General features: G+C 47.9%; 11 protein-coding genes across 15 annotated transcripts in view; 6 read left to right on the forward strand and 5 right to left on the reverse strand.

Moving 5' to 3' along the window:
* Positions 1–4,780: 4,780 nt before the first annotated feature.
* SNU13 (small nuclear ribonucleoprotein 13) lies at positions 4,781–8,251 on the forward strand. Its single transcript, XM_054280132.1, has 3 exons — positions 4,781–4,856; positions 5,665–5,785; positions 6,356–8,251. Exons 1-3 carry the CDS (start codon positions 4,854–4,856, stop codon positions 6,616–6,618), a joined length of 387 nt encoding a protein of 128 aa, XP_054136107.1. The 5' UTR covers positions 4,781–4,853; the 3' UTR covers positions 6,619–8,251.
* Positions 8,252–8,523: 272 nt separating this feature from the next.
* On the reverse strand, positions 8,524–23,592 carry XRCC6 (X-ray repair cross complementing 6). Of its 2 annotated transcripts, XM_054279945.1 has the most exons (12): positions 23,461–23,592; positions 23,257–23,366; positions 23,027–23,165; positions 19,524–19,778; positions 18,525–18,708; positions 16,989–17,175; positions 15,627–15,795; positions 14,336–14,497; positions 13,317–13,446; positions 12,517–12,617; positions 10,830–10,943; positions 8,525–10,063 (listed from the first exon to the last, which is right to left on the reverse strand). In XM_054279945.1, the coding sequence occupies exons 1-12, from the start codon at positions 23,546–23,548 to the stop codon at positions 9,867–9,869; spliced, it is 1,836 nt and encodes a 611-aa protein (XP_054135920.1). In that variant the 5' UTR covers positions 23,549–23,592; the 3' UTR covers positions 8,525–9,866. The 2 variants fall into 2 exon arrangements, with proteins under 2 accessions (XP_054135927.1, XP_054135920.1); XM_054279952.1 differs by lacking the exon at positions 19,524–19,778 and having other exon boundaries at positions 8,524–10,063.
* A 243-nt stretch (positions 23,593–23,835) lies between these two features.
* Positions 23,836–39,977, forward strand: DESI1 (desumoylating isopeptidase 1). Its single transcript, XM_054273553.1, has 6 exons — positions 23,836–24,133; positions 33,123–33,144; positions 34,054–34,123; positions 34,812–34,921; positions 35,667–35,789; positions 36,941–39,977. The coding sequence occupies exons 1-6, from the start codon at positions 23,854–23,856 to the stop codon at positions 37,032–37,034; spliced, it is 699 nt and encodes a 232-aa protein (XP_054129528.1). The 5' UTR covers positions 23,836–23,853; the 3' UTR covers positions 37,035–39,977.
* A 3,179-nt stretch (positions 39,978–43,156) lies between these two features.
* Positions 43,157–54,591, forward strand: PMM1 (phosphomannomutase 1). The gene is made up of 8 exons (XM_054277557.1): positions 43,157–43,264; positions 43,360–43,477; positions 44,399–44,475; positions 44,643–44,734; positions 46,882–46,981; positions 47,780–47,855; positions 50,776–50,891; positions 51,650–54,591. The coding sequence occupies exons 1-8, from the start codon at positions 43,196–43,198 to the stop codon at positions 51,770–51,772; spliced, it is 771 nt and encodes a 256-aa protein (XP_054133532.1). The 5' UTR covers positions 43,157–43,195; the 3' UTR covers positions 51,773–54,591.
* Positions 54,592–54,895: 304 nt separating this feature from the next.
* CSDC2 (cold shock domain containing C2) lies at positions 54,896–64,079 on the reverse strand. The gene is made up of 4 exons (XM_054273566.1): positions 63,860–64,079; positions 57,404–57,669; positions 57,036–57,158; positions 54,896–56,767 (listed from the first exon to the last, which is right to left on the reverse strand). The coding sequence occupies exons 1-4, from the start codon at positions 64,064–64,066 to the stop codon at positions 56,605–56,607; spliced, it is 759 nt and encodes a 252-aa protein (XP_054129541.1). The 5' UTR covers positions 64,067–64,079; the 3' UTR covers positions 54,896–56,604.
* A 5,523-nt stretch (positions 64,080–69,602) lies between these two features.
* On the forward strand, positions 69,603–76,023 carry POLR3H (RNA polymerase III subunit H). Its single transcript, XM_054273868.1, has 6 exons — positions 69,603–69,879; positions 71,067–71,163; positions 72,754–72,840; positions 73,812–73,875; positions 74,481–74,688; positions 75,174–76,023. Exons 1-6 carry the CDS (start codon positions 69,769–69,771, stop codon positions 75,225–75,227), a joined length of 621 nt encoding a protein of 206 aa, XP_054129843.1. The 5' UTR covers positions 69,603–69,768; the 3' UTR covers positions 75,228–76,023.
* A 1,142-nt stretch (positions 76,024–77,165) lies between these two features.
* On the reverse strand, positions 77,166–99,206 carry ACO2 (aconitase 2). 2 transcript variants are annotated; one of them, XM_054271806.1, is made up of 18 exons: positions 99,110–99,206; positions 93,394–93,536; positions 92,094–92,352; positions 89,863–89,955; positions 87,778–87,936; positions 87,484–87,634; positions 86,156–86,260; positions 85,802–85,893; positions 85,413–85,518; positions 84,170–84,327; positions 83,053–83,126; positions 82,261–82,372; positions 81,961–82,083; positions 81,603–81,758; positions 79,466–79,657; positions 78,501–78,633; positions 78,069–78,190; positions 77,166–77,664 (listed from the first exon to the last, which is right to left on the reverse strand). In XM_054271806.1, exons 1-18 carry the CDS (start codon positions 99,143–99,145, stop codon positions 77,527–77,529), a joined length of 2,352 nt encoding a protein of 783 aa, XP_054127781.1. In that variant the 5' UTR covers positions 99,146–99,206; the 3' UTR covers positions 77,166–77,526. The 2 variants fall into 2 exon arrangements, with proteins under 2 accessions (XP_054127781.1, XP_054127790.1); XM_054271815.1 differs by lacking the exon at positions 99,110–99,206 and adding an exon at positions 98,821–98,836.
* An 83-nt stretch (positions 99,207–99,289) lies between these two features.
* Positions 99,290–105,938, forward strand: PHF5A (PHD finger protein 5A). Its single transcript, XM_054271827.1, has 4 exons — positions 99,290–99,541; positions 100,651–100,674; positions 102,077–102,243; positions 105,244–105,938. Exons 1-4 carry the CDS (start codon positions 99,490–99,492, stop codon positions 105,331–105,333), a joined length of 333 nt encoding a protein of 110 aa, XP_054127802.1. The 5' UTR covers positions 99,290–99,489; the 3' UTR covers positions 105,334–105,938.
* Positions 105,939–110,151: 4,213 nt separating this feature from the next.
* On the reverse strand, positions 110,152–112,694 carry LOC128939025 (translation initiation factor IF-2-like). Its single transcript, XM_054279756.1, has 5 exons — positions 112,606–112,694; positions 112,236–112,543; positions 111,993–112,071; positions 111,417–111,483; positions 110,152–110,649 (listed from the first exon to the last, which is right to left on the reverse strand). The coding sequence occupies exons 1-5, from the start codon at positions 112,692–112,694 to the stop codon at positions 110,152–110,154; spliced, it is 1,041 nt and encodes a 346-aa protein (XP_054135731.1).
* TOB2 (transducer of ERBB2, 2) lies at positions 111,065–119,849 on the forward strand. The gene is made up of 2 exons (XM_054278614.1): positions 111,065–111,301; positions 115,399–119,849. The coding sequence occupies exon 2, from the start codon at positions 115,485–115,487 to the stop codon at positions 116,505–116,507; it is 1,023 nt and encodes a 340-aa protein (XP_054134589.1). The 5' UTR covers positions 111,065–111,301; positions 115,399–115,484; the 3' UTR covers positions 116,508–119,849.
* Positions 119,850–135,760: 15,911 nt separating this feature from the next.
* The window catches only part of TEF (TEF transcription factor, PAR bZIP family member), a 22,557-nt gene continuing 20,864 nt past the window's right edge, over positions 135,761–137,453 (reverse strand). For all 3 annotated transcript variants that reach the window (XM_054278204.1, XM_054278212.1, XM_054278195.1), the window contains one exon: positions 135,761–137,453. This exon is cut by the window's right edge. The gene's annotated coding sequence lies outside the window, so the exon portion shown is untranslated.

Below are 137,453 nucleotides of genomic sequence, written 5' to 3' on the forward strand. Positions count from 1 at the left end.
GTTCTGACTTCAGCTCCACAACAAGCCTCACCAGAACTAGGCAGAAAAAACAGGATCAGTAACACACACACAAGGGCACTCACAATCCATCTTCCATGGGGCTTTAGCAGACCAGTGAGCAAAGAGCTCAGGAATGAAATGAGCCCAGACGTGCTGAGAGAGCAGGGCTACAGCAGCAGTCCCAGCACTATTACCTCTGATAGCCCAGCTCAAGCTCTCTGAGGCATCATTCCAGCAGTCCTGCTTCAGCTGCACTACAAACCATGCATGGAAATGAGCTGCAAGTGACAAACTGAGCCTCAGGACAGCAAGTAAACATAAGGAATCAGGAAAGGAAGGGGGGAAAAAACCTAGCTTAAAAGCATAAAAAATTATGGTAATTTAATAGACCAGGCTTCCTACAGTATGAAAACTGGCCTTTAAAAATGCATCCTTCCAGAGAAGATATCAGAACTGAAACTGCTGAGGATCCTTAGATTCACACTCAGAGCTCCTCCTTCAGCTGCTACTGTCCCCAAGATAAGTGAAGTCTATCAGCCATTCCTCCCCACTGCAGATGTCCCACACACCCTAGCAGAAAGGACAGTGCCAGTCACCAGAGTGCTGCTGGTCACTTCCTCAGCCCCAAGCAAGTGCTGTTACTATTTTAAGAACTCTGACAGCTCTGTACTAATAAGAGGAATCAGCAAGAAATGATGTTTTCCAGGCAGTGACAACACATCACCTGGGGCTTCCCTAACCAAATCTCAAGGGAGTTGCCTGGTGCTGGCAGGCTGCCTGTGCCTCCACACATAGACCAGCAGGCCAGCTGCAGCAAGCAAAGTTCTTCTTCCAGTACTTTCAGAACTGGCACCTGAATGTTCAGCTGATAAAATTTTGGCAAGAGCCCCTTTACTGAGACACTGCACACATTTCTACACAGGGTTTGGTAAGGCTGTCCTACACTTTTGATTCATATCCTAGGAAAGCATTCTAAAAAGAAATGCTTTCTTTTGGAGACTTTTGGGCTCACCATTTCTTGGTATATCCAAGGCAATACTAGACCTGCTTCAGCTACAGAGCTACACATCTCAGCAGAAGCATGTCTGAGACAGGTGATTCATAGGTGGTTTAACAGCCCTTTCTTGCCCCAAACTCTCAGAAACTTAAAACACTTTCAAGACTTAGGCAACACTAATTTAAAATTGCTCTGTTAGAGAGCATCCATCTCTCAACAGACTGGTAACATGACAGAAAGGCTTCTCCACTTTTCAACCCCATTTCAAGCAAGTGTCTGGAAACTAAAATCCCTCTGGAAGAAGTTTGTAATAACTCCTTTTACCTTTCATGGCTGGTCATGGAATGCATCACTGCATTGCTGATATCTCTAGACTCAGCAGAACTGCCCAGAGTTAACTGGACTGCAGAGATTCCTTTGCCAGCCCTGCAGACATTTCCTTCAGTTTTCAAATGAGGAATCTACAAAGTGGAATCTACAGCCTGTACAGCTAAATCACAAATACCCTCTACTCCTGAGGAGAAAGCAGTAGATCCCATAGACTTCCATTTGCTTTGACAATTTGGTCAGGTCTAAAGATGCCAAAGTTGAGGCACTGTTACCCATCTGATAATAAATTAATGGCACACACAGACCTGTGAGAGAAATGTTAAATATTTTAAAATGCACACACCCCCCTGCCCCAATATTGGAGCAGACCATCATTTTTGATGCATGGATATTGATGGTCTTCCCTTCTGAAGCTGTGTCAAAGCTGAGCATCTCACTATAGGTATCAGACAAGACACATTGTCCCATTCACAAACTGCCAGGAATTGAGATGTGGATTTGTCACTCACCTTCAACTAATAGGTTCAGGGCACTGCTGTCTTCCACAGAATGCAACATCCCTGCAAGACAAACCACAACAGGTCATGGAACTCATTCCTCTTTCTGATCATCAGTGCTGTAATTCCTTCTTGTTAAAAGGAGCTGGGGTTTTTTTCAGAACTGTTTTCTTTTCCCTGCTTCACATAACACCAGCCTGACTTTGTCAGATAAGAGTGGATACTCTCCAGGAATATGGCAAAAGATGCCTCCATAAGCAGGACACAGGGACATGACACACTCAGTTCTCTTGCAAATTTTTTATGTGTTTGATAGTTGAAGTCAATGGCTCCACCTATGTCAGGGAATATGTAACTGCAGCCACCACCACATCTCACCGTGTGTATGCAGTATCACACATCTGAAACAACACCCTGGAATGGCAGAAGTGGGTTTTGTCCTTTGTGTACTTTGTGTCCTCCATTCTTACCAGTTACTATGATCAGTCTTCTCCCTCCACAGTACTGACAACCCTGAAACCAAACCTGAACACCAGGTTTAAATCATCCAGAAACAATTCCAACATTAAATTGAACCTGAAGGCATCACTTCACAAGTTAATTTTACAATGAAAGCGTAAGAGTGGATATATCAAAACAAACTCTACTACACCCCAGCAGACAAGAAACTCCACCTCCCAGCCCCTTCCAACCCATAGCATCAGGCATTTGGTTTGGATCCCCACTTCTGCCACACTAAATCACTTGTTTTAATATATCCAACCAAACCACCTCCCCTCTGAAGTCTCCATGATGTCTCAGAATTTTGACCAACTAAAGCAATGTTATGACAGGTGAAGAAATTACTTATTCCATGCCTCATCTGCTCAGTCCTTAATAACTCTTTAGGAAAGATTTGTATACATTATTGAACATTACAATATTAGCTGCATTAAATTCAGGCTTATCTGAAACACACCACCTTGTAAGTAACACTCCATATTTCACCTCTCTTAACCCTCTTTCTTCTGCCTGTGCTTATTTCAATATTCTCTCTCCAAATGTATTTTCCTGAATTCACTATTAATACTTCCTCCACAGCACTGCTCAAACTTCTGGGGAGGTTCCCCTTCCACTCTTGCACCAAATGCTCCTTGGTTCATCCAAGCTCTATTGAAAATGAACACACCATTGTTTGTAGCTCCAAGCTTAGCCTGGAATTCCAACTGCTCTAAGAGTTACACCAAGTACAGTACAACCCAAAGCTGTCCTCAAACCACCCAATCATAAAAAGAATTCTCTTCTCAGAGAATTATTAAAGCAGACAAGAGCATTGAAATGCAAGCACAGCATCCCTGTCTTCTGGGGTATTTTGTGTTAGGGCCATACAGTGTAGGGCTCAATCAGCCACAATCATCATCTTTTCCAGTACTCTAAAGGATTATGTGTGACACACTATTAAAAAAAAATTGTGCAATTAAAAGAATAAGAACTGCATAAAGTTCTGTTTCTAATAAACCTGCTTCCAAGACGTGCCCAACACAATCTATGGGTAATCAACTCTTTTTGAACAATTCAGTGCGTCAAGGCAGGGAGAGGGTCTTGTAGGTTACTTTTCCTCAAACAACAATAATTATCTATGATGTGCAAATGAGACGGTGGAATTGAAGGAATCTGGTATATTTGAGCTTTAAAGACACTCTGATTTCTACCCTCCACCTTTCCCTTCCTGCCTTACTGTTCCCTCGTTTAGACCATTATTTCTTCTCCACCAAGATTTTAGATGTTTCAAAGACATTTCCCTGTTATGCAAACAGAAACCAGTAAGAGAAGTTCAAGACCACACAGACTTACTGGAAAGACACTTTCTGATATCCTGCCGAACACTATTTTGCTGAGGCTGACTCACCAGAGAGCAGCAGGTTTTAGTTGTACAGCAACAAAGATTTCTACACATGTGAAGTGATGGTGTAAAAAAAGCCCACTACATAGATTTGTGGTTTGCACATTTGATATTAAATCCTGCAACACCTTTTTATGCTCACACTTTGATTTCTGTATGAATCTTCATATAACTCTAGAGGCATTGGACCAGAATGGAGAGCATTCAGGGAGAGTAAAATGCCAAGCACTCCCTATTCTCCAGAAGGACTTTACAGATACATCAAGATACTTTGAAAAACCGCAAAAGCTTTATGAACATGGCAATCCTGCACCCTGGGGAATGAGAAAATTAATTAACCTACTCTAAATCACTGACAGCCAGTTTTCTACAGAGAGTAATTACAGAACAGCACGGTGGAAGTATGGAGGTAGGCACCTCAATGTTCTGCTCTTTTTCTTGGCTTCAAATGTGGGGAAGCTTCACATGTATTCAACAAAAGGTAACTAACTACCTCCTCCCTGCGGCTGCACCAGGCCTCAGAGAGCTCTTACCAAAGAGAGTTCCTATCAAATGCATGCACACCCTCTCGTCTGGTGCCAGCAGCTGGACGACCGGCAGCGCCTGCCAGGCCAGGGCATCCTGGAGCCGGGACAGGACGTGCTTCTTGCGCACCAGCTAGGATCAAACACAGCAGCGCGTTAGGCCCCGGGCCCGAGCCCCGCGCTGCTCCCACCGCCCTGAGGGGAAAAGGGCCACCAGGGCCCGGCTGCCGAGGGGACAGGGCTGGCCAAGGGCCACAGCGGCCGGGCCCGGCCCCCAGCTGAGCGCCGGAGAGCGGCAGCCCCGCCGCTCAGGGGGCCCCGCGGCCCAGCCGCACACGGGAAGGGGCGGCGGGGCAGGCGCTGCCCACCGAGGCGCTGCCGTCGCCCAGGGTCTCCACGGCGCAGGCGAGGCAGAGCGGCGGGCGCAGCGGCAGCGCCCAGCGCGGCCCGTGACCGCCGCACGGCCCCGCCGCCATCGGCGCTGCCGGGGCTGCCGTGCGGCTCCGCCCCGCTGGGGACGGCGGCTCCGCCCCGGCACCGCCTCCCTTCCGGCGGCCGCGGCAGCGCTCCCGCCTCTTCCCTCACAGCGCGCTCGGGCCGACTGCAGCCACCGCGCCGCGGCCATGGTGAGTGGCGTCGGACCCCCGTCTCCTCTTCTTCCTCCTCCTCCTTCTTCTCCTCCTCCTCCTCCTCCTATTCTTCTTTCTCCTCTCCCTGCTCCTCTTCCTCCTGCCCACTCCCACCAGCCTGGGGTAAAGGGCGGCCGCTCTCCGGCTGCGCGGCGGGCAGCACGTGGAGGCCGTGCAGGCGGGGCTGCGGCCGCTTGCGGGGCAGGAGGCCCGGGGGGCTGGCGGTGCTGGGGACACCCGGTAACGGAGGACTCTGTGCCTGGGGTCACCCCCGCGCTGTGCTAGGAGCCGCAGAGGCCGCGGTTCTGCCAGCGCCAGTCTCTAACACCGCTTGTGACCTCGCTGCTGTGCCACCCCGCTGCCCATGTTAACGTTAGAAGCCACTTGTGGTTTGCAGAAATAACCCTGATGCGTGTTCTTCTGGTGATTGTTTCAAAAGTTTTGTTGGTCTCTTAATTTGCACTGTTAAGGTGCATTGAAGTGTTTCATTTTCTGTAGTCTTAGTGGTATAAAACGCCTGAGACTGCTTCATAAGTGCACTGCTTTGTAAGATGTAGATTGTGAGTAGATACACTCTTTACTTTGATGTAAAGCGTATCTTTCTTATTTTTCCCCTTTACTTTGATACAAGAAGAATCCTTACTCTTTTAGGAGTAAAATGCAATGGTGTTTCTTCTGTCTGGGCAGAGCAGATTAGACACAACTTCAGAAATCAGTATATGTGGTGGACATGATGCCTGCGCAGTGCTGATCGAACCAAAGCCTCCTTTGTGCCTATTGTGACATTCTTTACTTTTTCCTTTAGAGTGAGGCAGAAGTGAATCCCAAAGCTTACCCGCTGGCTGATGCACAGCTCACCAAAACGCTGCTGGACCTTGTGCAGCAATCCTGCAACTATAAGCAGCTACGCAAGGGAGCCAATGAAGGTGAGACTTGCACGTTGAAAAGTGTGCTACAAGTCACAACAAGGATTTTGTGAGATGCCATGGGTAGAGATTGTCTTTTCTCTGTAGCTGTGATCACTCATTTTATATAGATCTGGCTAGTGCAGGTGTGTCTCTCCCTTCTCCTCCTTCAAGCCTGCTTTAACAAGATTCAGGGACAAAACTAAGATGTAATCTTTCTGACATTTATATGTAGTTCTGGTAGATTCCCAAACTGTGTTCCTGGTGTATAGTTTGTAATCATGCATGCTTCAGTGGTGTGGCACTGGGGTTACCAGATGCCTAACCAGTTCAGAACCGTAAGATTTGGGTTTGAAGATACCTCTAGTGCAACCTGCTCACAACCTCCCTTCACAGTTGCTTGGGGCTTCACCTAGTCAACTTGTAAAAAAACCCAGAATTCCTAAGGATAGAAACTCAGCAATCTCTTAGAACCCATGTCTCATGCACTAGATCTCTTCCCACTGAAGCCACTTCCAGCACTTCCTGAAGTTGTTTAACATTAGATGTGCTTTCCAGAAAGACCTAGACTGACTCCAGTTTCTTTTACAGCCACCAAAACACTGAACAGAGGGATAGCAGAGTTCATTGTGATGGCAGCAGATGCAGAGCCCTTGGAGATCATCCTGCACCTCCCTCTTCTGTGCGAGGACAAGAACGTGCCGTACGTGTTCGTGCGCTCCAAGCAAGCCCTGGGCCGCGCGTGCGGCGTTTCCCGGCCCGTCATCGCCTGCTCCATCACCATCAAGGAGGGCTCACAGCTAAAGCCTCAGATCCAGTCTGTACAACAAGCCATAGAAAGACTCTTGGTCTAAGTGCCCATGCGAGTGTGTGTGTGAAATAGAAAGTGCAAATTAGGGGAAATTATTGTTTAGCTTCAGTTGAGACGATAGTTTTGATATCAATGTTTCATTTTAAAATGCCACATTTTTGTTTAATAATGGCTTAATTCTTAGTGTTTCCGCCTCCTATCCCCCCACTTTTTTATTATTCCACTCCAACATTTTCATTCTCATTGTATTACTTCTTGAAAAGTGACTGTACAACTGTGTTTCCTGTTTTATGTTTGAAAGAAGGACAGAAAAAACAAAGTCCTCCCCTTGTCTTCCTGTCTGCCTGCTCAGGGCTTTTTTAACCCACCCATCAGCTTTCTCTGTGGTGCACTATTTCTGCCAAGCTTGAGCCTCCAGCAGCTGTGAGTAACTCTGCATTTCTGAACGGTTGAGGCTACTGAGGAAAAGGTTCCCTGTGATCAGGCTGCTGGAGTCAGTAAGTAATGGAGCAGCATAGGCAGGTATAAAGCAGGCAGCAGCTACTGTGTAGCAGCAGATAGAGCCAAGAGCAGCACAGCCCTTGTTCTTGAAACCTGACAAGAGACTTCTCTTAGAGATGCATGGCAAGCAGAAATCTTATGGCAGTACGCAAGGGGAAGAACTCTCTTAATTTGATTATTTTTAAATAGTGACTTTTTAAGAAAAAATAAAATTGCTGCAAAGCTAAATAGAATTGTCATTCCCTTGGTGAAGTATTTGCAACTAACTGGAATGTTTCTGCTTGTAAAGCTGACCTGCTCACAGGTTGCCTAAAGGCTATTGCAGTGCAGTAATTTGTTCTCTTTCAGTTTCCTTTGCATGGACTGTTACCATTGAGGTTGGGCTTCCTAGAGAAGTTAAGCACAAAACACATGGCAGAGAGCAGCCTGTTGTGGCTGATGAGTACCCTACATCTGACTGTTAATTACAAAAAGTGCCATGCTTTTTAACTACTGCACTCTATAGTCCCCTGACTGAAGATGCCAAGGAAACAGAGAACAAATCATTTTTCAGATAAATTAATACATGTCTCAAGAACAGAATGCTGATCATCTCATGTCCTGGAAAAACAGCATGGAGCACCAACAGCAGTCTGGATCAGTGGTGGTTTTATGGATCTAGTTTTAGTTAAATACATATTGTATAATAAATGCACTTCTGCTCTAATCAGAAGTTTAAACCTTTGTGTTGGAATATCAAACCTGTTTTCTATTGCAGGATGCCAAAGCAAAATAGTGTGGAAACTCCATTGGGTGTAATAGCAGAATGGAAAATAAAATTTTCTGTAATGTTTCCACAGAGGCACTAACTTCATACCTTTCATAAGTACATCCCAAGCAGCTGAAGTGAGCTTATGAAAGACTGAAGACATCACGTTTGTATATTTTAGTAAATGGCTGATACCAGTAATCCTTGCTGAGATGAACTTGATCCAAATACTTCAGAATCCTTTTATTTGTATGAGGTTTAGAAGGGCTCCTGTTCCCTTCTACTGATGCTGACTGTTGAGCTAGTTGTGTTAAGAGCTACAGCTTTGCCAAGGATTTGCCCTGCTGTACCAAGGCAGATGATGTAAGAGAAAGCACACAAGGAGCAGAAATAAAGGATACTTGAGCAAGCAAAACTGTCTTTTTCTGCTCTGAAGCACTCCATCACCATCCCTTTTAAACTTCTGCTTAATGTGATAGCCTGCTATTAAAAAGAACAAAAAAAAAAAGAAAGCCAGGAGGCAGATCTAATAACCTAGAACAAACATGCCACAATCATCCAAAGCCTGGCACGTAGTGTGCCTGAGGGTTAGCAAGGCAAGAGAGATGTTAACAAGGCTACTTGCAGAATTCAATTCACAGGCTTACAGACAGGATAGTCTCACTATTCCACTCTTCAAGCCTTGCTAAGACAAGCATTTAGAGTAACTTCATTGCCCAAGGGCAAAATAAATTGAGTGCTTAGGCAAATCTTTATTAAAAATAACTAATCCAGGCTGATTGGAAGTGTAACAGGTAACGTAGTTTCAGTGCTGCAGAGCTCAGTGCAGGCTAGCTGCTCTCTGGGGGAATTGTGGAGGTAGAATGAGCAGCATGCTGGCACAGCTAGGACAGTCGCAGTGCCAGAAGGGTGGTCACAGCTGGCTCCACATGTGCCACACTACAGATGGTGACAGGACAGTTTGTGGGCCACACACAGGAATCTCTGGACACTAAAAACACTAAGCAGACCAAAATGGACACCTCAGGTATCCAATGTTTGTGTCCTGTAAAATGTTAAGAGTTTCACTAAACAATTAGTAATTTCCTAAGATAAAAGCAACAACTGTTTATTGGTTTTAGTCATCTTGCACTGCAAGACAGGTGGGGTATGCCAGGGATGGAAGTCTAAAACCCAAAACACCTAGCTGCAGCCTTCTTAAGTACAACTAAAAAAGTAAAAATACTGTATGAAACAAGGGCTGTCTCCATAACTTGCTATTCTTCTATTTTAAAAGCACATGTTTGAGTACAGAAGCCTGCACAATAGTCTGACTCATTCACTTAGAGAGGTAGAAAAGCTCTTTGCCATCTCAGTAATTTAATTGGGATAAATGCTTGCAGCCTTCCGGGGAACACAATTTGTTTTCCATTTTTAAACCAGCTTCTGCTATTACCATTTAAAAATGGGAGACCTGTGTGTGCAGATTTAAGTGCCAGCTTTTTGCCCAAGGGATTGGATACTGCTTCCCAGTAATGATTTTTTTCTTTTAAGATCTGCTGGTAATATTTGTAATGGTGATGGCAGAAAAGAACCCAATTGGATTACTAGTACTGATACTGGCTGTTTTGGAGAGTAACACATATTTATACCCTCTGTTAGGACACAGACTCAATCTGCTGCTTGGATTCATGTGGTGCCATTAACACAGATCATTGTGTTTTCTTACACTGAAATGATTTCTGCTGTCTTTATGATACTGAGATGGCACAGTCAGTGTTGCAAAGGAAAAGATCCAAACTTTTATTAAGAAACCAGCAAGGCACAACTCTGTCCATGTGCAGTGGGTGACCTGAGTTCACAGGGAATTTAGCTCTGCCTTTACCTACTGTCAACAGAATCCAACTTTGCAGAGATGTTTCACAAGAAAAAAGTTTCTCCACTGCTACAGAGCAACACTTAGTTGCCATCTCTTTCATAGCAAGATTAAGTAGACACAGCACCCACATAAGACAATCAAGATTCTAAGCAGACAGAAGTAAACCAGGGCCACCCTCTCCAGCTTAGTGCTCATTAAAGTATTCAGTTAAAGAATCCACAAGCTCCTGCTTCTTGCTTCCACTCCTCAACCCCAAAAACCTGCATGCATCCTTCAGGATAGGTACAGTGAGCTTGCCTAGAGTGCCCTTCTGCACATGACACCGCAGCTCATCTTCTGAGACTTCTACCTTGGGCCTCTTCTCAGTTTGACCATCAGAAGCTAGAAAGATACATTTTAGATCACAAAGATTTTAAAAATTAGAAAGACATCAATGCTTCTTACACATACCATAGTTAATGGCCATTAGCATATGGTACTTAAACAGCCACACACTCACAGACCTAGTTTTCATGTTTTCTTTTAAGAAACAGGTAACTTAGGCACTATGTAAGTCATGCAGTATTTCATTGACAGGAGTGATCTTAACTGAAGTATGAAACTGTGTGTTGTGATGAAAGCATCACCCTCCAAATGAAACTTTTAAGGGATTCTCGTTGAGACAGCAGAATGCAATGATTCCACAGGGAGCTCAGCTGACACTCACTTTATGCAGTCTTTCATAGACTCCCAAATTACCCATGGATTTCAGCATTGCTTACACATTTAGCCAATAAGATGCCCATCTTGGACTTGCTAAACAGCCCATGCATAAAAGTCTCACCAAGACAAACTGAAAGCATAAGTGATTTCACTATTCTGTTGTAAAACAGAAAGATGCTAAAATTATATGTACATATTCTGCAGTCATTTACCCACGTTACTGCCTATACTTCACCCTGCATTTTGTCACTCCAGCAACTCTCCAACTGGACACCACAATATTCTCTGCTCTCTAAGAAGCAATACTGGATATAATACTTCATTGTGGAGATTAGCAGAGTTGTTGCACAAGCAGCTACTTTAAACTATGAGACAAACTGAAAACACAGGACCTTCTTAACAGAATACAGACATTGTATTTTGTGTCTGCACCACCACTACTTACCTTGTTTTCTCTTTACAGCCTTTGCATCAGGATTGTAGTCAGGGGGATAAACCAGCTGCTTAAACTCATCCACCAGGTTGCCCAGCCTGTGGCTCATCTGTTCAGACTTTGGCACTGGCAAAAGATAAAGATTTGCCCTCTCAGAAACAGTGTGATCACAAGAAAGCCTGCAAGCAAGGCCATCCCTGTTGCCAGATGAACTATCAGCTCACCTGGTGGGAAAAATACAATGCTCATTCTACAAAACCATTAGTGTATGGAACCACACAATACTTTATTTTGTACGATCATGTTAAACATTCACCAAGAAGGGACTCACAAAACATGAACCAGCTTAGGTATGCCAACTTGCACTCTGTATTGGGATGTAACACCAGTTCATCAAGCACCCAGCTGTAACTTTAGGGTCTATGACCATGAGAGAGACCCCTGGGACTGAAGAACTTGTGCACAAAGGAGAATTAACACATGTTAAAGATTTTGGGGAAATGATTACCACTTGTATGTTCCTTCTGAGAAAACCTACATAAACAGCTTTTTCTGTACTAGAGATGCACGATTTTGGTGGAGATATCCTTCATGCATCCAGGACTGTAATAAAGAACACCTGCTTTTTAAAGCTGCATTGGTGCTAACAAGTCTGACTGTTTTTCAGTAACATCACCAGACACAATTGTGCTTCTGTAATAACGAGTCCACAAGTGTCCTGCAAGCATGCAAAAATGCAAATACTTGTGTTATGATACTCCCAAATGAGAAATTTACAGCTCTTGGTAATATCAAGAGTTTGGAAATCTGGAATGCTGCATCCATTTCTGAGCTCCCCGGTACAGGAGAGATATGGAGCTCCTGGAATGGCTCCAGCAGACGACAACAAAGATGATTAAAGGACTGGAACAGCTTCCTTATGAGGAAAGTCTGAAGGAACTGTTCAGCCTCCAGATGAGATGACTGAGAGGGGAACCTCATCTAAGTATCTGAAGGGAAGGTGCCAAGAGTATAGTGCCAGGCTCCTGGTGGTGCCAAGCAACAGGACAAGAGGCAACGTGCAGAAACTGAAGCACAGGAAGAGCCATCTGAACAGGGGGAAAACCTTTCCTGGGAAGGTGACTGAGCACTGAAACAGGCCACCCACAGAGGTTGTAGAGTATCCCTCACTGGAGAAATAATTGAACTCCCTGGAATGCACCCTCTGCAATGTGCTGTAGGATAACCCTGCTGGCAGGGGGGTTGGACCAGATGACCCACTGTGGTCCCTGCACTCCTGACCCGCTCTGCGGTGATACAATTCACTTACAGTTAAACTCTCCCCCTCACTAGGTGGCAGCACTGCCCCTAGCAGAATAATTCCCTTCATTCACTCCATTTATCACACTGAAATATTAATGAGAATCTTGAACAGAGGAATTTCAGAGAAAATATTTCTCACCATAGGAAAAAGGTGATTCAATTTTAATTTTGGATGGTAAAGTGAGCAATTTTTTTCTTTACCTTTTAAGTGACAGCAATAGAAAATAAGGTTTCAGTATTTCAGAATGGACCCAATCCAGAATCCTACAAAGTGAAACTGCACACAACTGAAATATTTCTTAAAATACATTTAGGTTTGTAGTAGCACATATTTGACTCATAACAAAGTCACAAGTCCCCTACCCTGCCTCCCTTCACACCCGCCAATAGCTCTCACTTGTAAGATCCTCAGCTTGTTCTGGTTCCATCATATCCAGCGCCAAAGCCTCCAAATTCCTGAAGTGCTGCTGCAAAACTGGGTTCTCAAAGCTGTCAGCCCTGTCAAGAATCCCCCAAAATGTCAATGCATGCTGCCAAGAAGACAGACAAAACACAAGATCTACCACCAACTTATGCGAGAATAAAACTTCCCTCTTTCCCACACAACAATCCACCACATCAGAACTGCTTTTCCTCTTTGCAATTTACCTGCTGAATCACTATCCTGTCATGTATCAACCGCATAAGAATGGTGTGTGAGAGTTAGAAAGTTGCATGAAGCAAAAGGAGATAGTGATATTATACTTTATGTACAGTTATGGTGGCTTCCACATATCTAGGGAAAAAATCTCCCATGAAAGTACTTGAGAGCATTTATCCCAGCTGTAATGAAAAAAAAGACCTAGTTCTTCTTTCTAAAGTGCTCTAATTTAAATGATCTGGGTCTGATCTGCTGTAGAGTGGCAGAGCCACAATAAAATGTGATACCTCTGCAACAAATGACAACAGCCCAGAGAACAAGAGCAATTCTACAAAGAACTCCAGAATGTGCTACACAAAGCATTGTGGTGCCTGGGTATCCAGAATGATTAAGAATAAAGTTTGGACAAAGCTACTGCAAAGAGAAGCAATTTCTATCAAAATACATCAAAATCTGATCTCAGGAACACCACAGCTGAACAACATGTGCAACAGAACAAGCAATGGTTGTGCTTTCTTCCCCATGCCACCCCCTGCACCCTATTTGTCTCCAGGTACCTGTATTTGAACCTCAGCTTCTGAATTATTTCCTTCATTTTGTCCACCTGCTCTTGGCTGGCTGGCACATTGTCTGTAACATCAACATTACGTTTGTCATCTGCATAGGGTAGAAAAATCATGTGGAAACCTACACAAAAGAGAGGGAGGAAGACAACAGTTACACAGAAGAATGGTCTCAAAATAATTTATAGAAAAAACAAGATGCTTATTATCTAGGTCTGATGACTCCAAACTACCTACCTGTTTTGCTGTTAACAACAGCAGTCCATAATACTTCCAAGTGCCCACAGCAGGACACTCAATCCCAATCTCAACGTTTGTAACCAACATCACTAATGGCTTTGTGAAAGACATTCAGACTAAATTCATAGCTACCAGTTGAATACCAGAGACTTGCTTTATGCACAGGAGATCAACCAGTCCACTCCTCCCACTGGGTCTGAGCTTGAGAAAGATTTGTTTGAAAATCAAGATATTGCCCACATTATTCTGAAATTATTTACTTTGTACACAAGCAGTGTTACTTCCCTACTTTACATTCTCCCAGAAGATGTTTTTGCACTTGAAGAGGTGAGAAAATGCAAAACAGCAGAGATCTGCTCCCTAGTCATTCCCCATTCGTCTGACGTGGTATGAGGCTCATTATACGTGAGATTATTTATTTAATACTTTACAATCTATTCAAGGATACAACATAATTCAAGAAAAGACATTGTCTATTCTTCAAACAGGCTTTTCATTTCTACAGCAGTTATTTGAATCTGCAAAAAAATAGGTAGAAGGCAGGGAAAACACTCTAGCCAGGTCATACCTGAGCAAGCACTGATGCAATTGGGGCTTTAAAAATAGATTCAACATCAGATGCTTACACTGACAAAACTGAAGAAAAGGAATGTTGGAAAGCATTTTCCCCAGTTTTAAGGGGGGTAGCACTAGGAATATTTTCCCTCAATAGAGGATGCCATTACACTGACTGCATCCAACCATGCAGGGAAAGGCAGCATCCCCCCCCATACCTGGAGGGGCTATCTGCACTTTCTGCTCATCCAGCTCTTCCTCCTGGGGAACCAGGGCCACAAAGCGAGGAGGGACATTGCGGCGAGGGGTGTACCTGCACAGCATCATCACCTCCCTCTCCAAGCACTTCATCAGGAGGGCATTAAACAGAGTTGTACTCCCTGCAAAGCAAAGAGGGGACTGGTTAGACTGACAGCTTTGCTCCTTTGCTCTGCTATATAACCCTAGATATAACCCTGTGACTTCTTGGAAATGCTTGCATTATTGTGGAGGTAAAAAGCAAATTCTGGAAGGGAGAAGACTCAAAATGGACAATGTTAGTGAGTCTCTCCTGACTAGCAGTGAGACTTCTGGTGGAAGAAGTGAAATCACTACCATCTGAGAGATTGAATACTGTGAAATTTTCTCTACAAAGTCTATTTTTGTTTGGTGGGACATCACAATAGAAGCAGACCACAGACCTTTTGTGGAAGTAACACACTAAGAATTCAGACTTCAGTACTCTTTCTGAGGCACATGTTTACCTCAGGTATACTTCACCACACATGGTGGTCAGGGAAAGACTGACATAAATAACATGGTTGAGCCAGGAAACTGCAGTTAGAGAAGCAAGCATAAAGGTTTTTCTTTAATCAGACACTGCAAAACCTTTGGTCATAACTCCGCGCTCTTTAGCCACTGCTAAAGGAGGAGCTAAAGGTTTTTTCTTACTACTGCAGATTGGGATATATTTCTAAATAAACAGATGTATGTATACATATAAAAAGGCAAAAATAAGCAGTTCTAAATGGCCTTGCCTTCTCTCTTTACAAGCCTGTAAAGTGCTGTTAACTCAACTGTACTTCCTGAGTATCATGTTTCCACTCCTACTGATATGGAATTAAAAGCAGCAATTATCTCCTCTGGTTTGGGGTTTAGGTTTTTCTTTTTTTGTTGCTGGTTGGTTTTGTTTGGGCTTTTTTAACCATCTTTACCTTCTTGTCAGGTACTAGGATCCTTCATTTTCATGAATGGCTAAAACAAGTACTTTGTGACTACATCTGCCTGGTTTAATTGGCTGCTTGTCATGATGGATAAACATGAAGCACAATTGGCTGCTCTGCTATAGAAGAAAACAAGACATATCTGCAGCTGAGAGGGGCAATAACAGTTAATTCAGTTCTTCTTAACATTGGCAAATTGTTAAATTAGACAAAGCTTTTACACTCAATGATCCCCACCCAACCTCACGATGGATCAGCAGTTACACTAATGCAAGGTGACAAATCTTCTCCTGCCATCTTTGCTTACCTCTCACCAGGGACTCCTCAGGATAGATAAACTGGGAGGGCCTGACATGGTGGTGCTGTTTTAGCATTGAAAGTGGTTTGAAGCCAATCAGAACCAAACCTGGAGAATCAAACTGTTTTAATTCTTCCGTCTCCTCTTTCTCCAGCACAATCTGTCGGTTTCCGTATGTCTAAACCAGGGAAGAGCAGATGATAGAGCTGCCAGCATAAAAAAAATGAGGACCAGGAGGCAGGACAGGGCAGGAAGTGCAGGAAGAGGATGCAATTGCTGTGTTCCACTATTTAAAAGAAGGGCATAGACAAGACAGTGTAAACCCTCATGAGTAGTGCACACTGAACTGGCAAGTGCAGTCTGTGACCATTATCCCAAGGGAAATTCTAGCTGAACATAAGCAAAATGCACTTTTCTAAGAAAATGGCTAAGCCCTGATACAGAGAGGCTGTCACATCTCATCTCTGGAGTTCTTCAGAGGTGTCCCAAGAAGCCCTGAGCAACCTGATCTGGTTTCACTCTGGGCCAGGTTATACCAGACTTTTTCAGAGGTCCTGTCCAATTGTAAACTTGCTTCAGTCAGCTACCTGCTCCTGACAGAAACAGTGACTGAGAAACAATATTTCTGTAGCACCACCCATGCCTCACAAAATCAAAATCATATTAAAGTCCAGTTGCTGAAGGTAAACATCAAGGCTTAATGCTCAGCTTTCTGTTTATCTCCTATACTTTATTTCAATAAACTAATATCCACTATAAATAGACTAAATACTTCATTTTAAGACAATAACTTTAAGAACTACCAACATGGAAGAAGACACAAAGCACACTTGTGACAGGATACCTAGCAACTGCATAACCTGTTCTGAAATAAAGCTGTGCTCGTTACAACGTGACACTCAATTTACATCAGCCAAACCATCAAGTGGGAAGGCAAAACAAAGAAAAATTTATACAAAAGCCTCCAAAGGAAACATGCCTTTTGTTTGGAAAACAGCTCCAACTCCCCTGTGATTCACACTTGTATGTTTAACAAAATGGACCCAATCTGTTCCTAACAAACCAAAAGTTGGCAGCAGTGGCAATGGCCCAGGGTCACACAAGGTCAGGCTCTGACAACCGCGTTCTGCCTTACAGAAAGAAATTACCTGTGTTCCTGACAGCTATGCCTTCCCATGACAGCCAGGCCAGGGAGACAACCCATCCTCACCCTGCAGAGCTCTCCACACCAGCCTGTCCCCAGGTGCATACACATGCAAATATTTCTGTATCTCATCTTGAAAGTGCAATACAAACAAAAGCAGCAAGGGAATTGGCATCTCCCTCACACATCAGAGACAAGAAAAAGCAGGTACATAATCAAAAAGTTACCTGAGCCCTTTTAGTGTCACTGGGCAGGAGCAGGCTGCCTGTTTTTCCACTAAACATCCTTGTTTTGGTTTTAACAGGTTCATTAGTTTCCCGATAAAGCTTCACTGGATGTGGTTTATAAGCTTTTTGAATAAGGTTGTAAACACCAACAGAAAGGGCCACATCTTTGCCCAGATGCAGGTTTAGCCTGTGTAAAAAAGCAGATACAGACTTGAGATTCCCAAAAAATCACGACTGCAGAAGAAAATCATTCCCTCATATAAGTTATTTCCTTTGACCTCCTGTTCTCCTCCCCCAAAATCGCATATATCTTGGGAAACATACTATCAGTTGAGTCATAATCTCACTTGAATAAAAATATTTTTGCAATATCATCATTTCTCATCATAAAAGTCATCTAAACACAAGTAATTTACTATGTTTCTTTGACCTTTTTTTTTTCACTGAAGGGTAACTATGCTCAAACAGTGCACAGGACAAGTCCCCATCTGGGTACCCCAATTATGCTTATTGTAATGTCCATGAATTCTCACAGCTGTTTGCACAGAAGGCAAAATTCTCCCCCCAAAAAAATCACTAAGACAAACAATACCAAGATTTAAGAAAAAATATAAATCAGATGTTAGAGAAAAAATTACATGTAAAAGTTTAAAAATAGAGGTAATCTTCAAGTTATGGGAGCAGAACAGTGAGTTACTACAAATGTAACTTCTTCTCTTGTAAAGGTATCACTGGGATACCTTTTTGGGAAAGGTTTGGGATTCTTCCTCCCCAGCTATTAGAAAACTTAAGGAACATTGCCAGAAAAGAAAATAAGGCTGCAAGCAGGAGCAAGAATGCCAGTGACTACAGCTCAGGTTGGGATACCTTATAAATATTTACTGGGAAAAAGAAAGTAGGTCTTACTGTGCTTCCACAGCATTCTGCTATGAACTCACTCCCTAAAAAAGCAACTGTTATAGAGCATGTGGTTCCAAAAATACTTTCTATCTGTTTTGTCAAGATCCCTGTAATCTTTCTTAAGTATCTCTAATCTTTTAGTAGGAGATTAGAAATATCAAGGCTGTGTGAATCCATGCCAAGTACCTAGACAGACTGGCAACACAGAATTACTTAATAACAGGAAAAAATACCTAGCATTCACATTCAGATGCATTTTTTAAAGATAGTGTTGGCAAGAAAAGCCTAATTTCAATCAGATTTCACTATACACTGTTTTTTATGTTGTAGCTTTTTAAGTAAGTGGACTTGGCAATTATGTAATTTTTTAACAAATTATAATTTCTGGCCAAGCTCAATACAGGAGATATCACACAGAGGAAACAAGAGGTCCACTCTGCTCTTCTCATCCACAAATATCCTTGGAAACTACAGAAGAAACACCAATCTTGGACTAAAGAATTAAGATTGAGGAATGTAAGCACTTTAAAGTGCCTTTAAAGACCAATCATTCCAGAAGAGGAAAGTGAGATGCAGTCTGAAAATAACATCAGGTGTCCCTGCTGAATGAAAGATGCATCATGAGTAGGCACAGACCTGACTAAAGCCCTTTTCTTTGTCTCCTTTGCTCGTACTTTCTTCATGAGATGTTCCAGTTTCTCTGACTCTCTAGGCTGGATCCCAAGGTCCTCATCCTCTGCTACATTTATAATATCCCTGTAGAACAAAGAGATATCGAACCCACCAGGCTTCTTCAAGTGCATCAGGTCCAAGATGATACCTAGAAACAATGGAAGAGATAAGAGCAGGATAAAAAACTGCTTTTTTCTTGCATCAGCATGTATCTCAGCACTCTCAAATTTCTCTATCTACACAGATAATTTAAGTAAGAATAAGCTCCAAACTGTCATCTGCACCAGATGTGAAATATTCTGAAGAAAGGGAATATTAATTTCAGTCAAAACAATGCAGAATAGAAAATGTTTCCTCTCCAATTAAGAATGCAGACAGCAATGAAAGCTCCTATAAAATATAATCTTACCTCAGGTATAGAGGGGAGTAACAAGTTCAGAAAATCCCCTTTCCTTTAATTATAGGGGCTAATGGATTAAGTAACCTTCACAGCTTCTAGATCCAGGACATCTCCTGAATTCCAACATTACCGGTTACCTCAGCTACACACTCAAACTAATGCTGTCTGCTCTCTGAGCCCAGGCTGATGTCCTTCAGCTAATTCAAAATGGAACCATTAAAGTAATTTTCCTGTTGTGTTAACTTGGTGTTATTATTCCCTTCCTAGAAAATGGTACAATAATAAAGAAAAGTTTATTTTCTTGGCCCTGTCATGTCCCTATTTATGCTATCAAACTAGAAAGAGATCCTAGAAAACAAGTGCTAGCTATTGAATACCAGATCAGAAAACATCTATTCTAATTAAGATTAGATACCAAATTTCTAGTTTAGGAACTTTCAGAAACATTCCCCAGTTCCAATGATTTTACATCTTTTTCCATCACAAACCAGCAACGCAGTTAACATCTGCTGCAAAGACTCACCACGTTTCCTGTGTCTAAAATGAAAAGGGGAAAGAATGACCTGTGTCTCTCAGATCACCAGCTCTGGTCCTGGCCAGCTTGGCTTTAGCACTGTCATTGGCGTGGGGGTGATCCTCGTTGGTGAAGAGCATGATCCTCTTGTGGCTCAGCCTGACACGGACATCACTGAAGAGGTTGGAGCAGGCCCAGAGCGCCTCACCCAGGGAATAGTCAGCGCTGTGGCCAAAGCTCTCCCGGAACAGCGCCCGGCCTTCCTCTCCCCTGTACTGGTCCAGCTCCAGAACACGCTTCGCACCTGGGGGCAACAGCATCCACAGGCATTGGGAATTCTGCCAGAAGCACCATGAGCTCTTCTGACTATGCACCAGGGGTCCCCTAGAGCTGACAGCCAAGGAAGGCTCCCAGGCACCTCTGTGGCAATGTGCAGGGGGGCAGGACGGTCGGGACGGACAGAGACGAGAGATCTCTGCAGCCACGTGATGGAACATGGGGTTTATTGCAAAGGGCCTGGGTGCAGGGCCCTGCTGGGGGCTGCCAGCCGCAGCTCAGAGCAGGCCTGAGAGAGGAGAGGGGTAGAGAGGATGAGAGAGAGATGTGGGGGCCTGAATATATGTATTGTTATGGAGAGAATCCCTGTTAAGATCTATGTATTGTAAGATCTATGTATAAGTGGGTCCTTATGGAGAGAGTCCCTGTAAGATCTGTGTGGGTCCTAGTTACTCCAAACGAGCTACAGCTGCGAAGTCCTTAGTTGGGCAGCAGCTGTAGCTCGTGAAGGTAACTGGAATAAATAGGGGTGGGCGAGAGCCTAGGAGGAGCCCCTGAGAAGACACTTGAAGGACTGTGGTGCAGAGAAGAACAGCTTGGTACAGTAGGGGACTTGAGAAATATGGAATACAAGAAGATAACAAGAGAGAGAGGATAAGAGGGTAAGAAAGCGAGTTTCCCATTACAACACAATAAATCTTCTTTTGTGTTGGAATATTCTAATTCTCACTAACCAATCTAGCACAATATACAAATCCTATAGCATTTACATACAGGCTATAAGAATCTTTACATTACCATACTGTGTTACATTTTAAACCCTAAAAATGACTCTTTGGACCCCTTCTGCCAAGCTAGTAGGGTCTGCTCTGACCTGTGGACCTGTCTGCAAGCAGAGGGTCTTGCTTCATCAAAAGGGGATTACCCTCAGTCTGGCCATACCATTGTTTTCCAGTTGTTCAGTAACTAAGGTATCTCAAAGCTTGCTTTCATTTCAATCTTGCTTATAGTTTCTATATTCTCAAAATCTTTTGCCAGGCAATCATTTATAAGGCTTTCCTTTTTATTTATAAGGCTTTCCTGTTTCATCTTCTCCAACAGCAATGTCCTTCCAACACCTGGCTGGGAAAACTGTCCAGCATGGCCTAACATCTGCAATATCATTAGCCACTTACCACTGAAAGCACCTGCTAGGGCAAGAGGACCCAAAATGCCCTGGCACCAATGTGGGCTCTTTCTGTGGGAAAAGACAGGAATCAAAGTATTGCAAACCCCCTGCACTTAATGCCAAGTGCTCAGCTGCAAAGGCAGCAAACTGCACCTGCTGCAGAGGCACAGCAGACTGCTGCACCACCACAGAAAAGAGAGGAGCCTGAAATGCATCCCGCATCTCCACAGCGTGCTGGGAAGGTGGAGAGCTCCTCCTCCTCCTCACCGCTCATATCAGAGAGGATGCACACAGAGGTGAGATGAAGCCCACACATCACCACACTGAGCACAGCAACATTCAGGTCAGTTGTCCACAGCCTTGCTGCAGCTCTGAGGATTATTTCAATCCAGCTAGGACTCCTTTAGCCACCTGTCTAACAGCAGGTTCTGTTCTCTCGTGTTACTCTACAATGGAAGACAAACTTTCATTTTTCAGCCACTGCATCCTGCAGAGCTTCTTCCTTTGTCCTTCACTTAAGCTCTGTAGCACTTAAAACACTTCATTTGAAAATGTTTTCCTCTGCCTTTACTATTTTATTTTCATCTCCTCATCTGTCCTTTAACGTAAATCTTCATAATGCTGTACTCCATAATGATCACCTACAGCATCTCTTCCTTCTCCAGAGAGGACTGCTCTCCAGGAGCAGCAAATACACAACTCTGCTCCTTTTGAACTGATGCCTTAAGTTTTAGCTTTCATATTTTCTAGATTCTGTACTGCCTTAGTGTGCAACTCTTAGCGTCATATAAAGTGTCAGCAAGTTCCCTTCACAGGGCAGTTAGGCAAAGCAATCCTTTTCCAGCCCCAGAACCAAGGACACTGTTGCAGCTTCAGGCCCAAAAAGTGTAAACAACAGCAAATTGAGGAGAGCAATCTGGGAGGATGGACTTCATAAGCTGTAATTGGACAATTAACCCCAATATGTAAACGGACCAAAACTTATAGAAGTGTGAAACCTCGTGACTGAGGATCCATCTTGGGTGGAGCCACAGCCAGGCTCTTGGACTGCCCAAGGTGTATCCTTTGAAGGCCATTTAATCCATACCTGCTTTATTCCTTTAACACTGTCTAGCCTCTGTTCCAGGTAGCCTCAGAAGGCATCAGACCAACACCCACCTTTCACCTGTGCTGTTTTTATCCTCATGGTGAGGCTACTGCCTCTAACATGGGAGAAAGGACAAGCAGGGAAGAGGAGGAAAGTGGAAATACAAGACCTATAAGCCACTGTCTGCCAGAAAAGGGAGAAGAACCTAAGGCTGTCCTATCAGGTCTCTATTGTAATAAATTCTGAAAATAGGGCAAGGCTCAATTCTTTCAGGAGAAGCCCCTGTGTCGTTAAACCTGCAACCCCTAGTAAAAAAATTAAATCAAACATCCTCAGAGATAAAGGCTGTATTAAAAGTTGTAGACAAAATTCCCCCAGAAGACTCTCAACTGCCAGACAATCTGTCACCACTAGCATGTATCCTTTGCACTTCTCCTGCTGCCTTTCCAATTCAGCAACCAGCACTTGCTATCAAGCAGATGGTATGTAATCTCAAAAAATGAAAGAGCGAGATTCAAGAACTGCAGAACTTATTATGGAAATAAGAGATGGAACACCCCAAAGAGGCTACCATATTGAGCCACCTGCTCTAGCTGACACTGCCTGAGCAGGAAGGCTGGACAGGATGGCCTCCAAAATCCCATCCAACCTCAGCTATTCTGTGACATTCTCCATAAGCTGGAATCCATGGTGCCTTAACATGGACACACACTTTTCTGGTGGACATTTTAGAGTTCTGTTGAGATACTCTAAGGTATCAGCAGACAGCAAGTGAAGCCACCACATTAAAATATAAGAAAAGGCATAGAAAAGGATCTGAACCAACTCTAAGAGAAAATGCTAGGCTCTTATGAAGTTTCTAAGCTTTCAATAAATATCTAAATCTATCCCCACCACCAAGAGTAGATTTCAGTAAGAACTTATCTGATAGCTCTCTGATTTTAGAGAGACCAGTTACTGACAATGCTACTACACCAATTTCCTTACTCCCTCTTTTTACAAAATCTTCATACCACTTTACCTGGATTGTCCAGCTCCTGGAGAACATAAATGTGCTTGAAATCTACCGAATTCTTGTTGTTTTCTGTACCATAGAACACAACGCTTAACAGGTCCCTGTCACTGCTGATAATTTTGCTGGTATACACATTCCGGATGCACTGAAAAAAACGCACCCAGGTCAAAATTACAAGAAAATAGTTTTCAGAAAGGAGTGTGAAAGTCTTGCCTTAGCAGTTTATCCATCCCTACCTGGATGGTCATGTCGAAAGGAGTCTCTGCCTCCCCGTGGGATTCGAACATGGCCTTGGAGGCATCCACCAAAAAGATGAGGCTGTCCCGGCCCGAAAACCTCTGCTCCGCTACCGAACGGGGGAAACAGTTTTAGCAGCGGCCCCTGCACCCGTGGAGCCTGGAAAGCAGGATGCCTTCCGTGAGGGGGTGGGGGGCCCTTACCGACAGTCTCAGGCCCTTCCTCCTCTTCCTGCTGCTCCTCCTCCTCCTCCAGCCCCTCGCCCCGGTAGAACGACCCCCAGCCCGCCATGGCCCGCGCCGCACAGCCCCGCTCACGCTCAGCCGACCGATCGCTCCGCCCCCGCAACAACTCTGACCAATGGCGAGAGAGGAAATGGCCCGGGTCCCGCCCATCCCGGGGCATTTGTCCCTCCTCTCCACGCGGATTGGCTGCAATGGGGTAGCGAAGGGCGGGAACTCCTCACGCGCTGCTCACGGTTCCGAGCCTCAGCCAATGACGGCGGGACTTGTCCGTTCCCGCCCCCCGGCTGTAGCTCCGCCCCCGGCGCTGTCGCGCAGTGACGGGGCGGCCCGGCAGGCGTGGGGCCGCCGCGCATGCGCCCGGGGAGGGTGGCCCCTTCCTCCCCGCCTGTCACCGCTCGGCTGGTGCCGCTGTGCCGGGGACCGGCACCGGGGCCGCCCTTTCCTCCCGTTCCCCTCTGTCTCCTGGAGGGAAGGGCCTTCCAACCTTGTCTGCAAGGGTTCCGGCTGCCGCCCGGCGGCCGCGCCCGCGTCACCGTCCCCATGGAGGAGCCGCTGGCGCTGCACCCCGTGAAGCTCTATGTGTACGACCTGTCCAAGGGCATGGCCCGGCGCCTCAGCCACCTCATGCTGGGTAAGAGCACGGCGAGGCACCCGGGGCCGCACCGGCCGCCGCCTCCCGGGGGCTCCCGTTCCGCCACCGACCACCGCGGCCCGGCTTTGCCGCGCCGGAAAACGGGGCCGAAGTCGCCGCCTCCCGCCCCGGGGATGGCGGTCCCCGCCCGGTATCGTTCCTGAGGGAGCGGCCCGCCGGGAAAAGCTCCCTGAGGGCGCTCCGGGCGGCGACGGCGGCGGTGTCCGGCGGGTGGAGCGCGGCTCGGGATGCGCGGGGCTTGCCCGGCGGCTCGGTGCTTGGGGACGCTGCGGGGTTTGGCTGCGGGATTCCTGACCCCGCTGTCTTCGGGACGAGCTCTGTCAGTGCGGCAGATGCAGCTGCTCTGGGTCCAGCCTGCTCTCCCGCAGCCGCCCGTTGCCGCTGCGCGGGTGTATTTCCTAACGGCACGGTAAAAGTGTTCCTTGCTCCTGCGCGGAGGCACGGCGCGGCTCCCGAGCCCGGCTGATGTGTTGCCGCGGCCGCAAGGCTGAGCTGAGGAAAGGCGCCTGCTGTTTACAAGGTTATGGAGCTCGAACGGCTCCATGTTGTGGTGAGGCCGGGCTGGGCTGGTGATGTGCAGCTATCCTCCCTCTCCCTCAGAGGGTTTGTAGGAGTCGAGATTGTGTGCGTTTCCAACCGAACCTGAAACTTGGGATCGAAAGGAAACAGGTTTTGCTTAAAGTTTTGGAAGCGTGAATTAGGAATGCAACAGGAGAGTGTTTTATACCTGTTATGAGCAGATTCTGACCTGTGTCAGACCAGCAGTCTGTGTGGGATGAGACTTCTCAACAGACTCAGTGTCTGAACAGATGGCTCTGTGTAATCTTGTTGTACAGTTTGTTGGCATTCACTTTGCTCATCTGCCCTATGAGGAGATTCTTGTGATTTCCTGCAAGCTTAAAATGAAAGTCCAAAGCATGAGGTTTCATGAAGGTCAACGATAGGTTTGCAAAGTTAGGAAGAAAATAGTACAGGGATCATGTGTTTTGTGCTCTGTTAGTCATTTAGCAGCAACCACTTTGGGAGACGTGTGTTTCCTGCACTGGATAACCTCAAAACTTTTTATGTGGTCAGAATTGCTTCTACTGTAGCCCGTAGGGAAATAGCTTTTTGCCTATCAGGTGAAATAGCCATGTTTTATCATGTGCTAAGAGTTAAAAATCTTGAGATTACATGGGTGCATGATTTACCTGTAATTGAGTTAAGTATAACTACTCTTATATCAAAGTGTTGGTCCAAGCAAAGACTGTAAACAGAGGTAGGTTGCCACTATAATTATCTCCATGCCAATCTCCACACAGATCAAGCAAAGGCTTTTTAGCTCCCTTTTTACCTACAGTCTTGGCATCTTGTAGCTTTCTGAATTTCCACCTAAATACACATAGCACATTACTTCATTTTGACGCTTTCTAATCTATTCAGACAACTTGGAAACTTTTGTGCTTGTGATATAGTTTGGTGGTAAATTTTGGGAATCTGAGCAGTGAAAAGGAAAGCTTAAAAACCTGAACACTTCTGGGTAGGAGGGGAAGTGCTGCTTGCTAGTACTGCCTGGTAACTGTGTTCAGATGTGTTCGTGGAATGTGGCCAGCTAGGCCCGCGTGGTCACAGTGACAATGCAGACTGCAGAACATTTGAGATGGTGCATCCTGTGACATGATTGTCCGTAAAACAAATCATTCTTTCTTTCTTCCTTCCTTCCTTCAAGTTGTGTCTTCTATGCATTCACACTCATCTCTGTTTCAGAGGATTTTGGAAACCTCCCCAAGAGCCAAGTGATTGAGAGAATACTCCTCTTACCTCATGCATATAGACCCTTTTTTCCCTGAAGAACAACAAAAAAAATCTTCTTATTTCTCTGTATATCAACCCTCAGGTGGTCAATATCAATTCTTTCTTTAGTGATGTTCAGAAACTGTAGGTCCTCGAGGAAAGTCATAAAAATTACAGAAGAAGGCATTTCTTAAAGTATTTACACTTGGCATCTCTACTTACAGTATTCTCTTCATCAATGCCAAGTTTGAAACAATGCTTTTGCTTTCAGTCATAATCCTGTAATGTTGCCTAAATTGAAATACATTGTTTTAGAAAGAAAAAAATAAATGCAGTAATTGATTGTGCTAAAATCAATTTCTGTCAGGCTTGAAAACAGCAGCTCAGGTCCCCTTGCCAGAGGGGGATGAACCCTGTCTTGTGAGGCTGACCACTGCAAGGGCATCACTGCACTGTGTCTGCTGTTGTGCTGGTAGGGTCCAGAGCTACTGGGGGCTATGTCAGCACAGCCTTCAGGGGTCAGCTCTCACTGCCAAATTTACACTGACTTGTTCAGTACCATTTCTCTCTGTTGTTGTTTAGTGAATCTGGAAGGCAGAGATGTTTAGCACAGTTCATAGCAGGCTTTAGAGTGACTTGGTCTTGTCCCTTGGACAGTCTTTGCTTTTCTTGGCCAGTTTACTCTTTCTCTACCCAGACTACTTTTATTCTTCTTACTTTTCTGTAAGCTTTCTGTAATTTAGTGACTATTCCTGTTCTGAAGGATACATGACCAAAAATTGTAGTTCACTTGCCTTTGGTATCAGAAGCAGCACATTTAATTTTTATGTTGCTTTACATTACATCTTCTCAATAGCTACTGTTGGTCCTCTCTCCCCCACTCTCAGTCTGTGACTACATTTGTCTGTTCAAATACTTGTTATAATAATGAGAAATATTGACCTGAATGCAGTAAGCTTTCTGTTGCCAAGACAGAAAACATAATCCACCTGATTCTGTGGAGGCTAAAGAGGAAAAGAGAATAGTTCAGCTTGCACTGCTGATTTTGAAATAGACCTCCAAAGGCAGAGAAGTCTTTAAGGAAGATTAAAATCCTATTGCATCATAGGCTTAAAGAAAAATATCTACCAGCTCAAAGTTCTCCTGTCCTGTAACTGAGGTTATTGCTTTTGTGACTCACAGAGTGAGCTGGGAGCTTGGTTAACCACAGCAGCCTTGGCTCAGTGTAGTGTAAATTAACGTTGAGTGGACTGGGAGTATGCTTTGGTTGAAATTTTTAAGTGGTGCATTCAGCTGTAGGGATTTAACAGCCCAGAGGGAATTGGAGCGAAAGGTAACTGCTGAAAGGAGGTGCCTTCTGCTTGGTTCCATTTTCCCAGGCCAGCACATTTCTCTGCTTCTCCTCCATCTGTTCTGAACAGTTTTGAATTGCTTCAGCATGATATTCTATCAGCTTTGCTCCCAGCATTTGCTGGGGATTTCATGAAAATGGCATGTGTTACCCTCCCCCAATATAGCCTACTTCTGCCTCTCTCTAGGCACCTCAAGGAGAAGGGAATTGAAGCAGGCTCCTCCCTCTCTGTTAGGTTTTTTTTTTTGCTGTGGTTGAGCGCACTGGGTAGCACATAGAAGAGAATGCTTGCCTAATTAGAGTAATTTTCAATTCATAAAAGGCAGGAATCTTAATGGATTGTCCTAGGGAAATGACAACAATATGCAAAGCAATGCACTGCTAGGAACACTTACCAACACTTACCTTGTTTGACCAAATTGTATAACTTCCGATTCCACAGGAGAACAGTTCACTACTTTTTTTTAGAGTCTTTTATGGTCTTGTGGAGTTTGCATATCCATTGCAGACCACAAATATACTGTTAAAGATACTGAGCTTCCTATTATTTCTTTACAGCTCAAAACAGGTGTAGATCTTGCACTGAGGGCTGGATGGCCTGAACTCCAAATGGTGTAAACTAAGGGCCCATCTGCACAGACAGCTCCTTCCCTCATGTCTCAGAACTCCTCTGCCCTTCAGTATAATAATTTGGATTAATATACAAATGCCACTTTTGTTTGATATTTAAAATGCACAGGAATAATCAACATTGTTTGGCCCTCAAGATTAATAAATTACTGTGACTATAAAAAAGATTGGTGAGCATCTAATCTCCCTTGTGCTTGGCCTTCCAGACAAATCTAAGCATGGAAGTAATCCAGTTTGATTGTATTCTAAAATTATATGGGCTTGCTTCTTCTTTCAAAATACCCCTGTATCTAAACAATTACAGTCTCCTGAATTGATTTTACAAGAAACTAATCTAACTACTTCATTCTCCCTGTTCCTGTGACTAAGCTGAGGGTCCTGGAATTGTTTATGTTTTATTTTTCTCATAGGTTTCTGGCTCATGTAAACACCATTAAAATATTTGAGTTATGAATGTTATAAAGAAAATAAAACAGTAAATATAAAAGCTTGTTTACTTGCTACTTACTCCGCCTTATTGAAAGAAATTGAATCTTTGAGATGATTAAGCACACGGATTTATGCTGAACTGGCATCACCCCCCCCAGGTTCTTGTGAGTATTTTCAGGAAAGAGCCACAGAAGCACATCAGCAAGGGAAAAATAAAAAAGTAAATAAACAAACAAAACCATCCCCAAACAAAAACCATGGTGATCATATTTCCAAAGACTGACAGGCTACCCCCTGAAACTCTCACAAATATAATGCTGTAGCTTTTCATGTCCATGTTCATGGTCTGTGATGAAAACCAGGTGCCTTGACTTGCATTAGCTTGGAATGGATGCAGATCAATTAAGCTGATTTGCTTCACATTTACTTCAGGCTGAGCTGGCACATGGGCACTTTCTGTGGGAGAGTTGATACCTGATAGCATGGCTGTGTGCAGTAAATGTTGTGTGATTAAATGTGTACATCTAAATTTGCAATGACCTTTCCTGTTCAACAGCCCCTGACCCTTGAAATATTTAAACTAGTTAGCATCTTGCTGTTTCCCTGCTTACCTGGATAACAAAATCACAGAAGAGGTAAGGTTTGAAGGGACTACAGTGGGTTATCTGGTCCATCCTCACTGCACAAGCAAGGTCATCTCAGGCACATTGCACAGGTTTGTGTCCACATGGCTCCTGAGTATCTTTGGTGACAGAAACTCCACAACCTCTCTGGGCTATTATTCCAGTGTGTTATCACCTGTACAGTAAAGAAGTTCTCCTCATGTTCAGATGGCCCTTCCTGTGCCTCAGTTTCTGCCCATTCCCTCTTGTCCTATTCCGTGTCACCACTGAGAAGAGCCTGTATCCATCCTCTGGATGACCCTTCCTTCAGATACAGTAAGTGTCCAAAAGAGCATCATCCCATCAGGACATTCCTGTTCTGCATTTTGAGCATGTGCATCCTTTGGATTAGCTTTACTGTAGGTATGAGCAAAGAGTAATGCCTGCAATTTAATGCTGCAAGAGCTTTTGGAAATGACTGAGAGAATCTCTATACAGCAATAGACAGCCTCAGGTTATGAGTAAATGGTTTGGTTTTGGTGGCAGCACCAGCACACAGCTCTACCCACACTGCAGTGACCAAAGGGGTTTGGAGTGTTGTGGCAAGGAGTGGAAGAAGAGGAAATGTGATGATATCTGCCAGTATCCTGGATCGTGTCTGCAATCCCTTCTTACAGTCCACTCTATTGACTATGGGATGTCAGCTCTATTGCACTGTAGGACTATTTGGGGAAGTTCATGGCAACCTTGAGCTTCTGGCTTTCAAGTGGACAGTGCTGCCAGAAGCAGCTTTATTGGATAGTGTTGCTGCAAGGCCCAGATACAGCTTGTGTCTTAGCACTCACAGCAATGCTGTAGCCTTGCTTGGTCATGCTGATGGGGCTGTTGTGTGTATCAAGCCTTCAGAGACTCTGGGCAAAATATTTTGTGTGTAGTGAGCAATGTCAAGCAGAAGGCAAAATACAGCTCCTTAGTGCATGCTGCCCTGCCTGCTCTGCCTTAGCTTATCAGGGGTGGCAGTGGTGGTGAGCTGTCACCTGTTCTGTGCAGTGACTGAGTCTGGGAGAAAGGGCAAGAAGAGTCATAGAGGAGGGTGCCCACCAGAGGCAGAACTTGAGGAGGAAGATGATTGTGTCCATGAATGTCTGTACATAACCTCTTACATGGCAGACAAGCAACACTGAGATTCTTGCTGAGCAGCAGGAAAGGGAGCTGCCTGAGCTCCTCAGAAACCGGTGGCCATTGATTTATTCCTCTGTGGCTCAGTCTGAGTTGAAATGACAACAGCCAGCTGTGAAGCCTGGGTACTGCAGCAGCTTAGCAAAAGTTCTCAGTCTTGGATGGCTCTGTTTGATGCATATGTGGCCAATAATGGCAGGTTTCTTAGGCATGGGATTCCCCCAGCAGGGCTGTCCCTGAAGACACTTGCACTGCCTCTCACCAGACACAGTCCATCAGTGGAAGAAAGGGATTGTATTTTGTCTGCAGCAGGCTGGAGAGCTACCACAGATGCCTTATTGTCAGCAGTGCTGCAGATCTGGTGTGTGTCTTCCACAATGCCAGCTTGGTTAATGACTTTTAGGAGCCAAGGAAAAATAGTGGGTCTGCAGCTTCATTAAGATTTTCAAATCAGTGTTGGCACAAACCAGCCAAGCTGAGCAGCATCAGACAGACCTGCCTTGTGAAGATAGGCAGCTTCACTTGCCAAAAGCTATTCTGCTACTGCCCTGGCAGTTTCTGCCTTTGGACTGCTACAAACTTCATGTGTAACAGTAGAGATTGGACTGCAGTCCAAACCAAAGTCCAGTTCCTGAATTCTGCTTGGGTTTTGTACATACAGACAATTACTTTGGTGAAAAGGGACCTCTAGAAGTCCTGCTTAAGGTAGAGCCAACAAGAGCAAATTCTTTAAGGCCCTGGACAGCAGAGTTCTAAGTATCTTCAAGGATTCAAAACCCATATGCTTTCTGGACTCCTGCTCCAGTGTTTTGATCACCTTCATGACAAATGTTTTCCTTGGTTCCTACTGAATTGTGAATTTCCCATTTTCCAGCTAGCACCTGTTGCCTTGCCTATCTGAACCTATCTGAGTAGAGCAAGGGTCCCCTTTCATCCATACCTGTTGGGTACTTGTAGACAGGAATACAGACTCTTGGCTTTCTCTTCTTGAGGATGAACACATCAGTTTTCTCAGCTCTTCTTCAGTACAGTAAGTGCTCCAGCCTGGTATGTCAGTGTCTTTTATATTGTGGTGATCCAAAAGTGGACACAGCACTCCAGATGTGGTCTCACAAGTGTCAAATTGGAGGACAGAGTCACTTCCCTTGAGCTGTGGGCTGCAACCTTGCTAGAGCAGCCCATTGTGTAGCTTTTGCTGCAATGGTATTTTCAGGTAGGTGTTGTAATTGCATGAGCAGGTCCTGGCAGCACCTGTGACATTGTCAATATCTACCATAGCTCTTTCACCTGCATTCAGTATCTAGGTACAAAGTGCCAACTCTCTGGAAAGTATTTTGTTATTGTCTGCTGCAGCTGTGTGTGAAAGTAAATATACTAAGATGTTCTCTTTCAATTTAGCATGCAAAGGACAGGCACGATTCTAATATGTGCTGCCTTTGAAATGGTTTGTTTCTCTGGTCTGAAGGATAAAGTTCACGTTTCTAGTGAAAAAGTGATTTATCATGAGCAAATGTGTAATAATTTGTTAATAGATACACAGAATGCTAACTGGGCAAAGCCAAAGGGTAGAGCCAACCAGAGGCAGTGCTGCCTGTGGTGCTGAGCCTGCAGGGCCAATGGGCTGCAGAGCTGGCAGCTCCAGAGTGTGAGGTGAAACCTCTCCTGGGGAGCATGTGGAGCAAAGGCCAGAGCATCACGAAGCACAGCAGTGGGACATGCTAAGGGGCCAGCAGATGCTTCTGAGATACTGCAACACAGTGTTCTGGTTCTGTCATGGTCTCTCTCTCTTGGCCTTCATCCTACTCCAAGCCCACATTTCTGTGCAATGGGTTGACAGGGAATTGGCTGCTGCCTGGCTGTGACCCATGGGAGTGACAGATCAGTCCTCCTGCTTCAAAGCTACACGTGCTCACTTCAGCTGATGTCTCTGTTGTCACAACAGCCTTTTCCCTGCCTCTGCTCTTCCATGAGCCTCACCTGAAGCAGGTACCTATTTTGCTTCACACCTGAGTGGAAAAAATGTGTTGGTGATTGCTTTTTCTTGTGGCCAGAGGAGTACTCAGTCTAGTGCTTGGGTTCAAGAGAATACCAAATGTTGGTATGCACAAAGTTTTTCTGTTCTAAATCTGCTTTTTGGGGCTTCTGCACCTTGTTCAGGAAATGCAGTTATAACACATCTCCCACAGCATGCACCAGCTCCCTCCAAGCTCCCAAAGGGAGGGTACAGGGACCAAGCCTTTTGTTATGATAGATAAAATAATTGAGCCTAGAGCAGTAAAAGCTGGTGACCTTTTGAGGTTTAATAGGTTTAAAATTGAGATCGTACCATGAACAACAAAGAGGTTTAGGTCTCCTACTTCTAGGGAACTGGAAACACATTTTAAAAGGGACCTTTTCTCTGAGACCCAATTATATTATCAGTGTGGTGGTGCCTTAAGCAAGTCTTTGTTGCTTTGTTCTGGAAAACACACAGCTTTATAACTTGTGTAAATTTCAATGCTGTACTTCTCTACCTCAGTTCTCACTTAAATTAATTTTTAATGGCAGGGGGTGGGAGGGAAAAGAGGAAATCATGGAATACATTATAGAGGCTACCACCACTGCTCATATGTTTAAGTCAGACCTCTCATCAGCTACTGAAAAAGAGAACTGAATACACTCTGCTGGCCAGCTGCCTGCAGTTGTGAAATCTGTTAAATTCAACTATTCTGCTCCTGATTGAAGACTCTAATTTTAGGAAAGTGTTTTCTTGGTCTGTAGAAAAACACCTAAAGAAGGTAAGCATCAGAAGGATGGCATTACTACCTCTGCCTGTCAGGAGGGATTAAGTACAGAGGGTGTGGGGATTAAGTAGTTAATTTGAAATTTTAAAAGCACCTCTGGATTAAATCTTTTGTGTTGCTCTCATAGTGAAATAATAAGCATGGTTCCTAAGTGATTGATGGAAAGTAGGCTGAAATCTGGAAAATACATTGCTAATAACTCTTCTTTTTTCTGCATACAGGGAAACAGCTGGATGGCATCTGGTAAGTGACTAGATTTAAACTGCATAATGTGGGTAAAACACTGGGGTAGGAAATATTTTCAATATGCAGTTATGTATGCTTCAGAACATTTTGTGGTGGAAGAGAGAGCAAGGCACTTTTTGTTGCTGAATAGAGATTGGCAGTAGGATTATGTACAGTCAGGTGCTAGTTAAACCACTCTGTTCAAAGCTCAGTGGACCCCATGGAATAGGGTGTTGTTAGTAGCTGTTGTGTTTTTGTGAACCTGTGTACTTTTTCAAGGGTAAGATGGTGTTCTTTTCCCAAGCACTTTGTCTTATAATTCCAGGCATGACTAAACATGGTAGGAAAAGAGTAGGTGGGAAGAAGGTATTACAGAATCAAGTCTTCTGTCATATAAGAGCAGTATCTACATTCAGTCACAAAAAACCCCTAATTTCCTATAATTCATATCAAGAATTTTGATATCACACAAAGAGGGTTTGTTTGGTTTCATTTTAGAGGCAAGAAAACCCCTAAACCGTTGTCCATCCATTTTCCTCTCCTCTGATCTGTCTCCAGTGGCTGTGTGACCATTTTCTCAGGCAGTGAGAAGTCTCTGTCAGGGTGGTAGCAGGTCTGGTTCTGTCTCTGAGGGCTGACCTCACCCTCAGCCCGTTAGCTGAGAGAGGCTCATGCCTGGGCTCTTAGCTAAACCTGTTCTTTCCTAACTGCTTGCAGGATTACAGTAGGCTTGATAATCATTGCTTCCATATCCATTCATGTCCCAGCAGATCCTATTCCCACTCACAGAAACACATTGACCTTTTCTTTCAGTTATTCCCTTCATTATGTCCTTCAGCTCATCAATTTATCAGTGATTTATCTGCTAGGCTATTTACTTTTTTCCTTGATTACAACTTTTTTGTTTTGTTTTGTTTTCTGTGGCAGGCACACCTCCATAATAGTCCATAAGGATGAATTCTTCTATGGCAGTGGAGGGATCTCCAGCTGTGCACCTGTAAGTTAAACTTAATTTTCTGATAATTTTTTGTAAAGTTATCTGATCAGAATTGCTTGTGTTCCTGTCTTTTAGAAAAGCAGCAAAAGACTTCTAAATTTAGACAGATGCTGAAGCCAGCTGCTTGTCATGGTTTCCCAGGGAACTGAGGGTGAGGGGAGCATGGACAGTGGGTTTAAGCCCAACTCAGTTCAGGCTGGGGGTTGCTTCTTCTGGTAGAGCCTATCTATGCAGAACACCTTTTGCAACTGCTTTGCCAGAGTGACACCTTGTCCAATTCTGTATCATTAAGTGTTACATGCAGACTTTTTTAAGAGTGAAAAAAAACCCCAGACCACAATGTTTTCTCAGACCTTTCTGTTCTTAGAGAGGTAAAATGGATGGGCCATGCTTCTAAAGGAGAATTTTGCCATAGCTTAGAGCTTTCAGCCCAAAGAGCCAAATATACCAGCTGAAATGGGAGTTTCATGTTCCTTCTCATTCTCTTGAGTGCAGAACAAGGGAGGCCAACAGGGCTTTTTGCTTGATAAACATCCCAAAAGCTCCTCCTTGGGATGTTGATAAACATCCCAAAAGCTCCTTCTTTTGTGCCTGCATTGAACCATAACAGCTTTATTCAGTAGATTCCTCCAAGAGAATTCAGCCTGATCATTTGATGACAGTATCTTCTGCCTGTTCATTTTTACAGGGAGGGACACTTCTTGGCCCTCCAGACACAGTTGTTGATCTGGGGAACACTGAAGTCACTGAAGAAATTTTCCTGGAATACCTTTCCTCTTTGGGGGAATCTGCATTCCGGTAAGTAACAGCCTGTACTGGAAAACCTGTGTACCAAAAAGGTGCAGAATGGAGGAAGGTGTCATGAAACCAGTGCAGCTCCCAGAGCTTCTGTCTGCTTATTCTCTCATGTGGTACTCTTCAAATATGGACTGGACTGATGCACCAATACACACAAGGAGCTACCTTCTAGGCTGGGAAAGCATTCTTCTGGGAAGTCTTCAACACTGCTTTTTGTAAAATCCAATAATGCCTAAAATGTTTTTGAGAGAATCACCAGAGAAAATGAAATCTCTCAGTAAATAGCAGTTTGCCCTGTGAGTCATAGGTAATCACTGTAGTGAAGCTGCTAATTTTCACATGAGTAGAAGCAAGGTCTTGACTGATAAAGAGTCTGCTCTGCTTCTCACAAGAGTAGGAAACCACAACATTTAGTGTTCTGGCTGTCTTTCAGAGTCAATATTCCTGTGATTTCTCATTACTGCTACTGTGGTTTTAATTGAAGAAACCTGACCTCACCTGTTCTCCCAAAAATGGTTGCATTAAAGTAAGGGATATGGAGAGATGTCATTTTCCACCCTGATTCAATTGAATTTGAGGGTGCATTGATGTCTGTATTTTACCTATTTGCCTTAGAATTCTTTGGGGTGGGGGGAGGAAGTGCTCATGTAAGATTCTTCATTAAGGGTGTAAGTTTTTTTCTGCTTGTATGATTTATTGCTGAATCTGTGGGGGTTTTTGTTTCAATTTCTTTTCTGTGGCACAGAGGAGAGTCTTATAACCTCTTTGAACATAACTGCAACACCTTCAGTAATGAAGTGGCACAGTTTCTGACAGGAAAAAAAATCCCTTCCTATATCACTGACCTTCCATCTGAAGTTCTCTCCACGTGAGTATGGATGCCCCTCCTCTCTGTAGCTGCCTCATGCTAATGCTTAAACATTTGACAGAGCCAGCAGTACCAGTTCCTGATGGATCTGTCTGAGAACCAGCATAAGATTAAGGAGAGGATGCAATTTTCTTTACATCAACACTTGCAACACTCTATGACAAGTGCTAACTGGCACTGGTGTCCCAAAGAGAGGAGAAGGATGTTCTTCTGCCTTTAACTTAAACTAGCTGTTTTGTGATGGTCTCTTATATAGAGAAAGTTTCAGATGACAGTGTAAGGGGTTCTTTCCCTCTTAGACAACCAGTATCTGTTAACAGTCATTTCTCTGAGCACCATAATTGCAGAGGTGTCACTTTGCTTGTGAAGAGGCAGGGGAGATACAATTTTAAAATTAATGCTGCAGTTTTAAAGCTAGGGTTGGGTGGAAAAAGAGGATATGGAAAAAAGGAAATTAAGAATTTCCTGCTTGATAATTCAGATGTTGTTTTTGTTTGTTTTTTTTTTTTAAACTCTCAGCTAGTGAGGATGCCAGTAGGATGATGTGAGCTCCATCATTTATGTCTTACTTCTCGTAACAGTGGTGTAGCACATTATTTGTGAGACATGGGTCTTCTACCCTGGACTCTTAGAACTTCAGATCTCTCAAAATCAAATAATGTCTGTAACAGAGGGAGTCTTACTGAAAGACAAGCCAGGTGCTACAGATTGCAACAGAAATTATTCTGGGAGTGTTGAACCATTGTCTTTTAAGTAAGCTAGAGGCTATTCTTTTGGCAGGCCTCAATATTGATGTACTTAATAGAACACTGCCATTGCATAACAAGGATTTTGTTTGCACGCTTAAGTAGAATGAATTGCTGAGAGCTGGTTTCAGACAATGTTACATTAGCAGTCTAGGCATGTTAGGACTCAGAACTACCTTATCTGATGATTATATGATATAAAATCATGTTTAAGTTTCTTAGTTATTGAACAGTAAACTAATAGGTTAAATTAGTGTGTTTTAGTTTGTAGTGGAAGTCTTTTCTTCAAATTTGCTTCTAGAATGTTGGTTTGATTGCACTCTAGGAAGTGAGTGCACTTCAGTGGTAAATGGGAGTTGTTGACCAAGTAAACTCTTTGAGATGTTTATTTCTTTACCTTCTCAGACCTTTTGGACAAGCTCTAAGGCCCCTCCTGGACTCCATCCAGATCCAGCCACCCGGAGGCAATACCTTCAGCAGACATAATGGACAGAGCTAACAGGAGTGACCCAGTGTGCCCAGCCTCACCAGGCCTCTTCCTTTTTAAACAAGAATCTACCAGATTTCTATTTTATAATTTCTCATGAGAATTAACTCTAAAGAAGTTACAAGACAAGTTTTAAAATTTCCTGGGGAGAGAATTTATCAGGGTGCATGTAAGACAATGCTACCAAAAATATTGCCATAATTTCTAATAGTATTATACTAATTTATAAAGGCTGTCTTGTCCAAGTAGGCTGACACTTTCCATGTAACTCCTGTGCTGGTAAGTGGAAATTCATTCCATGAGCATTCAATGGCCCATTACACAACTTGAAGTAAGTAAGGGGATGTCCTGGCCATCCCTTGCATCTCTGTCTTGTCACTGCCTCTGTTATGAGGGTATTTGCTGAAGTCTAGCAAAAAAAGCAGAGCAAGTATTGGTAGCCTAGGAAGTGAAGGTGTCCCAGGATTAGTCTGCATATTTCACTGACATTTGCTCAAAGGAAGAGCTGAACTCATATGATTAGAGTATCTGCAGTGGTACGGGTGTATGGGAAAGGTGATGAAGCTGAACCATGTGTCAGTGTCACAGTCAGAAGCTGAAATTCAGTGGGACTTGCTGTGGTGGAAGGGAACCTGGAGCTGAAGGTTACCAAGAGCCTTGTAATTCCAGATCCAAGAGTTATGGGAAAGAACCAGCTGAAAGAACAGAATCTCATGAGCAGAAGTGGTAGAGACAAATTTCAGGTGAAAGTAAAATGAAGTGAAAAGTTTCCTTTTCTCACACATAAGCTTATCAGCAGATAGACAGAACCTTGTTAATGCATAAGAACTGTTTTCTTGGTTTTTTTTTTTCCTTGCAAAGCCAGAGTTACAGTACAGCAAGGCAGGAGTAGCATGGCAACTGCCTGATCATACCAGTTGGACCAATTCTGCCTTCAGTATCCAATTGCAGACACAGTAGGAGTTCCAACAAAGTGCTGCCCTTTCCAAAGCAGTCAAGCACATCAGGGCTCTCCTTAAGAGAAATAAGTGCTAGGTCTCCCCAAGTGTAAAGAAAATGAGGAAGAGTAAAATTAAGCTTTTCTGTGGAACAACTGAGTTTCTTGGGATACATGCAGAAGCAGTCCTGTGCTTAGATTAACCTTTGATTATAGCAATACTACATCTTCTAGTTTAAGATTTTTAGAGCTTTGCATTTACTTGCAGTGAGTAGGAAAAACAGGGGAATGAAAAAATAGGCACAATGTTTTCTTTTCATGCATATATATATACACTACTTTCCTGAACAACTTTGTAGCAGTTACATTTAGGAAGGAATATAAGAAAGACATCAGACAAACTCCAGACACTGCTGATGCTCTGTAAATGGGGATTGCACATCCCAGATGCTGCCAAAAAAGCATCTATGCAAATGTACAGCCCTTTGTCCAGTGCTTTGTTGTGTAAAGTATTGCTGCAAGTTCAGTCCTGCACTGATCTCAAACTTCCTGCACTGGAAACTTCTTATATACCTAAACGAGATGTCTTTCCTGTGCTGGGTTCTTTCTCCTGGGATAATGCAGGTTGATAAATTTCTCACACTGTTACTCTATGTGGACGATAACAGTTTGTATTTTTGAGGGGTTGGAATAGAGGAAAACTGCAATTTTGTCACTGTCAAATACTCTGGTGTCCTGCACCTTGTGCAGCCAGTGCAGAGATGGGAATAGGGTATTGTCAGGCCATTCTGCTGTTTGATGTTCACCTGCTCTCAGTGCACAGCAGTGGCCCCTGCAGCCCAGATGCTTCTTTTCCTTGTATTCTCACCTTGTGCCATCAACTTCTCCTTAAGCATTTCATTTGACAGACTGGACTCAGAGGTAACTGTAGCAGTTACTACAGATGGCTTTATACAAAAGCTTTCAATCTTTCCCCCTCCAAATGTCCTGTTTGCAGAAAACATTCTATGAAAGACAGTTATGAATGCCTTTTGATGCTCCTAGAGGAAGGATTGGTGTTTGGTTTTACTACACCATAGCTTAGTTCTCCTGTCCAGTATATATATTATCTTCAGTCTTTTCCCATATGTGTTTGTGAAGAGTAACCAGCCTTTCATCTTAATACACACATGACTGTGCCACAAAATGCTGTAGATCATGTTAGAGATCTTGGAGCTTCCTCAGTTGGGCAGGTACACTCAAGCTGTGTCCAACATCCTGCTGTGCTCGTTTGGTACCTGCAAGCAGCACAGCTGTGCTTGCCTGCACAGCTGCCTGTGATGGAAGCACTGGTGCCATGGTTTCTGCCCCACACACTCACACAATGAGGATATGCCCTGCATGTTCACCACTCTGGATGTCCTGAGCCTAGTTTCTGCTGGGCTGCCTACTTCAGGACTTTTTGCATCCTCTCGGGGCAGGAAAGAAAAGGAAGACATTCACTCTGTGCATTTTGCAATCTGCCTTTTCCCCTCCTGAGCAGAGCCCCTTTGCAGAGATAATGCTCATTCTTTAAGGTCACTGGGTAAAATTTCACTCAGCCATATATTGTTTGCAATAGTCAGAGCTCCTGGGCTCAGGACCTATCTTGGGTTTTGTGGCAAAAGAACTGTAAGAGGGAATCCTCTTTGCTTGCTCTTACTGGGTAATGAGACCCCCACCTGTTTTCTCCAAAGATGGTTATGTGTAAATTGCAGGACTGTGCCCTCAATGTTCCACCCAGCTGAAAACAAACTAGACTGAGAAGTGTATGTAAATGTATATAGGTGATGAACTTCAGCCAGCTGTTGGACAAAGGGGCAGGGGAACTGAAATCATGAAAGGGAACAGAATCCTTTTGCCCACACTTACTATTCTGTCTTGTATTGCTGAGGTTCCCCCGTGCCATTTAAAAATGTTAATAATGTCTTTAGGCAGAAAGTGATGTTTTGATTTACTTGTGGGTTTTTTTCTATTACAATAAAAATAAATACAACACATTTTTCTGGTTGAATGCATGTGCCCAACAGCTGCCCAGAAGTCATTATCTTCACTCTGGTCCCATCTGGGAAAGTGCAGCTTGAGAAATTGTCCAAGCAGTTTGTGCCAGGTGCTGCTACTGGAAGTAGTGGTGGCAACTGCCCTTTGCTCAAACTGGCCAAAGGCAATACTCTTATTTAAGTCTGGGAAATCTTTTCTTCTGTAAGTACTACAGTATTTAAAACCATACTCCTGCAGCTTGTCACAGCTTGGACGAGGTGAATGAAGATGTTCTGTCACCACAGGTTTTGTTCAGACCTTGGTCATCTAAGTCTGCATGTATGAAATGTCTAATGTCTGCTGTTGAAGAAGAGGCCAAACAGAGTTTTAAAATGGAAAAAAGTGTTTTCCTGATTGCCTTGATGCTACTTTCAAAAGGGGGAAAAAAGGAAAAAAGCAGTAGAGTAAGAAGTAGACTTCCATGACTGGGTTCCTCTGGAGCTCCAGAGGGGATATTGGGGAGGATTATATAGCACTACCTAAAATATCTGGCTCTGGGGAAGAAATTCTTTCTGCGTGGTTCTGCCTTCTGCATGCTTATTGATGGCATCCAAATGATGAACCACTGAGCTTCCTGTTTGTGTAACAGTCTGTATCAGCACAGTACAGAAGAGGTCTTGTAACAGAAGGGGATTGTAACAGAGATGTGTGATTGTGATTATTTTGGCTGTGTTCTTCAGATGTAGTGCTGGTTTGCTACCAAGTACTAGTACTGGCCCCACAGAAAATAACCTGGAAGCAGGTATTTAAATTATTTTTTTACTTTTTAAAAGTTTAATTTTAAAACTAAAAGGAAAACTTGGACCTTAATGGCAGCTCTAGACAGAGTGTAAGCCAGTGCTCACAGTTGTTTGCCTTCTAAACTTCAAACAAAATTTCCTGGCCTTTCCTGCTGGTAACAGAGATTTTATTCCTGACAACAGCTGCTGCCTATCCAAGCGGCAACCAAGCGAATGTACCAGGAGTGGTTGGAATGTGGAGTATTAAATAACCAGAACAGCCATGGTGGCCCTGTTCTCAGAGCTAACCCAGCTGAGGGAACAGCCCCAGCTGTGGACAGCTGTGCACTTCAGCACAAGGCACCTTTATGCTCCCAGGGAAACCAAGCTGTCCCAGGTCCTCACCAGCTGACACCGAATGGCCACCAAGGTGCTTCCTGGAGAGGCATTTTGACATGAAGAGACTCCCTAAAGCAGCAGGACAAGCTGAGGAAGCACAGCAGGTAATGCAGGTTTCAGGAAGTTCCCCTGGGTAGCATAAACCCAACAGTACTGCAGGAGTGTGAAAATGTGAATGCTGTCCTGTATTTTAGCAGACCTCCCAATTCTGGAAAGTGCCCCGAGGTGGCACTGCTGCCTTGCAGCACAGGGATGCACTTGAGCCTGGGAAAACAGCTCCTGCTTTTGGGATGCCCACAGTAATGTCAGTGCAAGAGGCACCAGAGGTGTCTCCCAGACAAGAAAGCTGCAGGTAGGAGCAGCTAGGAAACAAGACCATGGAGAAGCTTGGGCTACAGCAGAACCCAGTGCTGCTACAATGCTAATTCCACACTGCTTCTACCCAGACATGCTTTCTGAAAAATAAAGGTTTGGATTCCTGAAACCCTGGGAGTTCACAGTGTGTCTGAGCCCACAGCTGTCCTTTGAGAGCCCTGGGTGTTAGCTCATGGGTCTGCTGCATGGAGGAACAGTTCCTTGGCTTCTGGCATTCAAGCACCCAAATCCAGGAAGGCATCTCTGCTCACCCATCAGCATGCCATGATAGGCACACTTGGATGGATTCATATTCTGGAGTAAGTGTCCACACATTAACTGATGATAAATGTGTAACCACACCTCAACAAGTTCTATAAATGAGCATAACCCTAAACTCAACTCACAACTCAGCACCCAAGTGCATACAAAGTAGCTGGGTGCTAAGAAACCGTTCTGGGAGCTTCCCTGCATCTGAGAAAAGAATTTCCAGAGGTGGGAGCCCATAACCAGGGTCTGATCCAGAAGGCCACAGATTCTGCAGAAATATCAGTGTTGGAGTGACTGACACATGCAATACCCATCCAAGACTTCCTGACTTGCTGTGTTGCAGAGGCAGTTCACAGAAGCAGAATGGAAGCAGCTTTGAGGACTGGTGGACTCAACAAATGTCTCCCCCAGAAAGTAGCTGAGGGTATTTTGGTAAACCTCGTTCGAGGCAGTGGCACAGAGGTGAATTATTGACATTGTTCTGTACATACCCCTGCCACTGAGTGGGAGCAGTAAAATCATAAACCGCAAACAAGAAGAAAACAGAATCCGTGAAGCCACCTGAATGCTTCCTTGTGAGAAGAATCTGGTGAAGAACTGGGAAAAGGGGTTGCATGATATCCTGGAGCAAATTATACTGAGGCAAAAAACAATCAGATGGTAAAAGAAGAATAAATCTCTCCCCAGTTCCAACATAGCTCAGCACACTGAGCACTGTTGGGGGAGAGAATGCAAGCTAATTTTTGAGCAGAAAGTATTGGATGTTCCACATAGGCTGGTTTTGATTTTGGAAAATAATTCAGGAATTATTGTAAGAGACCGGGGGGGGGGGGGGGGGGGAGGAGGGGTATGGGGCCGGCTGTCAGCATCACGCCAGCATAATAGAGCGCCCCATGAATGTGGTCTGACCAGATGGTCTAATTAAATCCTAAATGACTCGTGGGGTAAATGGTAGGTGGGTCAAAGCAAAAGCTACTGGCTTTGTGCAGAGGGTATTTTCGCTTCCCCAGTGAAAATATTAACAGCATCCCATTGGAAAGGCAAGGTGAGGCACTGACTAGGAAAGTGCGTGCTGTTCCTGTCCCCTTCACTAGGATACAGGAACCCTCAGAGGAGCTGAACTTACCAGGCAGCACAATCCAGGCCCAAAGCCCTCAGTTCCGGGGGGCACTGCAGCAATAACAGCAAATGTGAAGAGACGCGCCACACACCACCGTCCCCCAAGCTCCAGGCTCGAAAATGATTTCAGGAAAGAGCCGAAGTCGGGGAGCCGTTCAAGACCCGCACCTTAGTGCACCCCTATGACGGCCGTGGAGGCGCGGGGGAGCAGCCGGGGGTGCCGGGCAGGGCGGCACGTCCCGCCCGTGCGGCCCCAGAGGGCGGGCGGCCGCCATCAGCTCCCGCGGTCCCGCCCCCCGCCCGCAGACCCGGCCGGGATGGCGGCGGCGCGGGGCCGGGTGCTCTGTCTCTTCGACGTGGACGGGACCCTGACGCCGGCCCGGCAGGTAGCGAGGCGCGGGGGCTCGGGGCTCGGGGGGGCTGGCCGGCGAGGCGGAGCCCGTCCCGCCGGCTGCGGCCTCACCCGCTGCTTCCCCGCCAGAAAATCGAGCCGGAGGTGGACGCGTTCCTGAGGGAGCTGCGGGAGAGGGTGCACATCGGCGTGGTGGGAGGCTCCGACTATGCCAAGATAGCCGAGCAGCTGGGGGAAGGGGACGAAGGTGAGCGCGGCGGACGAGGTCTCCCGGGGGGCGCCTGTGCCCTAAATGCAGCCCCAAGGCTGCCCTTGGAGTGGCCGGCCGTGCCCAGGCGGGAGCTGCTGCTTGGCTCCCTCTGCCCGAGTGTGGAGGGCAGGCAGGGATGCTCCGATCCGTGCTGCCGGCTCCGATCCAGGGCTGCCGGCTCGATTTGTACGACCTGCCTCACAGCTCTGACAGCTTCACGCCCTACTGGCAATTTTCGCCTCCCTGCTGCTCCGTGGTGGGGTCCCCTCAGGTTCCTCCTCAGGTTCCCCTCAGGGTCCCCCTCATGGTCCTCACGTTCCGATGGGGGCATGGGGTAGAGTAAGGAGTGGGAGGGCAAGGGGGCAGCTCCTGCCTCCTCCACCGTGTTCTCCTTCTCCGGCATGGATGACAAGCGCCCCTGGGCTCCAAGCTCTGCCTCCCACTCCGTTAGTGCAGGGAGGCCGAGAAATTCCCGGCTGAGGCTGATTGCTGAGTCGCCAGTGCTGCGTGTCTGGGTGGCAGGGGGGGCTGGAGTTAGATAACCAGTAACCACATCACCCCAGCAGCCTGTCTATGGGGAGGGCACAGCAGAGAGCAGAGTAGCACGTATGCAGTTGAAAGCCAAACATTTGTGAGCCTTTATCTTCGTCCTGCAACTGATTCAGCCCGTGACCTCAGTCAGGTCGTTTCCCCCTGCGTGCGTCACCTCCCCACCTGTGAGCAGAAGATAATCTCCTCATCCACTCTGCAGAAAGCAAGGAGCGTAGGATGGCCAGTGGCCCTCTGCAGAGCACAGCAGCTGTGGAAAGCACAGTACTAAGGAAGAAAGAAGATGGCTCACTCAGTCCTGATCCCAGTCTTTTTTGCCCCTTTTCTCCAGCAGTAGTAATGTTTCCTCTTTTTTCCTTCCCCTCTCAGTCATTGATAAATTTGACTACGTCTTCGCAGAGAACGGCACAGTGCAATACAAGAATGGGCAGCTGGTGTCCAAGCAGGTGAGTCTAGCTCCCTTTGCAGCCATGGCTCCCCTGCCCTGTGCACCATGGGGAGCAGCACCTGCCCTGCCCAGGCAGATGGGCAGCCTCTTCTCCCCAGTTGCCGCCTCTTCCAGGTGGGCTTCGTGGGAAGTCAGGCATCGTCACTTGCCCTTCTCTTTCTGCAGGCCATTCAGGACCACTTGGGGGAGGAGCTGCTGCAGGATCTGATCAACTTCTGTCTCAACTACATGGCACTGCTGAAGCTGCCCAAGAAACGGTAACGGCTCAGCGAGTGGAAGTCATGACACTGATTTCTATGGAGCTGAGCTCCAGATCTCTCCTAAACAGAGCTGATCTACAGAGCTTATCTTGCTCCAGGTTTTATCTTAGCGTCCAGAGGCATTGTGTAGGATCACTGTCTCCCTGAGCTGGGCACCTTGGGCAAATAATGGAGGAGTGTGTTTGTTCTGAAGAGTCTGCACTATGTTTTAGCATAGTGCCTGCTCTTTTGCCCCTTGGATTTTCCTCCCTGGGAAGCAGGGTGCAGCCACTGTGTGTATCTCATTTAGGACAATGGTACCAGCTTGTTACTGGTCAGGATATCAGGCATCACTGGTAGTATATGTTTCCAGCCAGGCAAACAGTGGATCTTAAGATGGGAAGTCCAGCCCCTGAGCACACATTTTCACACTGTTTCTAACCCAGTGTTGCTGGCTGGCCCTGCTCTGCTCTCTACCCTGTGTTGCTCACTGCTCTTCCCCTTAAGACCCATCAGCCGGAGGGTGAGCTGGGTTGGTACACCTCTGCTGAAGGAAAACCAGGCCACTACCAGGACAAGAAAGGGTTGTCTTCCATTGGATCAGCTCACTCTGTTAGCACAGAAAGAGAGAATTGATGGCATGAAGGTGGAAGGGGGAGCAGGAGTTAAACCAGCCTGGTTGCAGGGTCAAACCTCACCTCAGACCACAGTGTCAAGAACATGTGAGCCACCCAGGGCTGTTGGGAGCAGCAGCTCTGCCCTCCCCTTGCCATGGCTGATTTTTTTCCTGCTCTCCCCCTGTGTTTGTACAGTGAACACAAGCAGGTGACATTATTCCTGTAGAAGTTGCTAAACTGTGATCCAGATAGTTGTTTGTTATGAGTCACCACGTGGCAGTACAAGGACCAGTGAGGGGGGTCAGGACTGCTGGCAGAACCAGGCCCCCGAAAGCACGGGCTGGGACCCAGAGCTCTCAAGGCTGTTGGGTTGCCTCATTGCTGTCTGGTTATCCAACAGCCTTGGTGGAGTTTAAGCTCCCAAGTAGAGCTCTGTGGATTTAGCTTTATGGGATTTCTAGCAAAGCAAGGACTTTAACCCACATCTCCTGAGTCCTGGCCTGGGGTGTGAGCCACCAAACCCTCGGTGCCACAGAGATGCTGCTCCTGGGCTGCAGGCATTGCTGCATGTGTGTCCATTCCATGATGTTCCTCACTGTGTCAGGAGATGGGAGGGGGAGAGCTTTTCCTCCAGACTTGGGGTGGTAAGCACTTTATCACAGAGAAACAGCAGGGCTGGGAGGGACAATAAGCTCAGGGGTCCTCAGCTGGACAGGGGAGGGGATCTCCTCTCCAGCACAAGAATTTCACACTGACAGGGCTGCCATCCCCTGTTGCTTCTGCCCCACCAGTGCTGGCACAGCTGACCCTTTGACAAGCAAACAGAAGTAGCTGGGTTTTTACCAGAGATGAAAGAAGGGAGCAGGTTTCTGCCAGCTCAGTGCTTTCAACCACCCCACTGAGGAGGCAGCTGAGAAGTGACCCCAGCACAAGGTGAGGGTGGCAAGCAGGAACTGGATTCTGTCTGTGCAGGCTTAGATAAGAGCTGCAGTCAAAGGTGCAGGGGTCAAGAGGGAGATACAAAGACTCTGATTTGTGTCCCTTGAGGAGGCACTGATTGCTCCTCTGCCTGCTGCTGGACATCAACAGCGAGTCACACTGACCTAGGCCATTCCAGTACTCCAAGGTACTGCCAGCTTCACCCAGCTCACACAGCATTTCCTAAGTGCCTCATGGGGTAGAGGTGCCACAGCCTCATCGGGCAGCTGGTCCAGGCCAGTCAACAGCTGTCCTTGCAGTTATCACCACATTAGAAAATGTTATCTGTCATCTCCCCTAAGCTCATTGCTTCCAGCCTATCCCCAGGGCATGGAGAGACTATTTATTTCTCTTCTCTCACAGTCTCTTTTTATAAAACTTTGAGCTCCCTGGGACCTTAAGCAGTTGTTGGTGCCTGACCCGTGCCTGTTGTGAAGCACTCAGGAGCGGGCATGGCTTCTCTCCTCGTGCATGTTCTTGCAGAGCCTCACTGAGCAGCCATTCTCCTGGAAAGGAGAATGTTGTTTTTCCCCCCTGCCCCAGTGACCTTGTGCCCTTGCCCACCCGCAGAGGGACCTTCATTGAGTTTCGCAATGGGATGTTGAACATCTCCCCCATCGGTCGCAGCTGCACCCCGGAGGAGCGAATCGAGTTCTCCGAGCTGGACAAGGTACAAGGGCCAGGCCTGGGCCCAGCCTCCCCCTGGCTGGTTTGGCACCACCCCAGATCTCAGGTGTTACGTGCTCCCCCCCCCTTCCCGAGGAGAAGGGAGGTGCAGCTTCAAGCTGTGCATATGCAACAAGGGGAAGACAGGACTGGGAGCCAGGAAACCCAAGGGAAGACGCAGATGGATGGAAGAAACTTGATTTTATTAGGGACCACCAATGCAAGGGGGTGGCCAGCAGGATTCCCTGTGCTGTGGGAGAGCCCCAGGGAATGAGGCAGTTATTTAACAGCCTGTTTCCTCATTTACAGTACCCAGAGATGGCCCAGCAGCTGTATTCTCTCTCCCGCTTCCCCAGCCCAAAAGAGCTGGAACTAATGGGCTTTCCAAACTGTGAGGGCCATGGCAGATCTGCTGGGCTGATGTCTCTAGAAGACTTGGCCCTTGCTCATACCAGTTTCTGCCTGGGGAGGCTTTCTTGGGGTTGAGGGGTCAGCTGGTCTTGGCAAGACTTTTTAAGCAAAGCTGGAGGGTTTGGGTTATGAACTGGGCTGTGGGAAACTGAAGCATTTGAATTTTATTGCCAGGGAAGATCTGGGATCCGCTCCTCCCGGTGGAGTGAGCTGGTGGCCTGCTCTGACACTGGGCAGGACTGGTGGAAGCTGGCTAAATGGCATGGCACTGGGGCCCAGTGCGGGTGGGGAGGGAGCAGAGTTGCCCAGCAGACAGGTTATGGTGATTTCTGGGAGAGTGTCAACGTGCAATTATTCAAACCATCTTCCCTTCCCTCCTTGTCCTCCACAGAAGGAGCGGATTCGGGAGAAGTTCGTGGCAGCCCTGCAGAGGGAATTTGCTGGCAAAGGCCTGCGCTTCTCTCGAGGTAAGCAGGGAGGGCTTCCTTGGCTTTGCCTTTACCATGTTTCCTGTAAAATTCTGTGAAGGGGAGCAGGAATCCCAACTGTTCCCTCCGAGTGTCTGCAGACCCTGGGAAGAGCAGAAGGAGATTTTAGTCCTGGAGAGCTGCCACAGGGGAGTCACGTTTGCATCCATGACGTCTGCATCCATGCAGAGAGTAAGCCATGCTGCAGGCTTCCCTCCCTGGGAATTAGCCAGCCAGCCAGGTTTCCATCCTGTATAAACCAATGTTTTCTTCTGAAAAGATATCATCTATTTTTTTCTACTTTTAAAAGAAAATATTCCTAGACATGCAACACATAAGAACTAAGTAATTTTAAAGAAACAAATGAAAGTAAAATATTCCGTAAATATAATGAAATTAAAAGCTGTCTTTTAAATAGGAGGTAGATATTCAACAGAATTTTTGTACCAGGTATTTGAATTATTGCACCAGTTCTTTGCCTTAATCTCAGCCAGTGGAGCCCACTGCTGCCCAGGGGATCTGTTCTGGCTCAAGCATCAGCAGCAGGGCAGCCAGCAGAGCCCCAGGCACACACACTCTTCTCTAGCAGTAGGACAGGAGACAATACATGTGTTGGCTCTGGGGATTTTTTGGGACAGTTAGCTCCAAGGGAAACATCTTTCATCATGGAGGGAGAGCTGACAAGGAGTAAGGAGATTGCAGCTCCCTGCCATGGGCTTTTGTAGGGCCGCTGCTTGGGCTGGTTCTGACAGCCAGCTTACCCAAGGTGCAGAGCTGAAGGAGGGGCTTGAGCAATCCTGGGTGTCTGGCCAGGATAAGGAGAAAAATGAGGGTGTTTAAGTTGTGGGGGTGATGCTGGAAGAGGATCCTCTGCAGGGGTGTGAGATAGGAAGGTTCCACGTGGCACCCAGCCAAAGGGCAAGGGGAGCGAGGCTGAGGCAGTGGGTGACACCCCAGGCCCTCTGATCCTCCAAGAGCTTTTCTCTAAGAGCTTTCACTTGCCTTCAGCATCCTGTGCTGCCCACAGCACTGGCACACACCATTCGTCAGAGCAGGGAAAGACAAGGTCCCTGCTGCTGTGTGCCCCCAGGCACAGGGTGTGAGAGCTGGACAATGGGCCTTTCTCCCTGGGCTTTGGGAAGCTGCCACGAAGAACCCAGGCCTGTTGTAGAAAAACATGAAGGGGAGCTGTGGGGCCCCTGCTCCTCCACAAAGAAAGTGGGGTGTCTCAGGTCAGGCATGTGAAAAAAGGGCATGCAGAAATGTAGCTGTTCTGCCAGGCTGGCTCCATGTGCCTTCTGGCTCTGGAGGATTCAAGGCCCAGGTGGGAGGTCTCCCTGCAGCCCCCCAGGCCCCTGCTCTCCCTAGGGGAGTAACAGTGCTGGCTGGTTCCCACCACCTCTTCACTCTTTGATTTCTTACCTGCTCCAGCTGGCATCAGGAGCCCCTTCCTGCTGCCCAGCTCTGTTTAGAGGGCTAGAATGCAGTGAAAGGTGGTGGTTTTTACAGGTAAATGGCTCTGGATGGAAAAAAAGAGGATGTCACCAAGTTTAGCTCCTGCTCTGATGCTGCATCCTGCTGCAAGCCTGCCCTGAGCTCATAGGGCACTTGCTCCCATCCTTATCACAGTGCCCTGTCCAGTTTCTCTGCTGCAAGGTGGACATACAGGCTCCATCTCCACCTTCTCAGGCTCCAAGGAGGCTTGGCTCAGGATCCCCAAACCAACAGGGACACTCCAAACAGCCAGGAAGGGGAGGTGCATGGCACCAGGGCTTGCATGTTTGTGCAACCTGGGGTGTCAGTGCCTCTTCTTCAGCAGGAACTGACCCTGTGATTATCTGCCCTCACCCTGTTCCTTAGAGAGGTAGGACTATCATTTAAGAAGGAGGGTGTGAAACTCCAGGATTTCTCATGGATACTCCAGTAGGTTGCCTGGAGAAGACAAGCTGACTGGCAGGAGGTCACACATTCCAGCTCAAATCCCTGTTCCTCTGGCTCTGAGTGAGACCTAAGCATGCATGTGCCCCAAGTTGCAGGCTTTATTGTGGGAAGAGCTTGTCTCCTGTCTTGGTGCTGGGACAAGGGTCTCTCTGCAGCCTGGGGACACAGTGGGGACCTGAGAGGATGGGGAAGGTGCTGCCTCCAAGCACCCCCCAAAAAGCAGCAAAGTGCTGGGGTGAACTGCCTGGTCTAAGAGCAAGGGCTGGGAAGTTTGTTAACCCTTGGTGGCTGTGGGTGTCCCTGTCCACATACATTTCTCTGGGAAAGCTCCCTTGCCACTCTGTGTTGCTCACATGTGACTTGGTGCCTCTCCAGATGCTGGCAACCCTCACTAGCTCTTGTGTCAAGAGGTCACAGGTCAGGGTTGTGCCCTGAGTAAGTCAATGGGTAGGTGGTACCTCCATGGTGGTACCTCCACAGCAAGGCCCTTGGGCAGTGTGCAGAGACAGCCTGCAGGAGACCCCAGTCCCTGCACAGTTAAGGAGCATCAGATGAGTGGTTTTAGAAGGGACAGTGATGTCTAGCAGGAGCCTAGGAGAGAGTTTGGTGCCAGTCTCCAAGGTCATTGTTCCCTGTTGGGACACAGAATGTGCTGGTGCTATCTGCAAGGCATGAGCCAAAATCTCTCCCTCCAAAAGATGACTCTCTTGGGAAGAACCCTCTGGTTCCTGCTTGCCTACAGGGAAGCTGTGCTAATGTCACCCCAGCCATGCTGATGTCACTGCAGCCTGTTGTCATAGGAACAGCCTCTGCCACTGTCCCAGCCATGTGCCAAGGGGAACACCAAGGCAGAGCTGCTGTTTGGGGTGGGGGCTCCCCCCAGACCTCCAGCCCCTTCCCATCCTCCTGCCCATCCCTGGGTGGGGGACACCCTGCCAGCTCCCAGCAGCGTTCCTGATGCCCTCCCTTCCCCTGGCAGGTGGCATGATCAGCTTTGATGTGTTCCCAGAGGGCTGGGATAAGCGCTACTGCCTCAATGTGCTCGATGATGAGAGGTTTGACACCATCCACTTCTTTGGGAACGAGACAACCCCTGTGAGTATGCCCCACTCGCCCCACACATGGCTGCTTTCTCTCCTGCTGCTCTATCATGGGTCCTGTGGGTCCCATGGTCCCACTGGGGACAACACAGACCTTTAGTGGTGTGAGGGGGGAAAATGCTGCCCTGTGCTGTGGGGTGCTCTCATGATGGCTCTGCTGGCTCATGGGGAAATCACTTGGATTCACTGTGCTGGGAATTAAGTCCACCTCAGCATTCCTTGCCCCAGCACCCTAGGGAGAACAGCAGCCACTGCTGTGGCCTGCATGACCCAGAACACAAGCTCCCAGCACTTAGGAGAGGACTCCTCAACAGCAGGAACAGCTTCACCTTCCCTTCAGAGCAGTGGAGGATGATGCTTCCTTATTGCTGTAGATCAGCTTGGTCATCCACCCGGCTGTTCCCTGATGCTGGCAGCCTCTGCTCCCCAGATGTGCCCATCCTACCTTCTGCTAGCCCCTCCACAGGCAGGGCAGGGGTTAACTCAGGCTCCTGGACATTGCACATCTTTTCTGTGCTCCTCCCCTGGCAGTGAAGAGGGAGGCAAGAGGGAGGGAGCAGAGCTCCCAGCCCAGCCTCTTCTGCCCCCCTGGGCCAGCAAAGCCCTGCCTGCCTCTGCCCACCAAGCCCCTGCCTGCCCAGCCTCTGGCTCCCAGCCCAGCTTCCCACGGGACGGAGCAAAATGTGGATTCATGGATGAGGTTGTTCTGGCCAGACCCTGCTAATGCTGTCCCTATTTTCTATTCCCCTGCAGGGAGGGAACGATTATGAAATCTATGACGATCCCCGCACTGTAGGACACAGTGTCCAGTCCCCCCAGGACACGGTGCAGCGATGCCGCGAAATCTTCTTTCCAGAAAGAGCCAACGAGTGCTGACTGCCCGCTCCCTGCAGCCCTGCCCAGTCCCACCCTCTCCCCCCACCTGGAAAAGCACCTTCATTTGAGGAATCTGCTCAGGGTAGACCAAAAAACCACTTGACAGAGCTGGTCCGGATGTGACACGTGAGTGTGGGTGGGTGGCAGGAGGGGCCTCGGCTGAGCAGCCCCTCAGCGCTGCCCGTGTGTGGCTGGGGTCATGGCGCCAGACCCTCCTCACCTCCAGAGAAACCCCTCTCTTGACAGTTCAGCTGTGGTGGGTGGTGATGCAGATGCTTTTGTGGTCAGAAAGCATTTGAAAGGGCCAAAGAGTGAGTGTGTGTCTGTCCTGCACTCCCTCTCCTCTTCTGTCCTTTTCCACTCACTTTCTCGTAACACTTGTGCATGAGGGAGCATGTGGCTCACCTTTCTGTCCCCCTTGCACCTTGGCCAGAGAGGCTGGGGCTGCTGAAGCTCAAGGCATTCACCAGAACTGCTCTGAGGCAGGAGGCCAGGAAGGCTGTTTGCTCCAAGCCTGTGGTAGGAAGGAGTAGCTGGGATCCCAGCTTGTTGCACTGTTGTGCTTTCTGATGGACAGGTCACCGTGTCCTTCCCCTCAGTGCCACAGTGTGCCAGTCCCTCCCTGGAGATGACCTAGGAATGATGGCTTTAACATGGCTGGGCTGCTGCTCTGAGCTTTGCTCAGGTGCATAAAGAAATCAGTTCTTCTCTTTAGCTTACAGAAAACACCCAGGGTTTATTATCTATATTATTCTATATTTTCAAGTCAGACCTTGTCTGGCACAGCTGGAGGATCCTGGCACTTCATGCTATGGAACAGTTTGTGGTAGAAGGATTTCCAGTGGTCTTCCCACTCCTGTATCCATTGGGCATCACAGAATCACAGAATTGTTAGGGTTGCAAGGGACCTCTGGAAATCATAGGCCAACCCTCCTGCCAAGGCAGGGTCACCTTGAGCAGGTGACAGGAATGTGTCCAGGTGGGTTTTGAATGGCTCCAGCAGGGGAGACTCCCCAGTCTCCCTGGGCAGCCTGTTCCAGTTTATCCTCATGTTGAAGTGGAGCCTCGTGTTTTAGTTTATGGCCATTGCTCATCATCCTCTTGGTGAACACCACCAAAGAGAATCTGGCACCATGCTCTTGGCATCTGCCTTTGAGATGTTTATATGCATTAATGAGATCCTCTCTCAGTCTTCTCTTCTCTGGACTGAACAGGCCCAGCTCCCACAGTCTCTCCTCATAAGAGAGATGTGTCCTTATAAAACCTTACCCAGGGCATTCATAGCAGACCAAGTCCCCTTCCCTCCCCAGTTCTCAGCTTTCCATCGTGCTGCCAGAGGCATTTCCAGCAGGGCCCAGCACCAGCCACACCTGGTTCACAGAGCTGCTGGAGGTCCCTGCTCAGCAGTGCTCTCCAAGCTTGCTCTTCCCCCATCTCATCCCACACACCCAGTTAACAGGCTCACCTTTAGGGAGACAGGATGTCCAGTGCAATTGTCCTATGTCCTCTTCCTCTCCCTGATCTTTGTGGGGTGCAAACCCACATCTCTCCTTCAGCCTTTGACCTTCTCCCTCACGTTGTCCTTTTATTCCTGGCACTTGCATTGTGGTGTGTGGCCACAATGGTGACACTTTGTCACAACTTGGTGCTCAAAAGGAGCTCAGGGATCCCCTTCAGGGAGATGTCCTGCTTGGAGCTCCCCAAGGTACACAGATCTGGTGTTTGTGGACCTGGAGGATGTTGGAGGTTTCTGCAAACCCTCCCCCATTGTTTCCCAGGAGCCTTTCTTACCCCATCCCTGCTGGTTGTGGCACTGCCCTGTCTCTTAGTCCTGTGTTCTCCCCCTTTTCTTCTGTTCCCAGTTCCCTCATGATGGTTCTCCATTTTCCACTGGCAGCTGGACTGCAGAGAGGAGTTTCTCAGCTGGCTACTGCCACCTGCCAAGGCACCACCATCCTCCTCAGGCGAGAGACACTGGTGCTTCTAGACCAGGGCAGGGCTGGGTCCCCACATTGCCTTGGGCAGAGTCCCTGGTGGCCCTTGGCACTGCTGCCTGGCCCCAGGAGCAGGGATACTGCATGACCAGTGCTGGTGGGGTGCTGTCTCCTCCACCTGGCTGCACCTCCTAACTGCAACACATCCGATCTTTGATGCAGCACATTTGCATGAGCACAGCAGTCTGCCAGCATCCAGAAATCCCCAGCAAATCCATAAACTCCTCTTTCTACCCAGGGAAGATTTCTGTGTGGGAGAAGAGGACCTGTTGGAGAAGCTTGTATGCAGGATACCCTTTTCACAGGTCATCTGTTTTGGCCCTCCACTGCAACCTTCATGGAGGAATTGTGTTTTGTGATTCCTTCCTCTCTGTTTCACTGTGGATGAGGTTATGTGTGAGTCTTGGGGAGTCTGTTTTTCCTGTGAGTGTACTGACAGCCAGCAGGACCTCTAGTGAGCTTAGTGCTGAGTGAAGAGCAGGGTCTGGCCCTGACGGCGTGGGGCACTCTGGTGGCCTTGGGGGCTGAGGTGATTGCACCTTAGAAGTGAAAGGCATTTCATGCCTGTCCCTGAGGCCCCTTTGCCGTGGTGCTCCTCTCCTGGTGGGTGCCCACAGCCTCAGTGGGGGTTTCTCCCCATGGATGTGAGCAAGCAGACGTGGCAGGCCCCACGCCAGGAACTGTCTTGGTGTGTGGATCCATATCAGTGTGAGATGGGCAGCTCCTGTCTGGCTGATGACAGCTGTTAAATGAGAAATATATTTAAATACCATAGATATGTATATTAAAAAGTTAAAATCAATCCTATTAAAGCCACAACACGCAGCAGCTGGAGGCAGTGTGTGCTTTGTGCTGGGCTGTGCTGGGTGAAGGGCAGCCACACAACACGCAAGACACACTTCAAAGTCCCCACTGCAATGGGGGCCAGCCCCACTCCTAGTCACCCCTCAGGTGAGCAGCAGCCTCCTGTCCCAGGCCCACAGTGTGGAGCATCTCCAGCCCCCTCGGGGACACACAGTGGGGGAGTCCTTTCTGATGTCTGGATCAATTCCTGGGTGCTCCAGGTACTTTACCTGGGAGAGTCACTGTTACACATGCACACAGCACAAAGAGCCAGGATGGGCAGAGCTCATGGGAAAGTCACTTTTAATGGTTTATTGCCAATGTTACAAAGGTTGACACATGGTCAGACAGGCGGGAACCACACCAGAGTTGTAAAAACACCAACAAGTCTAGGGTTTTAGTTTATTTCAAAAAAAAAAAAAAAAATCCAACAGTTTGCCTCGGCCAAGCTGACTGCATGTCCTGGGGATGCCTGGAGCCTGAGCCACAGTTGCCACAGCCCCTGGGAGAGCCAGGCTTTGGGTTGGCAGTGAGATGGGCCGGAGGGTCCTGGGGCAATCCCCACACCAGCATGGTCCTCCTGAATCCACAGGGCCCGGCTGTCCTGCGTGGCACCAGCCTTGCTCTGCTCCTCTCCCCACTTCACCCTGTTGGCAACAGCAGCAGCAAGAAAGGTGGCAAACACCCCTCTCCATCCATGCTGAGCACCAGCAGTGCCAGCAGCTCCTGCTGGCATGGTGCTCTGGGAGCTGCCTATCCCCTCCTGCCCTGCTTGGGAGGACCTGCTGGGACCCCACTGTTCCCAGCCCTGCTGTGAACCCCTGAAGATGCTGGTAATTCCTGGAGCATCAGCACTGTTTCCCTGGGGTGAGCTCAAGACCAGCCTAGTGCATGCTGTCCCTGTCCCAGTGCCCTCTGCCCTGTCGCTCCCTGGGGCTGTGGGAGCCCACCTGGCCAGGGTATGGCAGAAAAGACCAAAACCAAAGTTTGTGCTTTGTATACAAGACCCTGCCTACACCGAGGGGCTGGGGAGGAGGTGGCTGTGCTCGCCCCATGGCTGAGGCTGCTCAGACCCCTCAGCCCCTCACCGCCCCAGCAAGCTACAGACATGCACACACACACACACACACGCATGGGAAGGGGGTCCCCAGGGGGCTGGGGGGCAAGAGGAGGAGGAGAAGTGTCTGTCTCCCCAAAACCATGTCAGCACTGAGCCAAGAAAAGTGCATTACTGCCCAGCAGCAGCAGGGAGTACAGAGGTGCCAAGTGCCCCCTGCCCTGTGCCCAGGTGCAGCCCCCCAGGCACGGCACCGAGTGCCCTGGGTGCCCTGCCAGCAGCTGTCTGCCTCTTAAAACCAAATTTTTACTTTCTGTAAACCAGTCTCCTCCCTGTGGCACCGCTAACCTGAGATCTTGTGATGGAGGGATGTGGCTCAGGTGGGTGCTGTGAGCTGCCAGCGATGGGGATGGGTCTCAGCCACCCAGACCCCGCACAGTGATATGCCACCCCACAGCACCCTGTTTTGTCCCTGCTCCAGGGCATGTCCCACTGCTGCCGTCCCACTGTGGACTGAGTGGGGTGCCCATCTTGCCAGAGTGGAGTTCAGGAGGGTGAGCTGAGCCACCCAGCCTCTCCCCACCCCCTCCTGCTCTCAGCAGCTGCTTCAGCCCGGTAGAGCTGGAGGGCTGGGGCCAGGACTGGCTCCTCTATTCCCTATGGCCTAAGGAGCAAGGAATGGAACATGGGGCTCGGTGCTGCCCCCGGAGCTGGGGGACAGTCAGGGAGGGCTCTGCTTCCCCTGTCCCCCTCGACAGACACTTACAAACACACACAGAGAAAGGAAACCGTAACCTTATAAAAGACACTGAACGCAAACGCCTGCACGTTTGGGGGCAGCCCCGGCCCCGCCGCCGCCTCGGCTGCCCCCATGCCCCTTGGGAGCGGCTGGGCAGGCTTGCTCCATGGGGCTGAGCGGCTGGCGGCCCCCCGGGCGCCTAGGAGCCGATGATCTGGCCAGACCATGTCTCGTGCTTCGTGTGGGGCGCCAGGTTGGTGAGGACCACCTCCACTGCCTGGAACTTCTGGTTCTTGGGAGGGATGGGGCACACCTTGTACGTCACCTCATCTCCCTCCACTGGGACGTACTCTCCCTCGATGCTGCAGGAGAGGAAAGGAGAGGTGGTGGTGGTGGTGCCCCAGCCAAGAGAGGGACCCCTGCCCCAGACCACCTAAAATGAAAGAAGGCACCTGACCCACCAGTGGTGCCTTGGAAAAGAAAACCCATTGATGATGGAAGGTACAGGACAAGCAGAGACCCATGTCCACCCCATGGAGACATCCACACCCCAGCCCACAAGTCTCCAGCTCCATGCTGATGGCATGGCTTCCCTGGGGTCTTCCAGCACCGCACAGCCCTGGGACTTACTCAGACACATGCACGAAAATGTCCTCAGTGCCATTCTCTGGGGTGATAAACCCGTGGCCCTGGGAGCGAGAGAACTGCTTGCAGACACCCTTGAAGATGGGGCCAGCAGAGGCACGTGCTGTCCTACAGGAGGAAAGGGAAGATTTTTCACTAGTGGCCCTTGCCTAGGTGCCAGGTGGAGGCACAGGGAGAGATTTTTGCTATGAACACGATGGTTCCAGGCCAAGTGCAGGGCACCCACCCGCAGCACTCTGGGCAGGGCTGTGCAGCAATGTCGGGCACCAGGTGACAAAGCGCTCCAGGTGCAGAGGGTCCTGCAGGCACTGCAGGTGACCAACCGGACAGTCCCAAACCCAGCGGGTACTTACGCCGAGTAGGTCCTGGTCCTCTTGGTGGGGAGGGGGCTGGGCAGGTCCCGTAGCAGGAGGTTGCCCCGCTCCCAGATGCGGCTGCCCTCCCGCTGGAAGGGGAAGGTGGGCCACACCGGCGACTTGGGCGAGTGCAGGGGTGGCACTGCCGGCGGGGCGCTGGGCTCCGATGACATGGCGGGGTCGCTGGGCTCCTCCGTCTTGGGATCGGGCGGGTGGGCAGCAGGAGAAAGGATGCCCAGGAGTGTGGGCCTGCTGCTGGTGACCTGGGGAGCAAAAGGGGCTGGGGTTACAGGGCCTTCTGTGAGGCTTTTGGCACAATCTGCTGCCAGGAATTGTCCCTCAGCTCCCAGCCGTTTGTGGGAGCACGGAGCTCCCACATGCTGCCAGCCCTCAGCGTTGGACACCAACCCAACCTCCAGCACTGGGAATTGCCCCAGGAAGCCTGTCCCAGCTTGACGTCATCTGGGATGTTCCAGAAAATCAATCCCAAGGGAAGAACCTGGTTTGTTCAACCTTTCAATTGCCAGCATAATCCCACATATTTGAGGTGAAGTCAGTAAAAAGCACACCCTGGGAAAAGAAGCAGTGGAGCATGGGCTGCCACAGGCAGGGACCATTTTGGGAAGGATCCCCATGCAGTGCCAGCATGCCTGGGCTTCCAGTCCCAGGCTCTGAGAATGTCCCCCATCTACTGATTTAAAAAGTGAAGAAAAGAGGCTGAGACAATAGGTCAGTACGTCAAGGTCAGGGGTCTGAGGTCTTTTCAACACAGGAGGTTGCTTCAGCCCCACAGGATTTAGGGGACAACCCCAATCCCAGCCAGCAGCTGCTGCCCATCCAGACACATTCCTACAGAACGAAGGAACACCAGGAGACTGTTGGTGAGGCTGCCAGCAGCCCTCGTGTCCCTCAGGCACCTCAGCCCAGCCACTACACAAGCACAACCTCCTGCTGCTGCCATCATCAGGCTCCAGTTTCTGAAGGCATCATGCCATTTGCAAGGAGTTAAAACCCTAAGGGGCAGAAACCCTGCAGACAGAGCACTCACAATTGTGGGCACTCTTGTCCTTACTGAAGCACCCCAGCATGAAATTGGAGGGGCTGTGCATTTTTCAGTCTCCCAGATGCTCTGATGTGTGATCAGCACTGCAGCTGCTTGCTGAGAAAAGCCTTGCTCTGTTGATTTTCATTCCAATCAGTTGCTGCATCTGACGCTGGTGCCTCTGTCCCAGGGTGCCCCACGCCAGGGGTTGCTTGAGGGCACCTCTCTTTGGGTGCACTGAGTGGGGGCTCACCCATTTCCATTGCTCCTCAGGAGTTTCCATCACTTGGAGCTGAGGAGCAAAATATCCCACGGATCCCATCTCCTTCCCCAGCACCCCCATCAGCACTTTTCCACCCCATTGGGGCATGCAGCATCTTTTAGGACAACACCTGCACACACCAGGAAACAGAGAGAATATTTAATTTCTTTTCTGACTCACTGTGGCCTTTTGAGACACAAAGGCCCTGGGGGGATGCACAAAAGGGGGTCACCTCCACTCTGAAATTAGCAGGCACCAAGAACATGGGAAAAGATTTCTAGAGCAGCTGAAGTGTCAAGGAGGCACCAGGCAATTCCTGTTCCCCTCACCCACCTCCACCTTCTTCCTCTGCCAGGGGCTGTGCCTGCCACTGGGCCCCCACGGCTGCCAGTCCAGCTTGGATTGCCCCCACATGGGCAGCCCTCAGCCAGCCTCCTGACAGCTGCTCCCTCTCAGCCCTGCAGAGCTTCACCTCCCAGCCCAGGCAGTAAAGGCCACACTAGAGTCCAAGGCAGAAGCCACCACGTTCCTCCTGCCCTCTGAGACAACTTCCATTTGTGGCTGCAGACCCCTCCAAACTGTCTTTCCCTTTGCTGGCTCCCCACCCATCCCCACACCAAACCCTTCCTGTGCTTCAGTAGCTCCTCTCCTCCATGCAGCAACTGGAGCATGCACATCTGCCTTTGCTTCCATCCCACCCCACACAGGGGCGGCTCAGCTCCTGCTTCCATGCCCAGGTTCAGCATCTATTTCCCCCAAACCCTGGCTCAGCATCTCCTTGTACCATTCCCAGGCTCAGGCTCACATCTCCTTCCTCCACGCCTAAGGAGCGCAGCAAGGCTCAGGGAGCACCCAAGTGAGACACCCCAAAGCCAGGCCAGTCCTTAAACTGCTTCACAGCTCCCATCCGTGCTCCCATTTGACCTCCCTGCCTGTGCTGGTGAGCAGCTTGGCCACTTTAGAGCACTTTAGAAGTGATGTGATTCCCATGCATTTCTGCAACATTTGTCACCTTCCCAGGAGGTGCCAGGATTGGAGGAGTGGGATGATTTGAGGGAAACAGCCCTCAGTTCTCTGCCACATCATGAAGCTGTCACTCTGAAAATGACCTCACCACGGTGGTGCACCTCCTCTGTGTGGCTTTCTCTGACAGAGGAGCCCTTTCTGTTCCCCCACCAGTTTAGGGACAATGGAGGGTATTTAACCTGAATAAGGATGCTTGGAGCATACTATTAGTATGCTGAGGGAGTTGGTTGGCATCCACAAGGGGCTGGAAAGATGGAAGTTTCCCAGAGGCAAAATTAAAATAAAAGGCAAGGGGCTGTGCAGGAGGGGGAGCTTGCAGGGACAAAATGGTGTGCTCTGGTGAAGTGGCAACCAAGAAGGGGTTTGTCCCAGGCTCACCTGTGGGACCAGCCCAGGCCCAGGTGCCCTGGAAGGCTCCCTGTTTTGGGGGACGAGTGGTGAAGAACAGGCGCACTGCTGAGGAGGCAGACAATCTGCTCCTGAGAGCTGAGGGCAGCAGCTCAGGGTGCCCTCCTGGGCTGCTCTTTGCCCCCAGGAGCTGAGCTTGCTCCTTGTGGGAGAGCAAGCGAGGTGCAATCCCCCACAGGCACTCTGAGGGCTCTCTGGATGGCCCAGGGGGATGCTGGGGGGCAGCTCACTGGGATAAACACAGGCACAGGGCACAGCAGGGCTGGAGGATCCCCATCCTTGCTGGATGCACTGCCTGGACATGTCACAGAGCTGCCTGCTCTATCTCCTGCTTGGAACAGGGGCTGGAGCAGAGATCCCTGTCCTGGAGCCAGGCTGAGGCTGTCTCGCTCAGCCAGCAGCACTCAGCCCTTCTTCAGCACCAGGATCAAGCATCCCAGATTTGTTGGTCAGCCTTGGTGCCCAGCAGCTCAATTCCTGGCTTTGGTGGTGCTGGTGAAGCTGAGGCTGCGCAGGAGCTTTGGCCCATGGAGGTCTCCAGGGCTGTATGCTACCTCCCACTTCATTTAAATCCCTGCTGCAAACAAAGGGACCGAGGAAATTAAACTCAGGGCAGAAGCAGGCTGAAAGAAGAGTGAGGACATGAGCATATCTTCACTAGTGTCTCCTCCACTCCAAGCCCAGATGCAGACCAGGGAAAATCTCTGCGGTTCTCCTTCCCTCCCTGCTCTCCACCCCACCATCCTCTCCTCGTTTCTCCACAACGCAGCCCCAGCAGGGGACAAGGAGGGAGTACCTCGGCACAAGAGGCATTTTCACCCTCTCCTCAATCTCCTGTGGCCACAGTAATCTCTGCTGAGGATGAGAGCATCTCTCCCCACCTCAGGTCTCTCCCGGCCTGGCTGACAGCACCCCACGACACTCTGTCCACCCCACGCACGTATGCAGCGCAGGGACGGAATCCGGGACACTTGAGGAAGCAAGCGGAGAGACTGCAGCAGCCCGGCTCTGCCGCGGGGCACGGGAAGCCTTTCCAGAGTAACCACCCTCCCCTGCCACTGCTGGGCTCCCCCTCGCTCCTCCCTGTCTCCTCCTGGTGGCTTTGCTCCCAGGGTCTCCCGGGGTGACAGTCCTCCGAGCCAAGGAGGAAAGTGGCTGCAAGCCCAGGGCTTCCTGAAAGGATGCTCTTTATAAAAAACACCTCCTTCCCTGCTCACCTCCTCTCTTCCCCAAAAAAAAAATCTCAAAGCCAAACCCCAGAGGCCTCTGGTGACAGGGTCTTCTTTGGCAGCAGAAGGCAGCTTTGCTTTTATATTTTTGGGAGGGCAGGCTCCTGAGCAAGCGGAGCTGACAGTCAGGAGCCCTTGCAGGCGGAGGCAGGAAACCCAGGCCAATTAAGGCAGACAGGCAGTAGACACATCAGCTTTTATCTCGAGATCCAAGTACCCCATTCATCAGCAGCGACTGAAAGGTCTGCGGTTTATCAAATAAAATCACTGTCTCTCTCCCCTTCTTTAAAGCCAAACACATTGACTTGGGTGCTGGCTGTGACCTTGTTTAACTAAACAGCCTTTCAAGGCCCGCTAGAAGGGGGGAAAGAGCCTTTTGAAGAGGCAGCAGCCTCTATCTGCCACTCCCCGTTCATTAGTGGCAGCGAAAAAAGCCCCCTCACGCTGCCTCGCCCGGGCGGGGGAATACATATTTAATTAGCTTCATCGCCCTGGTGAGCCGGCCCTCCCGGGCGGCGTTTCTTTGTGCTCCTTCCCGTCCGCGGCACCCCCGGCATGCCCGGGGTGATGGACTGGCGGGTGGGTGGCCGCTCTGCCGGCGGCCCTCACGCTCCGGCTCTGGACGTGACCCTTCGGCGGCCACACCGTCGCCTTTATGGGCAGCTCCCTTTCACGGCGCCGCTTCTCTTTGTGAATCCCCAGCTCGGATGCTGCCTGCATCTTTGTGAATCCCCAGCTCGGATGCTGCCTGCATCTTTGTGAACCCCCAGCTCCGATGCTGCCCGCCACCACACTCGGCTCTCCCGAGTGCCACTGCTCCCCCCGCCCCAGACAAGGAGCTGCGGGTTATTTTCCCTCTGCTGCCTTTTGCAGCAATCTCCTGCACGGGCTCTCCCATGCCACTCTCCATCACGTTTTCTCCATCCCTTGCGACTGCCAGTGGCCTCAGTTCAGGAGTCAGGTTTACAACCCCTCTAAACCCACACTGCAACACGCCCCAGTAGAAAAAAGGTCTCTGTATGTCAAAGAGACACCCCATCTCCACAGCCAGCTGCCAGCAGCCATCTCCTCACCCCTTCTGTGGAGCACAGAAAGCAATGCTCTGGCCCCCTGCCATTCTCGGGGAGGCTGATGCCCCCCCAGACTCAGCTTGTCTAGACACAGGCTGAAACAGAGAAGAGCTACACCCCTCCAGACGCATGAGTGCGTCCCCAGGGCTCAATGCAAGAACAAAAATTCTATTTTTCCACTGCCGGGCATATTCACCTGCCGAGGGATGCAACAACAACACGGTGGCCAGCAGAGATCCCAGGGGGGCTGCCATGAAGGGCAGGAACCAGCTGAGGAACCACGATGGCTCCAGGCAGGGTTTCTGTGAGCAGGGCTGCTGCAACACTGGCTGGGCTATGTTTCTCCATCCTTCCTTCCTCGGAGAAGGCTCACAGCCTTGGTGTCTGGCAGATTTTTATAAATGCTGTCTCTGTCTGATGCTAATGAAAGCCTAGCAGCTCCCCCACTCCCGTTTTTAGTCACCAGATCATGTTAAGAGTTAAATACCAAGCAAAGCCATTTTCTCATCTACCCTGCCTATTACAAACCCCTTTTACAAGACAAATTACTATAGGAAAAATAAAATTAGGCGGTTTTTGGGCAATGCACACTGACAGCATCCCCTCCCCAGCTAAGCCAATCACACTCCCAACTCCACAGATCTTTGCTGAGATAGTCTCGCCTACGATACAGCCTGCTTAGCGCTAAAATATGAATGTCACCTTTATGGATTGATTATAAAAAGCTCCCTTAGTCAGTGCTGGGCTGCCCAGTTCTCAGAGAGGCCACGAGGGAAAGCAAGCAGGCTGACAAATGCAAAGGAGAAGCAAAGGGAGAAACAATCATGGAGGCTTGATTTACCTTTAAAGCATGTATGCATAATTATCATTCCCAAATACCAAATTTGTGAGATTTATTTACTTTCTTGTGATGGTTTTTATTTTTTTAATTAGCATAGTATCTGTTCAAAGACATGGCACAGACATCTTCGACTGTGTCCTTCCTCCCTCCTTTGTGGATCTAACTTGCCATCGGCAGGAATAGTGCAACCAGTCCAAAGAAATCCCAATTCTAGCCCCCATCACTATCAGCCTACTTTAATAAGTCAGATTTTTCACAAATTGCCTCCCGCTCACCCGGCAATCCGAGAGCCGGATCCCAGCTGAGCTCAGCCCTCCGTGGCAAAGCCCTGGATTGTTTGCCCCCAAGCCAAAGCAGACGTGCAACATTGCCGCCGCCACCCCCAGGGGAGTTATTGTTCCTGAGGCTGGTGGGGAATAACCAAACCGGAGGAGGGAAGTCACGCTTCATCCTCGCACCTCTCCACAGTCAAAAGGAAAGAGCAGGTTTCAAAGAAAAAGGTGGTCCGTGAAGTTTAATCTCCGGCTACAATAGCCCTGGCGCGCTGCATGGCCATTGTGCGTGCCCTTACCCACCTCCTTAGCAGCGACGGGCTCCCTGGAGCTGCGCTCTGCAGAGCATCGGGGCTCGGAGGGGCCGCACGCTGCTCCGCTGCCGAGCGAGGAGCAGCGGTGTCGCCTGCAGCCCGGCTCGGGGGCTGTCTCGGCTGCCTGCCTGCCGGCTGACGGCTCTGCGCTGTCTGATGTGCGGATGGATGATGTGCGCCTCGAACACACACGCATCCGCACGCCTTCCCCTGACGTCAGGGCCGGGCCAGGGGGAGCGGGCAGGTGGGAGGGATCAGCCCGGTCAATTCTGAGCGAGCTGGGCTTAAAGGAGAAAGTCTGCATGGGGGGCCGGAGGTGACGAGGGTCGGCCCCGGGGGGCTGCGTCGCTCCGGTTGCGCACAGTGACGCACGCCGGTGGCACAGCCGGACGCGGTGGGGCAGCCCCACAGGCTGTAGGGACAGCAGGATGGGGTGTGCAGTGCAGGCAGGGATGCAGACACGGTCCCTCACAATGGGTGAAACCTCTCCCCTGTCACCCCAAGTCCCACTCGTGCCCTGGAGCCGCTCTTCCCGCCTGCCCAAGCACCCCTGGGTACTACAGTAGGAGAGAACAGGAGGCACTTGCCACAAACCCCTCTTACTGCCCCATCCCCTCCGGGCCCACAGTCAGCCATCACAAACCCACATGCTTTCCAAGGGACTCATTTCTATCAGTGCACTGTGCCAAAAGATCTTTCCTTTCTGTTCTCCCCCGTGCATGTGTGACCGTGCTCAGGGGAGCCGCCTCTGCGGGCAGAGGCCATGCCCTAAATCCGCCTGAGAGTTTCTCTGGTCGGGGTGTGGGGCAGTGGGACAGGGCAGAATCGTTTGCTGAGTCCATTGGGGAATAGGGCGAGGAGTAATGGGGTTTAAATTACAAAGAGCAAGATGGATGTTGGACATTAGAAAACACTTTCTAACAGAACAGACAGTTAATTACTCAAGTAGATTGCCTGGCCAAGCAGCAGGGCCTCCATCACTGCAGGCTGGTAAGAACAGGCTGGGCAGGCATAACTCAGGGGCGATTTAGATGATATCAGCCCCATTTTGGAGTAGAAAGGTAGTCAATATCAGCACTTTACCAAGCAAGTCCCTGTGATCCTGGAATAAAATTTACAACAACCCGGAACAGCCATGGTGCAGTGTCAGTGCTGCAGGGAGCTGTTATGGGCATCCTGTGACCTGGGGTGGTCGTGGGTTGCTTTTGTTTCCGCAAACTCTTTCCTTGATACAGTCTAAGTAGCTGAACATGGTGATGCTAACCAGACCTGTTCCACAAACACCCTCAGGGCTGCAGGGTGGCACACAAGTTGTGTGGGAGCCACAAGGCATGGCACAGAGTCAGGAGTGAGGGTTGCAACTGCTCCACCTGGTTGTATCCATCCATCCATCCATCCATCCATCCATCCATCCATCCGTCCGTCCGTCTGTCCGTCCATCCATCCATCCATCCATCCATCCATCCATCCCAGTACGGGGTGTTGGTATGGGGCTGTCCCAAGGGCTTTGACAGAGGGATGAGATCACAAGGCACTTGTCTCTCTCCTGTCAATGAATTATAATGCAGAAAAAAGCTCCACAGGCAGAAGAGAACAGCCCATGGCAAGGGCACCAAGAAGCACTGAAACTCCAAGTGCCAGTGGGTTCTACCACTGTCCATCATGCACTGTTTGTGGCTTTTCAAGGCGTATTCCAGGGCAGAACATGAGCTCCATTCATGCCCTACAGACACCCCAAGTCTTATCTCTCCAGTCTACTCTTCAGAACTTTGCAAAAGAAGGGGAAGAGGCCCCAGCCAGCTCTCAGTCTTCATTCTGAGTTTATCCTGAGATGGCTTCTCCTTTCTTGGGGGACAGCTTTGGCTCTCCCACATAAAGGCTCTTGATGGAAAATGCACAGGAACTTGAAGTATGTTTGGCTGGAAGGTGACTCTGGGCATGTGCTGCAGCGGAGGAGGCAGAGAGTCTAAAGCAGGCATGCTTTAAAAATGATAAAAGGAGAAGAGGGGAAGCTTTGATCAAACAGAGAGTGGGAGTGGGGGTGCCAGAGATGCCTGCAGAGATGGAAGCACAGGCAGGAGCGGGGAGGACTTTTTATGTGAGAAGATACATAATTCCTTTGGAGTCAATCAAAGGAGGGCCAGAACTGTTGAGATGCAAATTACCACTCACCTCCCCTAGCATTCCTGAGCCAGTTTTCTCCAAGAGCTATGGGCATGTGGGGACAGAGGAAATCTTAAATCAATTTGGGGGCCCCTTTCATTTTCCTCAAAGGTTCCAATCCTTCAGGTAACTTCAAATATTATTTTCCAGTTTTCCTGTACAATCAAGAGAATTATAAATGTCTGGTATTTTCTCTGAGGGATGGAAAAACTCTTCTGCAACCCTTGGATTCCAGCAGCTAAAGCTTAAAAAAAAAAACAACCCAGCAACTGAGAATCATGCTCTGAAATACTGGAAAAGCCCCAGTACTGCTGAGAGAGACTTTAGAGACTTTATGGTTATGTGTAAAAAAGTATGTGCAGGCACTGTGGATTTCTGGGTATTCACCATGTCAGTGTTACTGGGAGAAGACAACTCAGCAAAACCAAGATGTTCACATCACCTCCAACAGCAAGACACTTGAGCAGCAGCAATAAATATAGTGCAACTCTGAGCACTACCATTAGCTGAGGCAACATCCATATTCTACAGAGCATAATTTGGCTTTTGTTTATATTTTTACATTGAAGACAGCACTTATGAAATATGGAATTTCCTCCAGGGAGAAAACCTAGGTGGGAACACAGCAACATCGGTCATGCATAGACAGCCCAGGCAGGCACCACTTGAGACTGGGAAGGGGCTACCTGAAGAAAGTGAGACTGGAAACAATTTCCCACAGCCTGGGATGTTACTGGTGGAGGCTGAAACACTGACAGCCAGACTCAGCTCTGGGGTGACTGTAGCCTGGTACCAGAGGCAGTGAAGCTCATCCGACAATGCCCTCACCAGCTTTCTCTGTGCACATTTCAATTCAGTTTCCCCAGTATGAAATCGAAGTACCTGCAAGTTTCAGGAAAACACACAGCTGCAGAGAGAAGAGGAATCCTATTGTCCTTACCGAGGAGTGGCCCACAGCATTCAATCCTTGCTGGCAATCACAGGGCTGATACAGGAGAGACATTCTGCACATCTTCCTTGGTCTGCACTTTACAGCACACGAAAGACCCCACTCATAGGACCCAAGACAGTATGAAGCAAGGCCCTGCAGATCTCACACAGCTGTTTTTGGGGGCTGTGGATAAGGCTGAAGGAAGATGTGTCTGCTTTGTATTGGGCACCCAAAAGCCCCTGATGGGGCACGGTTATTGGAAGTGTGGAAAATGTTAGCTCAAGAATGGGCCAGAAATGGAAGTATGATATGACTCTGTCCAAATTCACTTCTCTCCATCTCCCATGTTCTCCCAGGTATTTGTCTACTATTCCTTGAGCACATGCTCCTATTTAACCCTACAGTTCTTATATACAAGCACCCAGAGTGATCACCTTGCCAAAACCACCAGTGCCTAGGTTCTCTTTCCTTGTGTGATACCAAAGCTATTTCTTCCCCTGCTGCCAGGACAGCGTTGAGAACAATTCACTCTTCTGAAGCAGCTACAGACACCTGCAAAAGCTGCACTAGATAAAGGTCAAACTTTGCATTGCCAGACCTGCATGAGGCCAGGACAGAGCAGCGAGGGATGTGGCATGTGTGCCAGCAAAGCTGCGCTGTGCCGAGATTAGCGCAGCCCTGAATGGAGTGCAGGAGAAAGGAGCCTTTGTAAGGCTCCCTGAAGTAGGATAAGAGCAGCAAGAAACTCTGGGGATTTGGGTTGAGGTGTTCTGATAGAGTGGTGTCTGCTGTGCTGGCAGCAAAGCTCCTTGCTGAGACAGTAGATGCTGCTCCAAGAAAAATGCTGCTGCTCTTCCCAGGTGATGGGGGAAATCTTGTTTCTGGGCCCCTATTTAATACTAACATGCCAAACATGGGCAGACCAGCCACGTGGATTAAAAAAAAAACAACAACAACCGCACAACCTAATAGACCCTGATGAAACAGAGTAATTGCGAAGAAATCAACACCTCCTTGTCCAAGACGGGTGCCTTCTTAATGAGGCCTAGCCAGGGTATTTCCAACCTTGTTTCCCCCTCCCTTTCCCAGACAGTTCAACATTTAATGATTTCTTACCTAAACTGCTCGTTACTGTCCCACCACACGCTGCTGGGGAGCGTGGGGGATGACACACTTAGCCTTAGCATCAAAGCCATGATGCTGACAGTGCAGTTTTCACTGTCAGCCAGGGATGTTTGGTTTTCCTGGCAGATCTTTTTTTAAGCACACTTCAAACAACCTCCTTTCATTTCCCTGACAAACCTCAGACGTTAGCACACCCTCTTGTTTTTATGCCATCCCTCATGCTGCTTCTCCCTCACACTGATTCCCTCACTGCAGAACGCACCGAGGCCTCAAAAATTATCCAAGGGAGGTTGGTTTCTTTTTTGGCAATTAACACTCAAATTATTCCAGCTCTGTATGGTGGCAGTTTGTCCCTGACAAGAACCTTGACCTAAGCACTGGGCAGACACAGCTGTGAGGGACTTCCAGGTGCAAAGAGGATTATAAACCCACTCAGGTTTGCTGGAGATGTGGGCAAACAGCTGAAGAATTGGCAGAGACTTTCATCTTTGGGCTCCTGAGCGCAAGAGAGACAAGGAGCTCCTGCAGCAGGTCCAGCAGAGGGCAATGAGGATAAGCAGGGGACTGAAGCTCCTCTCTTATGAGGAAGGGCTGAGGGAGCGGGGCCTGTTCGGGCTCGGGAAGACTGAGAGGAGACCTCATCAATGTGTATGAGTACAGGAAGGGAGCCAGGCTCTTCATGGTGGTGCCAAGCAATAGGACAACAGGCAAGGGGGCAGAAACTGGTGCGCAGGAAGCTCCACCTGACCATGAAGAACTTTGTTACTGTGCAGATGCCTGGCCCCTGGAACAGATTGGAGCAGATTGCCCAGAGGGGCTGTGGAGTCTCCTCAGGAATCCTCTGGATTCAATTCCTGCGCCATGTGCTTTGGGATGACCACCATACAAAAATGGCTGGGAAACAAACTTTCTAACACAATCTGAAGCATTAGAAAGCAGGCATTCCTTATCTATGTAGGACACATAAAACACTATCTCTGAAAATTCCTATTCTCTATGTTATTTATCAACCCTGCTTGAGCAGGGAGTTGGGCCAAATACCCCACCGTGGTCCCTTCCTATCCGACCTGTTCCGTGCTTCTGTGATCTTTGCTGCCCTATCTGGATTGAAGTTTACGAAAATGGTAAATTAAATCGGAATAACCGCAGTTGGGAATTGTTCTAGCTGTGGCACGGGAGAAAGCGCCCGGAGGCGAAAGGGAAGGAGAGAACTACACAGCATCCCTGCAAAGGACGCCCGGGCGCTGAGCCCCTTTCCAGGTTTATATTGGCCAAAACCGGCCCCCGGGCCTCCCCGGGTCCTGCCCCGCTCCGGGGTCAGCGGGGGCCGAGCCCGGCCCGGCCCCGCCCCGCCTGAGGACGGACAAAATGGCGGCGGCGGCGGGGGCCCCGCCCCGTGTCAATCAGGGCGCGCGACCCGCCCGCCGAGCGCGATTGGCTGCGGCGGCGCCGGAAGTGGCGCGAGGCCGGGGCGCGCGGGCGGCTCCGCGTGCGGTGGGTGAGTGAGGGGCGCTCCCGGCTCCTCCCGGCACCCCCGGGCGCTCCGGGCCCGCTTCCCTCGGGACAGCCGCGACACCGCCCCGCCGGGCTCCGAGCCACACGTCTGGCTGCCCTCCCGGCCCGCTGCTCGCAGCCCTCCCGTTCCCGAGGCTGCTGGCCTCTCCTCGCTCCCCGGCACCATGTTTGTCCTGGTGGAGATGACTGACACTGTGAGAATCCCTCCCTGGCAGTTTGAAAGGAAACTGAACGAGTCCATTGCTGAGGAGCTAAACAAGAAATTGGCCAATAAGGTAAAGTGTGGGCCACGTTTAGGTTGATGCAGGCATCACAACATCCCCGAGCGTTCCTTCCTTGTGTTTGTGCCTGCTGAGGTGTCACAGGGGTTTAGATGTGAAGGCCACCCCTGCGACTGTAAACAAAGAGACAGCCACGTATCATCTCAAAGGGGACATTTTTCTAATGGCTGATGTTGTAATGGGAAGATACTGAGGCACCAGATGGGGCAGAGGAGCATGGAAGAGAAGTGAGAGCAGCTGCTGGTTTGTGTTAAAAGGAGCAATCCAAAATGCAACCTGAAAAACAAATGCATACTAATCAATCCAGTTGGGAATTTAAAGAAAAAAAACCCCTATATAAACACAAGTAGAACAGTAATACTGGAAGAGAAGTGAAGCTGTTAATAGCTGATTTGGTCTGTGGTTAGTAATTGAAATAATACATGGTGGCAGTAAGAAGTTGGTCTTTGGTGCAGGATATAAAAAGTGTTTCCTGGTGGACCTGGAGGTCAGAGTTTCCCTGTGCAGCCCCAGGACTGTGATTAGTGTATGACTTTCAGTATGGGGCAGGTGCAAAACTCAAAATGCAGCTGTAAACATGAAGGGAGCTCAAAAGAGCAAGCTGAAGGGGTCGAGGTTGTGAATAGAAGATTATACAGGCAGGTCATGAAAAGCAGAAGGCTTCCTTCTTCCACTGATGACTGGTAGATGCCTCAAATTTTGTAGGCAGTGAAGCTGTCTCAGAAGTAGCAGAGAAACCAAGAATTTGACTTGTGTCTCCTCAGAGCTAATGTAAAACAAAGGCAAGCCTAGAGGCTTCTGAGAGTGTAACTCTAGCAAAAAGCATGTTTAACATTTGGACAAGCTGTGGGGCTGGTGAGTGATGGGGAGCTGTTTACTATCTTGGCAGCTCAAGCTCTCTCACCACTGACTATTTCCCCAAGGATTTCTGTTGGTAGCAGTGTTCTTTCCAGTTCTTTCCAGTGCCATGAAAATGTGCTCCCACAACATTTGGATTGGGGTTCCCCTGTGCTGCTGGTGGTGTTGGAGGCAGTGTTCCAAAACAGACTCCATCCCATTTTGCCACCCCTCTGTTGCTGCCTTTTGAAAAGGTGTGCACAATGTATGAATTCCATAGTTTGCTTGATTTTACCTCGTGGGTTGTTTGATTTACTGCTCTTGAATTTTTTTCCTTTTGTCAGGTGGTGTACAATGTTGGGCTCTGCATCTGTCTGTATGATATCACAAAGCTGGAAGATTCATACATATTTCCTGGGGATGGTGCATCACATACCAAGGGTAAGTGCTTTTCCTCAGTTACATTGTGTTGCAGAAGGTTAATTAATGATCTGGAAATGTAAGCTGAGTTGTTAGGGACAGTAACAACCTTAAGTTCACAGCTTTAACTGTGTTCCTGTTAGGAGGGCAAGAAGAACATGGTGAAAGTCTCTTAATTTCTTTGGGTACAAACAGAGCTTTAAATAGCCAATCCTTCTTGGCTTCTGCAGCAGCCCATCTCTGTTCTGTAGTTAAACCATAGATATGGAGTAAGGAAATGGTTAATTTAGTTGAAAATTATTGAAAGTCTGCCCGTAGAAAATAAGTTGTAATAATGGGTTTGCATTTCTCTGAATTTTTTTTCTTTTTGAAGCTTATTTTCCCTAGCTAGGATATGAAACCTGTTTCTACATATAGCATTTGCACAGCATTTAATGCTCTTGTACTAGCTGGAAGTTTTATGACACTTTTGTTGAAACTTAGACAGATCTGGTTCATCATACATTTCTAGTGATTTTTTTAATAAGAAATGACTAATTTCTCTACGTTGACTCTTGGCAAATCTGAGTAAAAACTGGAAGTAAGTGCATAGAAGCAAATTTCATTTTTTAAAGTTAAAATAAAGGTTTAAACTGGTAAGAGATGCATTTTCTAGTTTCAGTTTACAGTGTGGAATCCTAGGTTGAGCACATGAAATATCTCCTGTTAGAAGGGAACTGCACTGGCTATGTGTGCCTTCCCTTGTCTAAATTTTAACTCCAGTGGAACTCATTTCCTGCAAATAAAAGCTTCTCTAATACTGAAGGAGGATGTCAGGCTTTCCTGCTTGCTTTAATCTCCATCCAACTCCTCAACTTAGAATTACTCCTTGAACTGAAAGAAGAGAACTTTTCTCTCTGAGCTCGGGAAAAAAGTCTGCTTTCAGAATCTGGGGTAGCACTTTGATAAATCCTGCTGTGTCTGGTGATAACTCTTTCTATAATGCACTGCCTAGCTTTATGTAAAAGAGGAGCATGAGGAGGTACAGCTGCAATGATGTTAAATTTGTCAGAAGCATCCTTTGGCTGATTGTCCTTGTGTGGCATTCTTGTAATAACAAATGCTATGTACTTAGTTAGAAACATTTTATCTAGCTTGGAGGAAAAGTCCAGTTATGTTAGAGAACCTTGTTTAATCTGATAATACTTGATTTAAAAGAGTTCTTTTAATGAAAATACAGCATTGCAGACAAAGATAAAAGGCAGAAGTATTACAAGAAAGTATAAGTTCAGCCGATACTCTTGACCATGAGCATTGTGTTTCCATCATAACTTAATCAGAGGCCATGCTCCATGTTTATCACTTTCTTTCTGTGACCTTCTTGCAAAACTGGGGAGCTGAGAACAGGACACTGCTGATCAGCTGCTGCCAGAATTTGTACCAACCAGTTAGGAATCAGAACTCCTATTCCCATTTTTCTATCTAATCAGTGCCTGTAAAGAAGTTGTAAAAGAAACGGGGTGTTTTAGAGGGCATGTAGGATGTGGGGTTTTGTTTCAATGGCTGCCACCCTGTGGGAGGACTGTAGTTTACTAACATGGACATGACATTAATGATGTGTTTTCTTTTAAGTGCATTTCCGCTACGTGGTCTTCCACCCCTTCCTGGATGAGATTCTGATTGGACAGATTAAAAGCTGCAGTCAGGATGGCGTCCACGGTAAACTGCAACTTCTGACATTAGGGGCACGTGAGCTGCAGAGTCCTTGGGGCTGTTGAGACACTGATTTTGGCTGGAGTAATGCTCTCTGTGGGCTGGTTACCAGCCTCTAGTGCTGCTCTGATCTGAGGGTGATTGGTGGTTTGAGCCTGGCAGCTTCTCCTGACCTTGATGGTTTTGTCCACACTCCCTTTTCCTTTTGCCCAAGAATAACAGGCAAAGCCGTCTGGAGCACGGACTGGATTTCTTTCCTTGCTTCAGTTAACAGAATTTGTTTTTTTCAAAGTGGAACTATTGGCTTGTGTTGGTCTGATGTATTTTTCTTATAGTGCTGTGCAAATTTGTGTTCATTTCCTGTACCTGCAAACGTGTCAGGGAAATGTCTCTGTGAGCACACAGTGCTGCCAGAGTCATGGAATATATAATTGATGAGTTGCTTTCCTTTCCTCTTGGAGTCTTCCATACAAGGGAGCTCTGCTGCTCAGTTGTTAAATTAGGACAATAAGGTTACCTTGGCTGCTTTTGTTGCTGAATTTGGGCATGGTCCATTCCCTGATAAAATTCACCATAATGAAATCTTAAGGGGAATGTGGGGGCTGTTCTAACTTTATATCAGTCTTTATTTAACATACTACATCTGTGATTTCTAAGCTCTTTTTTGTCACAGACCTCTATAGCATCTGACTCATTTCTTGGAACAGTTTCATTTCCATTCCTGCTCCAAGCAACCTTTTCCTTTCCCAGCGGGCATGAAGACTGTGCCCTCTGTTGCTGTATGTACTTTCAGCTGGGTGATTGCTTTGATGCCAACTGAAATTGAGTGTTGTGGCTCAAAGAATAATTCCTGCATAATCTCACTGTCCTTCCTGAGAGAGGAAGGAAAATCAGCCTAGAAATGCATTTTAGGAATCGCTGTGGAACATCATTTGCAAAGAATTGTTTCAGTCTTAACCAAATTATTTTCTCCACAGTTTCTCTTGGATTCTTTGATGATATTGTCATCCCACCAGAATCCCTGCAGCAGCCAGCTAAGTTGTATCCTTTGATCACCTTTGATAACTTCACTACTTCATTCCAAAAGATTGTGCAGTGCTGGCCCAACAGGCATTCACCACTGCAACAATGAAGGTGCTCAGCAGCAGAAGCTAAGCCCTTCTGTCGGGCAAGGCCCACAGGCTGTTATCACAGCCAGACAGGCCCTCACGCTCATTAGGTTTTGCAGGATCATTGTCCCTGCTGATGGAAATGAATGGCAGTGTCCCCTGCCCAGTTATAATCCCTGCCTCCAGTCTTGGCTGCTGCTGAAGACAGAGTGCAGGTTTTACCACATCATGTAATGTCTACATACGTGTGTGTCTGATGTACTTCAGTGTGGCAGGCGAGGTTGTCTTGGGTCTGAGGAGTTCTGCTTGTCTGGGGGCCTTTTCTGCTGCTGAGTGTTTTTGGGGAATGTGTAGACAGGCAGCATACAGCTTGATGCAGGAAAATCACAAAGATGGGGGTCCTGGGCTGTGCAGACAATGACCTGGGACGGCACATTGTGGTTTGGGAAGTAACTGTGAAAAGGCTTTGAATTGAGCCTATTCTCAGAAAGTGATCTGTCAAGCAGAATGCTGCTTCCCTCCTTAATCCTTGGCCAGTGATGAAGCAGAGCAGGTGTGGGTGTGGGAATATGAGACAGAAGAAGGGGCCCATGACCTTTACATGGACATTGGGGAAGAGATCCGCTTCCGAGTCGTGGATGAGACATTTGTTGATACGTCACCGACCGGTCCAAGCTCTGCAGAGGCTTCCACTTCAAATGCAGCAGAAGAAGTCCAGAAGAAAGAGGCACCCTACACTCTTGTGGTAACTATGTGCATTAGTTCTTACGGCTTTGTGAGTGTTGTGGCTTATTCAGTGTCTAAAATAGCTCCCCTTTCCCAAGGAACTGATTGCTTTAAGCTGACCATGAAGCAGAGTCACCAAATGAAAGGAGTGGAAAAGGAGGGAAATGAGGTTGTTCTTGTGGTTGCTCTGTTTTCTGAGTGTTTTCACTGGAACACTTTGTGACTGTTGATGGTTCTCCCTGGGAGGCTGATTTAAAGCAAACTGTGTGTGCATGAAGAGCACAGAGCTGGGAGCAGCACATCAAGGTCTGTGTGGCAACCGAACAGTCTTTCCTTGCAGTGTTCTGGCATAAAACCTGAGTACAGTGCATGAGGAAGGTGGATCTGCACCAGGGGCAGCTGTGTTCTGTAAACTAGACAGGAAGGATGATGTGTTTTTAGGCATTTTCCTCTGTTCTCTATGCAGTTTACAATTGCATGCTCTGCTCTCCTCTCTATGAACAGGGATCAATCAGCGAGCCAGGCCTGGGCCTCCTGTCGTGGTGGACAAACAGTTAGCTGCCAGCAGAGCCTGCTCCACAGAAAGTCTTTCCGGTGGATGTTTGGGGGATAATGGGACCCTGCTGGTGCTCACTGCTCCTCTGAAGCTGAATAAGAAATTAGATCTGCTATTCTGTTTTCCCTTCAGCTTCCAAGCTGCCCGAGAGAGAAAGTTACTTTCAAGAAATGTCTTCACTGATGTGCAGAAGTGAATTTACAGGCACAAAAAGCCTTGAGCACAGCAGCTACAAACTCAGCTGGAGCTTTGGTCTCCTGCCCCAGAGGGAAAATTGTGGAGGTCTTTGCTTGCCTGAATCAAGGAAAGAGTTGACTTCAGTGAGTAAAGGCAGAAGAGAATACCTATTGAGAAGTATCACTCCTTAGGCTGAGAGCTGGATCTCAGAGGAGTAAAAACCTGCCCTTCTCTTGACAGGAACTGAAGAAGAGACAGCAAAAGGCTTGAGTTAGTAGAGGTGTGGTACTCTGGAGACCTGGAAAATGCTGTTGCTGAGAGAGCAGGGGAGGTGGTGTTCTTCTAAGTATGGACCAAAGACCAAGAAGGAACAGGAATGAGAGTTTACCCAAAAGTAACTCAGGCTTAGTGAAGATGACCACTGTGGAAAACTACAGGCTGCTTATTGTGCTGAAGGGAATTACTTTTTTGGGTGGGCTGTATTTATGCAGAATGAACTAAACTTTGCAGGAGCTCGACTGAAAATACGAAATTATGGACTGAAATGGACCAAGGCTGCTTTGAGCAACAAGCTAAATCCTTGTTTGTGGGGGTTTTAATACTGTAAGTGGAATAAATAGTAAAAACCACACAGCCTGCCTTCCTGTACAATTTGTGGAGAAACTATTAGCTTCCTGCCTAGCAGGAAGAAAGCACTTGCCTCCTGCAGTTTAGCTACTTGGATTTCAAGGCAGACAGAGTTGAGACCAACGCTTTGCTCTATGCTAACAGCCAATGACAAACAATTGCCATCACCCTGCCTGACAGCAGTACAAGGAAAGGAGGGAACAAAAACAGTGAGTAAAATCTATGCAGGGCCCATTGCCAAGAGAGTGATGTTGCACATAATTACAAAGCCAGCCACGTTTGGCAGGAAGGAGCTGTAATTCCCTGGGATAGTGGGTCTGCTTAACCTCCAACTGTGAAAACAAAGCCTGAGTCATCAGCGCCCTCCCTGCAGCATCGTTAGAACCCCTTAATTCTCAACTGTTATTCCTGGTGCAATGCCCTAATTAAAAGGGAGCCTAGAATGCTTTAGGTTCACATAGTAACTGAGGTCCATCTGTGCACACAATAAGCTTACTGAATGCCACCTACAGAGCAGCAGTGCTCACACATGCATCCATCTAGCTGTGATGGAAATAACTGTTTGCAGAAACCCCCCAGCTGTTTGTATAGGTGGAAATTTGGGTGAAACAAGTGAGGAGCTTCCACACAGGCTGTTCTGGCTAGTGCCAGGGCAAGGGGAAGAAGTCCAGCTACTCCAGGTAGTGGTTTTGCTCAGCTCCTTTTGGACAGGGTCAGGGGCCCTAGAAGTAAGTGAAGTGGTAGTGATGTGGTTTTGTGTGCTGTTCTCATGGGAGACTCCTCAACATCCATCTCCTGCTGTAAGTTGTGCTTTAGGACATTAAGTGTGCAGTGCTGGGAAATCAGATACAGCAGGTGTTCTTTGCAAGTTTGTCATTGCTGCAATGGTGGCAGTGTTGCCCTAGACAGGAATGTAGGGGGGAGGGTGGTCATAATCACAAGGGTAGCCTGCAGTAGGTTAATGTCAAGAGCTGAATAGTCCAAGACAGCTGTGAGGGCTCTTTTTTTTACTACACTGACTTACTGTTCAGTTTGGGTTTTTTCTCCATATAGCAGTGATTTAGAAGTTCTTTCCCACCCTCCCAAAAACAATGAGGGGGATTAGGATGATGAATACAATAACACATGACAGAAGAGATGGTCACATTCTTTATTTTCATTTTAAGTCTTTAGCCATCAGTAAAGTGAATGGGCAGAAAACAACCAACTGAGCAGACAAACCCACCTTTGCTGGTTATTTCCAAATATAAATAACTGTGTGAGAACTGAAATTGAGCCAAAATAGAAAAAGGAAGCCGGGGAATTTAAAAGACAAAAGTAAGCCTAGCTGCACTCCCTTTTCATAGTGTCAGTGAAGAGGAAGTACCATAACAAAAAGGAAGCTATGGTTACATTTGATCAGACATTTATTCCAACAGTAGGCATGGAATTGCACTTTCATGAAAATGCCAAAGCTGAATCGAGTCCAGTGCACTGGGGCATTGTGCGCACTTAGCTTCATTTCTGCTGCAGCTCCTTCATTCTGTTCAGGGCACTGCCAGCCTGAAACCACTCGATCTGCGACTCATTGAAGGTGTGGTTCAGCATGATTGTTTCTTGGCTCCCATTGGGATGCTTGATGATGCATTTCAGAGGCTAAAGGAAGAAGACAGTTTTATTTTCCCTTCTCTTTCAAGGGAGAAGGTTATCTGAAGCTTCTCGCAGGAAAATTTCTACATGGTTTTAAAGGGCTGAAAAGGGAAAATTCCAGCCTCAGGGTGGATCTTAAAATAAAAGGTTGCAGTTCCTTCTAGGGAACACTTGTGCTTAAGTCAACAGGTCCAGGAATTCAGAGTACTGTACAAAGGTTTCTCTTCACTGTTCAGAACACCACTGATTCTGACCCGCCCTGTATGTCCCAGCCACTGTGTCTCACCAGGCTGGCAGGCTGCACTGCTCATCAGTGCCAGTGCTGCCTCACGAGCACACAGCTCACCACTGATCCCCATCAGTGGCATGTCCCTGCCCCCAAGTGCATGACAAGACACCCAGACAGTTACCTTTCCAGGTGCAAAGTCTTTCAACCCCACAATGCTCAGCTTATCCACAGGATGAATCTTGTTATAGTCTGCTGGATCAGCAAAAGTGAGAGGCAGTAGACCTTGCTTCTTCAGATTAGTTTCTGCGGAGAACAAACCACCAACCACACTTGTAACATCCCATTCCAGGGAAGCATGATTACCTTCTGCCTGCTCACACTACTATTCCAACAACGATTAGATTACTATCTTTGTAGCAAAATCAGCATATCCCTTGTTTGTGGCATATCCAACCAGGTATGTAACAGGAGTCCTGACAGGAGGGACCTTGCCATCTGTCAGCAGGGAGGGTTCATGCCTGGAAGTGTTGAGCCCTGGGCAAGGTATAAACACCACTTCCACTCAAACTGAACACATCCTGTTTACAAACACCATAGGGGAAGCCTGACTCACCGTGGATCCTGGCAAAGCTCTTGGTGATGATGACCCTTCCTCCCAAGTGACGTGGCTCCAATGCTGCATGCTCCCGGCTTGATCCCTCACCATAGTTTTCATCCCCAACAACTGCCCATTTGATACCCATTTTCTGTGACAAAAGACACAGATTTACATTTGTGCAGCCACTCAAGTGAGGAATTAGCAATAAATACCCACCCACACATCTAATTTCAGCACTTCACTGACATTGCTATGCTATGACACCTTCTCCCAGAAGACTCCCTTGGGTTCTGAGAAAGGAGAGAAATAAAGGAGTTTAGTGCTTCACAGTAGTTATGCACTGCCATCCTTGCTGACAAGGGCTGAGGAGGATTGCTCTTGGGATCCAGAGCAAATACTTTCCTTCCTTTTCCTGCCACCTCTCCTTCCATCATGCTATGCCAGACCAGTGTTGGCACAAGCCATGACCTCTGCTCTACTTCTGGAAGGGACATGGAAATTTTTAACTTCTCTCTACTGAAAGAGCCAATCGAAACAACTGCCAAGTTGTCCAGAGGGTAAAAGGACATTTCTTGAGATTTGAAGCCTAGTGTTAAAGAATAAATGGGATAAGACTATAATTTATTTAAACATTAGACTGGTCAGAGGTGAAGCATTCCAGAAGGCAAGATTTAGTTAGTCTATGACACCCATGCCTTGTAAGGTGCGCAAAGCCTAAAGGCGTTCTTCCTCTTTGGTATATGATCCCTGGTCCCCTCTGAGTCATGAGATCTTCCTCCCTCTTGCCCATAGCAGGTAGGGACAGAATCTCCTACAAGAACCGCAATCATAAGAGAAAAGTACCAAGAAAATGCCTCAATGCTGAATGAATTCACAGCTGCTGTTACTTGAGAGCAGGAGGGTGAGATCCTTCTATTTGGCACAGACTGCCCAAAGTGTAAACATCCTCTTAAAATAGACGTGTCAGGGGAAGCTCTCACCTTGTAGTAGCGGGCTGTGTCTGGGACTGGGCCAAACTCCTGGGTTAAGGCGTTGCGCACAGAGTTGGCTTTGCCGTTCTCGATGTTGATGGCGCCAATGAGCAGGTTGTTGGAGATGTTGTCCAGATGGCCACGGAATTTGAGCCACGGTCCGGCCGCAGAAATGTGATCAGTGGTGCATTTCCCTTTGACCTAAAGCATAGCAGAAGAGAAGAATGTCTCAGGAAGGACTAATGTACTTGACCCTTCCTCAACTCTTGTAACTGTGAAGCATTAACTGGGAGGAGTGGTCGATACTCCAGAGGGCTCTGCAGCCCTTCAGAAAGACCTCAACAGGTTAGAGAGGTGGGCAGAGAACTGTCTGAAGTTCAGCAAGGGCCGGTTCAGGGTCCTGCACCTGAGAAAGAGTAATTCCATGCACGACCTGCTGGGAAGCAGCTCTGCAGAGAAAGATCTGGGGGTCCTGGTGGACAACAGGCAGTCCATGAGCCAGCAGTGTGCCCATGTGGCCAAGAAAGCCAATGGCATTCTGGGGTGAATTAGGAAGAGCATTGCCAGCAGGTCAAGGCAAGTGATCGCGTCCCTCTAGTTAGCCCTCTGGAGTGCTGTGTCCAGTTCTGGGCTCCCCAGTACAAGAGAGACATGGAGCCCCTAGAGCAGGTCCAGGGGAGGGTGACAAAGGTGATCAAGGGACTGAACCATCTCCTGTTCAGAGACAAATGAGAGGGGACCTTTCATTTACAATATCTGTAAGTATCTGAAGGGAGGGAGTCAAGAGTGTGGAGACTGCTCAGTGGTGCCAAGCAATAGGACAAGAGGCAATGGAGCAGAAACTGAGGCACAGGAAGTTCCACCTGAACATGAGGAACAACTTCTTTACTGTGCAGTGACCACATTGGAACAGATTGCTAAGAAAGGCTGTGGAGTCTCCCTTACTGGAGATATTCAAGAACCATCTGGACACAACCCTGTGCCATATGCTCTGGGATGACCCTGCTTGAGCAGGGAGGTTGGACCAGATGACCCACTGTGGTCCCTTTCAAAAGAGATATGATGTGATCATCATATCTCTTTTTAAAGGCATAAACCCCAGAAAAGCACATCAGTTACAGAAACAAGGCACTCTAAAGCAGAACACAGTGGTCATTCTGCATGCATTGGGTAAGAACATCCCTTTTCCAAAGGGTAAATTGCAAAAAGCAAAAATTAGCTTAGCCATGACATCTCCTGCTGTGTTCTCACTTCCCTCAGCAGTAGGTTGTTCAGGTACAAAAAGCAATTAAGCCCTTCCTGCTACAGCCCATCCTCCCTGCTGGGGAGCTTCAACAAGATGCCAAGTGTTACCCTCTAAGTTTCCAAACTGCACATAAGCCTTCTCAGCTTATAAGAACAGAATTCCCAACCAGAGATAATGGCCTTCCAACTGGTAAGTTCTAAAGTGCTTATAAAGGAATTGCCTGTGTCAAAAACTTTTGCACAGCAGTATGGCCCTTGGGAGTACATCCAGCTCTGTCACTGAGAATCAGGAATGTTCCCAAAGGTCACTTCATAAGGGATTGCATTTCAGAACCTCTCACCATATCAACTGAAGTTTCCATCTGTAAACTCACCTCAGGCAGTGAGGAGAAACCCATGTCTCCATTGAAACACCAAATTGCAATGTTTAACAAGTGTGAAGTAATTTCTCTTTCTATAAAGTGGGAAGAGAACATGCATACTGATGGATGAGAAGTTCCCAATGACCTCATTTCAGACAAAATACATCTTAGAACAGTCAGTATTAGAGATGCTAATTAAAGAACCCATCCACCTTTTTGTTGTAGGTTGTAACTGGGACAAATTCTGCAGACTGCATGGTTTGGACAGGATCATATTACATGCTATAACAAGCATGCTTTTGCATGGTATTAGCAAAACCACTAGCCCAAAGGAGAAGAGTCAGTTATAACAGAAAGAAGTATCAGAAAGAAACACCTGGAAGAAAGGAAGAGCCCTTGCTTCCCTTTCTGTAACAACATGGTTGTAGGGGAGGGAATCAGGAATCTCAAAGGCACATCCAAAGCTTCTAGCAGTTGCTGTGCAAACCCCTGCTCAAGCAGACCTGTCATAGCTGATGCTCCCCCACTTTGTTCCTGACCTTGATGAGGATCAGCATGTCTTCTAGATCCTTGCCATCCCACTTATCAAAGGGCTCAAGGAGCTGGAGCCGCTGGCTGGTGGGGCTCACATCCACACGCTGCCCACTGCCATCCTTGGGAGGGTACTGGTAGGTGTCCTGGCCTGGGTCAAACTCCTTCCAAAGGAGAAAGGAAAATCATCAGCCTCAGCCATCCCACACAGCATGTGAAGAACAAGCCAATACAGCCAACTGCACCCATTCTGGCTCTACCATCATGTGTCAAGAAAAAGGTCACTGCCTGTAAGTTCCCTCAGTATAAATAAAACACTGCTAGTGTCAGGTCTTCCCTCCCTCTGCCCCCAGACAGAGTAGTTACCAGTTTGGGCAGCTCATCTGCATCAGGTGCCTCTAGTTTAAACTTCTTCCCATCTGCTCCTGTCAGGTAATCTGTCTCAGGGTTAAATTTTAGAGTGCCAGCAATGGACAGGGCTGTGACAATCTGAAAGAAAAAAAAAAAGGCAAATTTAAAGGCATATTCTACCTCCCATCACTTCACCTGGAAGTCCTACATCTAAGTCTCAAAGCCACCAGCCAAAAGCTACTAAACAAGGCACACTGGGCCTCTTCTGCAGGTGCCCTGAACTATTCCACAGCCGCCCCTCTGGCTGTTTCTTACCTCTGGAGAAGTCACAAATGCGTGAGTCTCTGGATTGGCATCATTGCGACCTGTGAAATTCCGGTTGTAGGATGTAACTATTGTATTTTTCTCTCCTTTCTTGATGTCCTTCCTGTAAAAGAAGCAAACATTCTCATCAGATCCAAATGGAATATTGCTTCTAGATGTCTCACTGCTAGAATCCCCCAGCTTGGTTTAGGCAGCAATCACTATCTTAGAAACAGGAGCTGGTGCCTATACATGTATTCCCCCCTTAAGCACAGACCCAAAATGAATGAATGCAAACCCAAGTCAAACACTGATTCTTGCAGTAGTTTTCACAGCCCGTGTTGTTCACTGTTGAACAATAATCAACTAAGCACATTGTCTTTGGATATCCCATGGTCAGCCATGATAAAGCAACATAAAAATGTGCCTCCCATCCCTTCTATTGGGAATTATTCTCCCTGCCACTCCAATGACTGAAGCTGGACCAATTCACTTCTCCTATTTTAAAAGGCCCATATAAACTTCAGTCCACCCTCTCATAGACAACAAATATTTCTCCCCATTCTTTGCCTTCTAGAAAAAGCCTCCAGAATGTGTGTCCACTCTGCAGCTTTATTCACCTAAAGGCTTAATATAAATCTGTAGTCCTCTTTGCCTCCTCCAGTACATACCAGACAGCTATGGCTAGCTGGTTTTTAAACATTTAATTACCAGTGTGTTGTATTTACAATCAAATCAGGCTTCACAGAGCATTCTGGAAGCTAAAAGACACAGAGCTGGAGTGAGGTCCATCTGCCATTTTACCTGTCCCACTGGCCGATGCATGGCCCACAAGCATTAGCAAGAACCAGCCCTCCAACTTCTCGCAGGATTTTTGCCTGGGGGCAGAAAACAACTTTGTTACCATAGAATGCCTGGAATGAGTTTCTGGGGTTGCTCTTTTGGGGGAAGAAGACACTAACAGGAAGCACTGAGCCCAAGAAAATTCCCTTCCTTGTTTCAGTTTTGAGCCACTTTTATAAACACATGGGGTTTGACCGCAGTAAGACTGTAAGTTAAGACTGGGGCAGAGCACAGGATGACTTGCCATGATGTTCCCATTCTCCATCTGCTTCAACTCGAGCAATCAATCTACTTACAGACATCTGACTGAAGTGCAGGGTCTGGTCTGATTAATATTCTATAGACTTCCTGTCCATGTAAGGACAGAACTGGCAACAATGCAGGCAAGTATGTGTGCCTGCTCAGTCTACTCAGCAAACAACTCAATGAAGGGGGCAGCTGGTAAGGAAAGGTATGACTTGAAAGGTAGGACTTGGTTAGAAGAGCCATTAAACATTGGCTGGACATATCCATATGTAAAGACTTGGTCCTCACACTATGACAGCATGTAAAATTTACTAAATAGTAAAGCTAATTAAAACAACATTTTTGCACAGAAAGTAGGTAACAGTTCCTCAACAGACACATTCCTTTTAAAGCCAGTATAAATTTTGCCATAAATTTGGTCTAAATTGAGAACCACCTTCCAACAAAAGACCTTGCTCTCTTTATATGTTGGGATAAAAGTAGATTGCAGCCTTTTGTCAGCCATGGCCATCTATCCCAGGAGCATGAGGTATCCCTTGCTATGCTTTTCTCTCCTCAGGGCCCCAGTTCCTGACAACTGCCTCAGCCTTGTTCAGTTCTAATCCTGTTTTTACATGCCCAGGTAGTAAAGATATCAGGTCAAAACACTGTCAAGATGATGGCAGGACCCACAGGCACAGTAGCACAAGACCAGCAACATCAGTAATTGCACCTCCAGCAACAAGTGAAGACAAAGTTCAGGAGGTTTGCATTAGTTAACTTGGCCCCCTGAGTACTGTCCTGAAGAATTTAACCCTTTCTGTTTAGAAGTGCAAAGAGCAGCCATACTCACATAACCATCCCTTTCAATGGTGGCACGGATCTGCTCTGAGCCTGGTGTGATGGTGAACTTGGATTTGCACTTCAATCCATGTGCAAGGGCCTGTTTTGCCACCGCTGCAGAGCGTCCCATGTCCTCATAGCTGGAGTTGGTGCAGCTGCCAATCAAGCCTGTGGTGTTTGACAGAAACAGGGGGTGGTTACTGCAGCCCTGGTACTTGGAAGATTCTCCCTGATCTGTCTCCCAGAACAAACAAGGGATAACCACCTTTATTGTTGATAAGGAAACTGAAAGGGTTCCAGGTACCAACACTGCCAAGCCTCCCAGTGATACAGTATGGTCATAAGCAGTGCCTTGTCCAGCTCTGGAGGTTGAACAGTCAGAACACACTACTCAGTCACTAGTCTAATCTGACTAGGTTACTGTTTTACAAGACCTCAGTGTCACCTACTTGCACTTTGGTTAAGCAAATAACCAAAGAGAGGTATTGTTCCACAAAGACAGAAAAAGCTTTAAATCAAGATGGCAAGAAATGGAGGAAAAAGAAAACATCTTCAGTATAGTATGAAGACCACACAAGGACATGCTGTACCATCCTGACAGCATTCTGGTGCTAAGCAGCAAAATAAAAATTCTCTCTCAGTTACAGCTACTGTAATTGTATCCTATTTGTAACACTTCCCACCGGGGACATGGCTTTACAATGTATTTCCAGTCTTTTCATTCCTTCCTCTGCTCCATGAGTAACAGTTGAGAAGTCAGCCCACAAACTACCATCCCAAAAGCAAGTACATCAATTTACAAGCCTGCTTTTTAGGACAGCAAGCACTAACTTTACTAGGTCCCAAGAGTTCAACAGCCAACTGCTGGGAGTGCTGACAATCATGCTCCAGACAACTCTCTGCAACAGGTAAATCCATACCACAGACTTTTAATAAAAACGATCTTCAATGGGTAACATTCCTGTCAATCCAAACATTCAAGCGTTTTAAAAATGGAAGAAACCTGGTGTACCTCTTGAGATGAAAATCCCTCCTACTGTCCTGGATCTCATCCTACACACTTGGCCCATGTGGTCACTACTTTTCCCCGAAAATATATATGGCCATGAACAGGTGACACTGCACCAAAGTCAAAGGACAAACAGAAGCAGTGAAAAAAACGGATCCCAAGCTATATGACCAACAGCTTATCCCAAGACAACAATGTTTATGCCACAAGTACAAAGGCAGAGGAAAGAGCAAATGCTACCCACCAACTCTGATATCAACAGGCCAGCCCTCCTTTTCTGCCACAGCACCAATATCTGACACAGGGTGCGCCAGGTCTGGTGTGAAAGGTCCATTGATATGCGGTTTCAGCTTTAAGAAACAGTGACAAAGTCAGAAATCACAGCAGCAAAGAATAACCCCAAAACACAGCAGCAAATCAATTCCTTTCACAGCTCTATCTGGTAGTTGTTTAACTAAGATTCTCCTACATGAAAACTGGAGCACAAGCTGTAGGTGAAGCAGACCTGAATGTATTTCACACATTCTAGCACAGCACCAGGGGTGTTGCATCAAACTCCCAGCCTGGTCTTCAGTCACACAAAGCAGAGTCACATCACAGCATTCAAAATGGCAAGAAGAAATGAAGCCTTACCTCACTGAGGTTGATTTCTATCACCTGGTCATAGTGACAACCAGAATCTGGTACCAAGTGTTGCTTGAATTCATCTGCTAGTGCAGCTATATCTGGAATAAGAAAGAAGGAAGATCTGAAAAGTGCAGCAAATATGAGGGAGAAAAAGAAGTCTAGAAAACTAAACACAGGGAGGTCAACTGTGTAATTCCCCAGCCACTTCATCTACAGACTCCCTGCTTGTAGCAGATGAACTACAGGACCACACAAGGTCAAAAATCTCATTAGACAACACCGTAGGAGAATACTGCTCCCAGAATACACCTTCACATAAAACCCATACTTTTACCCAGTTCAACCCCCAAATCCTCTTACCAGCTCTCCCAGTCTTGCCCAAGTATTTCTTCATGCGTTCATTGTAAGGGAAGACCGACGTGGTAGCTCCAATTTCAGCCCCCATATTGCAGATTGTTGCCATTCCTAGAGAAGTGGGAGAAGAGACCATGGGGTCAAATGAGAAAGTCCAAGGCCACTCAATTCTCCAAAAGTCAGTATATGCAAAAGACAGCAAAGCTAGGAGAAATCAGGGCATCAGCCACAGAAACCTAAAGCCAGAGCTGAAAGGACACTGACAACATAATGGCTGGGTCAGCCCCCTATGCTTCTGATCAATACAGTACCTGTGACAAGACTCTTGTGGAAGGAATGAGCCAAAAGTTACACTGATACATGCAGATACTGATATAACAAGGAACTCCTGTTTGTACCGAGCATCAAATAATTTACAGCAGTGAGCAGTCTCTGCTACCTTCAATGAGTGTCCTGTCCCTCCCTACCATCTCATTTGTTTTCACTGGAGGAGCCAGACATGTGTGAGAGATTTAATGGGCTGAATAAAATGCTTTCAGTGACAGAACATAGCACATCCCTTTCAAGGACACAGCAATGAAGCTGTAGAAGCTCCTGTTTTACATTTAACAAGCTAGAAGCAGATATAAAATTCCTCTGATTTCATAGAAGAAAAATCCAAAATTGCTCTCAGTTTGTAAACCAAGTATTCTAAGTTGTAGCCAAGTCATGCAAATTGATGGAAATCCAGCTTGAAGGCTGCACATCAAGCTAAAGGAAGGCATTTCTTGTAAGTTAGTCCTAACTAGCATATTACAGAGAACTACAATTTTTGCCAGTTCAAATTCAGCACCCAAGATCGACAATTAGCTAGTATAAACTAGCTAATTTTATTGTGTGTGTGATACAAACTGCCTTCTGGTCTCAGAACCTCTGCTCTTTGTTTAGCATCTGTCACACATATATTCCCATTAACCTGGTTCTTTTTTCTATTCACAGCCTATTTTAGGCTGAAATTAATACGTCATTCCTTTATTGCTGACATCTCCACCCTCTAAGTTTACACTGGAATACATCCACCCTTATTCTTATCCTCACACACCACCTTACAGGATTCTTCACAATTAACCTTTCCATGTTCTCAAAATCACAAGAAGATTTACTGGAGAGAGATCACTGAGAGGGAGTGCTATCTTGTTACACCACTCTTCCAGTTTGCCATGTACAAACTGCTGGGCCAGGCTAAGGGAAAACATTTGGTACTTCTTGTTTGGTTCCCTTCCCAGCCTCCACAGATAACTCAACACCCAGCTCCACCAACAATCCGCTCAGATAAGACATCTGTGTTGACTTACCTGTGCAGGAGATTGAATCCACACCCGGCCCATGGTATTCAATGATGGCGCCCGTTCCACCCTTGACAGTGAGGATGCCAGCCACTTTCAGGATCACATCTTTAGGAGAAGTCCAGCCTGAGAGCTTGCCAGTCAGCTTTACACCAATAACCTGAGCAACACCAATGAGGGAAAAAAAAATACTGGCATCACTTCCTGTCAGAAAGGTAACAGTCAGTGCTTGAAAATCAATGCTCCTTACACATCATGCATCTCACCCTTGGCATCAAAGCTTCATATTCCTTCTGTCCCTACCTTTGGGCATTTGAGCTCCCAAGGGATTCCTGCCATGACATCCACAGCATCAGCTCCACCCACACCAATGCAGATTCCGCCCAGGCCACCTCCGTTGGGGGTGTGCGAGTCTGTGCCGATCAACAGAACCCCGGGGTAGGAGTAGTTCTCCAGAATGATCTGAAAATAAAAATTGATTGTTTGCTTGCTTGTTTTGTGGGAAAGAAGGGGGAAGACAGCAGAAAGAAAACAAAAACAAGAGTTTAGATCAGTTTGTATTTGCAGATTTCAATAGCAAGAAAATAACTGAATTTGGGCTGGATTGGAAATTTTGATCTCTTTTGTTTCAAACTCCTTGTGGAAGACATAATGACAAAACAAGGTACCAAGTCTCAGCCCCAGGATCCTTGCTCATCGCAGGATAATAGAAAAATTAGAAAACAATCTCCTCTTTTTCCTTCCAGTTTAGGCTTTTGCTAAGGTGCCACCTTTGTTAAGCCTCAAGAGTCTGTTCCATAATCTCCATACCCTTGTTAACAGCTGAGCAAGTCAGTTCACTTATCCAATGCACTTATCCTTCCATAGCCTTTGTGCTCCATAGCAGTAGAATACCAACAGGCTCCTCCAATCCATGCTGCCAGCAAAAACTCAATTACATAGAGGAACTTCTCACCAAGACACTGCCCTTCCCTTACTGATGCTACCAGTTCCATGAAAGACTTTTCAACTATTAACAAAACCACAAAACCATTCTCAATGAAAAAATGAGATTTCTGTGGTAGCAACACTGTAGAGAACTCAAGCTGATGAACTTCTCACTGCATATGTGCCACACCAACACTAGGAACAGTCTTTCTGGGAAGCACAGAACTCACAGCACATGCATCACAGAACAGCTTGAACAGAACTAAGGCAGTCCTTTACCAAAAAGACCAAGGCTTTGCTTTCAGAACTTTCAGCTTTACATTCTTGTAGCCACATCAACATATTTGTGTGACAAGAGTCACTCTCAAGGCCTCACTTTGGCACAGTTGTACCTGAAGCTATACAACAGGATCAGTTGCCTCTAGCCAGAGAAAGTCAGCCACAAGAATACTGGTAACCTCAGCACAGAGCTATGTTGCCACATGACAGATGTTACGAGTGGCTTTGGAACACAAATGACCCGAGGTGTTCCCATAACCTTTTGAAGAGTTCATCCATTGCGTCACATTAAGTGAAGGTAACCTTAGTAACTCATTTTGTAGCTAGGAAAACATAGCAGAGAGCTCTTGACTGCACCTGGTCACAAGTTCCCTGCTGACAGGAGGCTTACCAGTCATCCATTCTCCTCTCCTCTCCTTTTGCTTCATGCTGCTCTTCAACTTTTGCTGCCTGAGACTCAGAGGAACAATGAAAAATGACTACTGGACCCTCAAAGCAAACCAACCGCAAGCAAGTTAGGGACATCCTGACAGAGGTGTTTGCTTTAAGAAAACAAAAAGCCTCATCAAGTGGTAAATTATTTTGGGCCTGTCATATTCTTTTTTAGATCCAAGTGTAATAACAAGAGAATCTCAGACTTGGAAACTGTTTTGCATTTTATTCAAATTCACCTAGCAACTCCTTATGTGTTGCCACTCCTGAGTACTTGAAGTACACTGCTCTGTTGTGTCCTCATATACTCTTCTGGGTTTTATAGAACTAAATGCATACATAATAATCCTAAAAAAGTATGTTCCCAAGGCTGCTTTCCTTACCACCAAATGCAATTCACATTAACCCTATGTAGCCAGGGTTCATGGCCTCACCTTACAGTCTCAATTGTACTAGGAGGAGACAGCCCACAAGCAGTTAAGGTATTTCAAGCTTCTGTAATTCACATGGCATGCTGTTGGCACTACCTAATGATACATCAGGTTACAGTTTGACCAAAATAACCTTTAAAAAAAACACTGTGGTCAAGATAACTGAGAGAGCAAGTCAGAAACCTCGCCTGCCTCAAGCAAAGCAAGTTGTTTCCCTAAACCAGTGTAATTCTCCAAAGATTTGCACTTGAGCTCTCTCTCCACCCTAAGATGAAAGACCCACTTATGTTCAAAGACTGCAAACACACACACACTTTACCTGGTGAATGATTCCTGACCCTGGTTTCCAGAATCCCACTCCATACTTGGCACCAGCCGTTGACAGAAAGTTGTACACCTCCTGGTTTATGTCCTATTCACATCGGGAAGCACAGAGCATTAGTACCACATTTTGTTCTTCCATACAGCAAAAGTTTGTTCAAACACATTCCTTTCTTTCACATGCCTGCCTGTAGTTTGCTTCCCAGTTTTGGAGCAGCTGGAAGGAGTTGCACATAATTTTTAAAGCCAACAGGTTAAGATTAAGACTGTTTGACAGACAGCTGTAACAGACCATTTAATTGCATCCCACTTGTAGCTCTACCAGAAGTTTTTTAGTTTCTAATTTTAAACAGCATAATTTAAGGAAAACCTTGCCAATAAGACATTTAAAAATGCTGTGCTCACTTTCCCTATCCTCAGGGGGTTGTTTTAACCTGTTTCCCTCACTCATTCTAGCCCCTCCTTCCTTCTCTACTGGGTGTTCTTTTTCCTATACAGATGCTTTGGAGACATTTCAAATCCCTTAGATAAATATTCTGGCTTTAATTTTACAGATTAAGAAATGGAACTGGAAGTGTTCACTGCCAGGGGAGTTGGTGAGTGTCATTTGTCATTCTAGCAAGTCCCCTCTTTAAGACTCACACAATGCTGTCTTTCTTGCTGCACTGTCACCATTGTTGGTGGAGGTCACACCGTGAAAATTGCTTGTGAGAAAAACCATGGTTGCCAAGGAAGTATGACACTATTATATCCTAACAGTTCTTGGCAGAAGAGTGCTGGAGTAGATAAGATAAGCACTAGAAGGAGAGAATTTCTTAAGGACTGTTCTCATGCAGCTAGGCTTCAGAATAAAGGGAAAGGGGAAACGAGATAATTGAAGAATTGTCTCAGCACACATTTGCTGAAGTTTCCCAAGAGGCCGCAGCAGCTCTTTAAGCCTTGTTTTCCACTGGGAGTTGGGTCACTCCACTCTGTTTGTGCATCCCTCCCCCAGTAAACCCAAACCACCCTCTGGCCTGCCAGCATTCATTGTGTGCCAGCTGGCAGCAGCAGAAGCCAGTCAGAAGAAGGCAGGACCTTTACTTGCTTTGCTCAGAGTGGATGGCAAAGAAGGGACTCAGCTCAATTCAGGGCTGCAGCAAATATAATTGCACTATGGAGAATAACTGCAGGAATAGGGGAAAGGGGAAAACAGGAGGTGAACAGGAGAAAAGAAACTGTCTGATTTAGTTAAGTCTCAAACTGTTAATTGCACAACTTAGGACTGAGACAAGCAGAGCAAGAACTCCCCAAATAACTCCTGAGTGGTGCAAGTTGCTTTATTGTGGCCCACTGAAGAAAGCCAAAAGCAGATACTTCAACACCACAAGTGCTGTGTGAGAATAGATATGAACTAAAATCTTAAAATGCAGCTGACTCCTGTTTACTGTTGGTAAATTCTGGTATCAACATTCCAGGTGCAATTCCTCCTGGGTCTGACACTGGACTTTGGCTAAGCCCACTTGGAGTAACAAGATTTCCTTGGCAGATGCATTGTAGTATGTTGGTCAGAGATAAATGTGTCTACAGATTAAAGAAGCTCATTTGGGGAGGAATAAGCAGTAAAACAGTTGAGTAGAAAATTTTAAAATGGCACTGTATCAGCACTTTGAACTTCCCACATAACAACACTTTGAAATTCCCACATAAAACCCAAATTCCTCCATACTTTTACACACTTTTATACTATATTCATGAGCCATGAAAGCTGCATGTGATTCAGTTATTGCTCTTCAGATAATCAGTAGCAAATGGTTTGGGAAAGTAACTACTTGCCTCCCCCTCACAGTGGAGGACCAGTGCAATGCAGGCATATGTGCATTAGGTTTTTCATACTGCAACACAGAGTAATTTGACTTCCTTTTTTTCCATAGGAAATTATTTTTTCTCTTCTTTAGCTGAAATATCTTCTCTAGAATACACATGATCTAGGCTTCCATCACTAAAAACTTAAGACTAGCTCTTCCCACATTCATGGTCCTTTAAACCATGTAATGGATGAATCTGAGGTGAAAAACTCCCAAAAATCCATTTAGTCTGCATCTGACCTACAGAGCTGACCACCACAGGCACTCTGTTACCATATCTGATTCCTGGCTGTCCTTATGGGAAAAAAATTTAAAATAAGCTCATCCTTCAACTGGAAGGACATTTTCAAACAGACAGAAGTTCCGCCTCTGCAATAGTGACCTTGGCTCTCTGAAGATCCTTTTCACCGCCTGCCTGGGCCTCGATGAGGTGATCACAGTGGATGGTGGAAGGCACAGCCACCTTTGGCAGCCCGCTGCTGATGAACTGGAGCATTGCCATCTGCGCTGTGGCGTCCTGCATGGCCACGCGGTCGGGCCGTAAGCGCAGATAGGTCTTGCCGCGCTCGATCTCCTGCTTTGCTGGGTCATCCAGGTGTCCATACACAATCTTCTCAGACAAGGTCAGGGGGCGGTCAAGCCTGGGGAGAACAATTTTAGTATCTGCATCTTGTGTACTTCAACATTTGCCATTTTAAGTATGTAACAGAATGCTTCTCTCTATTGCTCAGACTGTTAAGACCTATTAGCACAGAGAAACCTCCATGCTCTTCTTACAGCACTAAAATATCAACTGGCACATGGTTAAACAAGGGTTCAGTTCATAAAGTTCAAAAACATATAAATTGATGTCATTTTATGCTTTCTTTTCTAATCTTCCTATACTGTAAAAGAAACGTTGCCTGCTCACTTCAAGACAGCAAATGTAGAGGTGAGACAGAGGTCAGACTCAATTCACAAATATCAGATCCCACAGCAAATACAACTAAGTGGAGCTTCGTGACCTCAGACCTTTCATTCTGCAACTGTATCAGTTGAGGAATCTATTTATGTATGTAGCAAGATCTTCTGAGAAGTAACTAAATCAACACAACAACTTGAAATGAGAACTACCACATTTAACAAAGGACACAAAGACTGAAGGACAAGTCATACAAACCATTGCCACAGTAAGTGGAGCAGGAATGACAAATTAGCAGGCACACAAGCCTCTATCAGCAGATTAAGGTCACTATGTTTACATAGGCTATGAATTCCTAGCCCTTTGTTCCATGCCTAACACCTAGAGCAGAACACAGCACAAAGAAGCATTAGCCTGTAACAACCCTGACCCACGCGCTGCTGCCCCAGAAAGAAGCAAAGGGCCAATGTAAAGACTCCTCAACGAGGGTATTAAACAAAGAGGATGGAGCCCTTTCTAGCACCTCCTCTGCCCTGGCCTGCTTCTCTGCACGCTGCAGTGCTTCATCACATCCTTCAACCCTTCCCACAGTGCCCCACCACTATAAGGAGACACTACAACTCATGCTTCACTATATTTACAGCTGCCACAGTTCGGTGCTGCTTTTCCTGGTAAACATTCCTTGTGCCAGGGCCCCACAACAATTTTTTCTTCCTCTCCTGTCACTGCAGAGCTCAATTCAATGCCCTGACCCCTCCCTTCTTCCCTTCTCCACTCTTACCTCTTACGGACAATGTTGATGTTCTTCTCTAGTTTTTCATAGTTGATGTATTCATTAGGTTCAAAGTGGCTCATGGCCACCTTGGCCCGCTGGCACAGGACAGGAGCAACATGGTAGCGTCGTACCCCACTGTTCAAGGCATGCTGAAAAAAAGGAGAGTATTCAAACTGGAGCCCTGCAGAGTGAATTTCTGTAACATAGCAATTAAAAATGTTTTTCAGTTTTTGTTACTGGGATTTTACAGACTGAGGAACACAAAGGCACCCAAATATATTTCATCATACAATACTCCATATTATCTTAAACAGTCCAAATACCCAGAGATGCTTAAGTACCCAGAGAACAGGTAGCATTTACTAAATTATTCCACCTTTTTCTTTGTTGCACCAGAAGCCTTAGGCTTTCAAATGAAAAATGTGCTTTCAGGCAATGATGAGCCAATTCTCAAGAAAGCACCAGTCTGCCATGCTCCTGACACATGAGGGTCATGGTGAAGAACCAATGCTGTTTCTAAAGCAAACTATCTCTAGGTTTGTATTTGCTTCCTGGCATTGAGCTGACATTGAAATTGACATTAGCAGGAGATACAGCGCCAGTCTGACTGGACACGCCCCTGTTCCAGCACCACATACTAAGTTTCCTGGGCAGGATCCCTCCATACTGCTACAAAACATATTAAATGTCTACAAGGAGACTTTGGTGTACAGGCCTGGTCTACAATGTAACACAGAGCAGAAGCAAGATGTGGAAAAAACTCACCAGCTCCACCAGCCTGGCTGGTGCTTTTTCCTCACTCTCACAAAGGCACCTTTTGCCTCTGAAAAACTTTGCACTTACCCTACAGGTGAGTTAGCTGCATGACAGGTGAACTATACTGTGAGCTGAATGCATCAGCAGAAAGTGCCAGGGAAAAAAAAAACCCAAATTTACTTGGCAGCCTCCAGAGTGAGACAGTTTCCTGGAACACAGGAGAAGGGCAGGCTATGGTGAGGCACCTTTACAGCACCTGACCTGAAAGAGACGGGTCAGTGCCCAGGGCTAAAAGCTCTCACGCAGCTTTGAAAACTGAGTCAGACAGCAGCCTCCAGAAAAACTTCCAAGGATTTGGCACACACATTTCTTACATGGTTTCAAAGTCTCACTCATCAGCATCAGAAGTTTGGAAACAGACTGAAGAAAAGAGTTCAGAACTCTTCCTCCTCCAGTATTATACCGTAATCTCAATCCCGCTTTTTCTATTCATCCGCTATTTCAGGGTTATGAAGTTTTGATAAGTACAGGTTAATAAATGTAGCAGTGTTACACTAAACACCCCTTTTGCATGTGTGATTGTAAATATTCCTTGTTCAGAACACAATCATTGTACCTACCACTGGGGTTATTTTTACCACTGTCAAAAAAAGCCTAGTTAATTCTTTAAACCTGTTCAAGCATTTTAATGTTTCCCTGTGAATATTTTTTCCAACTTTCTTGTTACCAGCATTGAAAAGACTGCCTGAAATAATCACAATCAGAGACATACAATCAGAGACATCACCAATTTTTATCAAAACCTCTTGTTTTATTGTCCTTTTGATAACATTTTTTAGTATCTTTTGCAATAAAAATTTGGGGAAAGCTAGGCAAGATCACACTACTCAGCACACTAGCAAGAAGGGTGCAGTTTGCATTTTTACCAAGCTATCCTCAGCCATTATAGAGAGAGCTTTTGTAGAAGCAGGAAAGACTTACAGCAGCTGTTCACCACCATTCTGAAAGAGTATCTGAGGGAAGTGAGCCTGGTGGTACAAAGAGGGCACTGCTCCTCCATGAGTGCATGGGAAGCCCAGTCATCAAATTTCACTGTGCTGCACTTTAATCCTAGAACTTCCAGAACTTATCACAGGTGTCAGACTTAGACCTTTCCTTCTTCCACCAGCAAAAAAAAAAAACAAAACCCTAGAACAACCACCCACACCAATACAAACACCACCCGGCTTCTCATTGTTTAACATACAAACTAGGCAAAGCTGCTCCTTACCTAGTAGCCACATAACTTTTATGTTTGCTTTGTTTTAGCCTTTTTTTTTTTTTACCTCACAAGATATTCAGTCTTGTGAAAGTCTCCAACTGCTGGAGTGGCTGGAAAAAAAAACCACTGAGCTATTTAATCACTGTTCATGGAAAAACAATCTCTTTCCCAGGCCAGGAAATGTATTGTGGTTTAATGCAATAATTTCTTCTTAATTCATCATAGAGAAGAACAGATATGCAAATAAAAGTAATAGCACAGGCTTCATAGCATCTTAGTCTTGCCTGGGACCAAAGCTGATTAAAATAGAAATCTGAAGCAGGGCACTCCAAAAAGAGGTACAACAAAACTTTTCAAACAAAATTCAGGTAAAATCTTTTCTGTTTGAACATACATGTCTATGGGTCTTTTCACTTCATGAAATGGCACAAGGAAATGTAACATTTTTTCTAATACTATGTCAGTGTTCAGCTGGTAATCAAGATCAGCAATACAAAGTAGTTGAATCCTGCTGACCACAGTTTCAGACCATCAAAAGCAGGAAGAGTGTTTAAGGTGAAGGATTCTGTCTGGACCTGGAGAAGTCTGGAAAAGTAAAGGTCAGTAATGGCCAACATGACCCAGGGAAAATAACTGCCTAAACCAATCAGCTTCAGCAGACTAGACAAGCATTTTTCTCTACATAAGAATTTTAAAAGGCACCTATTTAAAAAGTGCCATCTTCATTTTACCAGGATATAAACCTAATCCTGTATTTCTGCTGGGAATTCATTTGATTCAATATGGTTCTGCTCACGTTGGCACCCAGAAAGTCTAAGGCTCCACCACCACCATGAAGCAACAAGTATAAACTGCCTGGTTCAAAATCTGATCTCTCCTCACAAAGAATCTACACCATATCACTCATCACACCTGTCTCTTGTCCCTGACTGTTCTTCTCCTGCTGCATCCTCAGAAACAAGGTGGGAGAACTGCAAGATGAAGGAAAAGTCACAAGCCTGACAGTTCCCAGTTTGATTCCCTCTCACTCTTCTCTGAGAAGGAATGTACTGGTGCTTTGTGGGGGCTTCCATGGTGTTTTTTTAGTCAGCAGTGAGAAGTGCCTCGAGCCCAAGAGCCAAGGGAAATAGGCAATCTATAAATTTATAACTTTTCCCTTTTATCCAGGAACTGCTTATTTCCAGGCTGGCCAAACAGCTGCCCAGTGACCTCCTCTCACCTGGCACTGAATCTCTTATTCCAGTTTGCAGTGTCCAGTAAAAGGAATGGCAATAATCATTACAGGGCTCCTAAGCCTATTAGTGTTTCATGAGGTGAAAAGCTTCCTTTAAAGACAGAAGAAAGCAAATCTAATAATTGGGTCATTATTTCTGAAATCTCTGTAAGGAAGCTAACACTGCTCTTTACAAATTTTAAGGTAGCTATCATGCATTTAGCTCACTACAGTGAATGTTCCAGATGCAAGGGGAGTCTGAATTCAGAAAATATCTTGCATTTTGGCAGCAGGTAAGGCAGAATGAGCCCAGTGAGCAAAAGCTCATGTTCAAAAAAGTAGCAACTGTTATGTGCACTTCTATCTGGGAAATCTGTCCTAGAAATCCCAGCTGAAACCCAAAATACCATCTTTCCTCATTTTCCCTGATCTAAGAACCGGCCAAGTTTCCAACATTCACCATGATTCAGCCTAAAGAAAAAAAAAAACAAAAAAGGCAGCGTGGCATAATCAAATTGTAAATGCAGGCTCATTTTCTAGACCCACCTCAAAAGAGCAACCACAATTATGGTTCTGAAGATCAGTTTAGCCCTGATGCACAAAGCTGCCCACGCATAATTTTGGTACTTACCCACAATGCCTTCAATAAACCTGATATTTCAGGCAGTTTGGAGCTTTACAGTCCTCCCTCTCAGTCAATGTGGCTTGAAAAATGGAATGCTACTAAAGGCATTATTTCAGGTAGGCAGAAAAGAGATCTTGACCCTTTGAGGCTATTAGAACTTTAAATAGGACAGTCAGTCCAAATCAGGTTAATTCCAATTTATTTCCCTCAGAGGCAAGCTTTCTCTGCAGCTCCAGCTCCAAAACAGCTCCAGGATGGGAGGCAAACAGAACCAATAGCAGCAATGTGTGCCATGCTCAATGCTGGCACTATCACAGTGATGAACAAGATGATGCTCATAGTCATTAATCTCTAGGCTGCTACACAGGGGCAAAAATCCCCTGGCTCCTAAAAACATCACCTAGAGGCATGTGTGATTAGCATCACAGATTTAGTCCTTCACAGGGGGGAAAAAAATATGCATCCCTTGCCTGATAATAGACAACAACCTCCTGGAATGCTAAATTCCCCATATCGACTGTGCCAGCACAGCCTTTGTTTTGCATCATACAATATTCATTTTAGCAAATTATTGCTTGTTCTCATGCAGTGTCACAGCATAAAACAAGAACCAATTCATTACCCTAATAAAAGGTTTGCCTTCATTTTATTAGTAGTCATTTCTGTTCAAAGTACAAACTATAAACTATTTAATAAGTAAGAACAAGTATGCCAACCTAACTGAAATTGTGCTATTCTGTAACTTTCATTTAAATTTAAAAGCTACTACACTTTTCTAAAGCATCTACCTCTGAAGTAGGATAGTAATTACCAAACTGGAATTAAGATTCACAGAATACTTTTAGAATACTAAAAGCCAACCAAATTCTTACTTCAGTTCCCTAAGCAAGGGGAACACATTGGCCAAGGTCACAAGTGGCAAACTGAGAACTTACACTGCCTGCCTTTATCACAAGGGAGCAAAGGCTTCCTTATCCCTTAGCAGCCCTAAACAGAAAATTGCACCTGGTATTTGCCTTATAGGCCTTAAAAGATATGAAAACTTTATTACTGAGGAGACACTAAACATAACCAAGTCTTAAGGAAGGCAATCTCTGTGACAAGATCATATTACTGGTGAAGGTGAGTTTTAGAGGTCATGACAGACAAGACTACCAGAGTCTTTACCATGGCCCCGGGAAAAAAGGTAATTTATGTGTCTGACCCGCCTGCTTCTTCAGCCGTCCTAGTTCCCCACACAGAGAGACTGGGACCTTTGTCACCCAGAGGCCTCTGTTTGTACTAAAAGGAGGATTTTGGAAGCAAAGCAGCCAAACGACAGCTCACTCACACAACAAGGAGTCACCTTGTGCTGCCGCATGCCCGTAAGGGGAAGTAATAAAAGACGAGGGAAAGAAAAACGCCTACCCCGGGGAAAGACCTTTTATTTCACCGTTCGGGCCCGCGCCCTCGGGCTCTGTGCCCCGTTAGGCCCGGGGCTCTGACAGCGGTTCCAGCCCACCGCAGCGGGGCCCGGGCACACGGGGGAGGCGGCGGCGCCAGGCCGCGCCCCCGCCGCCCCGTTCACCTTGCACTCACCTTGACGGCCGGCCGGGTCCGGTGGCGGGAGACGTCCTGCCCTAGGGACCGAGCAGCGGCCACGCCGCCGCCGCCAAAGCCGCGGCCGCCTCACCATCGCCATGGAAACAGGGCGTGGGGCCGCAGCGGGGACACGCTGACCTACACGCGGAGGCGGGGACGGCCCGACCCCGAGGCTGCGGGCGAGCGGCCGCCCTCGCGGCCGCCCAGCGGGCAGCGATCCCGTCCCTGCCGCAATTCCCGCCGCCCGTCCCGCCCGCTGCCCGCCCCGCCCGCCGCCGCCGCTCACCCTCAGCCGAGCCGCCAGCACGCAGTACGGCGCCATTTTGTTCACTGACAAAGATGGAGTCGCGCCGCGATGGCGTCACGCGGCCCCTTTGACATCTCCGGCGCGCGCGCAGGGGCGTGGTCGCGCGGGTCCTGGCAGGGAGACACCCGCGACAGGAGGGAGTCCTGTGCTGCCACGAGGGGTTCCTCTGGGCCGGGGAAGGCTAGAGAAGGGGTGACTTTAGGGGGAGAGTTTATCTCGGCATCCCTCGGCGTTTTCCCGCTCGGGAGAGGCGCTTTGGCAGGCGCCGCTCTCACCCCGGCCAGGACCCGGGGGCGGCGCGGCACTGAGGGCTCCGCGCGCCCGCAGCAGCAGCAGCGCCGGGCCGGTGTCGCCTCGCCATGGCCAAGCACCACCCGGACCTCATCTTCTGCCGCAAGCAGGCGGGCGTCGGTGGGTGCCCGGGGAAGAGGACGGGGTTCCCTTCGCCCCTTTCCCGCCGCGGGCCGCGCGGGAGGCGCGCGCCGTACCGGCCCTGGGGCCCGCGCGCGGCCCTCGGGCCCGGCTGAGGCGCGGGAGCGGCGGCGCGCGCCACCCGCTCCGCCCTCCTTCCCTCCCTCCCTCTTTTGTTTTCCTTTTATTTCCCTTTTTTTCCCCCCGTGCGTTATGGATCCAGCAACATTTGGAAGCATCTTTGTGGCCGCGAGGCAAAAGTTATCTTCCGGGTTATTCCTGTAATACAGATAACGGGATTTACCCCTGTCGCATCTGAGTCAGCGTTTGGGTCAGGGTTCAAAGAACTCCTAGACGAGATTAGAAGTTGGGATATCCCTTCCAGGTTTTTGTCACTCCTTGGAAAAGCAAATTTAACGACCAGCTTTCTGTAAGATCCGTAAAGGCGAAGCATTCAACTGCACTGTCCATAGTAAATCTCTTTTCAGAATAATCAGTGCTTCTAACCATCTGTCTGTGTTGAAAAGTCGTGTCCTGACAAATCTCTTCTCTCTCAGACTTCAGACAAATCAATATTTAGTCTTTGTGGATGTGCATATCTAGTCTTTGAAAGTCAATATTTATTACATTTATCCAAGTTCCTAACATCATTGTTGTGAATGTCCCAGAGAAGTGACAAGACTTCTAAGACAGATTTAACTACCTTCATGTTCTAAAGCAAAGAAGGTATTTGGACTGCTTTAAACAAACACTTGATTTTGGCTTTTTCCCCCACTAAAACCAGCGTAAAAGCTGTGCCAAGACTCACGTACAACATTTCTTTCAGTCAGACACACTGGCTCTGTTTGAAATGGAAGGATGAATGTGGGTGTTCTTACTGCAGAGGGGTGTCATTGTGCATTCATGGTGCATCTTTGGTCCTGATAAATCTCTCCAGGAGGATACATATTTTTTATCATGAATGTTTGTATTTATGCTCTAACTGTTTCTGTAGCTTAACCTTTAATTTTTTAAGGACTGCTCATTGCAGAAGATAATTATTTGCCATTCAAGTTTGTACTTGGATTTTTCTCCTGCCTCAAAGTTTTTTTTTCTTTTTTTTTCCCCAGCAATCGGAAGACTCTGTGAAAAATGTAAGTATAGCATCCACATTTAGTTGCTTGAGAGTGTGGTGTTGTGGTTAGACCATGCAGTTTGGATTTGAAGGCTGGAATCTAGCTTTCCTTTGACCCCAAAGTTAATGTCACTCTTTGAGATGGGAGCAATTACCTTGACATTGCAAGTGTAGCTCAAGAAATACTTAAAAAGTTGCAAGCTCAGCAGTCCCAGAGTACCGGCTGATAGCATTTCTAGTGGCTGAGGCTACAGTGCCTGCTTCACTGGATCCTTGTAATCTGCAATACCAAAATATCATCCTGATCATTTTAAAGCAGGGGGAAAATGCATTTTTGGGTTTTGGCTTCGTCATACTGCAAGAAAGGTTCCCGTTAGCGTCTGGGAGAAGAAGAAATGGAGGCCAAACATCTAAAGTTAGAGCAGGAAAAACACCCATGGAATCAAATGATGTGAAAGGGAAGAAAGAGTGTGATCTGTTGTTCAATCCTTGTGTTCTGTTGTTAAAACATGTAGGGGAACAGAACAAATGAGTTGAGTAGTTTGTGACTCAAAAACAGTGTGATAATAAGCAAAGTGGGAGAAGGACAGTCTGAAGCAAGAAGATCATTTTCAAGAGCACCTGACAGTGAAACAGATTCCCATTGGTAGTAGCTGAGGGCTGTCACGCCAGAGATTTAAGAGCAGGTTAGGCAGGCTGTTGTGGGAGTCAGGATTAGATACCGTGGGAGCTGGTAATAGGATATGAAGCCTTTTATCCATAGGTCAATGTTTTGGTTAAGGTCCAGCTCAGCAGAAACTGTCCCTGGCATCTGATGGCTCCTTGCCTGTTTGATATCAGTACTTGAATTTCACTCGGTTCCTTGTGAGAGCGCAAGAGCAACTTTCGTGAAATGGCTGCTTATGCCACTTTGCCCTTCCTTTGGCCTTGTCACAGATGAAGGATTAAAGGGACCATGAGTACAATCTCTTATCTCTTTGAGCATAGTAACTCCAGTCTTTTGTTGATGTGGCACTGTGGGAGAAGCTTACACTGCTGCTTCTGTGTAGGTAAGGACTCTAGTCCTGTCAGTGTGGCTTTTTTTCTCTTGCAAATAAATAAGTCAGGAAAAGTTCTAGAGTAAAAGTAGTGGTACAATCTAAGCAAGTCTTGGCTAATTGCAAAGTAATTTTGCGTTTCTTCTCTGACTGTGAATGAATGACTAAATCTAAAAAAACCTCAAATATTGCAGGCCACAGCTCTTGTTCCTGTCGAGTCTGTGTGCAATACCAAGTTGTGCCCTGTGCCCGCAAGGCACGTTTCTGCAGTTCAGCTGTATTGTCTTTGAGCGTACAGGGAAGTTATTTGACCAGGAAGCTTTTCCTGTGATGTGGGGGGGCAGAAGGGACCCTGTGTGAGCAAAGGCTGTGCTGTGCCCGCAGGTGATGGCAAGTGTGTGATCTGTGACTCCTACGTGCGGCCCTGCACCCTGGTGCGCATCTGTGACGAGTGCAACTACGGCTCCTACCAGGGCCGCTGCGTCATCTGCGGGGGGCCCGGCGTGTCCGACGCCTACTACTGCAAGGAGTGCACCATCCAGGAGAAGGATGTAAGTTGCCATCCCTGCTGCATGGTAGTCATGCTTCCCTTTAAGGGGCTTGGAGCTGCTGAAATTAGTGCTGGGACGATTGGCTCTTGTTTGTCTGAAACCTTTATTCCCCTGTTGATAGGTCTCTGTGTTAGCAAAGCATTTTGAGGTGTTGTAACTCTCTTCATTCTAAGGATCTCTGACTGTTTTGCACACTCACAGTTCATTTACTCCACACACTGCTTGTTACCACTTCAGGTTGTTATCTTAGTACAGCTCCAGCCTAGGTTTCACCAGGGTCAGAAATATTGCAGACACTGCAAGGCTGTGACAGAAGCAGCTCCTCCCTAAAGTCCATTATGAGCCACCGATTAAGAGTACATATGGTACTCTTATAAGGCCTGTGGAATCAGAACCTTTGTTTTCCTTTGAATAACAAGGTAAAGTTGGTCCTTAGTGTGGTAATTGTGTTTCACAAGTTTGATGCTTCTTGTATAATTTCAGGGGGATACAATTTATATTTTCTTACTCTGTTCTGGAATTGTCTGTGTTGTAGATATTTCTATTTCTGCTAATGATTTTTTGGTATAATGGTCCCTTTTGTCTGTAGCCAGAGCTATCATCTTTTTACAATGTTGTGCTGAAAGCCATTGCAAGTGGGAAATGAGGCAGCTGTTCACCCCTCGTAAGGCTTTTGTTAATAATCTAACACAATGGGTGCAGAACATTAATTGCAACAAAGCGTTAGAAAGACCTTACAGGAGAACAAGAACATGATGCTTACAGTTCTGCTATCCCAGAATATAGGCCTGGTAGCTGTGGGAGTGTCTGTTAAAAGTTGTTGGGTGCTCTGCAAATGTCATTTTCTACACACCCTAATGACTGTGAAGAACGTGCTGAGAGAGTGGTTCAGAGTGATTTACAGGAGTGTCCTCAGCTGAGTGAGTTGCTGCTTTAACTCTCTCTAGTGCCTGTTTTCTCTAGAGACCTGCAGCCAAATCCAGAACAGAAGCAGGTCCTCCTTTGAGTTTAGTCATTAGATCTAACAGGACCATAATCTTTCTCTGTATCCAAATATGGATATAAGTGCTTTGATGAGGGTGCTGCCTCCTACTTTATAAATGCTGTGAGAAACAGTAATTTTGTTCACTTGCCTTTGGAATGAAGATGCCTGGCTTTATAAGTCATGAGCAAAATAGGCTTGGTTTTAGTTTTACCGATTCATAGGGGTTCCCAACAAGTGTTTTTCGTAACCTAAGATTACCTGTATCTTATGTCAGGTGTGAAATAACCAGCTGCTCTGTCAAGAGGACCGTAGAAAACATAGAGCTAGAGAAGAATAACAGGTCTGGAGTTAGAAAAGAATAACAGGTCTGGGCTGACCTGGGTGACACCTGGGTGAATGCTGCTGTGAGTGAAGAAAGTTGCTCTGTAGCAGAAAACTCAGATGTTACATATTATTGCATATGTGAAGTTGCAGATCTGAAACAGCAGATTTGGCATGATTTGTTGCAGGATTGAAGAATGCTTGCACAAGCATAGGGAGCCCAGAAGGAGAAAAAATTAAGTGTGCTGCTGCCTGTCACAATTATGGTATCTGGTGCTGATGTGAATAAGAAAACCAGATGGGCAGAGCTCTGTACCTGAAACTTTAACAGTCTAAGGCTTCAGCTACAGCATTTTCATCATCCTCAGAGAAAGACTGGAAAAAATAGTGAAGCAAGAAAGCAAATAAAATGGATGGCAGAGATAGACTGCTGTTGGGCACAAAGCAAAGGACCTGGTTACTCTTGGTTCATTTGTTCTGGTGGAGGAAGGAATGAAGTATTGTTTCAGCCCACTTTGATTTGTGGGTAAAGGCCTGAATCCCACCTTGTCACCCAGGACATCAGTGAGTTGCAAATAGTAATCTTTTCTTGGAGAAAGGAGGGTGCTCATGAGCTGTGTCCTTAGGAGGAGGTGGAAGAATGAACAGAGCCCTGCAATAAGGCTGTCAAGTTTTGAACAGACTCCATGGATTGTGGGAGGAAGTCTTGAAAGAGTCCTACTATTGAGGTTCAAAATGAAATAAGGAGACAGTAGCTAGAAATGGGTTGTGGCAGGTGTATGGGGGAGGGATGATTTCTGTTCCCCACCTCTCCTGTTATTCCCATCATGCAGATCCTCCCCACCAGATTGCATCTCTGGCATGGGAGCCAGGCAGCTTGGATGCAGATTCTACAGCATCTGACATCTGCCCAGGGGCTTTCTAAATCTAAAGCACTCAGGCTTGCTCTTCAGCCCAGGACACATGTTCCTCTGCCTGCTGGGTCCCTCACAGCTGCTGTGGCCAGCCATAATGTTTTGCCCTAAAGAATTATGCAGGTGCTGGACTCAGGTGGCCCACGGGCAAATTTTCCCAGGTTACCAAGAGGGCATTTCTGATTTGGTTTTGCAACCACACCTCTCTCCTACTCCCCTTGCTTTTCTCAAGGCTTTTTTCTCACCATCTGCTGGAATTCAGGTACAAGAACTTACTTAGGTAGCTGTGGTGGGTAGCTGACCCTACAGCCTCTGCAGTAATCAATCCAGGATACAAGAAATCTGAGATTCAGTTCTGCTGTCACTGCTGAGGGGTTCCTAAACACAAGAATGGTTTGGTGACATCTAGAGCAGCAAGATTCTTCTTTGCTAAGGAGGGGAGAGGTTATTCCTTTGGGCCCTAGAAGTCCTGCATATCCTGATTTAGAAAGAATCCAGTCTCGTGGCACAGCGCATCCTTTTCATTAAATGGCTGATGTTATGTGAGCTGTTTTCCATTTTGGCCCTGAGGGAGACCATGTCCTGCAGTAATGCTGAAGAGACATCCATGCTCTTCTCTGTTGCACTATCTTAGTGGTAACCAGCACTGGAGAGCAATTTGTACAAGTGTTTGAAATGTGTTGAGGACAGGGCAAGGAGTGTGGGAACTGAGAATCTGCCACAGCTATGATGTTGTTCTGTGTTTGCTCATTTCCTAACTTGCATTTTCTTTTCCTACAGAGAGATGGTTGCCCTAAGATCGTCAACCTGGGCAGTTCCAAGACAGATCTTTTCTATGAAAGGAAAAAGTATGGCTTCAAGAAGAGGTGATCCTATTCATACGTGGCTACCTCCTGTTGGGTTGGCAAGAGGGCCTTGGAACATCTCTGGACTTCACTCTTATTGAAAACTCGTTGATTATTTTTTTTCTAAAGCAATACAAATTCAGTAATATACTTAGGGTTGAAGAAATAACAGACTGAGTGAGGACTGAAACCTGATGAGAACCAGTAATGAGAGGGCAAATGAAGATTACTGTCTCTTCCCTTTGCAGAAGCTCTGCTAGTAGTTGCCCCAGCTCTATACAAAGCAGAGTGGGCAAGCGCTTACGCATAGAAGGAGCCATGTAAAAATGGAAAGTGCTGTTTTTAGTGTAGAGAAACACCTTGAGGTTGTTCTTACTGGGCCTCCTCTCAATTTTTTGAAATTGCCCCATCCATCAGTGTTGAAGAACAAAACACCAATCCGCTCCCCTCCTCCCTTCCTCCGGTATATTTCCATACTGCCCTGTTTTGTAAGGAATCTGCTCATGTCTGGTACCTTCCTAGGGACAGCACATCTGTTCCATGTTTTCTTTGACAGATAAATCCAAGGCCATTTCTTGTAACCATTCCTGTAGGATGCATACCAATAAAGCTTTTCCTTTCGGGTTTTTATTTTTGGTACAACAAGGATTTCTATTTGGTTCATTCTGTGCCTAGCCTCTCTGGAGCTTGCTGGGGACACAGAGGATTAGCCCAGCTAGCACTTCACAATGGGTTATCTGGTTTCTGCTTATGGCCACGTGACCTTGCCACAAGGAGTTTCAGGGAACGGCTGTTGCTTTTGTCTGCCTGTGATCCCAGCCACTGATCATTTTGTCCCGTAGCATGAGGATCGCTGAGCTTGTAACCCTTATCCCGGCTAATACGGCCGTGGATGTTGTTTCACCATGCAAACATCCAATCCCTTTCTAACCCTACTAAGCTATTTGACTGGCTATCCTGTTCTTGTGAATAAGTTAAAGCCTTCCCTGCTGTAATGGGAAACCAACCATTGTGTTCTGGGCTATTGGCCGTGTGCGTGCTGGAAACCAGAGGCTGCTTGTTAGTCAAATACCAGGAGAGGCTAAAAGCAGTCTGTTGGCTCAGCAAAGATCTGGGAACAGGGCCTTTGTGCCGAGGCGGAACCGAGTTCCCCACGGGTGTGTGCTCCTCAGATGGTTAAAGCAGGGCCCTGGCTCAGCGTGCCCTGCAGTCCTTCAAGCACTTGCAGTCTGAGCAGAGCATGTGCTACACTAACATAGTTGTCTTTGTTCAGTTTTTGGGTGCAGAGCCCCCAGACCTTTTTTTGTTTTGTGCCCCTTCCAGGAATTCAGCTATTCCCTTGAGGCTAGTACCAATTCCTCTAACTACTCCTTGGCTTAAATACCTCTTCTACCTGCTCCAACCATTTGGATAAAAGTGGAAAGCACACAAGTTGTGATTATCCTCTCCTCAAAAGTAATTTTTCCCTGCTTCAGCTGGTTGTAGCTGTCACTGGCCCTACAGCTATCTCAGCTGCTCCTCCCTCTCCTGCCCCCAGCTATTCTGTCAGTTTTCTCTTCCAAGCTTTTTGTAGTTCTTAGAGTATCAGTATGTCTTTTTCCCTACACAGTTTCTGCTGGATGCTATTTGCCATGATGTTCAGAGCAATCTAGCTCATTGGTTACAGCAAACCTGTTCTCCCAAAGCAGTTCTATTGGAATAAGCAACGTCCTCTGCAGACCAGGAAGCCCATGTCAGACCTGCTATTGGCCATTTTAAATTCTGTGTTTCTTTAAAAGCTGGCCATGACATGCAGATTTGTTGTACCTGGAACTTTATCACTTCAACCAGAATTTATCACTTACCCTCAGTCAGGCCACCCATATTATCTCACTAGGAATGCAGAAGGTTTGTACGCACTTATTTTCTTTCCCAGAAATTTGGAAGATGACAAAGTTTTTCAGTAAAGGTAGAGGGAAATGAAGTAAGGAATTATTTTTTGTCTCAGAACCAATACACCCTGGTGAGCTAATTTTAGAGCACTCCTGTTCCTAATCATTTAGCAGGATCAGCTAGGCAGGGCTTGCTGTAGAGGTACAAGCGTTCCCATCCCTTCCCCCATCGCCCAAAACAGCTGAACATACTCACTTTCTTGGCACTCCCGATGCCCTCACGCTGACTGCTGGATATATTGGTCTGGATTCTGAGAGTTAAGCTGCCATTTCTAGTTGTTCTGAGTCACTGGGCAGGTGGAGAGAGGGGGGGACAGGCTTTTTCCCCTTTGCCTTGTTTGCTCAGACAGCTCTGGGGAGCATGCCAAATGCTGCTGGTGCTCGGATCAGTTCAGTGCCACTGCCTTTCTGGTACTTTCAGAGCATGGATGGGGCATTGCCCTGAAGCTGCTAATTCAGACAAGGGTAATGGACACATTTGTGTAGCCCAGAAAAACATGACCTTGCTTGCTTGGTAATGATTTCTGTGCACCAGTAGATGATACCTAGGCAGGGCCTCTAGAAAAGTGCATTATTTTTCACCTAAATAGATTTTAAAGTATTTGTCCAGGAGAAGGAGATTGCCTTGCAGTACTGGAGAACAGAGCACAGGCTAAAAGGGCGAGCTTCCCCACAGGGAAAAAATGAGACAAGACACATCCTGCTGCTGTGTGCAGGCCAAGCTTTGGAAGGGCTTCATCCCTCCATGGAGTTTTATGCAGCCATATTCAGGGGCTCCCTGGCTGCCAGCTGCAAAGTACTTGTGTGGCAACAGCAGGGAAGGGTGGGAGAGACAGGGACAGCTTTGTCGACGTGGCAGCTGAACCCCCGTGGTGCTGTCTTCAAATCCCAATGCTTGGAGCTAAATGTATCTTCCTGCTGATACTTTTCTAGGTAGTGTTAATTTTTTCTTTTTTTATAAAAATGTTGCATAACAAGTTAAAAAAAAAAAAAAGCTCCTTCAATTTTAAATATTTACATTGAAGGAGAGAACATAGGACCTCTTGGCCTATTAAGAAATCGGCCTCTGTTGCCAGTACTAACAAGGCATTGCTGTGTTCTGAAATGTAGGTGTTCCCTGTTACACACCCCTTCAGACCAACTGCCAGCCACAACTAGAGCTGAGCTCAGCAAATAGCTCTATAACACACATCCACTTCCTTGAACCACCTAGACAAAGCCCTTGAGCCCCAAGCATTACTTCTCTTTAAAAAGAGACAAAGCAAAAAGAATAGATAGGTGGAGGTTTGGAATCTGCCTTTGAGCTTTTCCTGTGGGAGCTGCATGGACAAAATCTCACTTCTGAAACCTCATCTGCACAGAAGCTGTTATTTTCTCATTACAGACATCAGCTGGAGATGTTTGCCTCTTTCAATAGCAGGAAAGAATTTTTCATTTCCTTGGGGTTGTCATGTGAATTGAATGTACAGAGGATTCAGGGTATGGCGATATTAATTATGTCCAATTATAACCTGACTCGCCTTCCTTGGCATTAAATAACCCAACCAAACGAGCTCTGTCCCAGTGGCTTGGCAGTTGTTCCCCTGCCCATGTCCACGTGACAGGGGAGCTTTGCTTTGACTTAATAGCCAAATGGCTGAGAATGCAGGAGCAGATCCTGTGACAGAATTCCTCTGCCTGCATGTGTGCAAGGGCGACGCCATAATTAAAGGAGCACGGTCAAGGCACAGGTATTTTAAAGAGCCCTAATACGTGACACCCTCTTGCTAACACCTTATTAAAACAATAATAGAATTTTAGAAATGTAATTGCCCTTTTTTTGCTTAATGATGCTAAAAATAGCTCAGTCGTTTTAATTTCCTGATCTCTGGCTGACAGTATGATTTTGCTTCCAGCAAGGCAGGGGAATAATTGAAGGGAAAAAAAAAGAAACAAAGGTGTTTTTTTGTAAGTAAATTCCTTTTAAAATAGGAGTGACGAAAATAAGGCTGCCCATAATAGCTCTCATAAATCTTGCTCTTCTCTTTCCCCTTTCCCTGCAGAAAATAAAACAACTTCAAAAGTTATTGTTTGTTTGGTTTTTTTTTTCTGTAATCAGTGGGAAAATGAGCAAGGCTAGCTGCTGTGGCTGGGTAGAAACATTAATGGATTTCTAAACAAATGGTGTTGCCTGGGCTCAAAAGAAATGCTCTTCTGTGGCAAAGGCAGTACCTGAGGTAAAGCGTTCCTGAATGAGAGAGGAGGACAAACCAAACCCAGAAGAAGGCTGAAGACTATTGTGGAAATAGGGCAAGAGATGAACTTTGTATTTTTGCACTTTGGGGATGGTTGCCAGGCCAGCTACCCCTGCTGCACAGGGACTGTGGTAATGCCTGTGTCACCCTGTGCTTGTGTCAGCACCGAGGAGGATGCAGGACACGTGGCTGGGAGAGCCTGGAAACACCATTTGCCGTGTCCCTTCCACTAGTTTGGGGTGTTACTTGGGTCAAAAGTTGCTTTAAGTGTGGACAGCAAACAGCCTTTGCAAGTGGTGAAAGGTGGCGTGACCTTGGACTGTAACACACACGGCCTGGGGATGCCTGTAGGCATTTTCTTTATTTTCCTGGAACTAGCAATGAGTCTGCTTTGAAATAAAGGGTGCGGGTCCGTTTGTGTGCTGGTTGAGAGTGCCTTCAGCTTGCCAGGGGGTGGTGCAACTCAGCCTGTGGTGGTCGAGGTGCCGCCATCGGCCCGTGGCCCCAGGGATGGCTGTCACCGTGGTTGTCCTTCCCCAGGGCAGCCTGCGTCCCCGAGCCCTGCCCGAGCCCGCGAAGGCCCCGCAGTGCGGGGGGAGCAGCCGGGACGGGGGCAGGCCGCGGCCGCCCCGGTGACTACATCTCCCAGCAGCGCCCGGCGCGCACACCCCCTTCATCTCACTGGCCGAGGCAGCGCTCCAATCCGAAGGCGCCGCCGGGCAGGCCAGCCAATGGGAAGGCTGTTGCTAACACGCCGCAGTTATTTTTAGCACGGCCGGCGCTCGCGCACCTTGCGGGTCTCTCGTCTCCGCCGCGGTGGGGCCGGCCCTGCTCTGTTGGAGGCGGAGGGACACAGGCGTGCGAAGACAAAAAAGTTCGGGAGGCGGGAGCGCGTGTCGGGGGCGGGCTCTCCGTGCCCGTCTCGGGGCCGCGGAGGTGGCCGTGCCGCTCCTGTTCCTCCCGCGGTGACACCAGCCCGCCCGGTTTGGCCTTGCCCCGTTGTTCCCCAGGGGGATGCGCTCGCAGCCCCTCGGGCTCCCCGCCCTCATCGGGCACCGGGGATCCCGAGGGGTTTGCGACGATGGAGGGAGCCGGGATTGCTTTGGGCACGTCTCCCCGAGCTCCTCCACTGTAGCGGGGCGGGGGGGCTCCACCACGGGGGTCTTCGCAGACGTGCTTGGGGTGTGCAGAGAATTATCCCTTCGGGAGTCCCGGGCTGGCCTTGCCGCTGAGCTGGGGCTTGACCGTACCCAGGGTGCGCGGGGGCGAGGACCAGCCCGGCCAGTCCCGTCTCTCCCGGCTCCGTTCGATTCCACTCCCATCCCCCCGTCGCCTCAAGCTAAGCCGCTTGGGGAAATTCTCAGGTCAATCCCCGCTAAGGCCGCGGCCCCTTCCCTCTTTCCCTTGAGCTCGGATCCGGGATACTCCCGGTGCCGGGGGTGGGGGCAGCAGAGGGGGCTCCACCGTCACGCCTTCCCCCCCCCCCCCCCGTCCATCCTAGGGCGCTGCGGACGGCGACGGGAGGGGGAAGTAGTCCCGGCCCGCCCCCCGCGGCCGCATCACGCGGGGCGGGAGCGGATCCGTGCGCCGAGAGGTTGCTAAGGGTGAAAGTTTGCCGTGAGTTGGCTCACTCGGGGCCAGGGCGCGGGCGGCTCTGGGGGTACAGCAGCGGCATCCACACCACAGCACCGGGCCCGCCCCACGCCTTCGGGGACAAGGGAGGGAGGGGACGGACGAGACGGGGCAAAGCAGAGACGAGACCTGCCGGCAGCGCCCTCGGCCCCCGCGACAGCCGCCAGCAGCCGCCGGCCCTGGATCCGACAACGAAGTAAGTGGGGCCGGGGCTGCTTTCCTCCCCCACACCCCCTCTTAGGCTGGGACCCCTCCAGCGCGCGTCCTCTTTGTGAGCTCGGCCTGAGGGGGCCCATCGTCCCCCTCCCCACCAGGTACAGCGATTTACCCGTCCGTGGGGTCACTGTGCGGCTATGGTCCCCGGGGGGATTAATGGTGCTTCAAGGGAGAAGAATGGAGGTGAAAGTCACTGGGTCGGGGACGCTTTGCAGTGCCCCAGTTCACCATTTTGTTCTCCACAGCCTAGTTTGAGGGGCGGGGGGGTGGGGGGAAGGGGGGAGCGGGGGGGCGGGATGCGGCTCAGCCCCAGCCCTAAGCAGCCCCAAAAAAGGCAGGCTGGGCGCGAGGGCGGTGGTGGGCGCCCTGGGCTCCCGGGAAAGGGGGATGTCGCCGGGGTGTTCCCTTTCGTGCACGACGAGGTCCGAGGGGGAGAAGCCCGGCGACAACAAAGGCGCTGTCGGGGCTGGGCTGGGCTGCCCCCCCCCATTTCTCCCGGGCACCCCAATCTGCGATGCCCCGCTGGGTGCGCGGTGCTAGGAGCTCGCTCTTGATGACATATCCCCATCCATCCGACCCGCTCTGTTGGGAACCTTGTTTGCGACCTCGCGTGCCCCACTGGGGCGAAGGGGACAAGCAGCGGGGGGCGGGGGAGAGGGACAGAAGGTTACTGGGCTTCTGGCCTCCCGGACTCCGTCCCGCAGCCGTGGGGTGGGAACAGCTGCGGGGTGGGGACGCGCCCGCCCATCCCTGCCGAGAGAGAGGGAGAAGGGAAGGGGAGAAGGGGGCGGCTGCCCGGCGGTCCCGGGCCGCGGGGCGTGTTCCCGGCCGTGGGCAGCGCCGCGAAGGGCGGGCGGGCCCCAGCGCGCATGTGCTCTGGAAAATTTTGTGCCCTGCCCCGCCGGGGGACGCACCGGGCCGGGCGCGGGGCGCGCCGGGAGCCGCAGTCCGGGGAGAAGTAGGTCGCGGGCGGGGAGGGGGGGCCAGGACTACAGCTCCCGGCGTGCCGGGGCCGGCCGGCACCGGGGATGGCCGCGCTACCGGGGACGGAGGGGCGGCGGGGCTCGTCCCCGCGGGGCCGTTCGGCTGGCGGGGGGAAGCCTCTCCGCCGCCCTTGGCGGGGTGCTGGGAAGGGCGCTCTCGTTCCAGACGGGTGTGTCCGGCTGTGGGACCGCAGGCCGCCGTCACAGCCGTCTCTTTAAGTCCCGAGGCGGCGGCCAGCCTGTTGGCAGGGCCGGGCCTCGTTCGGGAGGTCGAAAGGGGATGGCCCGCAAGGTCACCCACCGTGTTGATGTATACGGGAGGAGAGGGAATCGTTCCCGTGCTCGCTCTTCTCTGTTGTAAGTGGTGGTCTGGCCTCTCCCCTTCAGCATACCGATAAACCGGGAGTCTGAGGGCCTCTTGCCTTCCCTCGCAGAGCCGAGAAACAGCTCTTTGTTCCCTGCCAGCACCTCGATGTACAGTAAGCCTTTAGTTTGAAAATGCTGGCCTTTATAGAAGACTTCTCAGAATATCGCTTACAATTGATACTCGGTAGTTTCTTCTCTCAGAGCCACGCTGCTTCAGCTGGATTTCAGTGGATTTGGGGGTTCTTAAATTTTTAAAAAATTATTTTATCACATTTCAGTGCAGTAGATTGAGGGGATCCTCCTGGAGCTCATCTTGCCATGTCAACAACCTGAGAAGCCAGTGACTTTTTTGTGCCTTCGGCAGGTATCAGTTGTATGCCTCTACCTTGACAGCTGTTGGTGTTATTAGGTTAATTAACTTAGCTTTTTCATAACCAAGGTACAGAGTATTCTCTTTTTAGGAAAACTGGAGAAAAGACAAAAGGAGATTGTGTATAATTGTACTTCCTCACAGCTTTCTGCAGAAAAGTTGATGAGGAACTGGGGTCCTCAGTGTATATTGAGACATTTGTATAGCAGATAGGATGTTAACAAATTTTGCCCACTGTTCCTTTCCCAGTCTTATCTGATCTCTTAATAGATTTTGGATCTGAATTAGAATTTATCACAAGATAAAAGACTTACCAACGGGCTGTTCTCTTCCTGCTTAACTTGCTGGGATCCCAAGGTGTCCTCTCTTTTGTACGTCTCAAAGCCAAAGAAGTTAACAGAGCTCCCTGTAATCCCCCCTTGAGGTACTATGGTCTATACAAGCTCTTGTTCGGGTTTAGGTGTGCTCTTTAGGGGTTTGCTTCATACTTAATTTTTGTAGAAAAGGCTCTGTCATTGTGCCAAGACTTTTGTCTTCTGAAAAAGGCTTTTTAACTGTTCTTAGAAAAACCATTGTTGCTTATTTCTTTGGTGTTCTTACTTGGATATGGACAGATTGCAGTGACCTACCAAAGTTTGTTACATTACAGTAATTCCTTAAAGCTGGTTTTAAAGACAAGACTTCTTTTCCACTCCCTTGTTCCTGTGTGTTTTTATGTTGCTGAGTCAAACCCAAAGGGGGTTCCTTCCAGAATTGGCCTCCCTGTTGGCAGATCAGAGGGGTGGGATCTGTTTCTAGTTACCATCTTCCTAAAGCTAAGCCTCTGTGAACCTGGAGTAGTACAGAAAAAGCAGAGTATCTGCATCCCTCTTTTACAGTAAAGCTTTAAAATATTTGAGGGCTTATTCAAAGTTATTTGATCCTTCCTGTCTACTAAACTAGACCAAGCAAACAAGTCTGGTCAGTTTTTTAACTCCTGCTGACTTAGGCCAGCGTGGATATCTGGTTGTGCTGCTGGGATTTTTCAGGGGAATGCTAACTATGTGTGTTTGTACTTTATCCCCACCCCCAAATAATTGTCACACATCATAAACATTGGCCTGAGTGCTGTACAAGAATATCCCTAAAGCCCATTTTAGGAAGACAGTTTGTCTCTTTGAGCAAGGTGAGGGCAGCTGAAGACAGAGCAGCCTCTGACTAAGCCACCAATTAAAAACTGGATATTCTTCTTTCCCCTGGAGAGGTGTGGAGGCTACTGGAAGTGTGCTTGCTCTTAAAATATCTGTGAGATTCATCTTCCGTGGATGAGTGACAGAGAGTAGTGCTGACATACCTGGTTTTGGGTTTTTTGTACCCAGACAAACATTGTTTGCAAATCTGTGTATAATGGGAGACTTGAGTGTTGTGGCTTTGCATTGTGCTTTTGTGGGTTCTCTCCATTTCGGAGATCTCCTCACAAGGCAGAGAGAGAGAGAGAGGAGGGAGGATTACTTCAATCTTTGGCAAGCAATTTCAGTTTTTATTAAGCAGGTATCTGATCCTGGCAGAGCTTATCTTCCCTCTGTGCAGGGATAAGCGAGGTGAGCTGTATTGGTCAGCTGTTGGTATGTTTGTATTTTGTGACCTTATATACATTTACTGTCCCACTCTCCCCACCCAGCAGGCTTGAACTGAGATTTTATGCTTGTAGCTAGGCAGAGTCTCAACTGGGTACACTTAATAAGATATGTGCCTGCTAGTCAAGGGGATGGTGAACACGGGCTGGCAGCTGGTGCCCCGGCACCCTCCCTTGCTCCTTCTCGTCCCTTCTGCGCTTCTGCCAGCAGGACGTGGCGCCCGGCACAGCCACCCGGCCTCCCGGAGGAGAGGCCAGCCCTGCTGTCCTGAGCACAAGCAGGTCTGCACAGAGCTGCTGAGCGAGTCACGAGGCTGTTCAGGTGCTGCGCTTGTGCTCTGGAGAGGCAGCTGCAGGTGAGCCGTGCTGGAAGCAGCTGAGTGCCGGGGCAGGCGAGGCGTGTTAGGTGTGTGCCAGAGCTCTGCCACAGCAGACAGTGGCCTGCTGAGTTACAGCAGCAGCGCTTGGCAGCAGGGTGAGCGTGATGGACGTACTTGCATGTGAGTAGTGGCTACGCCCTTATTTCTTCTGAGAGGAGCAGGGAGAGTTCTCCTTATCAACATCCCTCTGTTTTGAGGATCAGTAGATTTGTGGTGCCTCTCCTAGAGAGCCTTACTTCTTCTTAGTATTTGTGCAAACGGCTCATTCTGCTTTGTTCGTGAAAAGGCACAGTTATTTATCTCAACAGGAGGAGAGTTGTTGTGTTCTCTAGTCTTCATCCATCCTTTTCTCTCTTTCCCTAGGTCTCTTTGGAGTCAAAACTTGTCTATGTTTCTGTCATTTTGTCACTTTTAATACACTGCCCTGACTTGCTTGCTGGGAAGAGAGTATGCATCTGGAGATCAAAGTTGCTCTTAACTTCATCATCTCATACCTGTACAACAAGCTTCCTCGGAGGCGGGCAGACCTGTTTGGTGAGGAGCTAGAGCGCCTGCTGAAGAAGAAATATGAGGGTCACTGGTACCCAGAGAAACCTCTGAAGGGATCTGGCTATCGCTGTGTTCACATAGGGGAGACGGTGGATCCGGTGGTGGAGCTGGCGGCCAAGCGGAGCGGGCTGGCTGTGGAGGATGTGCGTGCCAATGTGCCAGAAGAGCTGAGTGTCTGGATTGATCCTTTTGAGGTTTCCTACCAGATCGGTGAGAAGGGCTCTGTTAAGGTTCTCTATCTAGATGACAGTGAGGGCTGCAGTGCCACAGAGCTGGACAAAGAAATCAAGAGCAGCTTCAACCCCGACGCCCAGGTATTTGTCCCTATCGGCAGCCAGGACAACTCGCTGTCCAACTCTCCGTCCCCCTCCTTTGGCCAGTCACCCAGCCCCACCTTCATCCCTCGCTCTGCACAGCCCATCACTTTCACCACTGCCACCTTTGCTGCCACCAAGTTCGGCTCGACCAAGATGAAGAAGGGCGGAGGAGCCGGAGGAGGGGGCGGCGGAGCAGGGGCTGTGCAGCAGCCGAGAATGGTCAGGTCTCCCACCACCAACCTGCTGAAGCACAAGGGCCTCTCCCTGTCCATGCACTCTCTGAACTTCGTCGGGAGCGCTGGGAGCCAAGCCCCGCAGTCCCAGCTCTCCCCCAATGCCAAGGAGTTCGTTTACAGCGGCGCCTCGCCGGGAGCCAGCAGCCTCTTCTTCGATGGTGTTGCCAGTGAGAGCCAGGCCAGCAGCATCCCGCCAGCATCACAGTTCAGCGCCAGCACGGGTGGTACCTTCGATATGGCTCAGGTCTTCGGTGGCAGCACCAATAGCCTCTTTTTGGAGAAGTCTCCCTTCGTGGAAGGACTCAGCTACAACCTGAATGCCATGCAGTATCCTAGCCAGTCGTTCCAGCCCGTCGTCCTGGCCAACTGAATACAACGGAAGGAGAGTATTTTGGGGCAGGGAGGGAGGGGGGAAACAAGAACAAAACAAACAAACAAGAGGGAGAGAAAAGAAAAATAGAAATATACAGAAAATATTAAAACCTTACAAATATAGGTTCTTGGGAAAAGAGAGAGCTCAGTGTTGTTGCGCTGTGCTGGTAACGCTCCTGAAGCACTGAATTGTTTTTTAACTCAGTACCTGTGCTTTTTTCCTACTCACTTTTTTACTCCTTAAAATGAGTCTTGGGCTTTTTTTTTGTTTGTGTGCCCTCTTCCCCCACCCCAGCCCAGGACTGGTGCAACTGTAGGTCACAATGCTCCTGATTTCCTGCACCACCCCCTGCCCCACACTGGACACAGGGTCCTTCTACCTGGGTGTAGGGATGTCATCTTCATACTACCGTGCTGGAGGAGGGACAAGAAGAGGATGAGTCAGTGTTGGTGGGGACAGACGCAGTCTTGTTGTGTGCTAGCCAGAATGGGTGGGTGAGCTTGCTTTTTCTGTGTACACAGAGAACATCGCCTGTGCCCACGGGCGCAGACCATTGTGCTGTTGTGGCTCCAGCCCAAGCTGGCATCAGCTTTTCTGTGTGCTGAAAAACACTAACTCGTCTCCTTGACCATCTTGCAGCACATCACAGTCAGGGCAGAGCATTACTGTGAAATGGCTTCTTCCTGCTCCCTTCCTCATCTGCACTTCCAGTTGTGGCTGCAGGGGCACAGTGGCTTAGTGGCTCTGGTTATTGGACCTTTCTGTACCTGAGCAAGAGGGCTTTTTGATGCTCTCTCAGAGCTGCCCAGTCGGTCTGGATGACAGCCCCTGTGGTGTAGAATCACCACCTGCCTCTCTTTGTGACTTGTGGGAGGTGGCACTGAACCAGCTGGACCCCACTTGGATCCTTCCCCCATGTCCCAGATGTTCTCCCCAGCAGCAGGGGCCAGCATCCGCTTGTGATGGCCTCTGAGGTCAGAGTTCTCATTATCTGCTGTGAATTAATCTTCTTGTCTCAGAGAGGAAATTCCTTCCTTTTTAGTTAGTGAGGCAGCACAACTTTTCAAGAAGATAGGGTGATGTTGAAGCTGCTGTCTTGAGTGGTAGCATAAGGGTTTATGCTTCCAGCCAGGTATGCACCTGACTAAATCCCTTCCCTTGCCTTTCTGGAGAAGCATGAGGAGGTGGCTGATCCAGTGAGAAAAGAAAGCACCTATCATAAATTCCTCATTCCAGCCAGATCACATCCGCATGGACAGCAGCAAGCTTAGGGCAGAGCTGGGATGGGCTCTCCAAAGGCAAGTGGTTGTTTCAGTCTGTGAATGTAAGGTGCCTCCTCACAGCAGGGATGGGATGTGGGACTCTGCACCTTTCTCCAGGATGGTGTGTGGCAGTCAGGCAATAGTGGCTGTTCAGCTTGATCCTTTCTGTGTTGAGGACTCCAAAACCCACCTTCACAGAAAGCCAGAGGAGGACTGCTTCATGCCCAGGAAGGATGGAGGCTTTTTTGGTGGGAAGGGAGGTTTCTATGGAGGCTGCTGTGTGAGCATGGAAGTGTGCAAAGAGGAGAGAGATGGAGATGATGAAACTCCAGTTTTTGAAGTTCTCAGTTTAAATGAAAAATAAGCTTTTGCTGCTTCCCAAACTTGAGGTTTGGTTTTCTTTTAATGATGCTTCTTGGAGCACAGTCTGAAATCCACTCCTCCTGCACTTGTGGAACCAATGTGGTCTTTCAAGAAATCTTTGTTTCAGGTGAGATGAGCTTGACCATGTGCTTTTCCTGCTCCCTTCCCTGAGATGGAGGCACTCCAGCCCTTTTGTAGTTGTGTTGCCACTGAGCATTTGCGGAAGGCAATGGGCTGACCCAGTGAGACTGTCTCTGCCCAGAGCTCTCCCAGGAGAGTTTCCACCCTTCCCCTCGATGGGTGATGGGGTGCACGGTCCTGACCTTGTGCCAGCATGGGTTCCCAAGCAGGCTGCTTGCTATTGAGCTATGACCAATGCAGCAGGTGGGTGAGGAGAGCAGAGCCCAGCCAGTTTCCCCAAAGCTGGTGCCCACAACCTCAACCCTGCAAGTTTCCAGACTAGGACAAGTTGACGAGGAATGGCCCAGCTGTTGTGTTTCCCTTTTTTCTTTTCTTTGAACCTACTGCTTTTAACGGATGCTACCACTGCCACGGAGTCCTTCTCCCCAACAGGGTGCTGCTGGGTGCCCCCCCACATGCTGCACTGGACTGTGAGGGGTGTTCAGCCCCTGATGGCAGGACCTGGTCCAGTTGCCCCCCCCACTGTCCCCGCATCTGGCAAAGCCACCTGCAAGCTGCTGCCGTGGGACAGCGTGTTCTCCTCCAGCACAGGGAGGGAGGGAGGGAAGAAGTGGGGGTGTCCCCTGTCCACTTGCTTATGTGTGTGTGAAGCTTTGATACTGCTTTGCCCTGCCACACGTATTATACCTGCTTTAAAAATAGTGGTGTGAGTGGAAGGAGGAAAAGAAGAGGGACCAACCTCTTTGCATCTTAAAAGGAAAAAAGTGTGCTTCAGAAATGTTCCTCCAGCATCAGGCAGCAATGGAAACTAATGGCCTTTTTAGGTCTTTTCTAGTCTTGGATGTAGGCGTTCAGCTTCAATTTTATTTTTTAAAAACCTGCACTAATTTACCTGGTTTCTTAGGAAGAGAAGAGAGAAGATTTTTTTTTTTTAACTTTTATTTTTTATGGGTTTATGTTCTTTTTGTTGATGTCTGTTTGTATTGAATAATTTGCTACATTTGTAAAATGTAAGAGGTATATATAATATATGTATATTTCTAACGTAAAAAAATGTAATTTTTTTCTTTTCAAGATTTTTTCTTAAAAAAGAGGAGAGAAAAAATATTTTTTCAGGAAAAAACTTTAAAAAAAAAAAGAAGTGGTGAAGATTCCTTTCTCCCCACTCAGCCTCCCTTTCCTCCCGCCCCTCTCTGAGGAGTGAATCGACAGTTGCCTTGTGGGAGAGGAGTGAAAGAGGACAGAAGTCTGTATGTCTCCGAGTGGAGGGTTTCTGTGTGTGCTCTGCTTGGGGTTTTTTTGGAGAAGGGGGCTACTGAGAGGGGGAACCAGGGGGTTGCTGTCTTTTTCTTTATTTTTTTTTCCTTCTTTTTTTCTTTTCTTTAGCGAAGGAGGAATACAATCAGAGTTTTGTATTCAGAATGTTGTGCAATATTTTGGAACGGGATATTGGTGTGTCTAGAGATTTAGTTAAAAACAAACAAAAAAAACCCACAAAAAGATTGATCAAATCTGTACAGTTTCTATTGTTCCAGATTTTTTTAAGTTTGTATTAAAAGCATGATATAATAACCGTTTGTCGTGTGATGTGTGCTGAGTGCAGAGGGAACACCTCGGACATGCCTAGTTTGGGTAAGGAGGGATACAGCCGCCTTTGGATGAAGTGGTGCTCAGTGTCAGCCTTGCAGGCAAGCTCCTGGTTTCACAGCATTAGGAATAGCTCAGTGGTGCCCAGGATTGTGCAACATGGCCAGGACAGCTGTCTCAGTGACCTCTCCTGCTGCCAAGAATAGCAGTACATAGGAAAAAGTGGCGATGTGCCTGGCTATCCCTGGTCCTGCTGTGATTCGGCTCTCTGGAGTGGGGGGAGGAGAGCTGGCTCTCCTCTCTGGGGGAGAGGAGGGAGCCTTTGGTGTGTGGTGCTTTGGGAGCCTTCAATCAAGCAGCAAAGTTCCTAAAATACCCAAATTCTGTGGCAGCTCCCTAGGACCATCACCCTTGAGGCAGGGTTAGGAGCCCTCTTGTGTAACTCGTGGGGTAGATGAAGCCCCCCCCATGGCAGTGCTTTCTGCAGAGAGGTGCTGATTCTGGGTTGATTTCTTTCCCTTCTGCACAAACCAGTTTGTGTTTATTCTGGGATGGCTGGGGTACTTGCTAAGCAAAGGGAGCCTTGAGGTACGTATGCAGGCTCTGTCCTCCCTGCTGTGAATGTTCATCCAAGGTGACTTCCCATAGTGGGGTGGGCTTGAGGCTGGATATGAAAGCATGCAGTAATGATAGCAGTCTGATTTTGGTTTTTTTTGTAAACTGTCACTGCTGAGTTTCAATCAGAATTTCTGTTCAAGAGAGCTCCTTATTAGCAAAAGATGAGATGGCTGAGGCAGGTGCTGGAATGCCTGTCATGCCCCACATGTGCTGCTGGCTGTGTGACCCAGCCTCCCCAGCCCCACCACACTCCTGCCTCCTGCTTGAGGAGTGCCTCACGATCCCTATGCTGCCTCCTTAAAAAGCTGTTGAAGGGAGCTGCTCTGAATGTCCTTGAGGAAACCAAACAAGGAACTGGAGCTGACTCCCACTAGCATCCCCCATGCCTCCTCAGCCCCTCTAGCCTAAATTTCTTCTTGGGAGAGCTCACTATGCCCTTGGTTTTGTGAGCCCCAGGATCTGGGCTGCTGTTCATGCCTACTGTGTGCCGCGTGACTGTCACACTGCACTAGGCAACAAAACTATTTTTTCCCCTTTGTGTCTCAAACCCCTTGTAATCATTTATCTAAAGCATGCACAACGCTTGCCCTTAGACATGTTTTTGGAAATGGAAAATCGAGGGTGACTGTGTGCCTTCCTGATCCTTGCCCTGCATTTGCTCAGCTGTGACGCAGGGAGGCACGGAGCCTTTCCCTTTTTGGGCACAGGTAGGGCCTGGAGTTGGCTTACAGCTGATAGCTGCACAGCCTGAGCAGGGATTAGGGAAGAGGTTTAGTATAGCCTTGTTCCTCCCGAGGTATTTGTCACTTTGCTGTCTCAGGGAGCAAGAGGAGTGTAGGGCTGAACCCCATGTAGTGCAGTGTGCAGGGAGAGGCTCTGCCTTCCATCAGCCTTCAGAGGGGACCTGATGGAGCCCCGTGTTGGGCCAGTGTGGGGTAGTTCCTGGGTGTGGGAGTGTTTGCTGGATGTTTGGACAGTGACCGAGTCAGTCCCCGAGCAGCTTGCTCCAGCAAGGCACAGCAACAAGATGGGACTTGTCTCCTGAAACCTCCGAAGTGAGGGGTGTGGGGCTATTGTTTAGACACTCGTCATAGGGGACTCCGTTATTAAGAAGGAAACTTGCAAGTTGAGTCACCAGGAAGGCAGGCTTCTGCCTGAAAGGAGGAGACAGCTCAGGTAGAAAATGCCACACTTCAGCCTGGGTCTTTTCAGTCTGTGACAGCAGCAGCAGCAGTGTCTGACTCAAATTGGGCTGTTTGGGGAGTAGGAAGGGACTGGTGCCCAGAGGAAAGCCTTAGACAAGCATGAAAAGCCATTCCCTGGATTGTGTTTAAAATACAGGCCCAACAAAATAGCTTGAGTTTAGTTCAACAGGAGAGGATCTCCTGCTACCCCAGAACCTCCTGGAGATTTGGGATTACTGGGATTGAATAACACATGGCATGGGCACTGCCAGCAGCGGGTCCCTCCCCGTGTCCCAGCACTTGCCGACGTGCCAAGACTGAGAGGTGGAAAAACACCACTAGTGGGGGGGCCAGGACCTGCTGAGTCCTTGGCATTCCCAAGGAGTTTTCCTGCCAATGCCACCTGCTCCATGCTCACATGGCTGCAGCCACAGCACTGCCCATGGCCCCAGCGGGTGTGAGGGGCAAGGTTGACACCACGGTTGCAAAGGGCTGGACAGGTCTTTCCACCCCACGTGTCCTCTGCCAGAGCACAGGCACCAGCCCAGCTGCAGGCTGTGGCCAAGGTTAGCCACCTCCAAAACCTTGCATTTTTTCCTTTCGTTTCTGTGGCAGGGCTCCAATTCAAACACAACCGGCGGCATGTTCACCCCCAGCCTTGCAGAGCTGTTCTTCTAGTGTCCCCCCACTGCTGTCTGCCTTGTCACCTCCAGAAACATGATATTTTTATAAAGCAGATAAAAGTGAACCTTTCACCCTACATCTCTATGACACTCCAGGGAAGGATAAGCCTCATCTGGCACACATGGTGCTTTCGACTTGTACTGCTTAGTGAAGGGCACATTTTGTGTGTGGCCATTGCCGGCGGCAAAAGTGACTCCAGCATGGTACATGCATATGTCAGGAAGGAATGTACTCCTTTTTCTTCTCTAAGAAGCCCTCAGAAGGCACAGGAACAAGGTAGGAAGAGAGGGTCAGGACTGAATTTTGCCTCTTTGCCTTGAGCAAGGGCAGGGAATGGTACGGGTGACAGTGTGTTCTCCTTCTTCACCGAGTGCCAAGAGGCTAGAGTAGTCCCCGTGTTATTCCACAGCTAGCTGCTGAGTCCTAGTTGGAGGGGGCATTCGTGCTTATTTTTGTTGGCCTCACACTGCTGGCACAGTTTGCATGCTGAAGGAAGCAGATCCTCAGGAGGGAGTGTGTCCCTCCCACTTGACAGGGTGTTTCCACCAAGGACAAAGTTTTCCTTCAAGTGAATCAGCCAGAAACTGCTTCCAGAAGGTGCAGCTGGGGCTTTCATCAGGCAAAAATGAACCTGAAATGACCCACACAAGGTGTAGGGAGGGCAATGGGCAATGTTGCTGCAGCAGGAAACGCTTCTTTCACGGGGCTCGGTTGCAGAGCTCAGCAAATTCACGCAAGGGCCAAGTCCAGCTTCCCTCAGCAACAGGCGTTCTTGCATTTCCTGATCTTCCTGCGGTCAGGTTCAGTGTCAACATGTGCTGCAGCAGGCTCCCTCAGAGGCATGAGTGGCGTCACAGCAGGCCTCGGGCACCTTTCCAAAATCTACCAAGGTCATCCTCTGTCCCTACCTGTGTCCAGCATTGCTGGACTGCTGAGCTGCAGCTGGGAGGACGCTCCGGATGTCCCCCACAACATCCAAAGTGGCAACACTTGCATAATGCACTGGGCAAATGAGGGGCACGCAGAAAAATTGGGGGGAGCCACAGAGACTTAATCTGCCAGGGGAGAACTGGGGTTGGTGTCCTTGTGCGGACAGACTGGCAGCACAATGGAGAACACAGGGCAAAGAGCAGCAGTCGTGTCTGGAAGGCCACAAACATGAGCCAAGGAAGGACTGAGGAGCAGAGGAAGGAGGACAGCACCCCAGGGACATCTGAGATGTTTACACACAGTCACGGGGAGGCAAGGAAGGCAGGAACTCTCCTCTTGCCATCCCTACCTGGTGAAAAGGTGCATGTTCCCAGTGACCCAACATGGGCAGCAGCTCCATGGGCCTCCTCCTTTGTGAGCGCAGCCAAGCAGGGCTTCTTCATCCTCACCTGGCTCCCTGAACTCTCATACATGATCCTTCTCCAACTCTCAGTCTGGGATGGTGCTGGCACAGTGTTTCCCCTCTGGGGACCTGGCCAGATCTTACAGGGGGGCCATGAATCATGGTGCTTTCCTTGCCTCCAGCACAGACGTGGAGATGCTGAGGCTTGGGGGGAAGCCATGGCTCCACTGCACTCCCAGGGAGTACAAGCACCAGGCTGGCAACCATTGGTCTCTTCTGCTGCCTCACGCTGATCCTCCAGTGCCAGGAGCTGCTCTGAATGGGAAAGGAGGTGATGCAAAATTATGGGAGGGAGACATGCTGGGGAAGGGCAGCTTATCCCTTGCAGCCATGCCGCTGCCAGCCGCCACTGAGGAAAGGAAAGGGCTTGAGAAATCCAGACAAAATAGGATCTAACAAAACAAGACCAGAAAGAACACAGGTGGACTGTGATGCTCCAAGGCAGAGCTGAAAGTAAACTGCACTGCTGAGGAGAACAATGTAAGCTGTCACTGTTGGACAAGGCATTGGATGCTATAACCCACAGTCTAAGGGCTAACACATCAGCACAGGGAACCACAAATTGCTGGTTTTTAGAAACATAAACAAAGAAAATTTCTTACAGTCTGGATTATATATCACACCACAGATCAACCATGCAAGAGAGACATCACTTGGTTCTTCAAATGAGAGACTTGACCATTGAGAATAACCAATCAAAGCCAGCAAAGAAAGATTATTTTATTTTGATAAGGTTTTATTTTTAATCTTGGAATTATTGTCTTCTCCAAAGGTACCCATGCTCTTCGAAAAATCCAATTTTCTTTCATGGAAATACTTGTTATGTAAATTTTTTGACCAGTCACAGAACTCAAGTAGAAACCTTCCCAAAGTCAATGGTTATGGAGGTGACAGTGGGAGCTACAAGAGCTCCATCGCCAGCAGAGAATAATATAGCCTGTAAGCAGCATGGACTCCATCAGTCACATGAGGCCAGTATTTATTGCAGGAGAAAGCCACTGACCACATCTTCATGTGAACACACAGATAACATCACAGCTGAAAAGATTTTGTCACTTTGTATTTTTAAAGAAATTACTCCAGGCTTCCCAGTGCACCTTAAAATGATATGAAAGGACCCGAGTCCATCCGAGCTTGACTCCAGTATTGTGGGGTGCCTTAGACTGAACTATTGACTCCTCTGAGTGCACAGGGTAATTGCTAAGACCTGTGGATTTTCCAGCAGCACCTGATTGATCTCTACCTGTGATGGAGCTTTCCTGGGAGGTGGAACGAACTGGTTGAATGAGGCCACAATAGCAGTCTTCAAAGCATGTAGGAAGTGGAGGTCTCTGCTGGTAACTGTGTGCTGACCCTTGCCTTGCCTGGCCAGTAGAGCTTCATAGTCCAGAACCGGTTTGAGCTGGCTATCTTCCTTTAACATACCTGGAATGTGCTACAAAGTTGCACAAGTGTCTTCAGAGCTGCTCTGCTCTCACAGGGCTGCAAGAGCTCTTGGGGGTGGGCCCCAGAGGAAGCCACAAAAGCCGGACCACAGCACTGCACTGGAGGACACTGTGTCACCTCAGTGGTGTGACAAAGCTTCCCACAATTGGCTGGACGTGCCTTTTGGCTTCCAGAGCCGGGAGGTAAAAGGGCAAAGGGAAGGGGTGTCACTGTGTTTGCCTAGATGACAAAAACCCAGTGATTTTATCCAGTGACGCGTGTTAGCCTTGACAGAATTGAGTACAGGGAGCTGGCTCTGACCTCACAAAACCCTCAACAAACCCTTCCCAAGTACTTTTCTGTGATACAACTCTGTTGAAGAAGGTACAATTAGCAAGCCCTCCTCTCCCTCTCCCCCATTTTTTTCACTGTCTTTAATGTTATCCTCTCTCCCTGCAAGGTCTGCAGACAGAAAGAGGTCTCCCCTGCAGGCTGTGCTGCTCCCCTGCCAGCTGAATGCCCAGAGAGCTTTTCCTTTGCTCCCATGTCTGGTAACATCCCTCTTTTAACCTGCAAATACTGGTGGGGGAAGTGGTAATTGTTCCTCCTAGAGGTAATTGGCACTTGGCAGGATCTTACTCATCTTTGTGGTAACAGGGGCTGGCTTTCTAGGCTCTTCCACCAGCAAAGCAGGCTGCAGGGCTGTGGCTCTCCACCCTGCAAACATTTAAAAGCCTCTAAGCCAGGGGTGCAGCTGTCTTCACTTCTGCCTGGAGCCTGCCCTGCCAAAGCCTTTACTCATGCTGGGTGAATGCTGGCCTCTCACACCTTTCCAAACAAAGCAGGTCTGACCTCAGGGAGTTAAACACTCAAACTGGCCCACAGATGAGGGTGTCTGCTCTGCTTTGTGGATCTGTTCAGCAGAGTAGAAAGGAAGGTGAACAGATGCAACTGCACCCCTGTAATATTTGCTGTTACATGCACATGCTGCCAAAAGCTATAGGAAGACCCCAAGGGTATGGAAAGCCTTCCCAGCCCTCTGGATATGACACCAGCTAATGCCACTATGGGTGCTACATTCCCCAGGTAGGAGCTCATCCACCTGGAGAACTTGGGAAGCATGCTTCTCCAAAGCTCTATCCTTCTCTTCTCCCTCACCTCTCTATCTTCCTTGTTCCAAGGGATTATTTTCCCTAAATGCTGGGGCCTGATCCTAGGAGCAAACAGCAGCTGGCAGTAGGGTGTAAAGGAGAGTTGTGCCCTCAGTGAGCAGCCCTATCTCTCCCTTTGACTCCTGCTGTACTATGCCCCTTGTGCCATTCACCTGTAAGCAGCTGATTCCCCTTTTTCCTCCTCTACAGCTCATCCCAGTCTTCTCCAGTTCCCACATATGCCTTGCTGGTCTGGCAGCCGCTGCCCTCCATGCAGTGAAAGAGCATTTCCAGAGCCATGGGCCCCAGAGGCAGCTGTGGCAGCTGGGGGCTGTGTGGCACAGTGGGAGCACTGCTTCACTCTGCCCATCCTGGAGCAGCTGCCTTGGCTGGCAGCCGCCTCCCTGCTGTGCCACCACTGCTGCAATAGCCCAATTAGTAGCTCAGGTGTTGCCACGGTGTTTGGCTGCAGCCCAAGAGCTAATGATGGAGCAGGTGGCAGATGTGAGGATTGCAGAAGGTGGCTAGAGATGAGGGGAGCACATTTAGAGCCCCCTGTTAGGGTCAATCTTTGCGGACCAGCTGGGATGATGGATTTTGCAAGGTGTGTTCTTGCTTTGCAGAAGTCTCCAAAACAACCTTCAATCTCTGAAGGATGATGCAGCTGCATTTGGCTCTGCCACCCCTCCCAGGATGTCCAAAATTATTTTGGGATTATAGCAGTGACCATATCTGTGGCTACTGGTTTACAGCAGGAGGAAAACTCATTAAACCCCAAAGCAAAGTGGCAACAGAGCATTTACATGTCACTTGTGTTGATGAAACATTATGATAGAGGGGAAAATATGTCATTGTCTGATGAAAGAAGCTCTGTCTCACCAAATTCCTGCACTGTGTGTCCATCACAAATGACCTGAGGTAGTTGGGAATTACTGATCCTAGAGCAAAGCTATAGAAGGGAGAGGAGAGGAGAGGAGAGGAGAGGAGAGGAGAGGAGAGGAGAGGAGAGGAGCTGAAGAGTGGTGGTAGAAACTGTTTAGAAGTGTACAGGTGGTGCAATGAAGAACATGCAACTTGACACGCAGCAAGAGCTTGAGGAGCTTTCTCCAAGCAGGTTGAAGAACTGGTTAAAAAGAGGCTTAGAGCTATGACCAAAGAAGCTGTTGATGCAGTTTGACTCCTGCTGTGCTTACAGAAGCAGGAGTTTGTACCTTCTTTGTAGGCAAACAGGATTATGTCAAACTACCTAATGCCGTCATTCAGTTCTCTTACTAATGGAAACATTGAGTATGGGCTAATTGCTCGAGCCAAAAAGGGAGGCAGGTTTTTATGATCACCATGCTGTGTTACCCTACAAGTACACACTGCTCCTTTCAGGACTCTGCATAAAGCAGGAGTACACATCCAGCTCTGCTTGCTTATGCTTGAGGAGTCAGGATACATGGATGGTCTGAAGCTTTTCCGTCCCAAGCTCCAGTCTTTGCTGTCCTTCCCCAGGGCCTGTTTCTGCCTCTGCTGCACTCAGTATCAGAGCTGACTTCTGTGGGAGCATTGCAGCCCTTGGGTGTCAGGCCCTCAGTGGGCTGCAAAGAAAAGGAGTGAAAAAGCCTGCTCTTGGGTCTGCATCCATTATATTGATGCTTCTTTCCCCCAGTGGCTCCCAAACCACCCACTGCTGCTGAAACCCAGCCCCATCTTAAAAAGAGCTGTGTGACAGTGGGTATCACAGCAGCCATTTTGTACTAATAACAATAATTTTGTACTAATACTGTGTCGTGGTAGGGAAGACAGAAATGACTAATTAAAATGTTGCAGAGATAGTCAAGTCATGAGAGCATTACTCAAGTGCAATTTAGCTGGGAAGCTGCAATTCACAGCTCTGCTATTACAAAAATACCACAGGGCTTAATTGGACACATTGTTGTCAAGGTATCAGGGTAGCATCCTGCCTGAACACAGCTCCAGGCTACCCACCATCCTGACTGGGCATCAGGTCAGAGCCCTCCACTGCTGGCTCCCAAGTGGTTGGTGCCAACTTCAACAACTATAGTTTTTTCTGGCTAATACCAGGCAGGTCTAAGGTGTCTCAGCTTGCAAAGAGATCATAGTTCAGAGTGGCATGCTCAAGATTAAGGTAACAATATCATTAATGGGAAATCTAGCTGAGCAAAGGAGATGGAGAGAGAGGAAAGCAAAGGCTAACACAGAGAGACAGAGCAGCCTTCCAACAGGCCAGAGAAGGGAGGCAGGAAGGACCTGGGTGTGAAGAGGACAACAGCTCCCATACCTGGCACATTTCTCTCCTGCTGTTGCTGTCTTAGAAGAGATGAGCCTGGCTTCTTCTGAAAATGCCTAGTGAACAATCACCACAAACACCTTCCCTGATACATTCTGTGATACTGTGAATCTAAATGACATATGTTACAGGAGAGAAAAAGTGATCTTGCATGGGTTCAACGAGGCATGTCACCCCTGTGAAAAGGCCCTCCCTGAAAGGCTAATGGGGGTCCAGGCCTGCACAAGAGGCAGCAGAAGCAGCCAGGCTTTGGGAAAGGGCTGTTTTGATCCTGAGGGACCTGGTCCAAAGGAAGAGAAAGATGCAGACACATCCTAGCATCTCAGTGCCCTGAAACCAGTGACAACAGCTCTGAGCTTTTGCTGCCCCAGACTGGGAGATCAGAGGTGCAGTCTCTGCTCTGGGCCACAGAAAATCACTTGTATGAAGAAACACAGAGGAGATCTTCCATCTAACTGACCTGCACATGGTGCCCCTGCAAAACTCTGCTCTGCTCTCTCAGCTCCTCGTGCTGACTGCCAACACAGACATCATGCTCACCAGAGACACCTCCTTTTCCATATGTTACAAATGCCCAGCTTTGCCTCAGCTTGGCCAACAGCAGCCCCTCAAACTTCCTGCCAAGGCTAGCTGTTACTTACCACCTCTCCTCAGTGGGACACAGTGGCAAGGCTCAGCCCAAGCACAGTGTGTGCCCAGGGTCTCAGTTGGTGCCAGTGGGATGCAGGGGGAGAATGAGCTTCCCCACACCTCGACTCATTCACAGGCCAGCAGCCTTGCAGCGGGTCCTGCTGAATGATGCAGAGCCTGGGAGGACATACAGTAGGACTTACTCACTGCTCTGGGATGTCAGTCCTAATGGAAAACAGCAGTGAGGAGTTAGAATATGCCATAAATATTTACTAGCTAAGGCATCCATTTCCCCAACAGTTGTTAGAAGTCCTTAGATGCTTGAAATTTCAGGATTGGACTCCATCTTCTCCAGCCTTAGGAGAACCCATCCCAGCACCATCCCAGTGAGTCCAGGTCATGCCTCCTGTGCAGCAGGTGACTGCATGGCTGCCAAACCAGCCCCAGATCTGCCGAGCCCGTGGGCAACACAGTCACCTCCTGTGAAGTATGGTTGGTTTGTGGATGCAGAAATAGCCCGGTGTGGTTTGAGACTGGGACGAGCCACATTGTTCTCCCCACTGACAGGGGGCTGCTGAGAAATGTCAAGGTTTCCCTTTGCTCTGGGAGAAGCTAGCCCAGTCTCAGCCTTCCTTTCAGCGGTTGGCCCTCCGTGTGCAAACTCTGGGGTCCAGCAGCGCGTTCCTTCTCAGCCTGCACAGCACAGGCACGTGGCTGGCGCTAAGGAGACACACTTTAAATAACCACACCACAGTGACTCATGCCTTACCCAAGGCAGTCTGGCTGCTGGCATATAAAGCATGAAAGCCAATGATCTTTGAAAGAAGAGAGGATCCTACAGTGAGCAGACATATGGCTCAGTTCCTGGCCAGAAGGTGGGAGGGGTGGAAGCGTTTCTAAATGAGATAGGCTGGGAGGCTGAGGCTCGCAGGTGTAGAACAGTTTCTCCCCAGTGCTGCCCAGCTCTGTCCTCCTGACCTGCTGCCACATGCACAGCCCCTCGCCTCTGGAATTTCCCTGAGCTAGCAGTTTTCCAAGCTGAGGAGGCTTGGGGGGTAGGGAAAAAACATGCAGGAGCAGTGCCTGAGCCCGGCATGGCTGACATGAGGGGGACATCGTATGCTCTTTTGCCCTTTGCAACATCTGTCCTGTAGCACTGAGGTGGCAGAAAAGGACAGGCAGTTCTCATAGTTCTGGTGGACCTTCACCTTTCCCTCTAGCACTTCAATTATCCTCCATCTCCCCAACCCCCAACAGTTCCAGAACTGCCCTTCCCATTCTGCCTCACTCTCAAAACTCTCCCCATCCTCTCAGACCCCTTCTCACACCAGCTCCCCTCAGCACTGTCCCACCCTTCTTTGCCTGTCCCTTTGCTCCTCCCCAGACCTATCCTCCCACACCTCCTGTGCTTCTTTTGCAGCTTCCCTCCCTGGAAGGCCACTCTACAATCTCTGTTTTCTGCTTCTCTGGGCCATCTCTGCACCCTTCCTTCCTTGTCTGCTGCCTGGGGCCACATCTTCCCCTCTGGCAAACAGTCACCCCTAAGGACCTACTGTGGTGTTTCCCACAGCTGCCAACCCCTTCCCACAGCTGTTTCCTCCAGAAGCACGACAGTGGCTTGTCAGGCTGGACCAGATTTCTACCAGCAGCCAATAGGGAGGTCAGCCTTCACTTTGACTTGCATCCTGCTCTCCCTCGTCTCCTCTCCAGGCTGTGGCTGTGGCTGGGTTGCCCTTGACAGCCACACGAGCTGCCTTCCCCAGCCCACAGGCTGTTTTCAGGGCCTGGACACCCCGGAGCTGCTCATCGGCTTTGGCAGGGCAGCGTAAATGTCACATCCCTGCCTGTTCCCAGGCTGATGCCTGTTCCCGGCCCGGAGCCATGCCCGCGTGTCTCCCATTATGTAAGGCCTAATGTGGATGGGAGCTGGGAGGCCTCGGGCTGGCTTGTGCTCCATGAATGACAGCTGCAAAAATGAGAGGGGAACTATTTTTAAACCTCCCCCTGCCCTCCTTCTCCAGCTCTTTTCCCCACAGCCTCAGCCAGGCTGTGTGGATGGCCAGACCATGGGGGCAACTGGTCCTGCTGGGCTCTGCCGAACAGGTCCTGAGCCATTCTTTGTACCGCCACAGAGGAACATGCAGCACCTCAGCACAGGGTGGTTGTACCCAGAAGGATGTATCCTCTTCCAGCCCTCCTGGGCCATCAACAGGCCCCTGACATTCTCTCCTTCACCTCTCAACACCCTGCTTGTCAGCAGGACCAGCAGTGTTCCTTTCTTTCCCCCCAGCCTCTCTCTGTAACTTTAGAAAGGTCATTCCCTCCTTCTTGAGCCACAGGGTTATCACAGTTCCTTGGAGAAGAGAAGAAGAGATCTAGAGGGGGAAAAACCTATCTTCTACTGCAGAAACATGATATCCCAGCACCACCCTGTCCCTCAGAGTGAGGGCAAGAGACAGATGGTCTGGAGCAAGGGCCTGCATAATTGAGTGTTGCTGGCACAGGGACCAGTAGGGATGAGGCAAGGTGGGAGAGGAGCTGTCTAAGAAAGGGGCTCTGACAGTCACAGGGACAATTGTCAAAACCAGCAGTCTTTTGCCCCAGAATGCTTTAAACAAGACACCCCCAAGTTGGAGCATTGGAAGAAGGCATGCAGGGGGTGGACACTGCCCATGTGCTGCCAGTTTGGCTCTGAATAAAGATTCGGTTCTAGGATTTGCCCATCAAAGAATTGTCTGGAGAGACCAGTAAATGTGAGGTACCCCTTCACCTGGCATTGCAGATGCTGTTTTAGACACCCCTCCTCAGGAAAGTTGGAGCTGGCCTGTAGCAGGTACAGAGCAGGTTTGTGAGTGGCCATTTTGAGTGTGGAGCTTGTTTACTCTAAAACAGGAGAATTTGAGAGGGAACGGCATCCATGTATCAAAAATATATGCTAGGGCAAATGTCTAATTTGTTCTCTTAGAAGCTCATCTGGATCATAAATACATTTAGAATTAAAATTAGAAAGAAGTTCCTAGCCAGCCATGGTATAAACTTCTGTGACAGCCTGTCAGGCTGGAAGGTGGGCAGAAGAAGCCTAATTTGGTAAGAGACTCAGCAGGCTGGTAGTCACTGCATGGCAGAAGAGGAGGGAGCCCAGAATGAGCCATACACAGGTCTGAAATGAAGCTTGTAATCGTGTCCCCAAACTGGTCCCCAGAGGTATTGGTACAGAGCTGAAACCGCAGTGTATTGCATCCTCTGTAGGTTGGTTACATATCATTAATGTCATGCTTCAGGGTACTCCCAGATCTTTAAAGAAGCAAGAAAGAGGTCACCTCTTTTCCTTCAGAGTTTTTAGGAAATGAATTTCCTTAATTTCTGTAGCCTCTCTGGCCACAGCCGCCACGGGGCTGGGGTGAGGCAGGGAGGAGAATAGGGTCACTCGTGCTGCTCTTAGTCACGCTTTGGGTGTGCTAGTTTGCCTTGCTCACAGGCTCAAGACAAAGCAAGCTCTAGGGCTAGGGAAGCATTTCCCTCAGGCTTGGTGTGCTGTGGCAACCCGGGGAACTTGAGGTGTTGCTCACCACGGCAGCCAATGCCCTTCTGGGACTCTTTGGCCGCATTTGCCCTGTGCAGGTGCTTGGGGAACACTAGAGACACTTTTATTCTCTCCCACTCACTCCTGCTGCTGTTTGCATCCTTAGGTTTCTGTGGACTTGGCAACGGGAAAGGAGAAGGTGCCTTTAGTCATTCAGGACGTTCCCGGGGTGGTCCCCAAGTGTCTTGACTCAGGCAGGCCCAAAAGAGTCCAAAGCCTCAGCTCTGTTTCAGCGCGGCGCGGGGCCCGCACTGTCACAAGCATTTCAGCCTTTGCGACCTGCTATTTGTGCCTGCCCCTTGTCCCCTCACTGCTGGGGCTGCAGCGCACACCTGCCCTGACGCGGGAGCCTCCGTGAGGTTGCGGGGAGTCAGCTCGGAGGACGGCGGAAAGCAGGAGGCTGAGGCTGCTCTTTACCCTGCTGAGCCCCAGCCGAGCGGTGCCGGCCGGGCTGAGCCGGGCTCTGGGGCGGGCGGGGCCCGGGCGGGGCGGTGCGCGCGGCGGCAGCGCCACCTCGCGGCGCCGCGGGAGGGCGCGGCCCGGCCCGGCCGCCATTTGCGGCGCCGCGGGGGCCGTGAGGGGACGGCGGGGGCTGCCTGCCCGCGCCCCCAGACCGTGTCACACCACGGGTCTGCCCTGCATTACGACTGCCGTCTTAGGACTTGATGAAGCCAGCCTTTCCTTCAGAATGAAGATTTGGAACGGCAGCTTTGCCCTGGCTGCAAGCAGCGTGAGGAGCAGGACACCGGAGCAGCCATGGCTTGATGGACTGAGGCAGTATGCGAATTTAGAAGATGAGATTATTTCTTCTCAAATGATGTATTTTACATTTTACACCCTATAAAGCTTTAGGAACAAATTAGCAATCATCAGGACAAAATGAACGCACCAGCAGCCCACGAAGGCTGAAGCAGCAGCTGCTGGGAGCCCCCCCGCCCTTCTCCAGCACGGGTGGGTTGAGCAGCGCCGCGGCCCCGGGGCAGCCACAGCACCGAGCCCGGGGCAGGGCGGCCCTGCCGCCGCCTCACTGCCACCGAGGAACACGCACATGGGTCCGGCTCACAGCCTTGCTGCTCCAGCCTTCAGCCGGGGGTGGGGTGGGTGATGGGCCGGCTTCTGCAAGCTGGAAGCTTATTTCGGGAATAAAGCATACAAGAGCCGGTTTTGATCATAAAAATTGTGATCAGGCACAGAGGGATAAGGTACATGAATTCATCTCTTGCAACATCTGGAATACTGCCAGCAACTTTCCACTCCACCTCCCAAGCCAGCCTTTCACCTCTCCTTTCCTTATGGGAGGAAGGCTAGTCCCATAATTGCTCTTTTGCAATTATTTTCTAGGGACACTCCACCCACTTAAGCACATGTCTATCATAGCTACACCATCAGCTTCTGGCTTTACTCTCTTATTGTCAGTTTGCTCTCCATTTCCTCAGAAGCCTAGGACACATTTTCTCAATGGCCACGTCCAGCCAACAACCACAGCCAAGAGCAAGCAAAAAGCCCCAAGGCACTTGGCAGCTGCAGCTCTTGCACATTTTTCAACCACAGCATTCCACTACTGCTTCAGGGTGCTACAGACCCAACTGGAGACAGATCCTTTCTGATCTTCTGGTGGATCAGAAGGGGATCTGGTGTAGCCAGTAGGAGCAAAAATGAGTACCAATGTATCTGAAGTCCCAAGATAGCAGATCTTCCCAAAACACAACAGGAAGAAGGCTGAGTAAGCACTTGTCATATTTCAGATCACTAATAGCTGCAACATTTCCCAAAGGGAACTAGTAATATAATGTGCAGAGTTAGTACATTTATAAGCTTACTCCCCACCCACCCAAGAGAACATTCAGATTCCCTGAAAAGAAGGCAGTGTAACAAACATTGGTGCTGCTGCCAGCTGATATCCCAACAGGGAAAAAATGCCAAATATCCTCCACTCTGTTAAGGCCATGTAACACCAGAAGGATACATTCAGCAGAGCCTTGCATCCACTCAGTTTCTAGGGCAAATCCTTGGCTTGGCCATGTCAAGTCCTTGGCCTTTGGTATGTAGTATAGGTCAGGCCCCTCCCTCTAAAGAGGAAATGTTTCTGCTTTCATAAACAAATTGTCTGGGTCAATAATCCTGCCATGGCTCTGGAAGACAGCCAGAGAAAAACAACTCACTGACAGTTTGTTTGTTCCTTGCTACCACCCTCCATCTCTAATCATCCAAGATACCTTTTATAAAAGTGAAGATCCAACAAAGATCCTTCCTGCAGTTTATCTAGAGATTATACTGAAGCACCAGTGATCTTGTCTACCTTGAAAGCATGTGTTGAGATGCAGTGAATATATAGAAAACATAAATTTCTTACCAGGTTGATCTGCAATTACCAGTTTTTGTAAAACAAAAACAAAGAAACCCAACCACCAATGAAAAAAACAACAAACCAACCAAACCCCTCAACAAATCAACCAACCAACCAAGGTTTAGTTAAAAAAAAAATGCATGGAAAGGTAGAGAGAAAGCTGTCCTCATGGAAAAAAAACCTTACTTATTCAGAACCTTACTTCTTCCTATGAAAAAAAAGTAAAATTCTGATTACTCTGTGGATGTTCTCAGCCCCAACGTAACCAAGCATGGTCCAAGTGTCTGCGGCTGACTTGTTCTCAGATTTTTCCTCCTACCTGAGAGTTCAACCAAGAGTCATTGCAGGACAAACACAAAACCTTGCAATGCTTTTGAAATCAGTTAATCCAGAAAATAAAAGCAGGGAACTGTATACCTGTTACCAAGCACATTTAACACATGGGAAATGCACAGCAAGAATCTGCTTCCAAAAGGTGATCAGCTGCTTTAGTGTCTACCAGCTTCACTGCAAACTGCAGGTGTAATGCTGGCAGTGGAGATGTACACCACACAGTATGCTATCTAGAGAACAAAATTACTGGATCTCAGCATAGTGGAATATACATTTTATTTCTTAAAAAGGAAGGGTACTAACAGAAGTTAATACAGTCAAAATTTTACATTTTAAACAAAAGCTTTTCTTTTTCTTAAAAACCAGTTACGAGCAGAGAGGTGAGAGGATTTAAACTACTCACAAAATCCAAGCTGAAGACTTTGAGAATCTGTGGTTTATACATTTAAAAAAGTGTAATAAATGGAAATATAAAATAATACCAACTCTGTAATAGTGAAATGCCCTTTCCTCATTAGATTGCTGTTTAAGCACCTTTATTTTCACCCATCAGCTGCCAGGAGTGTTTAGGTTTATGTACAAAATAAGCAGTTTGGGACAGAAGATTCATATATAAATTAAAACCATTTATGGCAATACAGTTTTACCCAGCTGCTTTACAAGCTTTATTATCACTTTCACTTCTATAGAATTTTTCAGTCAGGATGATCTCAAATGCTCTTGATGGACTGCTTCAAAAAGCAGCTACATATACAGGAATTACATAGACAACCTCAAGGAGTAGACATCCAAGAGATTAAACAACTTAACACACAGTAAAACTAAGATCAGATTTGTATCTTATATAAATACTGTGCAGATTTATCATCCATCCCACTGAATGAATGGGACAGATCAGTGTCACATCTGAAGACAAAAAAATACTTTTATCCAAGAGGCAACAGAATTTCAGGCCAAATATAGCAGATAGGAGTTCCCTCAAATTATTCAGTTAAAAACTGTATGTGTCTGAAAAAGCTTGACAAGAACAGAGTTTTCAGAATAACTTGCACATTTGCTTAGCTGTTTCATAGCTATTTTACAGCCTAGAGACACTGAGAGAGGAGGAAAGAAAAGAGAAGAAAATAAAAAGAGATGCTGTTGTCTCTGCCCACTACAAAAGATGTGGCTTTGTCATTTATGGAACACAGCAGACACAGCTGTTACCAGAGAAGAGACTGCTCCAGTACAGCATTGAAGACAAAGTTACATGATGGCTGGAGAAAGTGTCATCACAGGCTAATTTCTTTACATGAAGGCTGATGGATTAATCTCACCTCCTCCTCAAAACCCAAGCGTTCAGATTTCCTAGCAGACTACTTATGATTCTTACTCCACTGTTTTCTATTTTTTTTCTTTTCAACACAAGATAGAAAAAAGGTCATGAAATCTGATGAAAGGTCCAGCTGTGCAGTATCCAGTGAACATGTACTCAGCAAAAGCACAAGTCATTAATCACTTTCTCTCTCTCTCCACACCGCAACAGGAAACCTGTGTCATCTATGTACATAATGGAACTAATAAAGATGTAGACTATCTAAGTCACAAATGAGCTTCAGTAACAGTCACTCACTGTTGCACTGCAACTTGCTGCAGTCTGGCTGAAGGGTGGAGACAGATCTGTTTGAGCCAAAAGAGAGAATAGTTAAAAAAAACACACCCAACAAAAACCACCCAGCTTTAGTTTTCCTCAGTCACTGAAGTTTACAAATAATTTAATATTGCTACTTTCCAAATGCTACTCACAAACAAATCAACTGTCCAGCTAACAGGATGGGAAGAGTAGAATTATGAATGTAATCAGTGGCTGCTGTTAAAGAAAGACTGGAAGAGAATCAGTTCCCTCAAAATCTTAGTTTCTCTGCTTAAGTAGCTCATTATTATTTTTAAAACATTTTTTGTTGATA

This window comes from Melozone crissalis, unplaced genomic scaffold, assembly GCF_028551555.1.
Source record: "Melozone crissalis strain CALT ecotype California unplaced genomic scaffold, PUWL_Pcris_2 ptg000004l_1, whole genome shotgun sequence".
Classification (NCBI taxonomy): Eukaryota; Metazoa; Chordata; class Aves; order Passeriformes; family Passerellidae; genus Melozone; species Melozone crissalis.

What these genes read in the sequence shown, in the direction of transcription:
- SNU13 (XM_054280132.1), top strand. An exon ending in ACGCAAGGGAGCCAATGAAG is followed by an intron (nt 5,786 to 6,355) that starts GTGAGACTTGCA and finishes TTTCTTTTACAG; the next exon opens with CCACCAAAACACTGAACAGA.
- XRCC6 (XM_054279945.1), bottom strand. Translation starts at nt 23,548, where the DNA reads ATGGCGGGCTGGGGGTCGTTCTACCGGGGCGAGGGGCTGGAGGAGGAG. An exon ending in TGGTGATCTGAGAGACACAG is followed by an intron (nt 18,709 to 19,523) that starts GTCATTCTTTCC and finishes CATTGTTTCTAG; the next exon opens with GTATCATCTTGGACCTGATG. An exon ending in AGTGCAGATAGCCCCTCCAG is followed by an intron (nt 13,447 to 14,335) that starts GTATGGGGGGGG and finishes TCTTTTGTGTAG; the next exon opens with GTTTCCACATGATTTTTCTA.
- DESI1 (XM_054273553.1), top strand. Translation starts at nt 23,854, where the DNA reads ATGCGCCCGGGGAGGGTGGCCCCTTCCTCCCCGCCTGTCACCGCTCGG. An exon ending in CCTCAGCCACCTCATGCTGG is followed by an intron (nt 24,134 to 33,122) that starts GTAAGAGCACGG and finishes TTCTGCATACAG; the next exon opens with GGAAACAGCTGGATGGCATC. An exon ending in TTGGGGGAATCTGCATTCCG is followed by an intron (nt 34,922 to 35,666) that starts GTAAGTAACAGC and finishes TCTGTGGCACAG; the next exon opens with AGGAGAGTCTTATAACCTCT.
- PMM1 (XM_054277557.1), top strand. Translation starts at nt 43,196, where the DNA reads ATGGCGGCGGCGCGGGGCCGGGTGCTCTGTCTCTTCGACGTGGACGGG. An exon ending in AGTTCTCCGAGCTGGACAAG is followed by an intron (nt 46,982 to 47,779) that starts GTACAAGGGCCA and finishes TGTCCTCCACAG; the next exon opens with AAGGAGCGGATTCGGGAGAA. An exon ending in AGGCCTGCGCTTCTCTCGAG is followed by an intron (nt 47,856 to 50,775) that starts GTAAGCAGGGAG and finishes TTCCCCTGGCAG; the next exon opens with GTGGCATGATCAGCTTTGAT.
- CSDC2 (XM_054273566.1), bottom strand. Translation starts at nt 64,066, where the DNA reads ATGCGTGTGTGTTCGAGGCGCACATCATCCATCCGCACATCAGACAGC. An exon ending in AGGACCAGGACCTACTCGGC is followed by an intron (nt 57,159 to 57,403) that starts GTAAGTACCCGC and finishes TTCCTCCTGTAG; the next exon opens with GACAGCACGTGCCTCTGCTG. An exon ending in ATTTTCGTGCATGTGTCTGA is followed by an intron (nt 56,768 to 57,035) that starts GTAAGTCCCAGG and finishes CCTCTCCTGCAG; the next exon opens with CATCGAGGGAGAGTACGTCC.
- POLR3H (XM_054273868.1), top strand. Translation starts at nt 69,769, where the DNA reads ATGTTTGTCCTGGTGGAGATGACTGACACTGTGAGAATCCCTCCCTGG. An exon ending in ACAAGAAATTGGCCAATAAG is followed by an intron (nt 69,880 to 71,066) that starts GTAAAGTGTGGG and finishes TCCTTTTGTCAG; the next exon opens with GTGGTGTACAATGTTGGGCT. An exon ending in CAGTCAGGATGGCGTCCACG is followed by an intron (nt 72,841 to 73,811) that starts GTAAACTGCAAC and finishes TTTTCTCCACAG; the next exon opens with TTTCTCTTGGATTCTTTGAT.
- ACO2 (XM_054271806.1), bottom strand. Translation starts at nt 99,145, where the DNA reads ATGGCGCCGTACTGCGTGCTGGCGGCTCGGCTGAGG. An exon ending in TGCATCGGCCAGTGGGACAG is followed by an intron (nt 82,373 to 83,052) that starts GTAAAATGGCAG and finishes CTTCTTTTACAG; the next exon opens with GAAGGACATCAAGAAAGGAG. An exon ending in ACATGCTGATCCTCATCAAG is followed by an intron (nt 79,658 to 81,602) that starts GTCAGGAACAAA and finishes GCTATGCTTTAG; the next exon opens with GTCAAAGGGAAATGCACCAC.
- PHF5A (XM_054271827.1), top strand. Translation starts at nt 99,490, where the DNA reads ATGGCCAAGCACCACCCGGACCTCATCTTCTGCCGCAAGCAGGCGGGC. An exon ending in CCGCAAGCAGGCGGGCGTCG is followed by an intron (nt 99,542 to 100,650) that starts GTGGGTGCCCGG and finishes TTTTTTCCCCAG; the next exon opens with CAATCGGAAGACTCTGTGAA. An exon ending in CGGAAGACTCTGTGAAAAAT is followed by an intron (nt 100,675 to 102,076) that starts GTAAGTATAGCA and finishes CTGTGCCCGCAG; the next exon opens with GTGATGGCAAGTGTGTGATC.
- LOC128939025 (XM_054279756.1), bottom strand. Translation starts at nt 112,694, where the DNA reads ATGCTGAAGGGGAGAGGCCAGACCACCACTTACAACAGAGAAGAGCGA. An exon ending in CTCCCGTATACATCAACACG is followed by an intron (nt 112,544 to 112,605) that starts GTGGGTGACCTT and finishes CCCTGCCAACAG; the next exon opens with GCTGGCCGCCGCCTCGGGAC. An exon ending in TCCGGGAGGCCAGAAGCCCA is followed by an intron (nt 111,484 to 111,992) that starts GTAACCTTCTGT and finishes TCTCCCTTGAAG; the next exon opens with CACCATTAATCCCCCCGGGG.
- TOB2 (XM_054278614.1), top strand. Translation starts at nt 115,485, where the DNA reads ATGCATCTGGAGATCAAAGTTGCTCTTAACTTCATCATCTCATACCTG.